The 144,179-nt window shown below is 37.7% G+C and overlaps 1 pseudogene; it reads left to right on the top strand.

The window, feature by feature from the left end:
• Positions 1-61,309: 61,309 nt before the first annotated feature.
• On the top strand, positions 61,310-63,688 carry LOC129053475 (testis-specific chromodomain protein Y 1-like; annotated as a pseudogene).
• The last annotated feature ends 80,491 nt before the right edge of the window (positions 63,689-144,179 follow it).

Here is a 144,179-nt window from a genome sequence, read left to right as displayed (position 1 = left end):
CAGGAGAAAGCAGGAAAGATCTAAAATTGACACCCTGACATGACAATTAAAAGAACTAGAGAAGCAAGACCAAACACATTCAAAAGCTAGCAGAAGGCAAGAAATAATTGAGATCAGAGCAGAACTGAAGGAAATAGAGACACAAAAACCCCTTCAAAATATCAGTGGATCCAGGAGCTGGTTTTTTGAAAAGACCAACAAAATTGATAGACTGCTAGCAAGACTAATGAAGAAGAAAAGAGAAGAATCAAATAGAAGCAATAAAAAATGACAAAAGGGATATCACCACCGATGCCACAGAAACACAAACTACCATCCGAGAATACGACAAACACCTCTACAGAAATAAAGTAGAAAATCTAGAAGAAATGGATAAATTCCTCGACACATATATCCTCCCAAGGCTAAACCAGGAAGAAGTTGAATCTCTGAACAGACAAACGACAGGCTCTGAAATTCAAGAGCTAAAAAGCAACTAAAGAGCTTCGACACAGCAAAACAACCTATCATCAGAGTGAACAGGCAACCTGCAGAATGGGAGAAAATTTTTCCAACCTACTCATCTGACAAAGGGCTAATACCCAGAATCTACAAAGAACTCCAACAAGTTTACAAGAAAAAAACAAACAACCCCATCAACAATGTGGGCGAAGGATATGAACAGACACTTCTCAAAAGAAGACATTTATGCAGCCAAAAGACACATGAAAAAATGCTCATCATCACTGGCCATCAGAGAAATGCAAATCAGAACCACAATGAGATACCATCTCACACCTGCTAGAATGGTGATCATTAAAAAAATCAGGAAAAAACAGGTGCTGGAGAGGATGTGGAGAAATAGGCACACTTTTAAACTGTTGGTGGGACTGTAAACTAGTTCAACCATTGTGGAAGTCACTGTGGTGATTCCTCAGGGATCTAGAACTAGAAATACCATTTGACCCAGCCATCCCATTACTGGGTATACACCCAAAGGATTATAAATCATGCTGCTATAAAGACACATGCACACGTACGTTTATTGTGGCAGCACTTGCAATCGCAAAGACTTGCAACCAACACAAACGTCCAACAATGATAGACTGGATTAAGAAAATGTGGCACATATACACCATGGAATACTACGCAGCCATAAAAAAGGGTGAGTTCATGTCCTTTGTAGGGACATGGATGAAGCTGTAAACCATCATTCTCAGCAAACTACCTCAAGGACAAAAAAACAAACACTGCATGTTCTCACTCATAGGTGGGAATTGAACAATGACAACACATGGACACAGGAAGGGGAACATCACATACTGGGGCCTGTTGTGGGGTGGGGGGAGGGATAGCATTAGCAGACATACCTAATGTAAATGACGAGTTACTGGGTGCAGCATACCAACAGGTCACATGTATACATGTGTAACAAACCTGCATGTTTTGCACATGTACCATAAAATGTAAGGTACAATTTAAAAAAGAAAAAAAATATTCTTCCATCGTTTTATTTTGAGCCTATGTGTGCCTTTGCACGTCAGATATGTCTCCTGAATAAAGCACACTTAGTTTATTTATATTTAAGGTTAATACTGTTATGTGTCAATTTGATCCTTGCATGGTGATGCTGGCTGGTTATTTTGCATATTCTTGATGCAGTTTCTTCATAGTGTTGTTGGACTTTATATTTGTTATTTTTTGCAGTAGCTGTTACCAGATGTCCCTTTCCATATTTAGTGTTTCCTTTAGGAGCTCTTGTAAGGCACTCATGGGGTTGACAAAATGTTTCTACATTTCCTTGTCTGAAAATTATTTTATTTCTCCTTTGGTCATAAAGCTTAGTTTGGATGGATATAAAATTCTGGTTCATATATTATTTCCTTTAAGATCAGTGAATATTTGCCGCCTCTCTCTTGTGGCTTGCAGGGTTTCTGCAGAAATATCTGCTGTTAATCTAATGGGCTTCTGTTTGTAGGTAACCTGATCTTTCTCTCTGGCTGCTCTAAACATTTTTTTTTTTTTTCCTTTTTTTTCTGCCTTGGAGAATCTGCCTGTTGTGTGTCTTGGAGGCTGTTTTCTCATGAAGTATGTCAGTGGTGTTGTCTATATTTCCTGAATTTCTACGTTGGCCTGTCTTTGTAGGTTGGGGAAGTTCTCCTGCATAACATCCTGAAGTTTGTTTTTCAAGTTGGTTCAATTGTCCTCATTACTTTTGGGTATACAAATGAATCACAGATTTTGGCTTCTCACATAATCCCATATTTCTGGGTGGCTTTGTTTCTCCCTTTTTATTCTTTTTTCTCTAATCTTGTCTTCGTGCTTTATTTCATTAAGTTTATCTTCAATCTGTGATATTCTTCCTTCTGCTTGATCAATTCAGCTATTGATCCTTGGGTATGCTGTGCAAAGTTCTTGCCCCGTGTTTTTTTAGCTCCATCAGGACATTTATGTTGTCCTCTAAACTAGTTATAATAATTATTATTATTACTTTTGAGATGGAATCTCACCCTGTAACCAGCCTGAAGTGCAGTGGTGTGAACCCAGCTCACTTCAACCTCCACTTCCCATGTTCAAGTGATTCTCCTGCATCAGCCTCCTGTGTAGCCTCTCTTCGCTGAGAGTTGTACACTTATTGGTATTTCACGTTGGCAGACAGATTTGTCTTCTCTCAACTTAAAGCTGAGGACACATCTCAACAACCTTCCTGCACATAGAAACTACCCACTCTGAATCTCCTCTCCACCGACGGCTTCAGAGACATTGTAGCAACCCGTCAGCCAACTGCACTTGGTCACTCTAGGTCTTCTCTTAACTGAGTGTTGCGTGGTTGCAGGTATGTCCTGTTTGTGAAATGGAGTTACCTCCTTTCTGTCTCCTGAGAGCTGTACATTCACTCAATAAAGCTTCTATTTACCTCAATTATTCTCCAGTTGCCCACAAGCCTTATTCTTCTTAGGCATGGGAGAAGAACTCAGAACCCACTTAAGGGCAACACTATAAGATTAGTAACAAAAGCGGGTCTGAAACACACAAACCCTCACTTGTCACATTTTTGATTACTGGGATTTAAAAAATAAAAAAGGATAGAAGAGGTTCAGTCCTTAAAGGAGCCCAGACTTAAACCTTTTCAAAGCCAGGGATGTGACGCCATTTTGGGGGCTTTGTAGTTTCTGGCATTTTTAAGCTTGTGGATGCCACTCTATTTCTGAGTGGTGAGGGAAAAAAGGCTTCTACTATGCTGATTCAGCCCAAGGCTTGGAGGGAGCTGACATCACCTGGGCTTCCTCACCTTATCATAGCCAACATACTCAGCTGTGTGAAGTGGCTGGACTCAACAGTCACTCACTCAGGCTTCTCTCTCTGTTCTGGGCCTGTCTCACCCATAGTAAAAACAGAATCTGAGCACATAGTTTGAGATGAGTGCAACCTGTCAAAATGAGTGGCAAATTTAGCTCAGCAGGCCCAAGAGAAATTCCAGCACAGATGCTGCTGTCCACTGAGGTTTTTGGCTGGGAAAGGGAGAGTCTATAGATCCTGCCACAAAAATCACTGTGATCATCAAGGACCAGTAGATTATTCAATCATGCCCATGTAACGGAGCCTGCATAATAACCCAAAATGGCAGGCTTCAGAGAGCTTCTGGAAATCTGAACTTATAGAGTATCCTAGAAAATTGTGTGCACATAAAACCAGACATTAATAATTTTAAACGTCTAAGAATATGTATGTGTTTTTCCTTTGTTTTGAAGGAAGATTCTGCATTTAATCATGTGTCCAGAATTTTAGCTCATTAAATAGAATATAATCTAAGTTAATCTAAAAAGCACACTTTATGACCATTAAAACTTAGATATTTCTACCTAAATGATTCCATGATTGACTAATCCTGCTCAAGGTTTACTTTAAAGAGGTAGCGGTTTATTCATGTTAACAGTGTAAGTTCTAGAGCCTTATGCAAAAAACAAAATACAAATCAATTGATATCTCAGAAAAAATTCTAACCATATGCTCAGCTTAGAATTTTGTGTCTCTGAGATATTTGTGACTTGGTGAATTCAAATCGCCATCTCAGTTGTTTTTGTGTCTCTGTTTAGGGGAGGGCAGCAGAAACTGCATCATACCCCATTAGACTCTGCATTCTAGGATACTTAAAATAAAATAATAATAATAAAAAACACTATTACAGACTTTCAGTCATTCAAATCTAACAAAAAAACAATTCTGGCCTTTTATATAGTAGTAGGCATAGATAAAAATTAGAGCTCTTCCAGGCGCGGTGGCAACACCTGTAATCCCAGCATTTTGGGGTGCCGAGGCGGGTGAATCACGAGGGGTCAGGAGATTGAGATCATTTTACCTAACATGGTGAAATATCGTGTCTGGTGAGAAGATAAAAAAAAAAAAAAAAAAAAAGCCAGGCATGGTGGCAAGCGCCTGTTGTCTCAGCTACTTGGGAAGCTAAGGCAGGAGAATGGTGTGAACCCGAGAGTCAGAGGTTGCAGAGAGCGGAGACCACACCACTGCATTCTAGCTTGGGTGACAGGTGAGATTCTGTCTCAGAAAAAGAAAAAATAAAAAACATAGAGCTTGCACAAGCAGTCTATGCTCACCTGCCTGCTCTTATATTTGGGCTTGTGCATAAAGTAATGACATTTGGACAAAAAAGCTGTTTCATCATTTATCTTACAGTTACAGTTCTTGAAGTGAATTGGTAATATTAAATAAGTACCTTGGATATTTTCAGTCTCCTTTCAAGCCTTATCTATGGGTGAAATTGTTTTAGGCTATGAACACGGATTAGGGCATCTTGCAGCTAATGATGTATTCTGCTTAGCTCAGTTCTTGTGTTCTGAGCAGACTGACTATTAGAACTCATCAATTTTTCTTTGTACACATTTGACCATGGATTCTATCCCTTGTGCTGAGCCCCAGAATTTTTTCAGCATTTCACATACTCTCCTTGGCCTGTTCCAACATCATTTTAATTTTACAGCGAACAAAACCCTTACATTTCTCCAGAACAACTGGATTACAAGAGGAAAGCTCTTTAATTTGGATCATAACCTCTCGAGTGAAAGTTTCAGTACAAGACACATAAGAGACCAGGTCCTTGGCACATGAGTCCAGTGCTGTCAGCTTTCTCCCACCAAACCACGTTTCACTGGCTGATACTTCACCCATCATCTTGGGAAATGTAATGGTAGAACAAGCCACTGAACTCTGTCCAAAGGTTGTAAAAGAGGTTTCAAGCCAAGCCTGTCTGTTAGTCCCAAAGCAAATCACAAAGAGGCAATATGGAGGCACCTAGTCAAATTACTGCGCTATTGCCTGATGCAAAAATAGGTTTCTTAAACCGAATAAAACTACGTGCCAGGTCTTTGTGGTGTCCACCACTTCAATGCTTGCTCTCTTTCTGTCATTTCTTAAATGCACACAAAATCAAGACCACAACAAAGGACACTGCCAGCTGCACTGAGCAGGGAGCACAAATTTGCTGTCATCCACAGCAGCCCTATTCAGGGCATTCTCAATTTCTTTCATTCCCTCTGTAATTAGTGAGGTATTCTCTGTCAATCTAGTTGATGATAATTTCTGGGTAATGACACTCTCTTCCCCCACCACAATGTCTCTGAATCTTCTGGCATTTTCTGTTAACCTTAGGGTAGAGTACATACTTTTGATAAAAGGCTGTTTTGTTCAATCATCATTCATCTTTCTTTTCCCATCTCTCACTCTTCAAACAGCTATATGAATGTTTTTCTTTCCATTGGCTGTTAATGGATTCGTTAATGCCAATGTACCTTCCTTGTTAGCTGAGCCTGTAACCGTGGAAGCGGTAATCGAGCCAGACACCAGAGACATTAGTGGGTGTATCTGGGGCCTATCCTTTCTTCCAGCCTCTTCTGCCCTGGAGTCTGATAAATCTCTGATGGGCTTCTCTGCTGCCATTTGTCCACCACCGTGTCCAGGTGATGTGACACAATAGAGTCCAGTTTCTCAAGTTCCTGAAAGCCACTCACTGAGTTCTTGCTGATAAATGGGCTCTGAAGTGCAAGTGTCTTGAGGGGTTAACTTCCTAGCTTCATATTTTTTGGTCAAAGAAAGGTAAAGCTGCATTTATCCTAACGTTGTGGCCAGCAGCACACATCTGGCTGTGTTTGGATTTGTGGTGTTTGTGAGTCATTAGTATTTTAGAAAAGTTCTTAGAAAAGTTGGTGTAGGTAGATATGGACGTTCCTTTTCTGGCAGTGTTTGAAAAACTTCTACTCATTCCAGTCCCTGTCTTTTTTTTTTTTTTTTAAGATGGAGTCCAACTCTCTCACTCATGCTGGAGTTCAGTGGTACGATAGCTCACTCCAATCTCCGCTTCCTGAATTCAAGGGATTCTCCTGCCTCAGCCTCCTGAGTATCTGGGATTACAGAGGCATGCCACCATGCTCAGCTAATTTTTGTATTTTTAGTAGAGATGTGGTTTCACCATGTTGTTCAGGCTGGTCTGGAACTCAAGACTGCATAATCTGTCTGCCTCAATCTCCAAATGTTCTGTGATTATAGGTGTCAGCCATCACACCCAGTCCCGTGTCCTTTGTCTCTGTTTTTCTGTCCTCTGTTAAAGTCATAATATTTCTTACAATTTACAAGGTTCTGTTCTGGTTGCCATGTGTCATCCTGTTTTTCATAGCCTTTCCACTAAATGAAACACTGTCTTCCCATGTTTGTCTTGTCTTTTGTCAACAATATTTTAAACCTGAAACTTTTGGGAAGCTAGAAAGAAAGAGATGGTATTGGAGCAGCTGCTGTGTCATCTTTCTTTCAGTTGAGACCCTACATAGTCACTGCATTCTGCCTCTAGTGCTTCAGCAGACCTCGGGTATGGATGAGCCTCTTCCACTTTGTGGCCTGTGGTGTGGAAAGAGTTGTGTGAAGAAGCAACTATGCTATGTCCCTTAGGCTCTCTACATTTACTCCATGGTTGGACAGCTCAGGCTTCCCTTTAGGGTGCCAAGATGGCCGGCTATGTAGTCTCAGGTAAGAGCAGCTGAATCCTCTACTCTTAATTTGCTGGTCTAGTGCAGAAAGCTTCTACCTGCCTGGTACTTTTCCTTTGTGGCTCTTCTAATGATTATATTAAACATTCTAAAGTTGAAACACTTCTACATTCATGTTAGTTTGCTCTCGTAACCATAAAAAAAAACACTACTCCTTTACAGCACGGCCCCTTCTATTTCACTTATTGAGTTCACATAATTATGCCTTTAGGCACTGTATGCCAAAAACACAAGCTAGCGAGTTTTTAAAATATATAATAGTGGTTTAATTATGTGGAAAACCAATTGTGGAGGTGCACATTGTTTTTTTTTAACTTGTATATTGTTTATATATTTATCTTTACCTTAATCTTTACTTATTCACACTGCTGTTTCATGTCTGTTCATTTTATCATAAAATACTCCAAAAGCATTTCTTAAAGAGTAGTCTACTGGTAAAAGACTGCAGCTTTTAGGTGGGAATTTTATAATATCTCTATCACTTTTGATGGGCATTTACTGTAAACATAAGATTTCTGTTAAAAGGTTTTTTCTTACAGCATTTGGAATATATTAGTCTACTACTTTCTGACCTCTGAATTTTCAGAAAATAAATCCACTGATTACTCATGAGGGTTCCTTTTACATGACCAGTCACTTCTCTTGCTGCTTTCAAGTTTCAAGTTGTTTTTGTTTTAGACAGGTTAATTATCAAGTAAGATTGAATGTGTTTGAGTTTATGCTGATTGGAGTTTGTTGAACTTCTTTGGTGTTTATTTATTTCCTCAAATTTGTGACCTTCTTGACCACTACTGTTTTAGTCTCCTTTAGGAGGACTTCTTGATGGTGTCCCACTGGTTTCCTCAGTTATTTATTTATTTATTTATTTATTTATTTATTCCCTTCTTGACTTAACAATTTCAACTGCACTTTTCTTAAATCCGCTGATATTTTGTTCTTCTATTTGTGCAAGTGTCCTTTTAAATCTCTGTAGAGTTTTTTTTTTTTTTTAATTGAGTTTTGCTCCATAACCAGGGTGGAGCTCAGTGAAGCAACCTCAGCTGATTGCAACCTCGGCCTCCTGATTTCAAACAATTGTCCTACCTCAGCCTCTCAAGTATCTGGGAGTACAGGTTCATGCCACCACACCCTGCTAATTTTTGTATTTTTAGTAAAAACAAGGTTACACCATATTGGCCAGGATTTTCTTCATCACTTGACCTCATGATCTAAATGACTTGGCCTACTGAAGTGTTAAGATTGCAGGTATGAGCCACTGGGCCAGGCCGTAGTAAATTTCAGTGACAGTTGTTTAACTTTTCAGCTCCAGATATACATATATATGGGTATATATATACATATATATATATATATATGTATATATATGGGTGTATATATATATATATGGGTATATATATATATGGGTGTATATATATATGGGTATATATATATATGGGTATATATATATGGGTATATATATATATGGGTGTATATATATATATGGGTATATATATATATGGGCATATATATATATGGGTATATATATATGGGTATATATACATATATATGGGTATATTTATAAGGGTATATAAATGGGTATATATATATATATGGGTATACATACATATGGGTATATATACATATGGGTATATATACATATATGGGTATATATACATATATATGGGTATATATATATGGGTATATTTATATAAATATATATGGGTATATATATGGGTATATATATATGGGTATATATGTATATGAGTATATATATAGGGTATATATATATGGATATATATACACACGTACACGTATATGCACATATATATTTATATTATATACGGTATTTAAATATATAATGTATTTAATAGAAATATATTTTATATGCATTTTATATATTTAGATAATCTAAAGTCTAACATAAAGTCTAAGATATATGTATCATATATTATATATAATATGTATTTTATATATAGTATACATTTTATATATATATATATATATATTAGAGAGAGAGAACCACTGAACCTGGCCTAGAATTTTCTTGTTAGTTTTACTGTAAGTTTACTTTATTGTAAGTTTAGTTTATCATAAATTTACTGTCTATTAATAACTTTTTTCTGTTCATGGCTTTCTGTGCTTTTCTTCATTGCATTAGCTTTCTAAAAAATCATTAATTTTAAAAATTATTTTTTAGCTAGCCTGCCATGTGGGCCACCTAGGAGAAGCTTCTGTTAGTGATTTTTTTCTTTTCTTTTTACGGTGAGCCATACTTTCTTATTTCACTTTATGCTTTGTGATTCTGTTGGTGTCGAAAACAGGCGTATAAATTTTTAAGTGCTGTGCCTTTGAAAATCAGATTTTCTCCCTCTGTAGCTTGCTAGGGGTTTGTTTATTCATCATCTAGGCTATTTCTGTCGTGACAATCAGTCTGACTGATTTTTGAGGGGGTTTTCTTGAGGCTGCATCATTTTGGAGCACAGAGGTTTAGCAGCGCCTTTTATTCTGAATTTTTACTTACGTATGTTCTACTTTGAGTGTTTTGTCTATCATTCTCTGGCCTCTAAAGAGAAAAAAAAAGAAAAATTAAGAAAGAAAGGCTCTGCCTTCTTAAATCATCTGAAAGTTACTCGAGTAGGAGGAGAAAAAGCCTGCAAAAAGTTTGGAAAATGAAACAATAACTGTTCACCACTCGCAGGACCTCCATAATAAGAAAGAGCAATCGGTTAGAAGTCCTCCTGAGATTTGGAGGATAAGGTCATTTTTGTCTACCATGGCTATTGCCAGCTGCTCCAGAAGTATTTGCAAGGCTGCACGCCACTGCAGTATTTGATAAGAATAAATAACTGCTGTTGACCTATGCTACAAAGCCGATCGAGCTTCATTGTTGTTTACTTTACAAATCATCTTTCGAAAGCTTCAAAACTTCAGATAGGATCTATACTTCCAAAATATTTGCATCATAGCGATTCTGCCACTGCACATATTGAATAGTTGAAGAGACAGATACATAGTGCTCTGTAGTCCACTGTCACGTTTTTCCAAGGACCTGTGTCATTTTACTTTCAATCTCTCTCTTGGCACCTAAAGTAACTCTTGCAGGGAAATCATATATGTGAACCCTTCTTTTAAAGGTGCATTTGCATCATTCTGTGCCTTTTTACGAAAGAGCTCACATTTAAAGTCATTAAAAGTAAAAAACTATTCACTCTGATATTTAATTACTTGCTTTCTGTATGTTCTTTATCTTACTTGATTTTTTAATTTCTCCTTTGATCTTTCAGAAAAAATCCTTAATTTCTCAAAACTTTCTTTTTCTATATATTTTATACTATAATTAGTTACATTTGGGACCTCAATAAATATTCTAAACTTAAAACAGCCTACATTGGATAATACTACCTTGTTTAAGTAACCTAAAGTCTAAGTTCAACAATATAAAAGTACTCTACTGCTGTACTTTTGTATTCTTCTCAAATTATATTATTGTCTCAGATTATGTCTCCATGCACAGAGTGTCCATGAAATTAGATTTGTATATCTTTTTCTGTAGTAGCTGCCTACAATAAGTGTAATAGTAATAATTGTCTTTGCTAGGTAATAGTAATAGCTTTGTTTTGGTGGGGGGAGGGTTAGACACACATTTCTTTAGCTTCTTTTTATCTAGACATTTTCTGCTTGTGCATTATTTTACAAGTTATAAATTTTCTTCATTTCTTCAAGGTCTCTTCTTAGTTATTGGCAGCTTAGTATCCACTTAAATAGCGTTTTCTATAAGAGCGGTATACAAGCTATTATTTAAAAAAAACTGAATATGTATTAACAGATTGTCAATTATATGAAGTAACTGCATTGTTGGTTCTCAGGAACCTAAATGTCTGTGATCAATTCCTGGCATTTTCAACCAAGAGTGACTTCTGACTTTGGTAAAGCAGAAATAAAAAAATGATTAACCAATTCATCATTTATCCTCTAGAAAGACTAGAACAAACACAATAAATTAGCACATAAGGGCTGTTTTACTCCTTCTAGAATCAGGAATCAGGGCCTCAAGTTGAAAATGTGGATTTCAGTTTCGCAGGCTTCATCTGTGTCTGGGAGGCAGTATGACAATCCAAAAAATTAACTCTTTTAAAATTGTCTCTCCTGATTAAGTGTTTTCTTGGTTGATGTGAACCATTGGTTTCCTGGGTGTATACAGTTTTTTATTTGTTTGAGGTTTCCTTGAATGGTTTGACGCTGCCTGCTCTGCAATTTTGTTTCAGTTTTATTTGTGAAGCACTAATTGTTTTCTAATCTCAGTTTATTTTTATTCAGGAGATCTAAGTTTTGTCCCACGAAAATGTTGTTTCAAATGCTGAAGTTGAATGTTAAACTTTTATTTTGGGTTTCTAGAATTTTTGTTTGTTTCTTATGGTGGTTATACTGTAAGGTTTTTTGTTTGCTTTATATTAATTAATCCTATCAATTTCAGATAAAATACACGAGGTAAAAATTGTCTGTCATGAGTACAGCTTGGTCTCATGTGAGACAAGCATAAAATAATTCCTCTCCAAAGTGACTTTGAAGTAAATACCTAAATAAAATAATAAGGGAATAATCTCACAAGCATGCATCAAGATCAGTAAGTTTGATGACCTCTACTAGAAGCCTGCTTAAATTGTTTGAAAAACAGCTGGGTCACTGTGACTGGAGCAGACTGTGGAAGGGAAACAGTTGTTGACATTGAGCTCATGGAGGTAACAGACAGTCCATGTAAGTGGCTAGGGTTTCTATAAGTCAATAGATTTTACTTTCTTTTTACCCTAAGCCTGGTTCATGACTGGAAGTGAAATTGGTAAGGTTGTTACCAGCATCTAGCCCTGAGAGATTAGAAAAGCTGACAAATATCTTAAAATCTAGAGTCTCAGGCCCCTCTTTGAGAAATTAACAGTGATAAATCATCTCTCCAGAAAATTGTAAATAAAAAAAGCACACTTTGATTTTATATTTTCAAGATTATTTAACTCAATCTTTGGTTTCTGTAAATCCGAAGAATTTTAAGAAGCTTTTCTAAAGTTCTGTTGATTCAAGTTAGGATAAGTGTTAGTAAAGTGAAGTCAGTTCAGTTAGTCAACGATTACAAAGTAAACCATATATTTCTTTTTCACCCCTTTTCTTTTCCCATTACTTTTTAAATATTTCCATAAAACTCTAGTATAGCGGGAAAAATAAAATAAAATAAAATAAAAAAGCTAGGCAGCCTCTATTTTTGTTGTGGAAATTAAGAAAATGCAATGAATGGCTTTTGGGCTAGAACTAAACTTGACTACAGCTGCAAGGCATGCAGAAAAGACATACACACCTGTGGATTGGCACACTATGTTATGCATACACAGTAGGCATAATATTTACCATGAGGCAAAAATTAAATATGTCTTATGACACAAAAGTTGCTAAGCCATTATAATAACCAAGCTGAATCAAAACAAAAATTTCAAGGATTATAGCTGCGGTTAGAGAACCCTTGCTTTCGCTAAAGTTGTTGAGTAGAATTAACACTGATGTGTCTTCTACTATTCTAAAATTTTATTTGATAGAAGATTTTTATAGTGGGAATCTTTAATCACAATTAGTTAGGCTCTGTCATGTTCTAAATTAATCAGAAATAAATACAGTCACAAAAATTTACATAAGCCAATTAGAGAAAATAAAAGCAAGTGAATGAAGAAATAGCTGTAATAGAAAAATGTATGTGGAAATGTTAAGATAAATCCAAAAAGGAGGTTAATTCATGCAGTGTAAAGTCTTTTACAGTTGATCAAAAGATTTGTTTCCAAACTTTAGCAGCTAGCAATAACATGGTAGCTAACCACGGTTTGGAGGCTAGGCTCATCTCATGAATTTACATTTTTCTGCCTGATTTTATATTCACTAAAAGCTGATTAGATTGTGCCCACCAGATTAAGGTGGATCAGCCTTCCACAGCTCACTGATTCAAAGACTGTTTTGGGGAAAACATCCAACAGATGCACCCAGGATTAATAGCCTGTATACCTCAATCCAATGAAGTGGACACTCAGCATTAACCATCACAAATCCACCCCTTGACAACTTGAACCCATACACATCTCCTAAGAGCATACCTAATCTTCAAGTAAAGAAAATAATAACATCATAATTACACCTAATGTAATACAACTGTCTTTATTACAACCAGTAATTCACCAATCCCAAATCCAAACACTATTATGTGAAGCTAACAATACTCAAATGCTGATTTGACGTCAATAAATCTAATGTCACATAATAAAGAAAAAGAAAAAATGAAGGTACTATTACATGTGTATACATACGCAAACTTTTTTTTAACAAAAAGAGAAACTATATAGAACAATTAAAATCCTCATTTCTGCAGCCGGGCACCTGGCTGTATCTGGTGTTGATGTGTACCTTCTACCAAAATTTTTGTGTTGCCTTTGTGTTCAACAAGCACCTCAGCTGAGATCCCTTAATCCCCTCTCTTCCTTTCTTCCTTCCTTCCTCCCTTCCTTCCTTCTTTTCTTCCTCCCTCTCTCTCTTTTCTGCTTTCTTGCTTTCTTTTCTGTTGGAGTAACCCAAACCTTAATTCCTGAAGGTTCTGGATCATTTACAGTCCTGCCAAAATTAGGCTGTCATAATTTTCCATTGACCTTAATCTCAGAGCATTTAAATACTCCTGTGTTCCATGTATATTCTTCGTACCTCTGTTGTAAAATAGTAGACTGACTTTATCTTGCTAATTCAAGTCAATCACCACGGCCAACACTGTCACTCCTTTAGCCTGTTGACTGAAAGGTAAGAGTAGCCCAAAATGCCAAGGAGGCAATCTTCACTGTCAGTTTAATGGAATTGTCATTCTGTCTCCTGGTGGCAGAATTTCTCCCTCTGGAACTAAGACCTGTAAGCCCGCAGAACATAATGTAAAGGAAACAGGAAGCAAACATTTTGCTAGTGGATCACTAGGGGTGATGGTGAGCGGGGACGTTTTCACTTCCACCCGTTGATTTCTGTACCCATTAATTCTGGCTATGGGAAAAGTACCATATGTTCAACACAGTTTCAGAACATACATTACTTTCTGGAGAACTTTGCCCCAGGTTTGCAAAGTCTTGTCCCATAGTTGGTATTGTAGTTGTAACTTTAAAAGGCCATTTCACCATTCTATTAATCCAGCTGCCCTAGGATGATGGGAAACATGGTAAGACCAGTGACTTCCATACGCAGGAGCCCACTGCCACACTTCTTTAGCCATAAGGGGAGTGTCTTTGTCAGAAGAAATGCTGTGTGGAACGCTGTGTTGGTGGATGAGGTATTTAGTGTGTCCACAGTTGGTAGTCTTGGCAGAAGCATTGGATGCAGAATAGGCAAACGCATATCCAGTATAAGCACCCTGAGAAATGGTGCCATATGGATGGATCAGTGTTGGACTCTGTTGCTTGCAAATTGGGCGCTCAACAGTGGCCACAGCCAGGTTAGCTTTGGTGAGCAAAAGTCCATTTTGCTGAACCCATGCAAAATCTCCATCCCTGCAATCATGACCACTTTGTTTCTGGGCCCTCTGGGTGATTACAGCAGAAGCCCAGGAGAGAGAGAGTGAGTGGTTTCCACAGGAGGGTTTATTCTATCCATTTGCTTACAAAATATTTTCTCTTCTGAGGTCCCCGTTGTTGAACACTCACATGAAATATAATTATCCTCACAGTTTTTGACCACTCAGGGAGCCTCATCTAATAACTCTCTCTCAAATTACTTTGCCACCTATTTACTGATAATGCTTCTTCCAAGTTCCTGATCATCCAGCCAAAACATTTTTTATGGCCCATGAACCGGTATATAGCCACACATCTGGCTATCTCTCCTTGGCTTTCTGTCTGCTGGGAAGAGGTCCCTTCACCACTGTTCTTCGTGGATATCCCAGCAAAATGCTGTACTGCTGCTGCTGTTCATTTTTGGGTGGTGGCTCCATATATTGTGCAGAACCATCTGGAGCCAGGCCATAGTCTTCTCCTATTCTGTCAACTGATCATAGGGAACTATCCATGAGACCATCAGTGCAGGTTGGAGGGGAGAAGGCATGGTGGCAAGACTGGATACCATGAGCATTTGAGCCACTTACACATGTAACTTACTTGCACCTTCAGGACTGGCTTGAGACTGGGCACGTACGTACCACTACCATTTGAAGATGAAATTCTGCTATGGACAACCCACTTTATGACTAGATGGATCAGAAAGCACCCAGTTCATGATAGGCATTTCAGTTCATTTGGTGACTTCATGACTTACAGACAAGCATTCAGTTTCCACCAAACCCAGTAACAGGCCAAGAGCTGTCTCTCAATAGGAGGGTGGTTATCTGCAGAAGATGGCAGGGCCTTATTTCAAAATCCTGGAGACCTGCGCTGTGATTCACCTCTGAGAGCCTGCCATTCGGCCCCAAACAGCACCGCTATCTACCACTGATACCTCCATCACCATTATATCTTCTGGGTCATATGGCCCAAGTGGAAGAAAAGCTTGCCTGGGTCTTCTACAGAGCTTTCTCCTGTTGCGGACACTACTCACAACTGGCAGTCTTTTAAGTCACTCAATAAATGGGGGAGAGTAACAACCTCACATAAGGAATATGTTTTCTCCAATATCCAAAGAAACCCACTAGATATTGTCCCCCCATTTTTTTGTTTGTATGACGGGCCAAATCCAGTGAATTGTTCTTTACCTTAGAAGGAATATGTCAACAGGTCTTACCCCACTGGACCCATAGAAATTTTACTGAGGTAGAAGGTCCCTGAATTTTAGTCAGATTTATTTCCTATAATATGGTATGAACATGCCTCACTAATAAGTCCAGTTTGTTTCCTACTTCCCGCTCACTGGATCAAATCAGTATAATGTCATCAATGCCACAGACAAGTGTGATATCTTGTAGCATCCAAAAGAAATCAAGGTCTCTCTGAATAAGATTAAGACACGAAGGTAGAGAGTTGGTATACCCCTGAGGTAGGAGAATAAAGGTGTATTGCTGGTATTGTCGGGTGAAGGCAAATTGCCTCTGGTGGGTCTTATGGAAAGGAATGAAGAAAAAGGCATTTGCCCAGGCAATGGCTGCATACCAGATGCCAGGAGACATATTTATTTGCTCAAGCAATAAAACCACATTTGGTACAGCAGCTGCCATTTGAGTCACCACATGGTTAAGCTTACAAAAATCTCCTGTCATTCTCCAAGATCCACTTGTGTTCTTCACAGGTTAAGTGGGAGGGTTGCATTTAGATGTGCTGGTAATGACCAATTCTGTGTCTTTCAAGTCCTTAATGGTGGTAGTAATCTTCACAATCTCTCCGGAGTTGTGATATTGTTTTTGATTTACCATATTTCCAGGTAGAGGCAGCTCAAATGGCTTCCATTTGCCTTTTCCTATTTTAGTAGTCCTCACCCTACAGGTCAGAAAGCAAATGTAGGGTTCTCCCAGCAGCTAAGTCTGTCTATGCCAATAATGCCTTCTGGCACTGGGAAAATGACCTTAGGATGAGTCTAGGTACACACTAGACACACTGTAAGTCTGACCGAAGCTAAAACTTTATTAATTGCCTGACCTTCATAAGGTTCTATTTTAACTGTAAAACCACAATGATGTTGTGTGTCTCCTGGAGTCAGTATCAGCTCAGATCCAGGGTCCAGTAGCCCAAAAATTCTGATCATTTCCCTTTCTTCAATGCCCAGTCACCCTGACAAAAGTCCGGAAGTTACTTAAGGAACGATGGGAGAAAGATTCACTGCATAAATTGTTGGTAATGGAGGGGGGTCTTTCCTCAAGGGGACCCAGCCTCCCCTTCATTCAAGGGGTTCTGTGTCTCTAAATTGGCTCTGGTATGGGAATAGCTTGAGAAGCTCTGGTTTTGTTTTTATAATTTAGAATAGTTCTTCATCTGTTTGACACCAAAGTTTTCTGTTTCTATAACTTAAGTAGGAGCACAGTAGGCTTTCTATCAATTTCACTCCCAGGAACATCTTGATTAATTAGCCAGTGCCAGGGCTCTACAGGGGTCAGACTCTTCTGATTGCTGCTTCGTGAGAGCTGTCCATTATGGCACCTACACCCACCTTGCCTTTGGTGGTCGAGTGTTGACACTTAGTTCCTGCCACCTTGGGATTCAATTATCCACAGTGTATTTAAATTTTATAATTAGTGGCTGCAGTTCCCACCCTTAGATCTGACACACAGAGAAGAGTAATTACAGAGCTTTTCAAAGATGCAGGTGCTGCTCTACTTCTCAAGGCATTGATCAAGGGTATATCCTCTAGACTCTCTCAGCTGCGATGAGTAGGTCTAAAGTGAACTAATCCACTCCACCATTCCAATCTCCAAAGGCCTTTGGATTTCATCCTTTACATTAAACCAATGGAGGGTAGACATTTACAGAGCTCACTCGCAGAAGACCATCTTGAATCCATATTTTAGCTAACCAAGCAGATAAACTGTTAGAAATTTTTAGCTCCCTGTGCTGCATCTTTAAGTGCAGAGTCCCTACTAAGTCAGCCCTAGTCAATAAATTCAGCCTGATACAACCCTGTGTTCCTTCTGCTATTATCCCATACCCTTAACATCCATTTGCTTCTGTGTTTCTCTAGCCTGCTGTTCATATATGTTATAGAACTCAAACAGTTGTTTTTCAGTTTACCACACCTTCTCATGGGTTGCACTCTCAATATCACCTCAAAGAGCCTGCCAGTACTTTAGTTTAGTTACAAACTTAGAACCAAACAGAGATGTTGGGGGTGGCCTCTGAAAAGAATCAACATTATCATACATGGCAGCTGACTCAGGGGAGGCCATCACTGTGGCCTCAGCCAGTGCATGATTTATCTCTACAGGTAGAGGTGGAAAGACTGAAGGCAGCATGTGCCTCTTTCTTCTGGGATGCAGAACAATAATTGGAGATCAGCTGAATATCAGGGCTGAGTGACCTGTCACACAACTATGGATGAAACTTGCCACCTTGCTTACTGTATTGTGGAACACAAAAATAAGAGGACAGCTGTGGCCCTTCAGGGTGCACAGACCTAGGGGCTCTCAATGCCATGACTGTGACACCCTCTTAGGGGCTTTGCATTTTCTGCCATCTCCAAGCTTCTGGGCTCCACTACGTTTGCCAATATCAGCTGCGGATGCTGCCTGCAGTATGCCTGGCCCAGCTGCTACTTCTCAGTGAGATGGAACTCCTGTTGGCACCTGAAATTTCTTGCTTTGCCACAGGCGGCATGCCTGGATGAGTTTAGTGGTTGGAGCCCAGGCTTGCTCACACAACACTCACCACTCCGCCATGGTTGCCCTTGGCAGGCAATAAATGCTGGCTCTTAATGCAAGCTGAGTGCAGCCTTTCAGGCAGGGTGGGTAGAACACATGTAGCAGGACTGGGAAAAACTCCAGCAAAGGCAACACTGGCCACAGTGCTTTTCATCTGGCAAAGTGGCTTCCCTAAAATTTTGTAACAAAAGAAGCATAGCTAATTGTGTTTAAATGCCTTACTTCTCTTAAATCCTGAGACACTGATAATTCAGTGTCCATACCCTGAATATTTTCATATTTTTATCCTTATTTGGAAAGTATTATATTTCAACATTATTTAGAAATAAAATTTGAATATTTGGTATTTGTGTTGAACCACCTGAATCCCAAGAATATATTTGCATGGAACCAACTGATTCTAACAAAATAAATTTCTGAAATGTAGGCATTGGGCTTCAGATTAGCATTCTTTTAGCAGATTATGAAGCTTGCCAATGGAACACAATTTCTAATGCCTGGATTTTGACATTATGTACTCATATACTTTTGTGTGTGTGTGTGTGGAGGCGCTTTTGCTGTGTATTGCAAGAGGATGAGCAGAATTTCTGACCTTTTCCAATAAGTGCAATGGTAACATCCTTTTTCTGTGGTTGAAATTTCTAAATATCTTAGTGTCTTCTGGAAGCTAAATTGTTGACACTGACTATTCTAAATAGTTATGAAGAATGAATAAAAAAACACTTTTAACAATTTTGCACAGGCCGTGCAGGGTGGTTCACAGCTGTAATCCCAGCACTTTGGGAGGCCAAATTGGGTGAATCACCCTAGCTCAGGCATTCGAGACCAGTCTGGCCAACATGGTGTAACCCTGCCTCTACTAAAAATACAATAAGTAAATTAACAAATAAAATTAGCACAATAGCTGGGCATGGTGACAGTCACCTGTAATCCCAGCTACTCGGAAGGTTGAGGCAGGAGAATCGATTGAAACCAGGAGGTGAGAATGAACTGAGATCATGCCATTGCACTCCAGCCTGGATCACAATAACGAAACTCTGTCTTAAAAAAAAAAAAAATATATATATATATATATATATATATAAAAAATAAAAAAACAACAAATATGCAAATTTTTATCAGATCTTATTTTTATCTAACTTTCTGCTGTTCTAATATCCTGTCACTTATGCAGTGAACCAGCATGCACTGCATGTACCCTGGAACTTAATATAAAACAAAATTAACTAAAACTAGAAAAGCTTTCTTTTTTTAGAAGTGACGTTATAGTAACCGAAATGTGTGCCACACTTTATTTAAGACATTTTCTAATTACAAATCAGAGTTGTGACAAACTGCATTGAAAAGCAAATAAGTAGTATATCTCAATTCTTAGTTGATTGAATTTATTTTCTTTTATTTTTAGAATGGATTCCACACTGTCTCTTTGGATGGAGTGCAGTTGTGCAATCTTAGCACACTGCAGCAGCCTGCCTCCCAAGTTCAAGTGTTTATTCTTCCTCAGCTTCTTGAATAGCTGAGGTTACAGGTGTGCACCAACACACTCAAAGCGTTTTCACCATATTGGCCACGCTTGTCTCAAACTCCTGGCTTCAAGTACTCTGTCTGTTTTGGCCTCTAGAAGTGCTGGAATTACAGGCATGAGCCACCAAGCCTTGCCAACTGGCCCTCGACTAAATTTCCAATTGAGAAAAAAAAAATATATATTGATCTTACAAACCTTATTTTTTATATCATATTTTTGATGAGTTTCTTTTTATGTCTCATAATTCAAAAAGATAATTTAAGTGCCTTGCTTTTTATAGGAAATGAATTTATTTCCATTAGTAGATAATTAAAGGAGTAGGTTTATTTAGAAAGTTATTTTTCTATGGTGAAGAGTTCTCGCATCTTAGAAATTGCTTTACACATCTCATTTGGAAACCTCATTGCATGTATTGATTACATTTGTGTTTTTTTTTCCCTTGGATTTTCTTTTTGTAACAGTATTCTAAATTGTTTCAAGATACAACAATATGTTTAATTATGTCAAATAAATTTAAAAGGTATTTTCTTTGAAAGACAACTTTTTCTTAAGCTATGTTTTCTACTAATACTGTGTGATTACTTTTTGTACATTACTAGGAATTAATTGATGTTTAAATCTTCCCAGCATCAAAGGTTCACCTGCAATATTTAAGAAATAAGGAACTGCTAACACAGCAGGCTGTTCTAGTCCACAGCTCACCCACTACCATCAACCCTGGTTTTGAGCTACCTGCAGCACAAGATTGGCTGGGTAAAAAAAAATCTCGAAAAGATACCAGTCTGTTTGATGGAAATATATTACATAGACAAAGAAATAAGCAGTGAGTATTTAAAATCATAAAGAGGTTTTTATCTTTAATAAGAGTTTTGTTTGAAATTCTATATTTACACTCAGAAAAAATTAACTCATGGCTTTTGTTTTGCTTTGTTTTTAATCAACTAGCTTAATATTTTGCAGCCATCAGATATATAATTAAAACCATTTATATCAGAGAAAGTTTTTTTTAATATAAGATGTATTTCTTAAATGTTCTCACATATGGTATTGGTAATTTACCTCAGTGGGGTTGAACTAATCATATACGGAAAAATAGTAGACTTTTGAGTAAGAAGAAACCAAATTTAATGGTACAAAAAGTTTATATTTAAAACGTATTCATTAAAAATGATTTTTCTAACCCAAACATTGAAGTTGCTTAATGTTGTTTTAGTTAAATTCCAAGAGAGGTATTATTTTAAAATCATAATGTGAAAAGAGATCATCTGAGTACATGTTATTACTTCTAAATGTCCACATCAATTAAACAAAATGGATAGCAATGTTGAAATCTTACACAGAACCAAAACTCATAGTGAGAGGTAATGTAAGTAAATTGAAAAACAATAGGCCGGGTGCGGTGGCTCACTCCTGTAATCCCAGCACTTCGGGAGACCAAGGAGGGTGGATCACAAGGTCAGCAGATCCAGACCATCCTGGTTAACAGGGTGAAACCAGTCTCTACTACAAATAGAAAAAATTAGACGGGGGTGCCGGTGGGCGTCTGTAGTTCCAACTACATGGGAGGCTGCGGCAGGAGAATGGCATGAGCCCGAGAGTCGAAGCTTGCAGTGAACCGAGATCACACCACTGCACTCCAGCCTAGACAACAGAGCAAGACTCCATCTCAAAAAAAAATTTAGTTCATTTCAAGGGAAACCAGAGGATTACAAATATAATTAGCAACAGTATTCTGTACAGATATTTAATTGAAAATGTGAAATTATATTAATTTATTTGTTTCTCTCTTTGAGTATTTTTTTTGGCACACTGCAGGAGTTTCTAGCTAAACTCACTGTTTAAAAGGACAGATATTTATTTGTCCTGTCGGATCTATATAAAGAGGAGAGTTTCCTTTCTAAAAACACATATTTTTGTTAATTTATTTAACTATTGTATTGGCAGAGGAAATATATATTTTAAGAAGAGGTTTTTAAAGCAAACACTACTGTTTGCTTAATGTTATGAAACATTAAGTCAATCTTTTCTTTCCTTGTGGTTAATATATATTTCCAAATATATAAGATGGCATGCAATAAAAATTATTAACTTGCCACGAATATTGTATTCCTGGTCCAGAGATATTTTTTGAAGTATATGCACTTCTTCATACACAGAGCTATTTCTTCCTCCTCGCCTTCTTCTTCTTCTTCTTCTTCTTCTTCTTCTTCTTCTCTTCTTCTTCTCCTCCTCCTTCTCCTCCTCTTTTGTTTACAGAAATGAGAATATAAAATATATAATATAGTCGTTTGTTTTTACTTAGTGACACACCTGTCAATACATGAATATCTTTATTTCTGTTCTGTAGCTACATAACTAGGCCTTCAATGTGCTCTAACTTATGCAGTCCACACCAAAGATGGGTTGCTGTGTAAGCTGTGTTCAGTTTTATAAGATTGAGAAGCATTTCTAGTTCTCACAGGGACTTTAAATACACCACCTAATTGACTTTATCTCACAATAAAATGAATATAAGGTAATCATCACTATGTAATGAGGAAAAAAGCAGATATTTATGTGAAGATTGTAGTTTTTAGGTTTGAGAACAATGACTTTTATAAAGTGCTCAGTTTAAACTGAGAAAACTCTAATGTCCTATTTATATAAATTTCTGATAACTGTGTATTGAATACACTTATTTTAAGTACAAAAGTTTTTCAATCAGTAAACACATAATGATTAAAGTTAAGTCTGTGTTAGCACGTGGAAGTTTAATACTGTACCATCTTATATGACTTTTTCAAATAAAACTGTTACAGAAGAAATGCCATTAAAAATGCAGAATTAAGATATCTCTTGTTAATGGTGCATATATTGGATCACGTTGCTGACGATGTACAAATTTAAAGTACCATTTGAAAATTGCTGTGTTAGCCTGATAAAATGAATTTCCCAGCCTGATTAGATGAACTATTGACAGAATCATCAGTTTTGTAGCATAAGCATAGTATTTCTTCTCTCAAGTTGTGAAACACTCCACTAGTAGGAATATCTGCCCCCAATTGGACTCTGCCCACAAAAATAACACATAGGACTCAAAGAGGCTGGTGTGACTAGTCACATAAATTGTGTGATGTAGCAACTATACATAATGTTAGTGGTTAGAAACAGTATTTCTACAATTGGAAACACGTGGTGATGTAGACAATGATTGTTCAAAGATGAGTAAAAAAGATGTGAGTTAAATTTTAATTATTTATTTGTTTTTAATATTCTGATACCAGGTACTGTTTTTCTTCCCAAGATTACTGTAGTTTCATGAGATTTTGTCAGGATTGCATTTTGGCAATATGGCTAGAATGTCTGAGATACTATGAATGGCATATTTTTCATGCTCCCTATCTAATAACTTGAAATTTTACTTGACAATTTTTATTATTTTTTGTTTGATTTCAAAGCACAATTGATATAATCATATTTGTATGTCATGGTAAATGCAATTCAGAATTTTAAGAATAAAAAATATTTATTTTAATAAGTACAGTCTCATCTTGTATTTAAAGTATGCTGTTTAATTTTTTAACTTTAATTTTATGTGTGTGATATAAGTTGTGTTTATTTTTAGGGTTTTCTGTATATTTTTCTCCAATGAGGTATTCTTCTGCTTAAGTAAAATATAGTTTTTCAGATAATGCTGCATGGACCTGTTATCAACTTTATTTCACAACTACAATAAGGCTGCTAAAGGTATAAAAGCACCTGGTTGAAAATAAAAAGTATTTAGTTGAAAATAAGGCAGCAAAAATTTAGGCTTTAGTGACAGATCACATATTTAAGATGTACCTATTAAGTAAGTGAATATAGAAAATCTGAATTTTGGAAATGTTACAGTCAAACTGTTTATCATTCCTTTACTTTTTTGCATAGATATTGATAGAAACAAAAGAAAAAAATAGAATATTTTAACTGTAATAAACAGTTCCAAAATTTCTACATTTCTTTTCCTCAGTGGTCAGAAATAACTTGGCCTTCAAACAACATCTTAGCACTTAATGTTTATGGAGATTACAAAACACACATTTGTCTCTGCCTTTCTAGATATGACAGATCACACTATGCAGGCATTACAACTTGGGTAGCATTCCTCTTAGTAGGATCTCCTTCTGGGATGTCCACTCTTGCTTGGTTAAGAGCTACTACGGGACAGAGAGATAGAATTTCGGTCCTGATCTTCTAGCTGTTTTTTTCCCTAGGGTTTTGAACTGAAAACAGAGATGGCAAATTGTACTGGTGAGAAGAGAATGAAGTAGACAGAATATAAGATTCAAATTAAGTCCCCACCGTTGTGCTTTGTTGCTTGTGCTTTATGTTCTCTCAGCCCTTCACTGTGGCATGCATGTCTGCCTAGTTACTTTTCTTATGTGATGAAACTTCATCATGACATCAAGTAGATAATTTTTATTTCTGTGTCCTAAACCTCAGATGCATACCAAAGCATAGAGAAACATGTTGCATATGTGTAAAACAGCTGTATTTTGTTCTTTAGCTACAAGGAAATTATGACCTTTGTAGCTTCTATGTATGCTCTGGATCCTTCCACAATTACTCTCAATGGCCATATTTATTGATTTGTAATAATTCTCAAAAATCACATAAATTATATCATGTAAATGTCAAAAATGCATGATACTCACAAGAAGACACTGAATTCTAGGAGAAAAAAGTACTTAGTTCTCATAAGTTATTTATGGCAGAGCACTGGTTTCTTTCCAATCCTGTCTACTTGAGAAGATTGTAGTCTATTTTGTTACCTGTGAGGTATGTTATTGTTTTATTATTTCTACTGATAACTTTTCTGTATACTCTTTATGATGGTCCACCTGTGAAACAAACACTAATGCTAAACACTAAAAACAATAAGTTCTTTGAAAATACTACAAAAATTTGCATACCATTTCATTAACTCAGTTTTGGTATATATTTCATTCAACTACTTTCATAATACTGTTAAAGATACTGCCTTTTGGCCTCTAGAGTAAGGCTGATCCTCATGATGATGTATTTAGTTATTATCATAAATGTGAAGACAAATTAGCATTAAACAAGACAGAAGACAGAAAAGAGTACAATATTGGTGTACTAAGACACCTTCAGGTCAATCTTTTGATTTAGCTGCTTTCTGACTACAATTCTACATACCCAAATGTTTTTGGAAACAGTTCAGGTAAATTATGGGTGAGTTATCATTTAATTTTGATGAAATCAATTCTACACAAACTAAAATTTTTAAATATATCTTAAAATCTGTAATGTATTTGACGTTAAATATTTAAACAAAAGTAATATTATAGCTGTCTTTCTTGGTCATTTCTGCTAGTATTATCCCAGTAGTAATGGACTAAAATTGTCACAGCACAAACAGGCCATGTATTCTTTCATCTCTTAAGATATAATTAAGTTCCTATTATCATAAGATTTATACTCTATATATAAACTAAACATTAAAATGTAGCCATTTCCTTGATTTAACAGTTCTCTAATGAAGCAAACCTCAAGTACATAATTTTATCTCTATAAGTGTTTGAATGCATCTGTAAAGTTTTTCCTTAAAAAGTTGACCATAGTGCTGTCGTCACACATAATAAAAATCATTTTATAAACTTGGGCGACATGGCAAAACCCCGTCACCACAAAAAATGCAAAAATTATTCAGGTATGGTGGTTTGAGCCTGTAGTATCAGCTACTTGGGAAGGTAAAATGTCATTTCATTCACTGACTTTTGGTATATGCTTAAAGTTCCTTCATTACTCTTTTCAAATTAGATTAGTGCATCAATGACATCTTTTAGTTTCTAGAGTAATGTTAATCCATGTGATTATGTATCTCAAAGATCAAAATTACTCATCATCAAATAAACAATTTTTCTTATCAAATAAACATTTTTTCTTATCAAATGAACATTTTCATCACTGACAAGAAAGTACCCCTTTCTAGCCCTGCAAGAAAGTATATATGATATACATATATATATATATATAATGTATAACTTTATATAATATATATGTGTATGTGTACATGTATGCGTGTGTGTGTATATATATATTTACAAATATATATATATATATTTGCAAGCTTGTGCCAGGCACTTTCCTTCACACTTGTAGTTTTAACACTTTGGGAAGCCAAGACAGCCAGATTACTTGATTTCAGGAGATCAAATACAGCCTGAGTAATGTGGTGATATCGCATCTCTATTAAGATGCAAAAAGGGACCTAGGTGAGTGTAATTGTCTGCACCTGTAGTCCCTGCTACCTGGGACAGTGAGGTGAAAACATCTCCTGAGCTGTTATTGTGTTGCTGCACTCCAACCTGTGCAATGAAGAGAATTGCTGCCCCTTGCCACCCTTACACGCACACAAAGCTTAATAACACCTTGATTTTATTTCCTTTATTTTATCAAGGTCTAATTTGTGGCATGCATGACAATGAAACACTGTCACACAACTTTTTACTGTATACTGTAGCTCTTTCTAGTTTCTAAAACAAGCTGCAGCCACTCATGAGAGTTTATGGTTTATTGTTCTTTCAGGAAGGTACCTCTTAGCTATCTCAGAGCTAGAAAGAAAAAGGGATCTTCTGATTTCTGGGCTTCCTTCTCTTCACTCACAGCAGCTCCCTTCTCTGTATTAGGATTATCACTTAGATTTATTTTAGATGTCTGCAGTGCACCTGTAACGCACTGACTCCCCATTGTATCTCTCAGTATGAGGTTCTAGATTCCATAGCTAAACTGTAAACTTAGCGTTCTAAGTGTAATTTGCGTATGTCTTTCTTATTTACCTATTTCCATTCTATAGCCTCAGGTGTGACCAACACTCCTTTTTTCTTGCATCAACAAGTTATTTTCATTTGTTTGATCTACTCAAAACATTTTTTTTTCTGAAATCAAGTCAACATTTCTCTTCTTTTCATTCAAATTACTATAACGCTATGAGTTTCTGTCTTCAAAACTTTCACTCAATAATTTATGTGTGCATGCATCTCTGTGTGATTGTTTACAAACAATTGGCACAAGGGACCAGTTTTGTGAAAGACAATCTTCTATTGTCTTCATTGGAAAACCAAACCAAACCAAACAAAAACATAAAGAATACATGTTTATAATTTGTTTCTTTAATAATGTCTTTTGGTACAAATGTGAAAAATCTTTTAACACTTTAAAGGTGGACATTAACAGTCATCAAAGTCTTCTTGATTCTTTGGAACAGTATATCCAAACGAAGGGGCAAATCCACATTGTTTTAAAATGGGATAAAGTTCGTGTGTTGTTCAGTTTTGAAAAAAAAAAAAAAAAGATCTCATTGAACAAAACCAGAATAAATTAGAGTTGTTTGTGCTCATCCACAAAATTAACTTTTGGTTTCTCTTTACCGTTGTAGTGGTATCAGACAGGTAGTTAAGATGATAACTTGTGTAAAGGAAAATAATATTGACAAAACACAGCGACTGACTTGAAGAAAAATGATTCTTGGTAAATGAATAATTTTGGATGTAGAAGATCTCACAGATTGTTTTCCTCTGTCCTCTAAGATAAATTGCAATTTAATGATTGAATATTGAAGAGTTGACAGAAGAAATCTTATTCTTTTTCTATTACAGATACCTAAAACAACCACGTGTAGTTTCAGAAACAGATTTCATTCTTTAGCCTGACCAGCCCATTTTATCTCATGGGAACCTGTTTGGGGGATGGAATGAAGAACTATCTTTGAAGATATTGTAAGTTAAATAACATGGATGTCTTTCTTGACCTTCATAACTTCTCACCTCCAAGCTGTCTGCATTGCTGTGAACTTAGCTGTCATTTAGATTGTGGTTCATTTGTAACATCATACTGCCTGCTATTCACATCTCAGAGAAGTGAAACAATTTCTTGTCACCCTTTCTCTCACTCTTAATGCAATCCCCTTAAAATAACTATATATAGGTCTTAACATTGTATTTTATTTTATTTTATTTACTTATTTATTTATTTATTTGTTTATTTATTTATTGAGATAGAGTCTCACTCTGTCACCCAGGCTGGAGTGCAGTGGCCCGTTCTAGGCTCACTGCAACTCCAACTTCCAGGTTCATGCCATTCTCCTGCCTCAGTCACCAGAGTAGCTGGGACTACAGGTGCCAGACACCACTCCTGGCTAATTGTTTTGGTATTTTTAGTAGAAGACGGAGGTTGCACCTTGTTAGTCAGGAAGGTCTGGATCTCCTGACTTTGCGATCTCCCCACCTTGGCTTCCCAACGTGTTGGGATTACAGGCGTGGGATTAGAGGCCACCACACCTGGCCAGGTCTTAACTTTTTTTATAAGAGAGTGAGACCGGCCTGGTCAAAAGGGTGAAACCCCATCTCTACCAAAAATGTGAAAATTAGCCAGATGTCATGGCAGATGCCCATAAAATTAGCTACTGGGGAGGCTGAGACAGGTGAATTTCTTGAATCTGGGAGGCAATGTTACAGTGAGCAGAGATCCTGTCATTGCACTGCAGCCTAGGGGAAGAGGGTAAAACCCTATCTCAAAAAAAAAAAAAAAAAAAAAGAGAAAGAGAAAAGAAAAAAGAAAAGAAAAGAAAAAAAAACTGTGAGAATTAAACTCATTAGTTTCTGTGTATCTCTTAGGGTATTACCTCTTCTTTAAGTGCTGTAAATATCAGCTGCTATTATTATTGCTTATCATGTATCTTCAATTTACTCACACCAAATTATGCTTAATAGCATAAAAGAAAACTTCAGAACAGTAACAGTCAGGTAGTCGTGGCTATATGGAGCCGCATAATCATCAGTGTCTGCGTCAGTAATGTTTTCTAATTTACAACAAATAAGTGACCTTTTACACCCACAGATTCTGCAAACACGATTTTCTCAAAACCCAAACTGTACTCAGTGTAATGATTTAAATTTGGTTCTTATGATAAATAATTTGTGTTTGGCTTGTAGGAATTTTTACAAGGTATCAAAAGTGTTTAATCCCTTTCTTCAGTCTTCTTGTTCCTTTTTTTGTGAAATCATTAGATCTAACTTATACGAATGCATTGCCTTTTTGGTTTAGTTATTTCAAGGTAAAATATTTAAGATATCTTCACCTTAGAATATTGGTTTTCAATATATGGAAACATGGAAGAGCATTTATTTATTATATTAATTACTATTTTTTACTCAAGCAGTTTGAAATATGAGTTAGTGAAGTGGTGAGATAATCACTAAGATTTAGCTTAACTAACAAATATTTTATTAACAGCTACAAAATACAAATGTTTTTGACTCTATATTTTTTTTGAACCATAGAATTATTTTCTGCATGAAGGAAAAGAATTTACTATGATTAATATACAAGTTGCCTCTATATTCATCATTACCACAGAATTTTACACCAAAAAATATTGGTGTTCCTTCCAGTGACTGGTACATGGCTTTGGATTTCATTCATCATCCTATTATAATTAGTTTTGTTGCCTATTATACTGCTTTATATTTCCTAACAGTAAAATTATTATTTCAACTTTTAAATACATGAAAAGCATTTTTGCAGTAATTGTGTGAGAATTCTTGGAAAACATAAATTTCTCTAATCTAAATATGCATTTTTTATTTAAAAATTGGCTGTGACATCAAAAAATTCGTATCACAGCTTATTCTACTTTATCATTCAGTATTGAGCTTTATCTATTCTAAACAAAATCTTTACTTATAATTTAAAAAGTGGATCATATTTTACGTCAGATCTTGTTTCTCATATTGGTAATTCCAATAATTTGGAAGGGCAAGGAAAACAAGACAGATGAGGTCAGGAATTTGGAACAGAGTTTGGCAAAATCCTGAAACACCATCTTTACAAAAAGTTTTTAAAAATTAGAATATGTGGTGGCTTAACACTGGTAATATTAGCACTTGATGAGGCCAAGATAGGTGGATCCCTTTAGGCCTAGAATTTGAGGCCAGCCTGAGTAACACTGCACGATTCTGACTCTAATAAAATATTAAAGTAAATACATAAGTTAAATAATTAGCTGAGCCTACTGGCCTTTTCTTCTAGGTGCAGCTAATTGGGAGGCTGAGGAAGCAGGATGACATAAGTCCAAGAGTGAGAAGCTGCAGCTAGTGACGATGGCACCACTGTATTCATTCCCGCTGGAGCACTAGAAAATTGTCTCTTAAAAAAAGTAAAATGGCTTTAGTCTTAAGTTAGTATAAATTATAAAAGTATAGAGTGCATTTTAATAACTTGACTTCACAACTCTTTCTGCGTTGTTTTTATTAAAAGATGTTAATATAATGTTACTGAACTGAAAAGTGTTTGATATATATTTTCAGAGACATATGTATAGTTTCATTTTATTTACTTCTTGACTTGACTGTGAAACTAAAGTTTCAGAGCCTTATTAGTCAATATGACATTTGTACTATATTAGTACATTTTCATACACTTATAAAGACATACGCTAGACTGGGCAATTTATGAAAGGAAGAGTGGTTTATGGACTTAGAGATTTATGTATCTGGCAAAGCAAAGAGAAGCAAGTCACATCATATATGGATGGCAGCAAGCAAAGAGAGTGCTTGTTCAGGGAAACACTGATGTTTAAAACCGTCAGATCCAATCAGACTTACTCACTATCACAAGAACAGCACAAAAAAAAACCTGCCCCCATAATATGGTTACTCTGTATGTCATCCCCCTCCACCACATGTAAAAATGCAAGATAAAATTTCAATGGGGACACAGTCAAATCATATCATTCCAAACCTGGCCTCTCAAAAATCTCAAATCCTCACATTTCAAAACCAGTCATGCTTTTCCAATAGCACTGCAATGTCTTAACTCATTCAAGCATTAACTCAATAGTCCAAAATCTGATATCTTATCTGAGACAAAGCAAGTTTTTCCTGCATATAAACCTGCAAAAATTAAAGCAAGTTAGTTACATCCTAGATACAATGGGGGTACTAGCATTGGGAAAATACAGGCATTCCAAATATGAGAAACTGACCAGAATAAAGGGATTACAGGCCCTAAGTACATCTGAAATTCGAGGAGGCACTAAAAATTTAAGGCTCCTGGATGATCTTCTTTAACTTAATGTCTCATATCCAGGTCATGCTGATGCAAGAGGTAGGTTTCCATGGTCTTGAGCAGATGCCCCTATGAGGCTTTATGGGGTACAGCCTTCCTCCCTACTGCCTTCATGATCTGGCTTTGAGTGTTTATGGGATTTTCTGGGCACACCACCAAGCTGTCAATGGACCAACTATTCTGAAGTCTGGAGGATGAAAACCCTCATTTCCCAGCCCCACAATCATCATCTATGATGCTACCTGTGTTTTCAACATTTCCCAGCCCCACAATCATCATCTGTGATGCTACCTGTGTTTTCAATGGTAGAAATACTGTTGCCGATGACAGGGATCAGGTATAGCTACTGGATCACAGAATGTATTTGATAAGTAGCACCAGCGTCTTTGAGTTCCACAAATCCTTTTGTTGGGTGGGGTCCAATGGGGGCAGATATTCCCACTCAGTAAATGTTTCACAAGCTGAGATAAGAAAAGAAAAATGCTTTGTTTGAAAGAGTTATAGAAGATGGCGTAGTATTAAATTTTCATGTGTTAAACACAGGCTTAGCTTTGATCACTATGAGTTTACTCATTAAAAATTTTTGCATTTAAAATGATTGTATTCAATTCATTGCCGTTAAAACTTTACATAAAAAAAATAAGAGTTTTCCCAGGTTTAATTGAGCACTTCCTTTAAGTTATTGTTCTGACTCATAAAGATGTAACCTTCATGTAAATATCTGCTTCTTTCCTCAGCAAATAGTGATAATCACTTTGCCTACACAGAATTTTGTTGTGAGATGAAGTCAATGAGATGGTGTGTTTAAAATTATGGTGGAAGTGTAAACTCTTCTTTATTTAGTGTAAAACTGAATATCGTTTACATGTCAATGCATCTCAGAGGTGCACTGCATAAATTAGAGCACATTGAACTGAAAGTTATGTAGTTAACTGAAAATTAAATGGATCTTCATATACTGACAGATGTGTGACAAAGTACAAAACAAAGTTAACAATATAGTCTATTGTATATATTCATTTGTGTAAAAAAATAAATAAATAGCTATATATATGGACTATCGCAGTCACAGAGATAATCTCTGCAAAAGGGATATAAAATTGGATATCAGTTAATCATTGTTAGTACATGTCATCCTATATAGTGAAAATATATGTGTATATTAACTATGTAAAACAGTTAGCTAAAGTGTTTAACGACAGCAGTGTTTGTTTATAAAAATCTCATTTGCAAATATATATTTACTATGTCAATACAAACTTAAATAAATTAACAAAAAAGTGTTTTTTAAAAGCAAATTTTTCCATCTACATAGATCTCACAATGCAAATAAAGATCTGATCTTTTAAACAGTGAGTTAGTTGGAAACTCCTATGATGTGCTAAAAAAATACTCACATGGAAATATATATATATATGTAATCTCATATTTACTAATTAAAAGCCTATACTGAATGAGGCAGGCAGATTAATTGACATCAGGAGTTTGGGAAAAGTCTGGCCAACATGCGAAACCCCATCAGCTGTGTTGGTGCACATGTGTAATCTCAGCTAATCAAAAGGCTAAGGCAGATTAATCCCTTGAACCTGGGAGGCAGGGGGTTGCAGCATGCCAAGATTGCACCACTGTACTCCAGCTGAAGAGACTGTGTAAGATTGCATCCTCAAAATGAAAGAAATAGATTCAATCAGCTAAGAATTGAAATATACTACTTATTTACTTTTGTCAGTTTCTGAAAACACTGATTTGTAGCTATTTTATAAAATATCTTAAATAAGATGTGGCACACTTTTCAAAGTTACCATACCTGCTACAAAAATGAAAGCCTTCTAATTTTAATTTAATTTAAATTTATATTAAGTTTCATGACACATATGCAGGACATACAGATTTATTTCACAGGTAAACATGTGTCACCGTTGTTCACTGAACCCATTATCCCATCACCTAGGTATTTAGTTCTTCATAAATTAGCTATTTGTCCTGAAGCTGTGGTTTTCCCACTTTCTTTATCCAGTCCGTCACTCATGGGCATTTGGGTTAATTCCATGACATTGATTTTGTGAACAGTGCTGTGATACACATACATATGCATGCGTCCTTGTAATAGAATGACTTATTTTGCCGGGGCTGTATACCCTGTAATGAAATTGCTGAGTCCAGTGGTATTGTTATTCTGAAAGACTAAAAGTGTGAATCACCACACACTTTTCCACATTGTCTGTACTTATTTACATTCCAAACAACAAGGTAAAAACATTCTTATGACTGCACTAGCTCACTACCATCAGTTTTTTCATGGGTATAAACTTATACGATAAAGATAGTCATCAATTTTGCTTCCACAAGACCCAACAATACTGGGGTATTTCTTCCATGGAAAAAAAAAAGAGGAGTTTACAGTTGCACTGAATGGAAGAGGCCCAAAATGCTGCTCTCATCCTACAATGCACAGCAAAAGCTCCTCACATAAAGAAGTTATATGAGTACAAAATGTCAAAATCAGAAATTCTGTTCTATTAGATAGCTTTATAATACAGTGGAAGGTGCTAACCTGAAGCCCAATGCCATGAATTGCAGAAGTATATTCTCAGAGACTAGATGTCTGTGTAAGTAGGAGGGATAGGTTGGTTCAGTGGAAATACCAATCTTTCAACTTTAATTTCTAAAAGATTTTGAAATGTAATGATTTTCAAACAAGGTTTAAACATTCCAAATTGTAGGAGATGGAATTTTAAGTATTTCAAGATCCAATAGAAGAAAGGCATTTAAACACAGCTAGCTATGCTCCTTTCATCATGGGATTTTGGGAGGGTTACCTTGCCTATTGAAAACCTCTGTGGCCAGTGGTGCCTTTGTCTGAGTTTTCTCAGGCCTGCTAAGCTAGCTCTACCCACTCTGCCTGACAGGCTACACTCAGCTTGTGTTATGGCCCAGGACTTAACACCTGCCAAGGGAAAATGTGAGGTAGACTGGCAATGGTGTTTGAGCAAGTGTGGGGTCCAGCTGCTATACATGGCCAGGTCTGCCAGCTGTTGCAAAGCAGGAAATTTTAGGTGCCAAGAGAAGTAACACCTCACTGAAATGCAGGACCCGGACCAGGCATACTGCAAGCAGCTTCCACAGCTGATACTGGGGAATGTAGTGGTGCCCAGAAATTTCAGGATGCCAGAAACAGCAAAGCCCTAAAGACGGTGTCACAGCCCTGGTTTTCAGATACCCTAGGTCTGTGCACCCTGAAGAGCCACAGCTGTCCTGTTATTTTTGTCTTTCACAATGTGATGAGTAAGAGACATTTTTTTCCCTGTTTGTGTTACAGTTCTTTCAGCACCACCATTCAGTGACTCTCAAATAATTGTTCTTTATCCAGGAAGAATGAGGTAGATGGACACGTGTAGAGTGAGAAATTTATAGATAAGATTTACTGAGGGACAGAACTCAAAAGAGATCCTGATTGGGTAGCTCTTCTCCACAGGCTGGATTTTCAGATGAGTGTCCAGCTCTCAGCAGAGAGATGGCTTTAGAGTGGGCAGCGTATCTCTACAGGCAAGCTGTCAAGAATTAGTGTCCAGTTGTCAGCAGGAAAGAAACCCTGGACTTGGTAGCTTCACCATCCAGCTGATCATACTATGAGATATTAAGCTGTCCACAGAGAGAAGACCCTGGATTGGGTAGGTCTACTTCACACCTGGTGGTTCCAAGATTGGCTAAGCCTTCAGCAAAGAGAAGACCCTCGATTGGGTAGCTCCTCACTCTAGCTGGAGATCCCGTTATCTACCCAGCTTTCAGCAGAGACTGTGGTGGGTTGCTCCAGCCCACCGCTGATACTCCTGACATCTCTTAAGCTCTCAGGGGAGAGATGGCCCTTGGGTAGGTAGCTCCTCTCCACATTTGGTAGTTTGAATAGTCCTTAAATCTAGCTGAGTCCAGGAATATTATGTGCTTCAAAGGAAAGAAAGTGCTTGCTGATTGGATTATTTGGCCACAATGTGTGCATTTCAAAACAGAGTCGGTGGTTCCTATTCTTGTCCATCGGCCTAGGACCTAGACTTCAGGCTGTAACCGGCTTGAAGATGGAGCCTCATTGGGGACCAGCAAATTTACTGCCACGAGCCTGTGATGGCTAACCCTGAGTATCAATTTAACTGGATTGAGGGATACAGAGTATTAGTTTGGCATGTGTCTTTGTGAGTGTTGCCTAAGAGAGATAAACACTAGGGTCAGTGGGCTGGAGAAGGTAGATCCACCCTTAATCTGGTGGGCACAATTGACCTGTGATTGCTGTTCACTGCAAACCACAGTCACTCAACTACCAAATTTAAATACTAACAATAATTGGACCCCGATGTGACAGGGGTCAAGTGGCAACACTCAACCATCAAAGGTAATGTGGGCACAGCTAAGGGATAGTGGCAGTCAAATAATGTGACTCCTGTAGGGCCTTTTCATTGGTTAATTAGTCATGGTGTTCATGGAAGTGAAATTGATGGAAAGCGTACTGCATTCATACTTACGTTATACATACAGAAATTGTTGGGTCAAAAGGACAAAACACTATTCTGGATGATGAAAACAGAGAAATACAGCCCCTCCATCAATTACCAGGCTAGAGACAGTTTAAAGACTGAGAATCCATTGAATGAAGGGGAGGCTGGATTCCCTTGACCAAGAAACTCACAACATAACTGACTATTTATGCAGTGAATCTTTACACCATCTTTCCCCAAGACCTCCAGGCTTTACCAAGGTAATTGTGTATTAGGGAAAGGGAAATAATCAGACTTTGCAGAAACTACTGGCCACTAGCTCTGTGCTGATGTGGGTTCCAGGGGACCCAAAATGTTATTGTGGTCCTACGGTTACAGTAGGAGCTCAGGGAAATCAGGTAATTAATAGAGCTTTAGCTTACTGGGTCAGATTTACAGAGTGCCCAGTGAGTCCCTGCAGTCATCCTTTGGTCACTTTTCCAGTGCTAAATTGCATAACTGTCATGGATATACTTAGCAGCTGGCAGAATCCCACATTTCCATGACTTGCAAGGTGAGAGCTACAACAATATGAAAGGTCAAATGGAAGCCACTAGAGCTTCCCCTACCTAGAAAAATAGTAAATAAGAAATGATATCAAAACCCTGAAAAGATTATGGAGATGGGTGCCACCATCAAAAATTTCAAAGATGCTGGACTGGTAATTACCAACACATCCTAATTCAACTCTCCCATTTGGCCTGTGCAAAAGACAGGTGGACCTTGGATGATGACACTGGAGTATCACAAGTTAACACAGTTGTGAATCAACTTGCAGCTGATATACTAGATGTGGTTTATTGTTTGAGTAAATTAATACATCTCCTGTTACACGGTATACAGCCATTCACTTGGCCAGTGCCCTTTCCTTTATTCCTGTCTATAAGGACCACCAGAGGCAATTTGCCTTCAGCTGGCAAGGCCAGCAATACCCATTTATTATCCTTGCTCAGGGGTATATTAACTCTCTGGCTCCCTGTCATAATCTTATTCAGAGAGACCTTGATTGCTTTCCACTTCTGTAAAATATCACAATGGTCCATCTCATTGATAAGATTAGGCTGAGTGAGCAAGAAGTAGCCAGCACAATTGAATTATTGGTGAGACATTTATGTACCAGAGGATGTGAAATAAACATGACTAAAATTCGGAGACCTTCTACCTCCATAATGTTCCTAGAGGTCCAGTCTTGGGAAGCTTGTCACAGTATCTTTTCCAGGGTGAAGAACAAGGTGTTGTGTGAGGCCCCTCTTATAACCAAGAAAGAGGCACAGTACCTACTAGGCCTTTTCAGATTTTTGAAGCATCACATTGTTCATTTGAATATGTCCCACAGCCCACTTATTAGTGACCCAAAGGGCTGCCAGCTTTCAGGGGCTTCCAAAACAGGAAAAGACTCGGCAACTACTTCAGGCTGCGTTGCAAACACCTCTACCCTTTGGGCCGTATGAACCAGGAGATTCAATGGTGCTTGAAGTTTCAGTGGCAGATAGGAATGTTGTTTGGAGCCCACAGCTAAAGAAGTGTGGCAGCAGTGTCCTGCTCCTTAAATCTACTTGTCTTACCATGTTTCCCATTATCCTGAAGCAGCTGGTTAAATAGAACGGTGAAATGGCTTTTTGAAGTTACAATTACAATGCCAATGATGTGAGAGTAGTTTGCAGTGTTCCCACAGGTGAATCAGAGAATACGCCTCTAGGATTTTGAAGCAAGGTCCTGCCATTTTCTGCAGATAACTAGTATTCTTTGGAGAGACAGCGCTTGGCCCACTGCGGGACTTTGGTGGAATATTTGAACGTTGATCATCAAGTCACCATGTGAACTACACTGCCTGTCGTGAACTTGGTGTTTTCTGACCCATTGAGTCTTAAAGTGTGTTGTGCGCAGCAGCATTTCATCATGAAATGGATGTGGTATACACGTGCCCAGGCTGAGCAGGTCCTAAGGCATGACTAAGTTATGAGAAAGTGGCTCAAATGCTCACAATCTCCACTGCAGTCACGCCACCTTCTTTTTCTTCAGCCTGTGTCAATGCCCAAATGTCCAGATTTCCAACTATATTCTGATTCATGGTCCATAGCCAATGGTTTGGCTGGGTGTCAGGCACCTGGTAGATGTGTGATTAGAACATCGATGACAAAGACAGATGTTTGGGGAGGAGGTATGTGGACGGACCATAGTGAGTGGTCAAAAGCTGTCAAAATATTTGTATTCCATGTGAGTTCTAGCCAACAAGCGGCCTTAGTGGATAGAGAGTTTAATAATCAAGTGGATAAAAACACTGGTTCCGGGGACACCACTCTGACTCTTTCCCCAGCCACCCCTGTCATTGCCTGATGGGTCCATGAACAAAGTGGCCATGGTGGCAGAAATTGAAGTTACACATGTGTTCAGCAACACGGACTTCCACTCACAAAGGCTGACCTGGCTATGGCCACTGCTGAGTGCCCAATTTGCCAGCAGCAGAGACCAAATCTGAGCCCTCAGTATGGCCCAGTTTCTTGGGGTGATCAGCCAGCTACATGGTGACACATTAATTATATCGGACCTCTTTCATCAAGGAAATGGCAGAAGTTTGTCCTCACTGGAATAGCCACTTACTGTGGATATGGGTTTCCCCACTCTTCACGCAATGCTTCTGATAAGACTACCATTCATGGTCTCGCAAAATACCTTATTCACCATTACGGTATTCAACACAACATTGCCTCTGACCAGTTCACTAACTTTACAGCTAAACAAATGTGGCCATGGGCTCCTGCTCATTATATCTATTGGTCTTACCACGTTTTTCATTATCCTGAAGCAACTAAATTAATAGGATTCTGAAGTGGCCTTTTGAAGTTACAATTGCAACGTCAACTATGTAACAATACATTGCAGGGCTATTGCAAAGTTCTCCCGAAGACCACGTATTCTCTGAATCAGCATCCAATATATGGTATTGTTACTTCCATAGTCAAAATTCACTGATCCAGGTAGCAAGTGATGGAAGTAGAAATTTTGCCACTCACTATCACTACTGGTGTTTCACTAGCAACACTTTTGTTTCCTGTTTTTTTATGATATTATGTTCTGCTGGTCTAGAGGCCTTAACTCCCCAAGGAAAAGTGCCGCCACCAGATGAAACAATAATGATTACATTAAAGTGGAAGTCAAGATTGCCACCTGGACACTTGCGCCTCCTCCTCCCTTTATGTCAACATTCTAAAAAGGCACTTAAAGTGTTGACTGGGTTGATTGACCTGAACTGTCAAGATGAAATCAGCCTACACCTCCACGATGGAGGGAAGAAAGAGCGGTATAACATACAGAAGATGCATTAACATGTGTTTTAGAATTACCATGAAGTGTGATTAATGTCAGTGGAAAACTACAACAGCCCAATCCTGACAGGGCTACAGTTGGATCAGACCCTTCAGGTATTAAGGTTTTGGTCACTCACCAGGTTAACAACAACAAAAAGAGCAACAAAAACTACAACAGAACAATAAAAACCGCAACCTGCTGAGGAGCTTGCAGAAGACAAAAGGAACACAGAATGGCTAGTAGAAGAAGTTAGTCATCCATACCTGCTATAAACACGTGACCAGCTGCAGAAATGAGGACGTTAATTGTCTTAAGTGTTTCCTCCTTCTTTTGCTAAAAAAAAAATTATTGTGCATGTATACACACGTACTGAGAAAATATTTTTTATTTTCCTTTATCATGCTACATAAGATTTATTGAGTTCTTATCAACATTTGCATATTGCAAACTTCATGAAATAGTGTTTTGATTGGGCGTTGTTGCATTCCTGGTTGTAAGAGGATAATTGAATTATGTTAGGTGTAATTATTACCTCATTTTTGTTCTGCATTTGAAGATTATGTATTATAGCAGAAGATGCATTTCGATTCAAGTTAACAAGGGGTGGACTCGTGATGGTTAATACTGAGTGTCTAATTCATTGGATTGTGGGATACAGATTATTAGTCCTGGATGCGTTTCTTGGGTGTTTCCCCCCAAAAAATTTACATTTGAGTCAATGGGAAGATCTCAGACAGAAACATGTCAAAAAGTGAGATGGGCCTAGCTTCCAAAGCATATGTCTTTCTTCTATGCTGGATACATTTTCTCTCGGACAGTGGACTCCAAGTTCTTCAGGTTTGGGACTCAGACTTGCTCTCCTTTTTGCTCAGCTTGCAGGCAGCCTACTGTGATCACGTGCATAAGTACTTGTAACCACGTACTTGTAACCTCCCTTTCATATTTATATATACATATACGCACACACACACACACACACATATATGGGCATACATAAAAATATATAAAGGGATGGCAAATTAAACAGTTTGTAAATATTCTCAAAAAACATTTTCTTTTATTACACTTTAAGTTATAGGGTACATGTGCATAACATGCAGGTCGGTTACATATGTATACAAGTGCCATGTTGGAGTGTTGCACCCATTAACTCATCGTTTAACATTAGGTATGTCTCCAAATGCTATCCCTCCCCATGCCCCCTACCCCAAAACTGGCTCCAGTGTCTGATGTTCCCCATCCTGTGTCCATGTGTTCTCACTGTTCAATTCCCACTTATGAGTGAGAACATGCAGAGTTTGGTTTTTTGTCCTTGTGAGAGTTTACTGAGAATGATGATTTCCAATTTCAACCATGTCCCTACAAACGATATGAACTCATAATCTTTTACGGCTGCATAGTATTCTATGAGGTATATGTGCCACAGTTTCTTAATCCAGTCTATCATTGCTGGACATTCAGCTTGGATCCAAGTCTTTGCTGTTGTGAATAGTGCCACAATAAATATACGTGTGCATGTGTCTTTACAGCAGCATGATTTGTAATCCTTTGGGAACATACCCAGTAATGGGATTGCTGGGTCAAATGGTATTTCTAGTTCTAGATTCCTGAGGAATCCCCACACTGACTTCCACAGTGGTTGAACTAGATTACAGTCCCACCAACAGTGTAAAAGTGTTCCTATTTCTCCATATCCTCTCCAGCATCTGTTGTTTCCTGACTTTTTAATGATAACCATTCTAACTGGTTTGAGATGGTAACTCATTGTGGTTTTGATTTGCATTTCTCTGATGGCCAGTGGTGGTGAGCACTTTTTCATGTGTCTTTTGGCTGCATAGATGTCTTCTTTCGAGAAGTGTCTGTTCATAACCTCCACCCACTTTTTGATGGGTTTTTATTTTCTTGTAAATTTTTTGGAGTTCTTTGTAGATTCTGGATATTAGTCCTTTGTCAGATGAGTAGATTCTGAAAATTTTCTCCCATTCTGTAGGTTGCCTGTTCACTCTGATGGTAGTTTCTTTTGCTGTGCAGAGGCTCTTTAGTTTAATTAGATCCCATTTGTCAATTTTGGCTTTTCTTGCCATTGCTTTTGGTGTTATAGCCACAAAACACTTGCCCATGCCTACATCCTGAATGGTATAGTCCAGGTTTTCCTCCAGGGTTTTTATGGCTTAAGGTCTAATATTTAAGTCTTTAATCCATCTTGAATTAATTTTTGTATAAGGTGCAAGGAATTGATCCCGTTACAGCTTTCTACATGTGGCTAGCCAATTATCCCAGTACCATTTGTTAAATAGGGAATCGTTTCCCCATTGCTTTTTTCTGTCAGATTTGTCACAGATCAGATGGTTGTAGATATGCAGCATTATTTCTTGGGCTCGGTTCTGTTTCATTGATCTACATCTCTGTTTTGGTACCAGTACCATGCTGTTTTGGATACTGTAGCCTTGTAGTCTTGTTTGAAGTCAGGAGCATGATGGCTCCAGCTTTGTTCTTTTGGCCTAGGATTGTCTTGGCAATGAAGCCTCTTTTTCGGTTCCAGGTGAACTTCAAAATAGTTTCTTTTTCCAATTCTGTGAGGAAAGTCATTGGTAGCTTGATGGGAATGTCACTGAACCTATAAATTACCTTGGGCTGTATGGCCATTTTCATGATATTGATTCTTCCTACACATGAGCATGGAATGTTCTTCCATTTGTGTGTACCCTCTTTTATTTCATTGAGCAGTGGTTTGCAGTTCCCCTAGGAGATGTGCTCCACATCCCTTGTAAGTTGGATTCCTAGGTATTTTATTCTCTTACTTTATTTTATTTTTTATTATTACTCTATAAGTTTTCGGTACACGTGCACAATGTGAAGGTTTGTTACATGTGTATCCATGTGCCATGTTGGCATGCCGCACCCATTAACTCGTCATTTAGCATTAGGTATATTTGCTAATGCTATCTCTCCCCCCTCCACCCTCCCCCACCCCACAGCAGTCCCCTGAGTGTGATGTTCCCCTTCCTGTGTCCATGTGTTCTCATTGTTCTATTCCCACCTATGAGTGAGAATATGTGGTGTTGGTTGTTTGTCCTGCGATAGTTTACTGAGAATGATGATTTCCAGTTTCATCCATGTCCTACAAAGCACATGAACTCATCATTTTGTTCTGCCTGCAAGATATTCCATGGTGTATATGTGCCACATTTTCTTAATCCAGTCTATCGTTGTTGGACATTTTGGTTGGTTCAAAGTCTTTGCTATTGTGAATAGTGCCACAATAAACATACTTCTGCATGTGCCTTTATAGCAGCATAATTTACTGTCCTTTGGTTATATACTCAGTAATGGGATGGCTGGGTCAAATGGTATTTCTAGTTCTAGATCCCTGAAGAATCCCCACACTGACTTCCACAATGGTTGGACTAGTTTCCAGTCCCACCAACAGTGTAAAAGTGTTCCTATTTCTCCACATCCTCTCCGGCACCTGCTGTTTCCTGACTTTTTAATGATTGGCATTCTAACTGGTGTGAGATGGTATCTCATTGGGGTTTTGATTTGAATTTCTCTGATGGTCGGTGATGGTGAGCATGTTTTCATGTATTTTTTCACTGTATAAATGTCTTCTTTTGAGAAGTGTCTGTTCATGTCCTCTGCACAATTTTTGATGGGGTTATTTGTTTTTTCTTCTAAATTTGTTTGAGTTCTTTGTAGATTCTGGATATTAACCCTTTGTCTGATGAATAGGTTGTGAAAATTTTCTCCCATTTTGTAGGTTGCCTGTTTATTCTGATGGTAGTTTGTTTTGCTGTGCAGAAGCTCTTTAGTTTAATTAGGTCCCAATTGTCAATTTTGGCTTTTGTTGCCTTTGCTTTTGGTGTTTTAGACATGAAGTCCTTGTTCATGACTATGTCCTGAATGGTGTTGCCTAGGTTTTTTCCTGGGGTTTTTATGGTTTTAGGTCTAACATGCAAGTCTTTAATCCATCTTGAATTAATTTTTGTGTAAAGTGTAGGAAAGGATCCAATTTCAGCTTTCTACGTATGGCTAGCCAGTTTTCCCAACACCATTTATTAAATAGGGAATCCTTTCCCCATTGCTTGTTTTTCTCAGGTTTGTCAAAGGTCAGTTAGTTGTAGATATGTGGCATTATTTCTGAGGGCTCTCTTCTGTTCCATTGATCTATATCTCTGTTTTGGTACCAGAACTATGCTCTTTTGGTTACTGTAGCCTTGTAGTATAGTTTGAAGTTAGGTAGCATGATGCCTCCAGCTTTGTTGTTTTGGCTTAGGATTGACTTGGTGATTCGGGCTCTTTTTTGGTTCCATATGAAATTTAAAGTAGTTTTTTTTCCAATTCTGTAAAGAAAGTCATTGATAGGTTGATGGGGATGGCATTGAGTCTGAAAATTCCCCTGGACAGCATGGCCATTGTCACGATATTGATTCTTCCAACCCATGAGCATGGAAAGATCTTCTATTTGTTTGTATCCTCTTTTATTTCATTGAGCAGTTGTTTGTAGTTCTCCTATAAGAACTCCTTCACATCCCTTGTAAGTTGGATTCCTAGGTATTTCATTGTCTTTGAAGCAATTGTGAATGGGAGTTCACTCATGATTTGGCTCTGTATTTGTCTGTTATTGGTGTGTAACTATGCTTGTGATTTTTGTTCAATGATTTTGTATCCTGAGACTTTGCTGAAGTTGCTTATCAGCTTGAGGAGATTTTGGCTGAGACAATGAGGTTTTCTGGATATACAATCGTGTCACCTGTAAACAGGGACAATTTGACTTCCTCTTTTCCTAATTGAATACACTTTATTTCCTTCTCCTGCCTAATTGCCCTGACCGGAACTTCCAAAACTATGTTGAATAGGAGTGGTGAGAGAAGGCATCCGTTTCTTGTGCCATTTTTCAAAGGGAATGCTTCCAGTTTTTGCCCATTCAGTATGATATCGGCTGTGGGTTTGTCATAGATAGCTCTTATTATTTTGAGATACGTCCCATCAATACCTAATTTATTGACAGATTGTAACATGAAGCATTGTTAAATTTTGTCAAAGGCCTTTTCTGCATCTATTGAGATAATCACGTGGTCTTTGTCATTGGTTCTGTTTATATGCTGGATTGCAGTTATTGATTTGCGTATGTTGTACCGGCCTTGCATCCCAGGGATGAAGCCCACTTGATCATGGTGGATAAGCTTTTTAATGTGCTGCTGGATTCGGTTTGCCAGTATTTTATTGTGGATTTTTGCATCAATGTTCATCAAGGATATTGGTCTAAAATTCTCTTTTTTGTTTGTGTCTCTGCCCGGCTTTGGTGTCAGGATGATGCTGGCCTCATAAAATGAGTTAGGGAGGACTCCCTCATTTTCTATTGATTGGAATAGTTTCAGAAGGAATGTTACCAATTCCTCCTTTTACCTCTCATGGAATTCGGCTGTGAATCTATCTGGTCCTGTACTCTTTTTGGTTGGTAAGCTATTGATTACTGTCACAATTTCAGAGCCTGTTTTTGATCTATTCAGAGTTGCAACTTCTTCCTGGTTTAGTCTTGGTAGGGTGTATGTGTTGAGCAATTCTCCATTTCTTCTAGATTTTCTAGTTTCTTTGCGTAGAGGTGTTTGCAGTATTCTCTGATGGTAGTTTGTATTTCTGTGGGATTGGTGGTGATATGCCCTTTAACATCTTTTATTGTGTCTATTTGATTCTTCTCTCTTTTCTTCTTTATTATTCTTGCTAGTGGTCTACCAATTTTGTTGATCTTTTCATAAAACCTGCTCCTGGGTTCATTAATTTCTTGAAGGGTTTTTTTTTTGTTTGTTTGTTTGTCTCTATTTCCTTCAGTTCTGCTGTGATTTTAGTTATTTCTTGCCTTCTGCTAGCTTTTGGATGTATTTGCTCTTGCTTTTCTAGTTCTTGTAATTGTGATGATAGGGTGTCAATTTTGGATCTTTCCTGCTTTCTCTTGTGGGCATTTAGTGCTGTAAATTTCCCTCTACACACTGCTTCAAATGTGTCCCAGAGATTCTGGTATGTTGTGTCTTTGTTCTCCTTGGATTCAAAGAACATTTTTATTTCTGCCTTCGTTTCGTTATGTACCCAGTAGTCAATCAGGAGCAGGTTGTTCAGTTGAGTGAGTTTCTTAATCCTGAGTTCTAATTTGATTGCACCGTGGTCTGACAGAGAGTTTGTTATAATTTCTGTTATTTTACATTTGCTGAGGAGTGCTTTTCTTATAACCATATGGTCAATTTTTGAATAGGTGTGGTGTGGTGCCGAAAAAGCTGTATATTCTGTTGATTTGGGGTGGAGAGTTCTGTAGATATCTATTAGTTCTGCTTGGTGCAGAGCTGAGTTCAATTCCTGGGTATCCTTGTTAACTTTCTGTCTCGTTGATCTATCTAATGTTGACAGTGGGGTTTTAAAATATCTCATTATTATAGTGTGGGAGTCTAAGTCTCTTTGTAGGTCACTCAGGACTTGCTTTATGAATCTGGGTGCTCCCTTATTGGGTGCATACATATTTACGATAGTTGGCTCTTGTTTTCGAATTGATCCCTTTACCATGATGTAATGGCCTTCTTTGCCTCTTTTGATCTTTGTTGGTTTAAAGTCCGTTTTATCAGGACTCGGATTGCATCCACTGCCTTTCTTTGATTTCCATTCGCTTGGTAGATCTTCCTCCATCCTTTTATTTGCAGCCTATATGTGTCTCTGCACATGAGGCGGGTTTCCTGGATACAGGACACTGATGGGTCTTGACCCTTTCTCCAACTTGCCAGTCTGTGTCTTTTAATTGGAGCATTTAGCCCATTTACATTTAAAGTTAATATTGTTATGTGTGAAGTTGATCCTGTCATTATGATGTTAGCTGGTTATTTTCCTCTTTATTGATGCAGTTTCTTCCTAGCCTCGATGGTCTTTACAATTTGGCATGTTTTTGCAGTGGCTGGTACCTGTTGTTCCTTTCCATTTTTAGTGCTTCCTTCAGGAGCTCTTTTAGAGCAGGCCTGGTGGTGACAACATCTCTGAGTATTTGCTTGTCTGTAAAGCATTTTATTTCTCCTTCACTTATGAAGCTTAGTTTGGCTGGGTGTGAAATTCTGGATGGAAAATACTTTTCTTTAAGAATGTTGAATATTGGCCCCCACTCTCTTCTGGCTTGTAGAGTTTCTGCCAAGAGATCCCCTTTTAGTCTGATGGGCTTCCCTTTGTGGGTAACCCAACCCTTCTGTCTGGCTGCCCTTAACATTTTTTCCTTCATTTCAACTTTGGTGAATCTATTTTTTTCTCTTTGAAGCGATTGTGAATGTGATTTCACTCATGATTTGGCTCTGTGTTTGTCTGTTATTGGTGTCTAAGCATGCCTGTGATTTTTGCACATTGATTTTGTATCCTGAGACCTCGCTGAAGTAGCCTTTCAGCTTAAGGCGATTTTGGGCTGAGATGATGGGGACAGATAATATACAATCTTATCATCTGCAAACAGGGACAATTTGACTTCCTCTTTTCTTAATTCAATACCCTTTATATCCTTCTCCTGCCTGAGTGCCCTGGCCAGAACGTCTAACGCTATGTTGAATAGGAGTGGTGAGAGAGGACATCACTGTATTGTGCCAGTTTTCAAAGGGAATGCTTCCAGTTTTTGCCCATTCTGTATGATATCATCTGTTGGTCTGTCATAGATAGCTCTTATTATTTTGAGATACGTCCCATCAATACCTAATTTATTGAGAACTTTTAGCATGCAGGATTGTTGAATTTTGTCAAAGGCCTTTCCTTCATCTATTGAGATAACCATGTGGTTTCTGTCATTTCTTCTGTTTATGTGCTGGATTACATTTATTGATTTTCGTATGTTGAACCAGTCTTGCATCCCAGGGAGAAAGCCCACTTGATCATGGTGGATAAGCTTTTCGATGTGCTGCTGGATTCTGTTTGTCAGTATTTTCTTGAGGATTTTTGCATCGATGTTCATCATTGATATTGGTCTAAATTTCGCTTTTTTTGTTGTGTCTCTGCCAGGCTTCAGTGTCAGGATGATGTTGGCCTCCTAAAATGACTTAGAGAGGATTCCCTCTTTTTCTATTGATTGGAATAGTTTCAGAAGGAATGGTACCAGCTCTTCCTTGCACCTCTGGTAGAATTCAGCTCTGAATCCCTCTGGTCCTGGAATTTTTTTGGTTGTATAGCTATTAATTATTTCCTCAATTTCAGAGCTTGTTATTGGTCTATTAAGAGATTCAACTTCTTCCTGGTTTAGACTTGGGAGGATGTATGTGTTGAGGAATTTATCCATCTCTTCTAGATTTTCAAGTTTATTTGCGTAGAGGTGTTTATAGTACTCTCGGATGGTAGTTTGTATTTCTGTGGGATTAGTGATCATATTCCCTTTACATTTTTTGTTGCATCTATTTGATTCTTCTATCTTTTCTTCTGTATTAGTCTTGCTAGTGGTCTGTCAATTTTATTGATGTTTAAAAAAAAAACAGCTCCTAGATGAACTGATTTTTTGAAGAGATTTTAGTGTCTCCATCTCCTTCAGTTCTGCTCTGATCATAGTTATTTTCTGCCTCCTGCTAGCTTTTGAATGTGTTTGGTATTGCTTCTCTAGTTCTTTTAATTGTGATATTAGGATGTGAATCTTAGATATTTCCTGCTTTCTATTGTGGGAATTTAGTGCTATAAATTTACCTCTTCACACTGCCTTGAATGTGTCTCAGATATTCTGCTATGTTTTGTCCCTGATCTCGTTGGTTTCAAAGAATATCTTTATTTCTTCCTTCATTTTGCTGTGTACCCAGTAGTCATTTAGGAACCGGTTGCTCAGTTTCCATGTAGTGTAGCGGTTTTGAGTGAGTTTCCTAATCCTGAGCTCTAGTTTGATGGCACCGTGCTCTGAGAGACAGTTTGCTATAATTTCTGTTCCTTTACATGTGCTGAGGCATGCTTTTGTTCCAACTATGTGGTAAATTTTGGAATAGGTGTGATACGTGGTGCTGAAAAGAATGTATATTCTGTTGATTTGGGATGAAAAATTCTGTAGATGTCTATTAGGTCCGCTAGGTGCCGAGCTGAGTTCAATTCCTGGATATCCTCGTGATCTTTTTGTCTCATTGATGTGTCTAATATTGACAATGTGGTGTTACAGTCTTCCATTATGGTGTGTGATTATAAGTATCTTTGTAGGTCACTCAGGACTTGCTTTATGAATCTGGGTGCTCCTGTATTGGGTGCATATATATTTAGGATAGTTAGCTCTTCTTGTTGAATGGATTGCTTTACCATTATGTAATGGCCTTCTGTGTCTCTTTTGATCTTTGTTGGTTTAAAGTCTGTTTTATCAGGACTCGGATTGCAACCCCTGCCTTTTTTTGTTTTCCATTTGCTTGGTAGATCTTCCTCCATCCCTTTATTTTGAGCCTATGTGTGTCTCTGCACGTGAGATGGGTTTCCTGAATACAGCACACTGATGGTCTTGACTCTTTATCCAACTTGCCAGTCTGCATCTTTTAATTGGAGCATTCAGCCCATTTACATTTAAGGTTAATATTGTTATGTGTGAATCTGATCTTGTCATTATGATGTTAGTGGATTATTTTGCTCATTAGTTGATGCAGTTTCTTCCTAGCCTTGATGACCTTCAAATTTCTCATGTAATGACAGTGGCTGGTACCAGTTGTTCCTTTCCATGTTTAGCGCTTCCTTCAGGAGCTCTTTTAGGGCAGGCCTGATGATGACAAAATCTCCCAGCGTTTGCTTGTCCATAAAGGATTTTGTTTCTCTTTCACTTGTGAAGCTTAGTTTGGCTGGATATAAAATTCTAGATTGAAAATTATTTTCTTTAAGAATGTTTACTATTGGCACCCACTCTCTTCTGGCTTGTACACTTTCTGCTGAGAGATCTCTTGTTGGCCTGATGGGCTTCCCTTTGTGGGTAACCCGACCTTTCTCACTGGCTGCCCTTAACAATTTTTTCCCCTCATTTCAACTTTGGCGAATCTGAAAATTATGTGTCTTGGAGTTGCCCTTCTCAAGGAGTATCTTTGTGGTGTTCTCTGTGTTTCCTGAACTTGAATGTTGGAATGCTTTTTTAGATTGGGGAAGTTCTCCTGGATAATATTCTGCAGAGAGTTTTCCATCTTTGTTCCATTCTCCATGTCACTTTCAGGTACACCAATCAGACATAGATTTGGACTTTTCACGTAGTCCCATATTTCTTGGAGCCTTTGTTCCTTTTTTTTTTATTCTTTTATCTCTAAACTTCTCTTCTCACTTCATTCCATTTGTGTGATTTTCCATCACTAATACCCTTTCTTCCAGTTGATTGAATCAGCTACTGAGGCTTGTGCCTTCCTCAAGTAGATCTTGTGCTTTGGTTTTCAGCCCCATCACGTCCTTTAAGGACTTCTCTGCATTGGTTATTCTGGTCACCCATTCCTCTAATTATTTCCAAGGTTTTTAACTTCTTTGTCATGGGTTTGAAGTTCCTCCATTAACCCAGAGTAGTTTGATCATCTGAAGCCTTCTTCCCTCAACTCGTCCAAGCCATTCTTCATTCAGCTTTGTTCCATTGCTGGTGAGAAGTTGTGTTCCTTTGGAGGAGGAGAGGTGCTCTGATTTTTAGAGCTTCCATTTTTTCTGCTCTATTTTGTCCCCATCTTTGTGGTTTTAACTATCTTAGGTCTTTGATGATGGTGATGTACAGATGGGGTTTTGGTGTGGATATTCTTTATGTTTGTTAGTTTTCCTTCTAACAGTCAGGACCCTCAGCTGCAGGTCTGTTGGAGTTTGCTGGAGGTCCACCCAAGACCCTGTTTCCCTGGGTATCAGCAGTGGAGGCTGCAGAACAGCAGATATTGGTGAACAGCAAATGTTGCTGCCTGATCATTCCTCTGGAAGTTTTGCCTCAGGGAATTACCCGACCACATGAGGTGTCATTCTGCCCCTACTGTTGGGTGCCTCCCAGTTAGGCTACTTGGGGATCCAGGACCAACCTGGGGAGGCAGTCTGTCCGATCTCAGATATCCAGCTGTGTGCTGGGAGAAACATTACTCTCCTCCATGCTGTCAGACAGGGACATTTAACCCTGCAGAGGTTTCTGCTGCCTTTTGTTTGGCTATACCCTGCCCCCACAGGTGGAATCTACAGAGGCAGGCAGGCTTCCTTGAGCTGTGGGTGGCTCCACCCAATTTGACCTTCCCAGCCCCTTCCTTTGCCTGCTCAAGCCTCAGAAATGGTGAGCGCCCCTCCCTTAGCCTCACTTCCACCTTGCAGTTTGATCTCAGGCTGCTATGCTAGCAATGAGTGAGGCTCTGTGGGCATAGGATCCTCCAACTGATTCACAGGATATAATGTTCAGGTGTGCCATTTGCTAAGACCGTTGGAAAAGTGCAGCATTAGGGTGGGAGTGACTTGATCTTTCAGGTGTCGTCTGTCACAACTTTCTTTGACTAGGAAAGGGAATTCCCTGACCCCTTTTGCTTCCTGGGTGAGGTGATGTCTCACCTTGCTTTGAGTCATACTCCGTGCACTGCATCCACTGTCCTGCAGCCACTTGATAACACTCCCCAGTGAGATGAACATGGTACCACAGTTGGAAATGGAGAAGTCACCCATCTTCTTCCTTTAGGTCTTGAGCTAATCACTATCCCTAAGATACAATCAAAAAGCATTCTTTTAATAAATACTAAAACTGTAAGCCTTCTTTTAATAAGTCAGCTTGTTCGATGGTGACATTGTAAACTAATTTCATACAAAAATCCTGACATATATAAACATGTGCATAGGTGCTTCAGTGGTCGATACCCATCTATGTGGAAAAAAAAACAAAAAACAAACAAACAAACAAAAAAACACTTTTAAAGTACTTATTTTTCTATTTACTTACTTCCAAGTCTATAGAACATGTATCAGAAGAATTATTTAACAAATGGCTACCAATTAGTAAATACTCTCCATTTCTTTAAAAACAAAGGTGTATTATGTCTTCTTAGAAAATGACAATTTAAACTTTCAGAAAATTTTAGTAGATACTGGTTCTGTAATCATTGTAAAATGTACCCATGAACATCATGTTTAAATTTACTTAATCTATAAAGCCTAGCTCCCTCAGTGAAAATACTGTTACAGGTAGTAATAGTAATAGTAACAGTAATAATAATAAAACAGTGCCAGCACTTTGAAAAATCAGGTCAGTCACAGGCTTCAATAAATATTCCTCTTTCACTACAAGCTTTACCTGAACAACTTTGTTTCTACAAATAGTGCCAGCTTCTGTACACCACTTAATGTCTCCAATGACTCAATTTCACACTCTCCACATTGTTCCAACAATGTGTCTTAACAGCAGAGCTCTCCTTTAGTATATTAAGCAAAAAAAAAATTTATCTTGCCTTTTCCTTTTAGGTATTCAATGGCATTTTATTAATCTTGGAGAAAAACCAAGCCCAATATGGGTAGGAGTTCTGCCAAGTGGAGAAGGCCCTAACATCAACAACAGAGCCTACAGCTCAGGTGCTAAGTGGGAACTAGGGAAGCAGTGTAAATGTGGATAATTACCAGGTTGCTGCTAGTTGCTCACGTTCTGAAACAAATTTTTGATTCAAATGAAAAAGATTTTCCATTGTAGAAATTCACCTCCTTTTGGATTTATCTTAACATTTTTAGAAATTGTTCCTATTACATCAGTTTCATCATGCATTGATTTTTGTTTTCTCTTACTGTCTATTACGCTTTTCTTGTGAACGCATTATTTTATTATGTTCGAACAGGGCAGAGAACAAATAATTCTGATCAAAGATGCCCACTCTGCAAACTTCTATCAATTTTTTTTTAAATGTAGGAGATAATTGAGCATTGGTTCTACTAAATAACTTTAGCAAAATTGAAAATCCTCTAACCCCAGCTATAATCCTTGAAAACTTTGCTTTCATTTGGCTCACTTACTGTAATATCCTATGATCATTCTTGACTATATTATGACTGGGATCATTCATGACTATATTATGGATACACATTGTGCTTTCTGAATGCACAATGTGTATCCATAATATAGTGCGCCAATGAACCTGTATGCACGTGTATTATTTATGCCTTTCAACTGTACTAAAGATCAGCTCTGTCCCAAATGCCATTCATTGACTTTTCTCCCTTGGTACCTCCAAAACAGAGGCTGAAAAAGGTGTTATTTTTTGACATTCATGTATTACAAAAACGTTGAAAAAGTAATTGGAAGGAAAAACAGAGAAATAGAAAATATATTGTTTAATTTCTAACCATTGATTAACTGAACTGACCTTACTTTATTAATGTTTACCCTAAGTTGAATCAATGGAAATTATATACACTTTTTCAAATCCTTCTGCTTTATGGAAAGAAAAGTTGGAGTTAAGAAATCTTCAAACTGTAATATCAAAGAGTTACAAATGTGAACCACTAAAAATAATTTTATCAACAGATGTTTCAACACTGTTAACTTCTCAAAGGTGCCTGACACTCAAGATTTTAGTATATTTAGCAGCATTTCTAACCTCTCAGCAATAGATGCTAGTAAGAACCTTACCAATACCACTTTCAGTCATGAACCAGAGTTAGAGTAGAGTGAAACCTAAAGTAAAATCTGTAGACCTATAAAAACCCCAGACAATCACATGGACTGTCTGTTACCTCTATGGGCTTATACTTTATAATTTTCCCCTTCTACAGTCTGCTGCAGCCACAGGTAGCTGGATTTTTGAAAACAATTTATACCAGCTTCCACCAGGAATCATTGTACTTATTGATCTTGCTGCATGCTTACATTATTTTCTTATTATTTTCTTTAGATATTTATTTGAAAGTCACTTTGTAAGCCACTTACTGTATATTTGTTTTATAAAAATCAAACTGTACTTTATAACTGAGAATCTTACCTCATACATTTTCTACAAAATTGATAATTTCACTTAAAAAAAACCAAAAACTTTGTAACATAACCATTAAAACAAAAACCTAACCTCTGGGATTCAAAATTGGAATTGTAACATTCACTTTAAGTACTTTAAAGAAGAGACAAAACATAAACCTCATAAATAACGATAAACTCTGAAATTTGAAAACAGTGATTTATAGACAAAAATAAAAGCAAAACTGCAGGGATGGCAGTTTCAAAATATTCCAAAAAAACAAACAAAAAGAAGGTTCAAACCATCAAAGACAGTCTGGACCCTGAAAATCAATAGTTTATATCAACCAAGTAAACATTTAATCCTGAAAGACAATTATAAAATGGTATTTTTTCTTTTCTTTAAGGATTGTTATATCACTTCCTAGGCACAAATGAAACCTTCAGAATTGAAATCCACACTATCGAAATGGGGACTTGATTCCTGCTCCTGGAAAAAGCAAAGAAGCCTTTATGTGCTAAATTGTTTTTTTTTTTTTTTTTCCCCAGTCTTTCCAGAGGACATAAGAAAATTTGATAAAATAAACATTTATTTCTCCTTTGCCTAACTCAGAAGTCACTCTTGGTTGGAAATTCCAGGAATTTGTCACAAATATTTAAGTTGCTGAGTACAAAAAATACTGTTATTTTTTACACTAGGCTAAGGATAAACAGGAACAAAATTTAGAGAGATTAGTATTTGTAAAAATCTGAATATTCAAAAGCAGTTTAACATACTGAAGCACTTAGAAAATCATGCATATTTTTACAACAGTAGAATTCTAAAAGAAATCTAAAACAATATACTTTAACCCTCAAGTTTATCTGTAGCTTCAGAGTGAGAAGAAAGTGAATGTTAGGAGAGAAAGATAAACAATCCCGCTGAGAGTTAAAGGAGAATTTTAATACATACCCTGTTTTGAAAAGTGACAGTTTTCATATTGCTCTTATTCAAAGTGCCAATGGAATGCAAGCTAAGCTTTTAATAACTAACACATTACATTTCAGAAATAACAAAAAGCATTCAGAGTTAGCACATTATGACATTTCAAATACAGAGGTAACTTCCAGTGTTAGCACATTATGACATTTCAAATATAGTTTTCTGAAAAGCCGAAACACAAAAACAAACAGAAAGCCATGAACAATGTAAACTAAATGCAGGAATTAAGTGTGTCCCAAATTTTATAGACAAAGAACTAAAAACAGCAGTCTTAAGTAGGGCTAAAGAGAAATGATAGACAAATGATGAAAGAATAACATGAGAGCATCAATGAGACAAATTACAAAAGAACCCGTAAAAAAAAATGGAATAACTACTGAAGTAATGTCTATAACAAAGGGGTTTAACAGCAAGTTTGAGCAGGTAAATATTCCTTCAATCTGAAGGAATAAAAACTGAAAAAACCCAGTCTGAAGACTAAAATTTAAAAAAAATTATAAAAAAGATAAAGAGTAAATAGAACACCATGTGGTATACCGGTACATGCCATATGGACATCTTATAAATGAAGCATAACAGAAGCCAAAAATTTGTAAGGCAAAAATGGCTGAACATTTCCTGAACTTAAAAATCTCGATCTGAAAGAGGACAAAAATCTTTAACCACAATATAGTCAATGATAGCCACATCAGAAAACATTACAGGCAATCAAGAGCCAATACAAAGAAAATTGTAAAAGCAGATAAGGAATAGCAATTTGCTAAGTACAAGAAGGTCTTGATTAAAATAACAAATGATTGTTCAGCTGAAACCATGAAGTCAGAAGGTGGTGGGATATCCAAGTTTTAACCGAAAAATGCTATCAAACCTGAAATATATAACTGGTAAAATGAAATTCAAGCAAACATGTCTGGGTAAAGAAAAGCTAAAGGAAATTGTGACTAAAGCTTCTCTATAAGAAAAATGCTATTACTATTTCAACCCTGGGAAACTTAACTGTTAATGAACAGTCTGTGTGGACAGATATAATCACAGACAATAATATAAATTGAGAAGGATGGAAAATTACAAGAGCAGCGTATTTTTATACTGTCGACATTAAACACTAAATTATTCACACAAGTTAGTATTGTTCATAGTAGGCTATTTTAAGTTTTCCATAATAATTAGAATCCCAAATACACCTAATTGTAATATAAAAAATATAACAGAAGGTTTTAAAAAGTTAGCCAAATTTTTTAAACGAGCAAAAAATAAATTCAGGATCAAGCGGAAGAAAGAGCGTATGGAAAACATGTAAGTCAATGTCAGAGTATGTAACATTTTACTTGTAAGAACTGTAAATGTGAGCTCTTGCTTAAAAAGGCAAACGTTGTTGCAAGTGTACCCTTAAACGAAGGAGTCACATTTGTGACTTCTATGTGAGGCATACTTTAGGTGTAAAGACAAATAGGACAAAGTAAAATGATAGTAGATTCTGGGTAAGTTATGCAATGTACAACGGATCACTGTATATCCGTCTGTTCAAGTATACAATAGATGCAGTGGAAGGATTAGTATGGTGCAATTACTATAGAATTCTGAGTCTACATGAAGTTTTACAGCTTCCAGAAAAAGATTTGCAAAGTAAATAAAAATTAAATTTTATCAATTTTGTAGCCCAGATCAGCAGCAGCTACTTATTCCTTATTAACCACCACAGTGGGATGCTGCCTTCCAAATATTTCTGGAGCAGCTTACAAGAGCCATGGTAAAGAGAAGGGACTCTGTCCTCCAAATCTCAGGAGGACTCACTTGCCGATTGCTGCTTCTGCTTGTGGCGGTCCCGACAGAGGTGAATAGTCATTGTTTTATTCCCTAAACATTATGCAGGCTCTTTGTCCCTCTGTGCAACCAACTTTCAGTGGACATAAAAAGCAAAAATATGTTTTTCCTGATTGTTCTTCTTTTTCTCTGAAGACATTTGTAGACTAAAACTTTCAAAATTAGTCATATATATATTATTAATAATATATAAATCATATATAATCATATATAATATAATATATAATACATCATATATTATATATCATTAAATTATATATAATATAGACATATATAGTATCATATATAATATGTAATATATGATACATATCATATATTATATTATATATAATATATAATTAAAATATGTTATATATCATATATTATATATAATGCATGTATTATATATACCATATATAATATATCATATATTATATATACATATCATATATTATATATTGTATATTATATATACTATATCTGATATATTATATATCTGATATATCATATATATTAATCATATATACACGTACACATATATGTGTGTGTGTATATATATATACACAAATATATATATATATGTATAAAATGAAATGTGGTTTTAACGATGCGTGCCCCAAAACAATGTGCCTCAAAAAAGACCCCAGAAGAAGCTCAGTACAGCTGATTTACAGGAGGGAAAGGGCCTATGCAATGAATAAACAAAACGCTACCAAACCATAGAAGTAGAAAAACTTATTTTCAAAGTTACAGCACTTTAAAATTTAAATGTTCTTTTTCAGCCCCGGCAAAATCACAAACTACAGAGTGAAATAGGGAAGTATGTCTCATTTTAAGAACAACTACAAAAAAAAACTACGAAAAAATAAGCTTTTTTTGACAGCCCAAATGGCAGCCTTACTAAAATGTAATATTTAAAATTTAGATACTTAATAAGCTAATAGAATAAACAAAGAAGCACAAACAATTATGAACAAAAATTATTAATCTAAAGAGTAAAATTATTTTAAAACCTAAAGATGTCTAGAGATAAACTGTACAGTGAAATCGAGAAATATGGCTCATTTTAAGAATTAAAAAGAAATTATGATCTGAAACTTTTTGTAGACAGCCCAAATGGTGGTCGTACTAAAACATTATATTTAGAATTAAGTTTCAGAGTCAGCTAGTAGAAGAAACAAAAGAAGCGCAAAAAGTTGTGAACAAATTTAATAAAAAAAGTAAAATTACTTTAAAACCTAAAAGTGTCTAGAGATAGAAGTAAAAAAAAATATTGACTACAGATATTTAAAAGCAGACTTGAGCTGGGGGAAGAACACACTATCAGCAAACCAAAGAAAGGGTGTTAATATTATTAAGTTAGGAAATGATAGATAAAAAAGTAAAGTAATGAGAACAAAGCCTAAAATGCTGTGGAACACTATCAAGCAGCCATATTACGCATACTGGAATTTCAAACGGTGACAAAAAGAATCAGGAAGACTATATAGAGACAATAATGGTAAAGAATGTCAAACGCAACAGACTCCAAGTAAGAGAAACTCAAAGAAACAAACTCAAATTATATGATAATTAAACCCTTTGAAAGAAAGATAGAGAAAATCTTGAAAGCAACAAAAGAAGTGGCCAGTAATGTTCCAAGAACCCTCAAAATTAATCAGCAATCTTATCTGAAAACTCAGAGGACAGAAAGCAATAGATTAACGTATTGCAAATGATGTAAGAAGAAACTTTTGAACAGAAATCTGATGTTCAAAACATTGTCCCTTATAAGTGAGGGAGAAATCATGACATTTCCAGATAAAAGCTGGGATATTTTACCAGTAGACTATCCTTTTAAAAAATGCCTTATGGGATACTTCACAGTAAAACGAACAGACAATAAAGAGCAGTATGAATGAATATATATTACGGTAAAGATAAACATATAAGATACTATAAAACATAAAGAATAACAGCGCATACCTCCACAATTTGTTTCCCGTGTAATTTAAAACACAAATATATTTAATAAAAATACTATAACTAACTTGTGTTTTTGACCTACAATACATAAAGGTATGATTTTGAGAACTCAATAAGGAAATCATTGGGGTGAAGCTATACAGAGTTAAGGGATTTGTGTGTTACTGAAAGTAAGCTAGTATAACCTTAAAAGTGGAATAGCTTTAGAATATTCAATGTAATCACAGTATCAATGACAATTAAAAAAGAAAAAGAATAACAGGCAGGTATAAAGCTTTCTGTACCATGCCAGAAAGTAGGAGATGTGGATTTAGCTACTCTCATTTGAGGCTACCAAGCCAGCTATCATGTACCATGAGACAAAGCCCAAGCTGTCCCACCAGGGCGTAAGTGTGGAGAGCCTAAAGCACATGGTATAGCTGCTATTTCAAACAATTTTCATTACACCAGTGGCGATGAAATAGAATAGGCTCATCCATATGCAGAACCTGGTGAAGAACTGGAGGCAGAAAGAAGTGGATTACAGGTGTCAACCTGTAATCCCAGCACTTTGCAAGGCTGGGGCGGGCAGATCACGAGTTCAGGAGATTGAGACCATCCTGGCTAATACAGTGAAAACCTGTTTCTACTAAAAATCATAAAGTTAGCCAGGTGTGGTGGCAGGCCCCTGTAATCTCATCTACTCAGGAGGCTGAGACAGGAGAATCACATGAACACAGGATGCGGAGGTTGCAGTGAGCTGAGATTGTGCAACTGTGCCACTGTACTCCCACCTGAGTGATAGCTCAAGACTTTGTCTAAAAAAAAGAAAAATAAATAAAATTTGGTGATGGAAAGATTAGGAAGAAACAGTATGACACTTGGGAACTAGAGCAGCACTGGGGAAAAATGTATATATGACTTTAACAGATGACAGACTAAAAAACAGAAAAAATAAAAAAGTGGCATGGACCAGAACAACTAGAAGTTTTTCAAACAATACCAGAAGATGAACTTCTATATCTACCAAGCCCAACTTTTCTAAGAATGCTCCTAAAACTCTAGTGTCTGACCAACACCACAAATTCAAATGCAGCCAGTTATGAGCTGCCAGCCAGAATGTTGGCAGTAATCCAGGGTCACACCTGTCCGACCCAAAGAATATGGAGCTACTATATTCAACTATCAAGAAAGACACTTGCCCCTTACAGCCCTATTCACAACAAGAACACAGTGAGTGGCATTCAGAAACTCAAGAATCTGGACCCTATTGCAGCAGATCAGCAGGATACAGTGGTCTTCAAGGAGGGGGAAGGGATGCTCATCAGGGCTTTATCAGATCCCAGGGCAGGATAGTGTGGAATAGAGAACAAGACCCAGATTCACCCACTATTTTCTCAGAAGTCTGGCTCAGTTACTGCTTCCATGGTTGCAGACTCAGCTACCAAAAAAGGTATAGTGGTATTAATGGGCCTATTAGCAGCCAATGGAGAAACAGACATGCACACATCAGTTGCAAGAGTGAAAGATGGGCAAAGAAATTTTACTGACAATGGCAGAGACCAGCCTTTTATCAAGAAGATGTAATTCACCAGAGGGCTAACAGAAAATGTCAGCACATACAGATATATTGCCGTGAAGAAAGAGTACAGATTCACCCAGATGTTGCTATAAACTAGATCGACATAAAAAAATGCACTGAATATAGAAGTAATTAAAGAAATGGTTAATGCTCTGAATAGGACTGCTGTGGGTGGGAGGAAGCTTGTGCTGTTCAGTGCACGTGGAAGTGTCCTTTGCTGTGGCCTCGATTTTGGGTACTTTCTGAAGTATTTAAAGGACAGAAACAGAACAAGCCTTGAAATGGTGAACACCATCAAGAAATTTGTGAACAATTTCAATCAATTTTAAAAGCCTATTTTTGTATCAGTCAGTGGCCCATCCTTTGGAATAGGTGCATCCACACTGCCTCTTTGTGATTTCTTCCGAGCTAATGCAAAGGCTTGGTTTCAAACCCCTTATATGACATCTGGACAGAGTCCAGATGGCTGTTGTGTTACTTTAGATCCTACTTGAACTTTGCAACATCCAGCCTCCTTAATTATTGTGACCATGAGACATTACTTCATCCTTTGATTGGTCCCAGCCCAAGGTCTCAGGCCAAGCTGTCACTTCAGCTCCTTTCTTGGTCCAGGGCCAAGTTCCAAGGCTGAGACTTGTAGCTTCTACAAATCATGACTTCAGCTCCAGGTGAATCCAAGGCCAAGTTTCAGGGCCAAGCCAAATAACGCTTACCCCAAGAACACTAAGTACATTCCTTTACTTCTCTGCCTTTAGAAACTGTAAAGCACAGTCTTATAGTAGGTAAACCAATCACATTCCACCCCCACTGTGAGGAGTTTTTTTACTTTCACTTTTAAAATTTTTGATTCAACCTTTTTGCATCTGTCCTCTTTAATTTTCTTGGCCATGAGACAAAGAACTCTGTGTGATACCTCACATTTAGAGATTTCTAGATTGTAGTGGACTAATGAGACCACAATGATTTAAGTCTGGGAATTGAGCTATGGGATGCATCAGCCTTGTGAGACCAACTGACAAACTGTCCCCACACTGTGATACCCACCCTTGGGGGCAGTCAACCATATATTGGTCACCAACAGAGTCTGAAAAGGGGCAAGGCAGATTGATATGGCCTAGAAACCTGAGGGACACCATCAAGGAGCCATACATATGCATTTTGGAAGTTCGAAGGAAGAGACAAAAGATCATGGAGACTATTTAACAAAATAGTCATAAAGAATGCAAAAATTTAAGACAATAAATAAGCACCCAAGTAGCTCAACAGACTTCAAGTAAAAAAAACTCGAAGAAACAAACTAAAACTTACCTGATAATTAAACTGTCTAAAACAAATACAAAGGGAATCCTGAGGATTTTCAAAGGAAGGAGAGGAAGTAGCTAGTCATGTAAAAGGGACCCTAAAAATAGCCAGTGAATCGCTTATCTGAATAACCACTGAAAAGCAGTAGATTACTCACCTGAAAACTAAGATGATAGAACGTAGTAGACTAATATGTTCCAAGTGATGTCAGAAAAAACTGTCAAACCTAAACCTTATAATCCACCAAATTGTCCATCGAAGGTGAGCGACACATTATGACATTCCCACACAAAAGCTGGCACCCTTTACAAGTAGACTACCCTTTAAGAAATGTCTCATGGAGTACTTCAGGGCAGAATGGACAGACATTCAAAAGCAGTATGAACAAACAAAGGTTAAGGTAAAGATAAATACATGTAAAAATATATAAGATATAATATTTGGCCAAGCACGGTGGCTCATACCTGTAATCCCAGCACTTTGGGAGGTTGAGGTGTGTGGATCACGAGGTCAGGAGATCGAGACAATCCTGGCTAACACGGTGAAACCCAGTCTCTCCTAAAAGTACAAAAAATTCGACAGGCAAGGTGGCAGGCGCCTGTAGTCTCAGCTACTTGGGAGGCTGACACAGGAGAATGGCATGAATCCGGGAGATGGAGCTTTCAATGAGCCAAGATAGCACCACTGAGCTCCAGCCTGGGTGACAGGGTGAGACTCCATCTCAAAAAGAAAAAAAAAAACAATTAACAACATGCACTTCCACAAGTTGTTCTCCACGTACCTTAAAACACAAATATATTTAATAAAAAAACTACCTCTAATTTGTGTTTTTGACATAAACTGAATAAAGGTATAATTTTGAGGACTCACTAAGTGAAATAGTGGAGGTACATTATACAGGAGTGAAGGTTTTATATGTTACTGAAGACAAGCTAGTGTAACTTTAAAAATGTTAGAAGAATAGAATCTTCCATACAATCGTCATAGCAACCACAATTAAACAAACAAACACAAAAGAGTAACAAGCAGAAAGAAAGCTTTCTGTTCTACAACAGAAGGTTGTGGCTGTGGATTTACCTACTCTCACCTGAGGCTACTGAGCAAGCTATCATGTACCATAGCATAGCCGCTATTTCACACAATTTTCACTACACCAGTGGTGACGAAATAGAAGAGGTTCATCCATATGCAGAACCTGGTGAAGAACTGGAGGCAGAAAGGAGTGGCTATGTGGAGACACAATTGAAACAAAGTTGGCACAGCAACTGCTCCAATCCTGTGTCTTTCCTCATCGCTTCCCAGGAGTTTGAGGTTGAAAGTATTGTTGACAAAAGACGAGACAAAAACGGGAATACAGAGTATTTGATTCGGTGGAAAGGTTACGACCAACAGGATGACACTTGGGAACCAGAGCAGCACCTCAGGAACTGTGAAAAATGTATACTTGATTTTAATAGACGACAGACTGAAAAACAGAAAAAACTGACATGGACTAGAACCAGTAGAATTTTTACAAACAATGCCAGAAGAAGAACTTCTAGATCTACAAAAGCGAGCTATTCTAAGAACTCTCCTAAAACGCAAGTGACGGATAGACACCACAGATCCAAAAACAGCAAGTTATTTGCTGCCAGCAAGATCGTTAGGAGAAAGGCAGCTTCACTTTTCTCCGACACACAGAATATGGAGAAAATAAATTCAACTATCAAGACCCTTGCACCTAAAAGCCCCTTTAACGACAAGAAAACTGTGAGTGGCTTTCAGAAACTTGAGAAACTGTACCCTATTGCAGCAGATCAGCAGGACACGGTGGTCTTCGAGGTGACAGAAGGGAAACTCCTCCAGGACCCTTTGTCACGTCCTGGTGCAGAACAGCCTGGAGTAGAGAACAAGACTCAGATACACCCACCAATGTCGCAGATGTCTGGCTCAGTTACCGCTTCAATGGCCACAGGTTCAGCTACCCAAAAAGGTATAGTGGTATTAGTAGACCCATTAGCAGCCAATGGAACAACAGACATGCATACCTCAGTTCCAAGAGTGAAAGGTGGGCAAAGAAATATTACTGATGACAGCAGAGACCAGCCTTTTATCAAGAAGATGTACTTTACCATAAAGCTAACAGAAAGTGCCAGCACATACAGAGACATTGTAGTGAAGAAAGAGGATGGATTCACCCAGATAGTGCTATCAACTAGATCCACAGAAAGAAATGCACTGAATACAGAAGTAATTAAAGAAATAGTTAATGCTCTTAATAACGCTGCTGTGGATGACAGCAAGCTCGTGCTGTTCAGTGCAGCTGGAAGTGTCTTTTGCTGCGGTCTTGATTTTGGGTACTTTGTGAAGCGCTTAAGGAACGACAGAAACAGAGCAAGCCTTGAAATGGTGGATACCATCAAGAACTTTGTGAATACTTTTATTCAATTTAAAAAGCCTATTGTTGTATCAGTCAATGGCCCTGCCATTGGACTAGGTGCATCCATCCTGCCCCTTTGTGATCTCGTGTGGGCTAATGAAAAGGCTTGGTTCCAAACCCCTTATATGACCTTTGGACAGAGTCCAGATGGCTGTTCAACTATTACATTTCAAAAAATGATGGGTAAAGCATCTGCCAATGAAATGTTATTTGCTGGGCGAAAGCTGACAGCACGGGAGGCATGTGCCAAAGGCCTGGTCTCTCAGGTATTTTTGAGTGGAACTTTCACCCAAGAGGTTATGATTCAAATTAAGGAGCTTGCCTCATATAATCAAATTGTACTGGAAGAATCTAAGGCCCTTGTTCACTCTAATATTAAGTTGGAGTTGGAACAGGCCAATGAGAGAGAGTGTGAGGTGCTGAGGAAGATCTGGAGCTCAGCCCAAGGGACAGAATCCATGTTAAAGTATGTTGAAAATAAAACTGATGAGTTTTAGTTGTCAGTCTGACTGCTCAGGACACGAGAACTAAGCTGAACCAAATGCATCATGAGTTGTAAGATGCCCTAATCCATCTTCATAGCCCAAAACAGTTTCACCCATAGCTAAGGCTTGGAAACACAACCGGAAATGCCCAAGCCAGGTATTTAAATTATTACATCATTTTTGAGCACTGCAGCTTTAAAAGAAGTAATAAAACAGCTTGTTTGCCCAGATGTGGTTATTTTACGCTCACATAAGCCCAAATATAAAAGCAGACTGTTGGGTACTAGATTCTTCTTGGAAGCCCTAATGTGTATCTATGGCTACTACTATATATAAGACCAGAGTTGTGATTTATTGGATGTTTTTGACAGAGAATCATGTAATAATGTTGATTTTTCTTACTTTTACATGCTAGAATACCTCTACTGGGTTATAAGGCAGCCTCAGCTTCCATCCCAGAAGGACACAAAACGGTATGAGATGGTGCCCTTGACTTTACAGTGGCACAAGCACTTCAGAGACACACAATTATAAATTAAAAGACTTTTCTTTTAGAATAAATATTTCTGGCACAAAATTCACTGGAGATCATTCTCCTAAACTGAACATATGACTAGAATTTGTGGTGAGGTATCACTTGATTTTATTTTCCTTTATAAATGTCTAGTTCTTACCCGGTTGACAAAAGAAAACTTTATCTCTCTTTAGAGAATAAAACTTTAGTAAAACTTGTTGCACCGTACTGGTGAATTATGGAATCATTTTTGTGGAAATATCCAGGTTCTAATGTTTGTAATGTGCAGATTTATGTTACCTTAGAGTGTGCTCTAGTTAATAAGTTAAAATTCTGGACACATTATTAAAGGCAGAAACTTCTTTCAAAACAAAGACACCTACACTCTGTACGGCCTTTAAAATTATCAGTGTCTCTTTTTATGAGCACAAAAATTTCTAGAACACTGCATGTGTTCAGTTACCCAAAAGCTCTATGAACACTGTCTTGCTGATTTTTATCGAGGCTCCATTACATAGGCATAATTGAATAATCCACTGGCCACTGGTGATGAATGTCATCTTTGTCACAAGATCTCTAGGGTGTCGCTTCACCAGCCAACAATCTCTGTGGATGATGTCACCCTTGTGCAAGTTTCCCTTGAGCCTGCTTGTCTAATTTTACACACCCATCTTACAGCCTGCACTCAACTCCAACTATGGGCTTAGGTTTCAGTTTGCTATGGATGTGCCAGGCACAGAATGGAGGCAGATGCGTGAGTGAGTGTTGGTTGAGTCCAGCCACTGCACACAGCTTTGCATGTTATCTGTGATGAGGAAAGCAGGTCAGGTGCTGGTACAGGTGACAATTCCCTGCAGATCTTTAGGTGAATCAGGCATACCACAAGCTTTCTTTTCTGTAGGCACTGAAGAATGCAGTATCATCCAGAAAAGAAGAAATGCCAGAAAATGCAAAGACCCAAAGACGTCATCTCAGCCCAGGCTTGGGAAAGGTTTAGATCTGGGATGTCTAAAGGGCAAATGTCCTGCTTTCTTTTTTCTTCTACTTTTCTTTTTTTCTTTTTCTTATCTATGGGATCACTATGGCTTAAATTAGGTTTTTCAAAGGGCTCTGTCTCTCTTTCTACTGGAGATTAGAATCTTGTCTTTTCTTCACTCTTTCTCTCTTTGACTGCTTTTCTCTCTTTGACATGTTATAGAAGAAATGTGTTTTGGCCCAGCATCTTTCTGTTGACTATAGGGCTTTTTGTCAGAAACAGTAAGATTTTGGCTTAGCAATAACATAACGTCTTCCCATTTAAGACCCCAAAAAAAGGGCTAGATATTAGAAAGGCTCTATATATGTATTGATGTATCATAAAACTTCCCCAGGTCTTACTTTATTTGTTTAAGGCACTGTAATGAAAAAGAAACTTGCACTTTACTGGCCCATCATTCATTGGGCATTTCCTATAGGAGTAGTAAGGAACATGGAGGGTTGGATGTAAAAACTGGAAAAGTTGATGATGATGTGAGTAAAAGATTCTCTACATCAAGAAGATGAGAAAACCTGGAGTAAGAAAATTTTGTTTTGATTGTTTCCAGGGAGAATATTTCTCTGATATTTGTGAGTTGTTTCTTGTGGGCTTTTCTGATATGACTGCTAAGAAGGCACGTACAATTTTACAATATTTACAAAGATGTCGGGTGCTTCACGGGTCAAAAAGCCTTGCACATAGGAAACTTCAAAGAATGTGCCTTCGACCCTCAGAAACTTTCTAGGTCTTCTATAGTATTGACAAAGAAAAGCTACATAGTTGTGGTGGATTATTGGGAAAATTTCCACAGGCAGAGAAGCAGCCTGGACTATCAGGCTGCAGACAGAATTTTAAGAATCCTGTACAATCCCATGGTGCAAGCAAATAATTTTTTTTTAAAAGCTCAACTTTTTTGTGTGTGTGCTTAAGACATGCCCACAGCTACTCAGATAAAAAAACAAGACCACGCATTAAAATGTTGTGTCTTTTGTGTAACCAGATTGCTTCCAGGAAATAGTCTCTTTTTCAGAACATGTCCATATTGGACTACAGTGTGTTACAAAGGGCACCTTATGTTACTAAACACGCTTCAGGACCTGAGCCAAATTTCTGTAAATTATCATTTTAGCCTCTGGTCCCATGCCAAGGTCCTGGGCCATGCTTTCACTTTAGCTCTTGTGGGGCTCAGGGTCAAGTTCCTGAGCCAAGCTGAGTCATTGCATCAGCTATTAACAGTTCCAGGCACAAGGACCCAGGAAAGATAAGTAGTGCTTTCTTCAAAACTAGTCAGTAGATTTTCTTTCTTCTGATTCCATAAAAATATCAGACTCTTTCTCAGAGTGGGCAACTGACTCTACCCCACCAGAAGTTAACATATTACGCATTTGCTATCATCTCCCCTTTTGCATTCATAATATTTAATTTTCTTCAGATTAAAAAATCTGTGTGTCACCTGATAGATTTTGGTTCACAGGGGCACAGCAAGGTTTGTTTTTGGTTCATGGACTGGGAAAGGCTTTAATTAAAAAGGTCACTAGTAGCTGGGCATGGTGGCTCATGCGTGTTATCACAGCACTGTGGGTGGCCAGTGCGGGCAGATCACAAGGAGATCGAGATTGAGATGATCCTGGCTAACATGGTGAAGCTCCCATGAAGTCTATAAAAAATACAAAAAATTAGCTGCATGTGGTGGTGGGCACCTGTAGTGACAGCTACTTGGTAGGCTAAGGCAAGAGAGTGGCATAAATCCCAGAGATGGAGCTTGTGGTTACCCAAGATCTTGCAACTGGACTCCAGCTTAAGTGACAGAGTGAGAATCCATTAAATAAAAAAGGTGAGTAGGAGTGCAATTCCAAACTACTTACATTCATATCTGCAGCTTGTCCTCTATTTGCATTCACATCTGCCCCTTGTTCTCAGTTTTTGTTTGTTTGTTTTTGTTGTTTGTTTTTTCTTTTTTTAATTTCTGAAGAGCAAAGAAAGCTCTGGGCAAGTGCCAGGTAAAATGCGATAGATTGCCTGCCATTCTTACAAAGCTTAGGAGAAAGGGATGTTGGGAGACACAATGGCAGTCTCTTTTCACCCTCTGCTGTTGAAAAAGTTGCCTCTGTTCCAACCATTTTCTTTCACAGAGGATCCAGCTGTCACATAGGACTGAAAGGATATCTAAGTTAATTGAAGATTTCTGGATAAGACTATATCACGGTGTTATGTGAGGACCTCAAAACTAACTCCAGTTTCTGACAGTCTATCAGAGTGTTGCCACCAAAAATTTCAGGCTTTTCTGTGGCATTTTATTTATTTATATTTTGTCATTGTGTGGCTAATGTCCCTCCTGTTTCTTCTTTGTATACAATGTTGCGATCTGGAGATGGAAGCTCACTGGTAAAAGTCAGTCACTAGAAATATAATTCAAAGAGTTGCTATTTTGTGATTTTTTTCTTTCAAATAGGAAGAATTCAAAATTGTGATCTAAACATTTTTATTTGATAAGGATCTTTTTGTCCACTGATGATAGATATTCACGTCACCTTAGGGAACGGCATACACTCAAATAAAATTTCTCTTATTGGCTGCTTATTTCTCTTTAAAAACTCCACACAACCACATATATCTAAAGAGTATGTTTGTGAGACACATCTGTTTTCTACAGAGACGCATACTGTGGGGACAGGTGATAGAGCATTAACCTTCTTTTTCTAACTTTTGAGTATATAAACCTGGGGTTCAGCATTTTCATGGAACATTTTAGATCTTAAAACGCAACCTAGTGAAAGGAGTTTTTTCTCTCTGTGGAAGCCTTGCCAGTTCTTTGCACAAAACCCTTGGTTTTTTAACTCTTCTCTCTCCTATATCCCTCTAACAGTAATAAGGCTCTGTGCCCTATTAGTAAACAGAAAATTTCCACTTTCAATAATCAGAAAGAAGGTGACTTTGAGAGACACACTTTAGCTAGGTACTGCCTTATGAAAGCCAGCCATACAAGCTTTACTTGTTTTGAGGCACACCTTCTTCCTCCAGCAGCAATGACATTTAAACTAACAGAGAATTTTATGTTTCAAAGTCAATCGATCTTGTTTCCTGCAATTTCAATATTTTTTCTAAGCCATAGCAAGGGAAGCCACAAATAGCATTAAAATTCTTACTCTATACAAGTGTCTTGCTAGAATCCAATGACTGTACCATCTTTTTTTTTAGGTTCCCAAGTTACTTTGGTTATCTTCTGGGTTGAGTAGGCTTAAGAAATCAACCAGGAATCACCAGTGGAGAGCTAAAGCCTGTGCAGGTAAACGTTACTTGTCCGGGTCTCTAGCTCCTCTGGAACTGTGGGTGAAGGTTTAGCTTGCATCCATGAGGGACAACTATGTCAGTCACCAGACTCAGAAAAGACAAGAGGAATGGAAAATCAAGGAATATCCTATCTTTCTATTCAGTCAGGGCTATTTCAAAAGGGGGAAAAAGATAATAGGAAGATTTTTTTCTATATTTCTTTAGAAAGTTCACAAACTGTCTGCAGTGTGAACCTCTCTAGATTACTGCAGAAATGCGGAAATTTCATTGACTGTGAGACTCTGAAGAAAGAAAGTGGCTTACTTATGTATTTATTGCTCAAGGGCACAACAGCCCTAACAACTCCAGGACAGACATGCCTAGCTTTCTGAGGGACGTGTTCATTTTAGTACTATTCAACAGATACATATTTTCTTCAGATGGCAAAGAAAAGAGTTTGATTTTTTCTTTTTTTATTCAACCTTGCTTTGACTTGGGAGAAAACTCAGATGTTTCTAAGCATGGTAAAACTGACTCTGCCCTCTTGGCAGTGATAACAGGCAAGTTTCAAAGCGATAATTCATTAAGTCAGAGACAAGCCCCTGAGGAACACTCAAATATATCTTCTAAATGCCATACATGCCACCCTGATTTAGAATCTCCAATTGCCTTTTCATCAGCTTGTCTTCTTGTGCCACTAAAGAAACCCCAACCTCACTGTTGCCCCTGCAGAAAATACTGCATAGATGTGATGCTAGTATAGTAGAAATTTTCTTCTCATTGTAGGGACTTAGATAAAAGAAAGAAAAACTTAAGCAAATGTCCCCTGACGACACCAGTGGACATACAGTGATATTTCAAAATCTAATTCAAGTGCTTAATCATACCTGAATAGATGATACATTACTCCTAATCCAAACCCTAGCTGTTGCCATAAAGCATGCAGCTTTACAGATAGCAGACTTATCCGTGGATGAACCACATGTCTTTTCCAAAATCTTGAAAAAGGGAGGGTGGAAAGGAAAAAACTTGAACTGATAACAGAATTCTTATTCATAATAGGAAAGGAAGAACTGCTGATAACTCGATTGGAATCTTATTGATCCTATATCAGAGTGAAAAAATATTAGTGAGCCTACTGGAAGGCTTATTAGTGAACAGTACAAAACTTCATAATTACTCTAAACTATTCATAATAGGTTAAAAAGACATACAAATTATAGAGGCGTTTTAAAAATCCTGAGAGAGGCTTTAGTGAAATACATGTTCCTACTTCCCTATTGAGTTAAGATAAAGTTAATCTTAAGAGAAAAGTTTATTAGTCAAACAGACCCTGACATCAAAAGAAAGCTGCAAAAATATGTCATACGTTCAGATAATATTGTTCTTTTAACAATGCACCAGGATGTAACAGCCTTTCTTTCATTTCAGATAACACTAAGAGTCTTTTCTTTTACATTTAAGAAAATTAAGGATTGTAGACAAAGGAAACTGTTTGGAGCAAAAGTTTAAATAACTGGCAAAACTAGCTCTCTGCCAGCAGAGATAGAAGCTTGAATAAGTTGTCCACTGGGGTTTAAGGTTTTTATGGCCTAAAAAATAAAGATATGTACTTAGTTTGCAAGCTGTCTTGGAGAATGTGTGACTTAGCTTTGCCCAGGCCCAGGACCTATTAGACAGCTTAACCCAGGCACTTTGCCTGGGAGCAGTGTGAAGTGGTAATTTGCAAAGACTGCTTAGCTTGGCACAGGACCTAAAGTAAAAGCTTGTCCTGGGATGCTGACTCAGGAATAATCAGGGACTGAAATGATGATTCATATGGGTTGAGCAACCAGTCAAATACAAAAATAAATATTCAGCCATTACCCACTACATCTCACTGGGTTTATGCCCACAAACAAACCAACAAACAAACAAACAAACAAAAACTTTATTTTCGGAAAGCCCTCTAAGTATACAGAAAACAGCATGCTTATGCCAGGCATTGGTTCCCCCATCTGAATGAGTGAGAGGATTGTACAAGATTTTATCTGAATGGACTCAAAGTTCTGTTATTTCTGTTGCTGCAGCCATGCTATCAGGCACAAGCTTCTGTGTTAGATCCCTTACTGGTGCCTACGCTTTTTTTTGGTCTGATTATTACGTTGGAATCAGGCCCTTACCTGTTGATTGGGGGTCTTCCAGAAACCATTTCCTTGCTGTTTTCATATGGAAAGCTAGCTAACTTGTCTTTGTCTTCCCTCAGAAATGAAAACTCTAACTTCTCTTAGGAGATTGGGTATTGGTCTTTCCGGATGCTTTCTGCTGGAGAAGAGTGTTGTGTAGAAAACAGTAGGTAGGATTCTACTGAGGGTTGGTTTAAGAGTTTGTAGAAGAAAGACATGTTAATGCATGGTTTAATTTGCATTACATTTTAAGGTGTGATAGACTTAAGGCAAAAAAGAAAACCAGTTTCGATTATTAGAAAAAGCATGTCACAACTAGACAAGGAGAGTAAGAACAACTGAAATACTTCAAGGCTGCTAACATGCCCATATAATTGTGGCTATATTTATACCAGTTAAGATTTTGTTACATGAGACTTGGGTTTATTTAGCTTTCTTGATTTGATCCTTCAAAGCAAAAATTCTGTAACAGGAACCATATTTTCTTCTATTATCTGAAAATATTTGTGGAATACATTCCCAGAATTAGAATATTGTTCTAGATTTCTCTATTACTCATATCTTTCTGTTTTCCAAGAACTGTAGCTGGACCTCACCAGTTGGTGGACAGAAAAAATAAATAAATAAAAAGGGTTAATTAAAATTGTAAGAAAATATTAAAAATAACTTATGAAGTGAGAAATTGGTGATAGGGGTGTGACAGGCTTTGAGACACATATCTTTTTTCTAGTCCTAATTGTTGTTAAGAACGAATCATGATAAACTGTAGTCATTGGCAAAACAGACTTGTCTTACACTTAGCCAGACAATTTTTGTTCAGTGCTGTGAGAAATACCTTTACATGGGCTTTCCTCATGGGCTTTCATGAATCTCTATTCTACAAGGAATCTTAAATAGGACATTATAAAGCTGAATCCAGCCATAGGTTTCACCCTTAGATACATATTATTTGGAAGAACTCCTCTATTTTTTGAGATTCCAAGTGCATGTGGTTCCTAGGCCTGATAGGAAGTGGCTTTTTTTTTTCTTACCACAGATTAGAAAACCTGTATTGGGACTGCGTAAACAAAGCATAAGGCCGGGTTTCTTAGAGGGCTTTTATTGGTTCTAAAAGTCAGATGTAATTCACTAAAGAAGGCACACTCTTCCAGTCAAAGCCTTAGAAAATCAACCAGCTTATTCTATTGGGTTATGTTGCAAATGAAAGTACATTTTTTGTTGCACTGATTAAAACAGTTATATTGTTGTAAGTTAAGAATAATCACACACACTTTCCGAATTTTAGAGGAACTAGGCATAGAGAAAAAAAGTGTGTTCGAATTTTTTTTTAACAGGAGTATACCAATCGACAGTGTTAAAAGCTGTAACTAGTTTAAAAGAAAGTGCACTTGACTTCAAAAAACAAAACAAGAATTAGAAATGTTCTAAAATAAAGTTAAAGAGATTGCTTCATTCTTCTGTTAGTTTAATCTATTTTAACTTTTGTCCTACTTGATATTTATAAGCGTTCCTATAATATTTATAGCTATTCCTAAGTTCTGTAAATTTTCCTGTTATAAAAAAACCTACAGTTGACAACAGCTGGTAAAGCTCTACAGCTAATTTTAAGCCATTATTCTTGATAAAGATTAAATGTCTGTACATGGCAAAACATCTAGTGTGGTTAGAAACAGAATAGGCAAAGACATTTGGTTACTTCTGTGGTTTACAACAGCTTAACATAATCACCTTAATTAAAATTGATAGCACATATTCAGATATTAAGAACATGAAAAACCTAATGTGGTTTTGAGACCTGTGTTAATATTACTCAATAAAATATATTCTGAAAAAATAAAATATTACCGTCAAAATCACATGTGTTAAAATACGTTTTATAATACTGTTTAACTTTTTTTTTTTATGCCCCAGGGGCTCTATGAGGCATCCAAAACACAGGTTTCAGAAAACACATCCTCGAGGTTACAATTTTATTCTGGGAAGCCTGCTAAATATTTTAGAGGATTAAGACGTTTAATGTTATGATATCCAAATCCAGATTTCCATAAATCATTGTTTTTGCCAAAATATAGTTGGTAGAAATGTTTGAAAGGGCAGAAAAATTTTTATCAGCTTTCAATATTATGTAATAATCTCTTTCAGAATGACAAATTTTCCCCTTGTAGTTGTCTCCCAATATTAACCTTAAGCTTAATGAAAACTTATGTAAAATTATATTTCACTTTAGAAAGATTGACAAAGAGGTGAGATTTTCACAAACTTGTTACAACGTTTTGACAACCTTCTACAAATTTGCTGAAGAGAAGATTAATGTTTCAAAAAATTTTTATTGTGTTTTCACTTCAATGCTTAATGGCAGAAAAAAACCTAACACCCATTTCAATCTAGTGCCTGGGTGTGCAGAGTTTTCTTTTGCAAGATTAATTTTTTTAAAGCTATTTTCACAATTTGAGTAAACAGATAGCTTTATTTTCGTTAATTAAAGAAAATCCTTTACCTCTAGGCAAAATGTACATTTCCATGTCTTTCTAGAATTTATTTTCACTACAAGCAACTTTTACTCTTCTACCTCACCTGGAGATTAAATTTATATACAGTATTCTCAATTACACATTATAATAATACCTTTTAACAATTAATAACTTGAGGGAAGCCAGAGAGAAAGGTCGGGTTACCCACAAGGGGAAGCCCATCAGACTAAGAGTAGATCTGTCGGAAGAAACTCTACAAGCCAGAAGAGAGTGGGGGCCAATATACAACATTCTTAAACAAAAGAATTTTCAACCCAGAATTTCATATCCAGCCAAACTAAACTTCATAGAAGAAGGAGAAACAAAATTCTTTACAGACAAGCAAATGCTGAGAGATTTTGTTACCACCAGGACTGATCTAAAAGACCTCCTGAAGGAAACACTAAACATGGAAAGGAACAACTGGTATGAGCCACTACAAAATCATGTCAAACTGTAAAGACCATCAAGGCTAGGAAGAAACTGCATCAACTAATGAGCAAAATAACCAGCTAGCATCATAATGACAGGATCCAATTCACACATAACAATATTAACCTTAAATGTAAATGGACTAAATGCTCCAATTAAAAGACATAGACTGGAAAATTGGATAAAGGATCAAGACACATCAGTGTGCTGTATTCAGGAAACCCATCTCACGTGCAGAGACACCCATAGGCTCAAAATTAAATGATGGAGGAAGATCTACCAAGAAAAGGGAAAACAAAAAAAAGGCAGGGGTGGCAATCCTGGTCTCTGATAAAATAGAAATAAAACCAACAAAGATCAAAAGAGACAAAGAAGGCCATTACATAATGGAAAGGGATCAATTCAACAAGAAGAGCTATCTATCCTAAATATGTATGCACTCAACAGAGGAGCACCCAGTTTCATAAAGTAATTCCTGAGTGACCTACAAAGTGACTTAGACTCCCACACAATAATAACGGGGGACTTTAACACCCCACTGTCCATGTTAGACAGATCAACAAGACAGAAAGTTAACAAGGATACCCAGGAATTGAACTCAGTTCTGCACCAAGTGGACCTAATAGACATCTACAGAACTCTCCAAACCAAATCAACAGAATATACATTTTTTCAGCACCACACCACACCTATTCCAAAATTGACCACATAGTTGGAAGTAAAGCTCTCCTCAGCAAACGTAAAAGAACAGAAATTATAACAAACTGTCTCTCAGACCACAGTGCAATCAAACTAGAACTCAGGATTAAGAAACCCACTCAAAACCACTCAACTACATGAAAACTAAACAACCTGCTCCTGAATGACTACTGGGTACATAATAAAAGGAAGGCAGAAATAAAGATGTTCTTTGAAATCAATGAGAAAAAAGACACAACATACCAGAATCTCTGGGACACATTCAGAGCAGTGTGTAGAGGGAAATGTATAACACTGAATTGCCCACAAGAGAAAACAGGAAAGATCCAGAATTGACCCCCTAACATCACAATTAAAAGACCTAGAAAAGCAAGGCAAACATATTCAAAAGCTAGCAGAAGGCAAGAAATAACTAAAATCAGAGCAGAACTGTGGGAAATAGAGACACAAAAAATCCTTCAAAAAACTAATGAATCCAGAAGCTGGTTTTTTGAAAGGATCAACAAAATATATAGACCGCTAGCAAGACTAATAAAGATGAAAAAAGAGAAGAATCGAACAGACACAATAAAAAATAATAAAGTGGATATCACCACCGATCCCACAGAAATACAAATGACCATCAGAGAATACTACAAACACCTCTACGCAAATAAACTAGAAAATCTAGAAGAAATGGATAAATTCCTTGAAACATACACCCTCTGAAAACTAAAACAGGAAGAAGTTGAATCTCTGAATACACTAATAACAGGCTCTGAAATTGTGTCAATAGTCAATAGTTTACCAATCAAAAAGAGTCCAGGACCAGATGGATTCACAGCAGAGTTCTACCACAGGTACATGAGGAACCGGTACCTTTCTTTCTGAAACTATTCCAATCAATAGAAAAGAGGGAATTCTCCCTAACACATTTTATGAGGCCAGCATCATCCTGATACAAAAGCCTGGCAGAGACACAACGAAAAAAGAGAATTTTAGACCAATATCCTTGATGAACACTGATGCAAAAATCCTCAATAAAATACTGGCAAACCGAATCCAGCAACACATCAAAAGGCTTATCCACCATGATCAAGTGGGCTTCATCCATGGGATGCAAGGATGGTTCAATATATGCAAATCAATAAGTGTAATCCAGCATATAAACAGAACCAAAGACAAAAACCATATGATTATCTCAATAGATGCAGAAAAGGCCTTTGACAAAATTCAACAACACTTCATTTTAAAAACGCTCAATAAATTAGGTATTGATGGGACGTATCTCAAAATAATAAGACCTATCTATGACAAACCCAAAGCCAATATCATACCGAATGGGCAAAAACTGGAAGCATTCCCTTTGAAAACTGACACAAAATCAGTTTGTTTCAGCACCGCACCACACCTATTCCAAAATTGACCACACAGTTGGAAGTAAAGAGGGATGCCCTCTCTCACCACTCTTATACAATGTAGTGTTGGAAGTTCTGTCCAGGTCAATTAGTCAGGAAAAGGAAATAAAGGGTATTCGATTAGGAAAAGAAGAAGTCAAATTGTCCCTGTTTGCAGATGACATGATTGTATATCTAGAAAACCCCTTTGTCTCAGCCCTAAATCTCCTTAACCTGATAAGCAACTTCAGCAAAGTCTCAGGATACAAAATCAGTGTACAAAAATCACAAGCATTCTTATACACCAATAACAGACAAACAGAGAGCCAAATCATGAGTGAACTCACACTCACAACTGCTTCAAAGAGAATAAAATACCTAGGAATCCAACTTACAAGGGACGTGAAGGACCACTTGAAGGAGAACTAGAAACCACTGCTCAATGAAATAAAAGCGGATACAAACAAATGGAAGAACATTCCATGTTCATGGGTAGGAAGAGTAAATATCATGAAAATGGCCATACTGCCCAAGGTATTTTATAGACTCAATGCCATCCCCATCAAGCTTCAAATGACTTTCTTCACAGAATTGGAAAAAACTACTTTAAAGTTCATATGGAACCAACAAAGAGCCCACATTGGCAAGCCAATACTAAGCCAAAAGAACTAAGCTGGAGGCATCACGCTACCTGACTTCAAACTATACCAGAAGGCTACAGTAACCAAAACAGCATGGTACTAGTATAAAAACAGGGATATAGATCAATGGAACAAAAGAGAGCCCTCAGAAATAATGCTGCATATCTACAACTATCTGATCTTTGACAAACCTGAGAAAAACAAGCAATGGGGAAACGATTCCCTATTTAATCAATGGTGCGGGGAAGACTGGCTAGCCATATATAGAAAGCTGAAACTGGATCCGTTCCTTACACTTTATACAAAAATTAATTGAAGAGGGATTACAGACTTAAACGTTAGACCAAAAACCATAAAAACCTTAGAAGAGAACTTAGACATTACCATTCAGGACATAGGCATGGGTAAGGACTTCATATCTAAAACACCAAAAGCAATGGCAACAAAAGCCAAAATTGACAAATGGGATCTAATTACACTAAAGAGCTTCTGCACAGCAAAAGAAACTACCATCAGAGTGAACAGGCAACCTACAAAATGGGAGTAAATTTTTGCAACCTACTCATCTGACAAAGGACTAATATCCAGAATCTACAATGAATTCAAACAAATTTACAAGAAGAAAATAAACAACCCCATCAAAAAGTAGGCAAAGGATAGGAACAGACACTTCTCAAAAGAAGACATTTATGCAGCCGAAAGACACATGAAAAAATGCTCATCATCACTGGCCATCAGAGAAATACAAATCAAAACCACAATGAGATACCATCTCACACCAGTTAGAATGGCAATCATTAAAATGTCAGGAAACAACAGATTCTGGAGAGGATGTGGAGAAATAGGAATACTTTTACACTGTTGGTGGGACTGTAAACTAGTTCAACCCTTGTGGAAGTCAGTGTGGTGATTCATCAGGGATGTAGAACTAGAAATACCATTTGACCCAGCCAACTCATTACTGGGTATATACCCAAAGGACTGTAAATCACGCTGCTATGAAGACATATGCACATGTATATTTATTGTGGCAGTATTCACAATAGCAAAGACTTGGAACCAACCCAAATGTCCAACAATGATAGATGGATTAAGAAAATGTGGCACATATACACCATGAAATACTATGCAGCCATAAAAAATGATGAGTTCATGTCCTTTGTAGGGACATGGCTGAAATTGGAAATGATCATTCTCAGTAAACTATTGCAAGAACAAAAAACCAAACACTGCATATTCTCATTCATAGGTGGGTATTGAACAATGAGATCACATGGACACTGGAAGGGGAGCATCACACTCTGGGGACTGTTGTGGGGTGGGGGGAGGGGTAGGATAGCATTAGGAGATATACCTCATGCTAAATGATGAGTTAACGGGTGCAGCACTCCAGCATGGCACATGTATACATATGTAACCAACCTGCACATTGTGCACATGTACCCTAATTCTTAATGTATAATAATAAAATTAATAACTTGAATGTAAAACATGGTGAGTTTATAAAATTATGGTCTGGGTGCAGGTAAAGTATGATTTATTACAGCATTGTTAAAGGAGTGATTATTTTTGTACATCTTCAGGCCTTAGGTGCTTTTTGTTTTTCATAAGTTAAAGCCACATGAACTGAAAAGTGCAACAGCCTTCATTTCTTTGGAAGCAAAATGTTTAGTTCAACTACCTATTCTTCACTAAGTTAATTAATTAGATTTTTAAAATATGTACATAACACATATGTAACCACACAGAAAACAGAAGTTCCAGAAGTTATAAAATTTTATTTTACCAATTTGCGATTGGATTATTGACCTCTTGCTGAGGCCCTTTAAGAACTGGGATATGAATAGCTTCCAGGGCCTAATAAAAAAGCCTCACTGATGCTGGGCATGGTGACACACAGCTGTAATCACAGCACTTTAGGAGGCCCATGTTTGGGGAACAAGAATTCAAGGGATCATGGCCAACGTGGTGAAACCCCATCTCTACTAAAAATACAGAAATTAGCTGGGCATGTTGGTGGGCACTTTTAGTCTCATCTAATTTGGAGCTGAGGCAGGAGAATCATTTGAACCTAGGAGGCAGAGGTTGCAATGATTTGATGGTGTACCACTGCACTCCAGCCTGGTGACAGAGTGAGACCACGTCTCCAAATAAAACTCAGAGCTGTAAGGAAGAGTCGGGCTTTCATTTTCAGAGGCATTATTCATTTCTAATTCCAAGAGCTACATAAGAAATGCAGATATCTCATAAAAGACAATGGGTGATGCCTTTTCTGTTAGCCTCAAGATGTCCCTCATCACCAGCTTTTATCCAAGAACCTTTTATGCATGCACCAAATGTGTCAAGAGAGAGTGGAGAAAGGTAATTTAGTAGTTTGAAAGAAAAAAGGTTTTCAAGGAAACAAGATTTATGAGGAGACAAACATGAACGTCTTCAATACACATGTAGCATAAATCTCCATTTTTAATTAAGCTGATTGCCTTCTAAGAGTGTTTTCATTAATTTAACTTTACAGAGAATATCAACAGAAGTGTTTATTATTTATTTCACTGGTTTACACCGCTATACGTATGCAATCATGTTCAGAAGCTCAAATTTCCCCTGATAGAATGCTGCTGGGTTCAGGCAATACAGGCTTTCAAATGGGCTGCAGTTCCTTCAGCAGCAAACCTGATATTTAAGGAGGTGACTGTCAGTTCACAGGAGACATTTTTAAGGAAACACAGTACTGCTATACTGGGTGGTGTAGAAACAGATATGTTATTTTCATGTTTAACCTGATAGTTTCTGGCACCAACAATGTCACTGACACAGCTGCTCAGAGGTGGGTTACCCATTTTTTTTAGAAACCAAGCTGAGTTTCTTTCTTAAGTACACCACTGGATGTTGAGCTGGACCTCAAGACTCATCCATAATTTCAACGTCTGTTTTCTCTATTTCTGATATATGGAAATTAAATACCTTTACTATGAAAAAACCGAGGGCTTCTGCCTTAAGTAAGATTTGCTTAACTGGCTAAATTTTTTGAGTACTAGGTTCTTAAGTTAACCAGTGAGTTTTATCTGCTTTAGTTTCTTCTGTGAGGTGGTATTAAAGATGAGCTACTTCTCTGTACTGAGGTACCTGCCATCTGAAAAATCAAATAATGCCCAAGAATATTCTTAACTGTTAAGAAAAATGGGCTGAATTGTTTCATGACCCTGTACATTGGCATCTTCTGATAAGACCAGACCCAGGTACTGTACTGAAGTCTGAGAGAGCTGAGATTTAGATTTTGAGACCCAATATTCTTTTTTTTTTTTAATTTTTGCCAGATAGTTTAGCAGTGCATTAGTGTGTTCCCAGGAAGCCTATCACAATCTTGCTATTATTGTCATCTCACCAGTACACAAACACATAACTGTCTCTACTTATCTAAGGTAATACTGGGGATTTATTTTCTATGTTTCAGAAAAATAAAGATCCCAGACATATTTTCAAAGACTAAAGAGCACTAAGGTTGAAGAGAAAGGTTAATAAGTGAAATCAAAAAGCTCGATGCCAGCAGTGATGTGGTCAAAATGGGTTAACCAATATGAAAGTTGGATTTAGCGATTTTGTGAGTTTTGAATGGTAAGAAATGCACTTAGTCTGTGGGCTGTCTTAAAAAGTGTGTGACGTCGTTCGACCTGGGGCCTTAGATCCCAGCCCAATCAGAAAGCTCAGCCTGAGACCTCGGCCCAGTACCTATTAGTGGCTAAAGTAAATATTCATAAGGGCTACTCAGCTTAGCCAACCACCTTTCAGAAGCTGAAGTGAATCTGTGGCCTAGGATTTTGTCCAGAACTGATCTGAGGCTGAACTAATGATTCATAGGGGTAGGGTTCACAATCCAGGAAGGAAAGAAAATTGTTTCCTAGAAGGCACTTGCTCCCACTCTCCCACTCTCTTTATGTTCACCAAAGGAAAAGAAATATTTCTGGAAGTCCACTGATTATAAAATGGACAAATGCATTTCTATTTCAGGCCTTGTGTTCCCATTTGAGTAAGCTTGAAGTTTCTGCAATTTTCTGAGTGAGCTGGAGGTTCTTCTCTCTGTGTAGCTGCAGTCAGGTCTTCAGACACAACTTTCTGTTCTAGTTCATTTATTGGTGCCTGCTGCTTGAAAGTTTGTTTACAGGCTACTTTCTATCTTACGTGGAAATGAGGCACTGATCAGTGGGCCGAGAAGTTTCTGGGGACACTTCTCGTTCTGTCTATAGAAGGCAAGCTAGCTAACTCTCTTCACTATTGGAGGAGGAGAGCCCTGGATTGAAGAGAAGAAGAGAGAAACTGGCTCTAGAATTTAGAAAAATGTTGTTGTTGTTGTATAATTTCCATTTTACCTCCAGAATTACTTGAATCCTGTAGATCACAATGGCTGGTAGAACTGGGGAACCATTATTCCTGCTGAACAATCCGGGAAATATACACTGGACCAGGTGACCTAAGTCTCTGGGAACACTCCTACTTTCACTGGTCTCCCTCATAGGCTGGAGAAACTTGAGATATATTCTTTTTCTGCCTCAGCAATTCATTTGAAAGTGCCCTAGCTTGTCACACTAGTAGAAATCAGCAGGTGCATCTTGGAGATTCTGGATTTTGTAGGCCTCTGAAGTGGCCAGTAATGCCTTTCTCATTCTCTTGTGACTCTCTTCTACTTTCTAGGTCTCCTCTTTCCAGTTCTTGTTTTAAAAGATCAAAAAAGCCACCCCAGAAAGTTTTCCACAGTGCTATCTGATTCCATGGCCTGCTTCTGTAGTTTTGTTCTGATATTAGAGGATGGCTGAGAAACAAACTAGTATTTTAAAATTGTGTATCCCTTGATTGAATTAGGAGATGGAGATGAATGTTTTGCTAAAGCTTCTCTCAACCTTTCCAAATAACCTGTGAGATTTTTTCTAGTTTCTGATTTCAACAAGGACAGTTCAGAGTAATTAACAAGTTTTGTTCTGTTTCTTTTGAAGCCTGCTAATATGCACAGTAGAAAGTCATTTCTTTTCTATTCACCTGTAGGTTTACTAAGGCTTCATTTGGGGTTTTCAAACAACACTGTTTTTCTTTCTGTTGGAAATAGTAATTCTGTCTTTTTTTTACACATTTTTCGTCCTTCACTTCTGTTTATTTTTTGACTGACTATAGGATGTCCGTTGTTCATCGTCAAATTCCTTTGCTGTCTGCAGTGCTGCCTGTTTTTCAGCTGTAGTTAAAATGTAGCTTAAAAGTTGCACTGCATTTCTGCACATAAGATGAAACTGTTGGTAGAAATGTTGGAAAGCCTGTGTATGTCTATCAGGTTCATCAGGGAACTGTCTCAAGTCCAGCTTTATGTGTATAACTTTACTGCAATGAGAAGGAAATTTAAACCTTAGTAGCATAATATTGATTGTGCATTTGTTATAGGGGCAGCAGTAAAGTTGGAGGTTTACTGGGATTGCACAATAAGAGATGTTTTTATACAACTATTCTGAGCCCCGGTTGAAGGAGTCAGATAGGGTGCTCAGAAATAGCATTTGACAGTTCTCTAGAGATTTGTCTCCTTGACTTTGGAAAATTGTGTACTGTAGACTTACCTCGTATGGTTCCCAAAGGTGCAGGGGCAATTTTACAATGTTTACAAAATCTAGAGGTTTTTTTGAAAAGCAAAAAGACCTAGTTGTTAGATATTATTGAAATTATGCCTCTTTGAGAAGGCCTGTCCTCCTATAAGGAACATGGCCACATGGTCACCTTGTTGCCAGTTGAATATCATTATTATTATTGTTTATAAATTTAGAGACTCAGGGTCAATGGAGTTCCAGGGCTTCCAAGTGCACTCAAGGGGAGTGCAGTCTACAGATGCTTTGTTGCTATTTAGAAACAGACGCTAAACAAGGTGTCATACAGATGAATTCCTACTTTTGATGTTACCCAGGATAAATAGAAAGTGTTAGGGTATCCTTTTTCATCTTTTTCCTTTGTCTCATCTGTGCCCCCAAAACTGTAATAGGGGCTGCTTAGAAATGCAAGCATAGCCTTTACACGTAAATCTGGAGGAGCTAGTCAGAAGCACTAGCGACACTCACCTGTGAAATGCTGTAGCTTTCTGCCCTGCTTTTGTCCTAGACCCACTGAACCCCAAAGGCTTGAAAGTTACCCCAGAGGTCTTGCAAATGTTATGTAGTAATAAAATTTGTGCTAGACATTTTAATAGAGGAAGCGTCTTCATACTAACTTTGGCTTTCCTAACCATGTTCCCAGTGAAATATTAGAATCTCTGAGAATGAGAAAGATTGACTTTCAAACATTTTAAATGCAAAATTATTACAATGCAGAACAGCTGGCTCAAAACTGTAGAAACTGAATGTCTGAATGGCCCTTCATTAGATGGGGAAAGCAAAGAGGTTAAAATCTGCTCTTTAACATTGTTTTTCTACCAACAGTTAATAGTGGAGGCTGCCTGTTTAAAGATAGGACATGGGGGCTAATCACTGATGGCAGAATGTAAATGGGAAAAGAATTTCAAAACTGTAAGTTTTGGAAAATGGATTGACAAGGCTCCAGGTAGGAAAGAAATCTCATTTCACTAGGGAGTGATGTAAGGTTAGAATTCCTAGGTTGAAAATTCTGACACAAAATTCTTTTTATGCAAAAGTTAGAGAGAGAGATTTTGGGTTAGATACGTTGTCTCCACTAAATGCCTCCCAACAGTCAAAAATTAACTTGTCTCATGGTGTAACTTTTATGTGAAAGAAAATAATATCTTTGTAAAAAATTCCAAATAAAGGAAAGAGTATTTATTTGCAGTCAAATCCCTCCCATACAGTGCCACAAGTATCTATTATTGAGGGACAAAAAAGTCCATTATAGGTAACAATTTATAGTGAAATCTTTAATTCCTCTTGTTTCACAGAAATCACAAAAACAAACCTTTTTAAGTTACACTACTAATTACTAAGACAAGGAGTGACTGTGTTAAGGAAACCTGCATACCTAGTCTGTAAAAATGCCCACAACACTGCATAGAAAAAAATATGAAAGACATTATAGCTGTAAAAAAAAAAAAAAAAATTGTAAATTCTATAGATACAAATCGGAATTCCTTGTGTCAATGGCCTGATGAGTTGTCACAGACCAGAATTAGTCTAATGATAATCAGGTAACACTGAGATGTAGCCTCAAGCTGAAACTTGTAGCATACATAGGATCTCCTCTAAATCTCATCTCATTGTCAGTCTCCTTATGAAAAAAAAAAAAAGTCTTAAAACAAACAAGACATTTTTTAAATGAATTTGAAAGTTTAAAGCCTACTTTTACCATTCTGATGAATTATTTCCTTCCCAGCCCATGCAGAAACTTATGTGTAGTCTCAACAATGCACCAAGATGTAATAGTATCCCTTTGTCTGTAATTATACCCAGAGATCTTTGCCTTAATTAAAAAAAAAGTAAGAAGCTGAGAAACAAAGTTGAGATTAAAGAGAAAAAAAAAGCACGAGAAGAAAGCTCTCTGTCAATCAAAATAAGGACTCAAATGTGTTTCCCACTATGAGGTTGGGGTTCAGGGTTATTACAAACTAGCAAGAGAAAGAAATGTTTTCAGTCAGTGGGCTGCTTTGAAGATCACGCGATTCAGCTTGGCTCAGGGTCTTGGCCTGAGAATAATTAGAAAGCTTAACCCAAGAAACTTGCCTAGAAATAATCAGGAGGTGTAGTCATAATTTATATCTACTGCTCAGCACATCTCATGACCTATCAGAAGCTGATGTAAAAGTTTGGCTCAAGAATTTGGCCCAGGCTTAATCAGGGACTAAAACAGTAATTTATAAAGGCTGGACTCACACTCCAAAAAGAAACAAATATGCCAACCAGAACCCACCAGGACTCTGTGTTTATGCCAAAAAATGGACAATAAACTACTTCCTGGGAGCCAACTGATTACACAAAAGACAAAGGTATTTTTGTGCATTGGCTGGTTCCCTTATCACAGTGAGACAGAGTTTTGCACAAGATTTGTATCTGAATGGACTGAAGCTTCTTCTGTCTGTGACAATATGGACCTCAAGATACAACCCTCTGTGTTAGGTATCTTATTGCTCTCTGCAGACAGATATTTTTAAGGCTGTTTGTGTATTATGTATAAATGAGAAATGAACCAGCAGACTGGTGGATTTCCAGGGACCAATTCCTTGCTGCCTCCCTAACTCAAGCTAGCATTCTCGTCTTAATAACTCTGTGAAGAACTTCCTGAATGTGGGCACTTCAGATTTTACAATAGGAAACATGACGAGTCATAAAAGTAGAAGAGTAAAGACAAGAGAAGAACAGGACTCTAGCTAACACAATACGGTTTTGTAAAAATCCAAGTCGCTGAGTGGCACCTGCTAACTGCTAACACTGTGGCAATCCCAAGAAATGCTTAGAAAACAATAGAAAGCCACCTGAACACTCTCCAACCAGTGGTGGTGACCCCTGAAGGGTGTGCTGATTAATGAGGCATACACCACTGAGTCCAGGACCAATATCACAAATGGTCCAGCAAGACTGATAGTTCCTAGAGATCAATTCCCCAGCTCTAACAGCTGCCATCCTCTTTGGGTTCCAAACTCTTCAAAATCCTTGGATGATTCTGAAGGTGGAATGGAGGAAAGTAAACTTTCTTCTGGAAATTGGAGTGGGTGTCTTTGTTCTGCTTTTCAAACTTGACTTTCTCTACTCCCCTAATGTGACAATGATGGATGTGTCAGCAAAAGACCTTTATAGAATACTTTCTCAGCCCCTTAGTTATAGTTGAAACAACTTTCTGTTTAGTCATACCAATTTAATAATTCCTGAAAGTCCCACGGTATTACTAGGTAGAGATATTGTGGTCCATATAGAAGCCTCCATATGAGTGGCTGCAGGACAAACTCTTTTTCTCCACTAAGTGGAAACTAATATTAACTAAGAAGCATGAGATATCAAGAGAAATGTTGCTGGGTTACAATCACTGTATGCATCTGTATTTAACTTAAGGATTGCACTATCTTTTCTGGCCAGAAGCGTTATTTCCCAAGCCAGAAGGTAGAAAAGGGCTAGAAGTCATTATAAATAAGCTGTAAAACAAAGGCCTTTTTAGACCCTGCAACAGTCTGTATGAAACCCCAAATATCAAAGAATGTCATTTTTTAACATGCCCAGATATCCGATTTGCCTGGATCTCAAGAAGCAAAAAGTTTAACCAAGTCATAGGTATTGGGGGAACCAACCCCTGATATTTCAACCTTAGTTCTTTTATATTTTCCCTAAGTGTCAGGCAGTCTTATAAATAAAAGGATAGGTTACAAAAAAAGAGAGAAATTTTAAAGCTGTGTGTCTGGGGGAGACATCACATGTCAGCAGGTTTTGTGATGCCCCCTGAGCCACAAAACCAGCAAGATTTATTAGCAATTTTCAAACGGAAGGGAGTGTATGAATAGGGTATGGGAGACAGAGATCACATGCTCCATAGGGCAACAAAAGACCACAAGGCAGAAGGTCAGGGTGAAATCACAATGTCAGGGTCAACCTAGAATTAGTAATGAAGTTCCATGTCTTGCTGTGCATGCAGTGTCATTGATAAACATCTTAACAGGGTTCCAGAGCAGAGAACCAGTCTTACTGGAATTCACCAGGCTGGAATTTCCTAATCCAAGCCATCCTGAGGGTGCTGCAGGAGGCGAGGCTGTGTTTCATCCCTTACCTACAACTGCATAAGGCCGACACCCCTAGAGCGGCCATTTTATGGGCCTCCTCCTGGGAATGCATTCTTTTCCCAGGGCTGTTAATTATTAATATTCCTTACTAGGGAAATAACTCAATGATTTTTCTCTTACCTGTTTTTGGCAATAAGAGAAATATGGTTCTGTTCTGCCAGGCTCCCAATCAGTCAGACCTAATGGTTATCTCCAATGTTCCCTGAACATCACTGTTATCCTGTTCCTTTTTGAAGGATCCCAGATTTCATATTGTTAAACACACATGCCTTACAAACAATTTGTGCTGTTAACACAATCATCACAGTGTCCTGAGGTGACATAAGTCCTCAGCTTATGAAGATGAAGGGATTAAGTGATTAAATAAAAACAGGCATTGGAAATTATAAGATTATTAATTTGGGGAACTAATAAATGTCCATGAAATCTTCACAGTATACATTATTCTGCCACAGCTCCAGCAGGTCCCTCTGTTTGAGGTCCAAAACTTCCTGCAACACATGGGTATTTGGAAGTAAAACCCGTGGTTGTGCTTGGCTTTAAGAGGTCTTATCAGAGGTTCCTCATGAAGAAGAGTTTCATCAAAGGCAATGTAGAAAGCTGATTTAAGAACAATAATTTGGCCCACAGTTTATGCCAATGTTTATTTTAGCTATTAAATTTTAGACTATTTTGCTGTCAACTCAGGCCTATTATATTTGATTTTTACAGAAATGAACAAGAAAAATAGAAAAATTTCTTTCAAATCTTACATTGGACATTATCTTCTACTCTCAAGTGGTGTTTGTCTTTGTGGGGATAAGACTAAGAAAGCTAAGCAAAACCAAGCCCTATGCATCCACAAATTCTCTGACATAACTATAGCTGTCAGTTACAGGGCATGTCAGCAGCCTCAGAATTTTTAAGCTGTTTATTTCCTCAGCTCACCTCATTTTATAACATACATTTTGATAACCCAAATTTTTCTTCTCACATAGAGGAAATCAAACTCCAAATGGTACTGCAAATGAAACCACTTATGAAAACACCATGTTTCTGTGAAACCTTATCCTGATCTCAGGTGGAACTCCAGCTGTTATGTTTCATTGCACAACCCCCATCCCTAGCAGGAAGTAGCTAGAAAGATCAATTCTGTCTAACAGCAGTTAGTTAGATAGTAGGGTTGTACTCTCCCTAACAGCAGAGAATAGTTAGGTAGTTGAGGGGGCCCTTGGTATAACTCCTAGGAACAAAGATCCAGCTTACCAAAAAATAGGCTACAAACACATATTAGTAAACTTGCACAAACCTTCAGCCCACTCACAGGGAGAAACACAGTCCAACATAGACAGATCTTTGTTCTTTATGCACAAAATATGCTCACAAACATACTGATTGAAAAACAAGAAAAACAAGGAAACATCGTCATCTTTTGTATGAGCAGTGGACTTCCAAAATTGGTGGCTTTTCTTCAGGTGAGGAAAGTACATGGTGGGCGACAACAAGTTTTAGTGGGCACTTTTCTGTACACGATTTGGAATATAACCTGAACTAGTATAAATACTCACATCACCCTCTGATTAGTCACGGGTAGAGGTCATTGACCAAGCTTTCACATCAGCACTTGTTTAGTCTCAAGCAAAATTCCTAAGCCAAGCTGAATAAGGCTTCTTCCAAGATCAGTCATCACATTCTTCCATTTCCCAGTACAAGAGGACCCCAAACACCAGCGTCACACTGGACAAACAATTTGAGTTTCCACTGTGGAGAGCTATTTTAATTTCCTTCTTAAATTTCGGTTCTAACTTCACTTTATGTGCACCTTCATCAAGGTTTTGGACCCGAGATAAATAACTCTTTGTAATGTCACACAGTGAGAATTTGCTACTTGTGGTGCATTGGTGAGACTACATTTCAAACCTGAATTGAGCCCTGGGATGCATAAGTCTTACCTGGTCATCAAAAATCTGTCCCTGAAATAAAAACTATGTCTCTGCAGGCATTCCACCTTGCAGTGGTCACCACCAATGGCTGGACTGGATTGAAGTGGCATCGTATTGTTTTCTCTGCAGTTCTTCCTGAAGAGTCCTGGCTTGCCAAACTTTCAGCCGTTAGAAGGTACAGCTCAAAACTCCTGGATTTTGTAGACCTGTAATTCATTCACTAATACCTTTGTCTATCTTTTGCGTTTTCCTCCTTTCCCGTGCCTCTTTGTGGGCCCTGCTGTAAAAGACCAAGAATGCCACCTACAATTTTTCTACAGTGGTATCTTTTACTATAGTCTGCTTTTGTAGTTATCTTCTGATTTAAAGTTTGAGAAATAACTTGTCATCTAGCATTAGGTATATCTCCCAATGCTATCCCTCCCCCCTCCCCCCACCCCACAACAGTCCCTGAAGTGTGATGTTCCCTTTCCTGTGTCCATGTGTTCTCATCGTTCAATTCCCACCTATGAGTGAGAATTTGCGGTGTTTGTTTTTTTCTTCTTGCGATAGTTTACTGAGAATGATGATTTCCAATTTCATCCATGTCCCTACAAAGGACATGAACTCATCCATTTTTATGGCTGCATAGTATTCCATGGTGTATATGTGCCACATTTTCTTAATCCAGTCTATCACTGTTGGACATTTGGGTTGGTTCCAAGTCTTTGCTATTGTGCATAATGCTGCAATAAACATACGTGTGCGTGTGTCTTTATAGCAGCATGATTTATAGTCCTTTGGGTATATACCCAGTAAAGGGATGGCTGGGTCGAATGGAATTTCTAGTTCTAGATCCCTGAGGAATCACCACACTGACTTCCACAAGGGTTGAACTAGTTTACAGTCCCACCAACAGTGGAAAAGTATTCCTATTTCTCCACATCCTCTCCAGCACCTGTTGTTTCCTGACTTTTTAATGATTGCCATTCTAACTGGTGTGAGATGGTATCTCATTTTGGTTTTGATTTGCATTTCTCTGATGGCTAGTGATGGTGAGCATTATTTCATGTGTTTCTTGGCTGCATAAATGTCTTCTCTTGAGAAGTGTCTGTTCATGTCCTTCGCCCACTTTTTGACGAGTTAGTGGGTGCAGCGCACCAGCATGGCACATGTATACATATGTAACTTACCTGCACACTGTGCACATGTACCATAAAACCTAAATAATAATAATAATTATAATAAATAAATAAATAAATAAATAATATATAAATAAATAAAAAATCAATTACAATAACCAAAAAATTGCATAAAAATATATTTTTTATAAATGTTCTCATCACCAAAATTATAAGCTAGTTAGGTGATAGATGTGCTAATTAGCTTGTAGTAATCTTTCTACTATGTATACATAGATTAAAAATATCACATTGTACCCCATAAATATTACAGCTATTTGTCAATTAAAAATAAATTATAACACTCAAAAAAAATAAATAAAGTTTGAGTAATAAACTTGCCTATTAAGATTACCTGTATTTTATTTAAATCAGGAGACAGAGAGGATTGTTTCACAAAATCCACGGAATCCTCTCTCAGCCTTTTGATAAAGTCTGAAATATTTATATGTGATTTTTATTTCAATATAACCAGTTTGGATTAATTAAGAGGTTTGATTCCAGTTTCTTGAAAGCTTTTTAACATGCACATTAGAAACTCTTTCTGTTTGCACTCATCCATAAAATCAGTAGGTATTTAGTTATGGTTTTTAAGGGGCACCATCTCCCTTCTTATTGGAAATGGGGCTTCTGTCTCCTTTCCCATATTTTTTTTAGCACTGGTTTTGTTCTTTGCCTGCCTATATTAAACATGCTATTTGTCTCTGAAACTCTCTGTTGCCTGAGTGGCTTCCTGTTGCTCAGCAGTACTTAAGATTTGGCTTAGGAATGACATAACATGTTGCCATGTAAAACCAAACACTTGGGTAACATTTTGGAAAGCCTGTCTGTATGCATCTGGGTTATCAGAATGCTTTTCTAGGTCCCAATCTATCTGTTTAAAGTCTTATAATAAAAAGAGAACCAGGAATTTATATACACCATGTTTATTGGGCATTTTCTTTAGGGTTAACAGTTTAATGGAGGGTTGCTTGGGAGAATCGAAGAAGATAAGGTTGATAAAGTGACTAGAGGAGTCTCTGGATAGGGGACACAAGAAAAGCTGGAATATCTGGAAGTTTCTTCTGAGGGTTTCCTGGGGGTTTGTTTCTCTGACTTTTGAGAATTGTTCACTATAGACAAGTCTGATATGCTAAGAAGGCATGGTCAACATTACAATGCATACAAATATCTAGGTTGTTTGCAGGACAAAGAAAGTTCCTCAGGCAATTTCCCTTCCCACTTACAGAAAATATCTAGATGTTGGATAGTGTTGAGAGAGAAAAGTTAGGTAGAGAGGATGGATTCTTGCTAAAACTACATTGAACAAAGAAGCAGGCTAAACTACCAGGCTGCAGGCAGATTTTTAAAAAACCTGCAGAAACCTTCAGTCCACTCATGTAAAAGAACAAAACCTAACAAACAAATATTTTTGCATTTCTTTGTTACCTAAATTATGCCAACAGATAATCTGATAAAAGAAGAATGTTCTGCATAAAAGTATTTTTCTTCTTACATAACGCACATATTTCCAGAAAACACTCTCTATTCCTTTTACACAAGGGGCTTCAATGTGCCTCAAAGAGCACCTTTCTTCTTCTTCTTCTTTTTTCTGGATACGCTTTCCACTGTGAGCTGAGCCACTATAAATTTTTACTTCAGCTAAATTTCAGTCCTGTGTCAAGGTTCTGAATCAACTAGTACTTTTTCAAGACTAGTAAACACACTCTTTTCTTAATTCATAAAATCAGCCGAACCTGCCTCATACTGAGAAATACATCTCTCTCCTTTCTGTGCTGTCAACAGTCATTTTTTTTCCCTCTTGTTTTCAATCTGACTTCACTACAGTGAGGAAAAAAAGTCTAATGATACCTAAAAATAGCAGACAGATATATATAGTGGTACATCCACGTGACTGCAAAAGTGTTCATCAGAACACACTGAAGACCATTGGGTAAAATAAATGGAGACTATTTTCTGGAAGAGAAGTGTTTTTATGCATAATATTCTTCTTCTTTTATCAGATCATCTGTAGGCATATTTTAGGCCAAAAAAATACAAAAGAATTTATTTATAAAGCTTTGTTCTTTATATGAGTGGACTGCAGGTTTGTGCAGTTTTTTTTTTTTTTTAATTTTCATGCAGCCTGATATTTCAGTCTGTCTCTTTGCTTAAAGTAGTTTTAGCAGGAATCCATCCTATCTACTTAAATTTTCTCTCTCAATACTATCCAACATCTAGACATTTTCTGCAATTGAGAAGGCAAATTGTCTGTGGTACCATGTATGCCAGATTTCTTTGTTCTGCAAAAAACCCAGATATTTCTAAACACTGTAATGTTGACCATGCCTTCTTAGCACATCAGACTTGTCTATAGTGAACAATTCTCAACAATCAGAGAAACAAACCCCCAGGAAACCCTCAAAAGAAACTTCTAGATGTTCCAGCTTTTCTTGTGTCCCCTATCCAGATACTTTTCTAGTCACTTTATCATCCCCAGTTTCTTCAATTCTCCCAACTAACCCTCCATTAAACTGCTACCCATAAAGAAAATGACCAAAAAAACATGTTGCCACTAAATTGCTGATTCTCTTTGTATTACAAGACTTTAAACAGACAGATTGGGACTTAGGAAAGTATTATGATAACCCGGATAGGGAGAGGCTTTCCAAAATCTTACCTGAATTTTGATTTTGCTTGGCTGCATTTTATGTCATTCCTAAACCAAATCTTAACTGCTGCAGAGCAACAGAAAGCCACACAGGAAACAGAGAGATTCAGAGACAAATAGCATGTTTAATATAGGAAGGCAAAGAAGAAAACCAGTCCAAAAAATAAAAAGGTGGAAAACAGACCAAAGCCCCATTTTCAATTTATATATATTTGATACATGTTCTGAGAAAGAAATATATTAGAAGACTGAGTAGGAGTACAGGCACACTTCTTCAAATTCTTTGCTTTACTTTTATTTCTGAGGATTTTGTCCTAAGTTTTTTTTTTTGTTTCGTTTTTGTACTCAAGAGCAAACAACACTGAGCCAGTGTCAGCCAGTTCAAATGAATAGGATGACTTCCAACCTTATAAGACTCAGGTGGCAGGCCAGATAGAGACAACTTGGACAATCCTCCCACTTCCTCAGTTGATGAAAATGTTGGCTCTGTTCCGACTCATTTTTCTTCACAAAGCAGCTTATGCATGCAGAGACTTAGACTCGGTCTTGAGAGAATTGAAAGAGAATTTCTGGCCAAGGCTATATCTCAGTGTTATCTGAAGACTTCTGAACTAAAGCCAGTCCATGACAGTCCATCAGGATGTTGGCAGCAGGATTTCCAGAATTTTCGACTTTATTTTCTTGCCTTTCTGCTTATGGCGGTCATGTCCCTTATTTTTTTCTTTGTATGCAATGTTGCAACTAGGAGATATATTCTTATTGGGTGAATTCAGTTGGTGATTTAGTAATCAGAAATATTATTCAAATGTTGCTGTTTTGGTGGTGTCTGGGAAACAAATGAAATTCAAGTTCTTATTCTAAATTTTAACTTGGTAAAACTTTTTGGGATCCCATGATAGACATTTAGAACACTGTACGAAAAGTTTTCTTATCCCAATTGAATACTTTGTTCTGCATTTTTTTCTTCTCCTTCTTCACTGTCCTATTAATCTAAGAGGCATAGTGTAGGGAACATTTATCAAGCCCTAACCCTCCTTTTCTAACTTTTGACAGAAAACTCTGTGTAATCAGAGCTTTAATTTAATATTTCAGATCCTACAGCAAGACCTAGTAAGATAGGATTTTTCTCGGCATAGAGCCTTGTCAGCCCTTTGCCTAAAATGTCTAGTTTCCAACTTTCCCTTCCTCCTATGTCTCGCTAATAATTATGGGACTTTATGTCCCATCTATAAGCAGAAAATCTCCACTTTCAACAGTCAAAAAAAGGCTGCCATTGAGAGACAAACTACCACTTCATTGCTGATGTTTTTATAAAAGAAGAAAAGGAATGGAATCTTTTTTAAATTTTTTTGAGGCAACTGTTCTGCATCCAGCTACAATGATATCTAAATAAGAAGAAAATGTTAAGTTTCAAAGTCAATCCCTCTCATTTAAGAGGATGTCAATGTTTTGCTAGGAAAATAGTAATGGAAACCAGGCATAGTATAAAGTCTCAAACTCTATTAAAGACTCTTGCTTCAATCTAACTACTGCATAGTCTCTCTTAGGCTTCCCACATACCTGAAAGTTTTTGGGTTGAATGGGCTTAGGAAACAAACAAAGAATTATATATATATGTGTGTGTATATATATATTTATATATATATAATTTTATATATATTATGTAATGAATTAGGAATTATGTATATATACACACATATATACACATACATATCTGCACATACACATATATGTATATATGTATGTAATATAAATACATATATGTGTGTATATATATACACACATATATAGACAGAGCATACATATATACTTATATATACACACACGCTTATATACATGTGTGTTTATGTGTGTATATATACACATGTGTAATATATATACACATGAATATGTGTATATATATATGCATATACATACATATAGACATACCATCTATATATACATACCACAGTGTATAGTCATACATACATAAACTCTGGGTATTACATATATATGTATTACATACATATATATGCACACATACATATGTGCGTGTAAGTGTATATGTATATACACACACACATATATACATATATAAACCCATATGCATATACATATATGTGTATCTATACACACATATATGTTTACATATACATATAAATATGTATAAGTATATATACACATACACACACTTATGTGTATTACACCTAGACAAATATGAATATATATACGTATATGTATATGTGTATATATATACAACTACACACAATTTTTTGTATATATACACATACACACAGTTATGTGCATATACACATATGCACACATATGAATGTATGTATATATATGTATTTGATAAACACATATATAATACTCAGAGTTTATGTACGTATACCTATACACCACGGTACGTGTATATAAATGTATGTGTATATACATATATCATACATGTGTATGTGTATATACACATATCATATATGTGTATGTGTATATATATGTGTGTGTACATACACACAGACAATTTTAAAGATTAAGTAGTGTGAACGCAAGTGTAAAGTTTCAGAAAAATTTTAGTATATAAAACAGACCACTTTGCCAGCAAATTGCTACATGATTTGAGAGCTATTAATGCGCAGATTAAATCAATTGGTGCATTACAGCAGAGTCTGCCATTCCTCACAGCCATTCCAAGTGATTCACCTCTCATAGTACTAGATTTTAAAGATTATTTCCTTATTATACCCTTACATGGGAAGGATAAGCAAAGTTTTGCACCAAAGCATCCTCACTAGTCCTACGCTATTTCAGCATTTTGTAGGACGGTCCTTAAAGGAGCCCCAGAAAATATTTCCTGCTGCCTACATCATTCATTATATGGATGAAAATCTTTTGGCTGCTCCAATGGAAGAGTTATTACACCAAATGTTGAGAGAAGCAAAACAGGAGGAAATCTCAAAACAGTTCAAGAAAAGGTAGAAGTAACCACCTCATACCAATACTTAGGCACTATTGTTACTGAAAAAAATGCTCAACCTCAGAAAGCCATCCTCTGTAGGGACAGATTACAAGCTTTCAATGATTTCCAACAACTACTAGGAGATATAAATTGGCTGTGCCCAACCCTAGGTATTGTTACTCATCAACTCAAACACTCAGACCCTCCAAGGAAATTCTTCATTAGGAGCAATGGGCTTAGGAGACAAACCAGTTGTTCCAGCAACTTACTAAGGAGGCAGAAGCTGAGTTACAGCTTGTAGTCCAGATTCTTCAGCAAACACAGGCCTCCCAGCTACAGCCATGAAAGATATTGGTTCTCTTTCTTCCTTCTAGCCCCCAGTCTCCAACAGGACTTTTAGGCCAGATCATAGAAAAATATGTGAAATTCAGTGAGAGAGTAAAATCTCTGCAAGTTTATCTTTCTTTACCTACTCAATTTATAACAAGGGGTAGGGATAGATCAACATCGCTTAAGAGATATGATCCAGACAAAATTACTTTTCTCCTTTTAGAGCCAGTCTAAAAGTGTGAGGAAAAATATTGGATTCCCAACAACAGGTTGCAGCATGGGAAATGTTGACTGTGTGGCAAATTGCTCTTTCAGATTATGGAGGAATGATACATAAGGATTATCCATCAGACAAAATTTTGCCATTTTAAAAGTTCAACCTTTCATCTTCCCTGTGATTACCCCTTGCAAGCCCATTTCAGACAACCAGACCTATTTTACTGATGGCTCTTCCAAAGTTCACAAAACTACTTATGGTATAAGCATGCTCATACAATAAAAAACCCCAGAGTTTCAGCTCAATGCTCAGAACTAATGGCAGTTATTCAGGTTTTAGAGCTCACTGCTTTATCTCTTATTAACATTCTCTGTGATTCAGCCTATGTTGTAAATGTAGCCGGTCACTTTTGGACTGCCACTATTAAAAGCACCCTAGAACTGAAGCTGTTTAACTTGTTTCTAAGACATCAACAGGCTGTTCGCCCTTGTGCTGCTTTTTATATTTCTCATATTTGCTCTCTCACACAACTCCCTACGCCACTATTTCTAGGTAATAATAGAGCCAATAAGTTGATTTGTTCTGCGTTTCAACAAGCTCAAACATCTCCTGTATTACTGCATCAAAACTCTGTCTTGACTCGTATGCTTCATTTGCCTAATAGCCAGGCTGCAGCCTATACAAGCCTGTCCTACTTGCCAGCACGTCACTGGAGTCACACCCATAGAAGGCTGTAACCTATGAGACTTAGCTTCAAATGAGAACTGGCAGATGGATGTTACTCACAAAGCTGCCATTGGCAAGCTCTCCTTTGTTCATGTGACTATAGACACTTACTCTCATATGAGGCATGCTACATTCAAACCAGGTCAGACAGCTGGTTATGTACAATGACATTGTCTGTCATCATTTGCTCATATAGTGAGTTCCTATACAATTACAAACCGACAATGCACACGCTTGTGTTATTTATGTTTTTTATAATTTTTTACAGATATGTTCAATCATTCATAAAACAGGAATTCCTTACAACCCCCAAGGACAAGGAATTATAGAATGGACAAATTGAACACTACAACATGAGCTTAAAAAACGGAAAGGGGAAACAGGAGACCAGTTACCACCTCAAACAAAATACATTTACTTTTACTTTATTATTATTATTATTATTATTATTTATTTAGTTAAATTTTTTGACTCCTGGCACAGATAGTAAAACTACAGCAGAACGACGCTGGTAAATGTTATAGGGAAAAAGGAAAGTATACACAAATATATTATGAAAATCCCCCTAAGAACGATGGAAAGGCTCAGTAACTTCACTGATGTAGGGATGTAGGGATGAGGGTAAGTTTGTGTTTTCACAAGAGATGGACAAACTGTGTGGGTGCCCTCAATGTGTTTGCGACCATGTAAATGGAGACTGGAAAGAGCCATGGATCCCAACTATGCATCCGGCTCCTCCAATACAAGCCATGAGTCACATGAAACTGCTGCAGCATCAGGGTCAGGCAAACACCCCTGAATTCAAGTTTGTGGCCATGCTACCTGTAACATCCTGTGCAGTAGGTTTTCCTTGTGCAGAGACTAAAACCTACAGGTCATATGTTTCCAATACCCCAGTATTATGAAGTGTAATTTGGAGTGACACTCTACCTGACATTTATCATGATCATGGAGGATGGGAATCAGGAGCCCTAACACCCCCTGACAAGAGTAATTAGACCCTCAGAACAATGATTATCAATTATGCTGCACCATTGGAGGGACTTCCTTTATGCATCACCCAGGTACATCACTCAACTGCAGTGGCCTACAAATTAATTCCAAGTATGGTTAAGTTACCATGGAAAAATCATGTACCTATTAGGCCTTAGCTCTGTTAACATTACTGGTGTAGCTTTTAATCACTCCCAGTCACATCCCCCAAATTGCATTAATTATACAGAATGGGCTCTCTTGGAGAATTCTTACCACCCTCCTTGGACCCAGTGTCTTCACCCCCTAGCTAGACAACAGTTCATGTTAATGGTAGACATTATTTTCTGAGTCCCTGTGGTCATTTAGATGGGAGAGAGGAGAATCCGACCTCATGACATAAACTTCACTGACACTGGTCAGCATCTCTTCACTACGTTGCGCTGGAATTCAGTCCCAATCTGCAACAAGGTTCGCTTAGCATGGAAGAGGCTTTAGCCCACTTTTGCCTCAGTGGTATTATCAAGGAAAGAGATGTCCAATTCAGGAGTCGATAGGGAATGTAGCACTCCACTATATGAATGGCAGCATTTGTATTGGAACACTATCTAATTATAGTAATTGTGCTGAACACAGTTTTAATGTTACCTCTGTAGAAAATATTACCACTTAATTTACAATTTGTGTTTTAAACTTATGTTTTTCTAGCAGCAAAAAGGACCAAATCCAGGTAAATGATGCACAATTGACTTGCGATTCCTGGCAACTGTATTATTCCCTTAATCATAGCACAGCACAAACATACAGCATATCCACACTGGTAATTCTAGGTCACAATTCCAGATTATGGATTCTTGTAAATCTGTCTGAGCCTTGTGTGGCCACCTCTGGTTTCCATTTTTTAAAACTTTTTCTTACTCAGCTTACTCATTGTGCTTGTAGAGCCTTAGGCATGAAAATATTTGTGAAAGTCTCCTTAGGAATGCTAATAACTTCTGTTGTGGTGTCCTTAGTAGCAATGCACAGCTCCATTCAAGCAGCTCAATATGTGGAAAATTGGACGAGTACAGCAAAGCAGGCATGGATGCTTGAAAATAAACAACACTGAGATATACATGGAAGCAGCAACGTTAAAGACCGCAGTTCTGTGGCTAGGAAAACAAGAACAAACTTGCAGCTGCAGAAGCAATTGCATTGTCATTTTAAGCATACTTATGTTTGTGTAAACAATTTGGAATAAAACAAAAAATATCCATGGAAACTTGTAAAGGCCCATTTACAGGGGGCTTTCACATCCAATGTTACCTTTGATATTAGAGATTTACAAAGTAAAATTCTTAACTTGAATAAGCATAATCAAGTATTTGGGCCATGCCTGAAAACACAGGCAGAATTCCAGCAAGGTTTAGAGAGCCTTAATCTTTGGACCTCCTCCAAACCTCACCTCAATATTTTTTTTGTGATTATCAGGTAATGTTATTATGTCTCTGTTTTATGCTCATTGTCTGCAAAAGCAGCTGGACCAACAAGCAGCAATTGAGAGCTGCACAGCCTGCAATCATCTTTACTCAATTAATGCAAAAACAAAATGGAGATGTTGGAGGCCAAAAGAATGAGGGTTGTGACCAGCTCAGTAATGACTGGAGGGTCTATGAGCAGAGAGCAAACTGTTCTCATGAAAGCAGCATGTCAATAACCTGACACACCATGTCTGGTTCCTGAAGGAATACTGAGGGCAGCCATGCCCCAAGCACAGTATTTCTTGTGGTTATATATAGGAAAATCTGAAGTCTGTAGTATAAAGAAAGCACTTATGTGAGCCTGTGATAAATCAAGCAGCTGACCAACAATTACATTTCCTCCCTGTTCATTCTGCCTAATAAATATGAAGGCCTGTAGAAGCTCAGTGACTTTGCTGACTAGAAGCAATGAGCACCCTGACCCCTCTTTTAAAGCAACTATTTTTTGTCTTTCTCTTCATTTCTGCACTCATTCCCCTCATTTCATCCCACAGTAACTGACTGCCAAAATGTCTGTATTAAAAATACAAAAAAAAAACAAAAAAAAGTGGGGTGTTGGCAGGCACATGTAATCGAAGCTACTCAGGAAACTGAGGCAGAAGAATCCCTTCAATCTAGTAGACAAAGGTTGCAGTGGGCTGAAATCACACCTTTGCACCCAAGACTGGGTGACAGGGTTTGACTCCATCTCAAAAAAAGCAAAAAACAAAAAAGAAGAAACAAGACAAAACAAACAAAAAATATGTTCTGGTTAAGAGAACAAAAAAAAAAAAAAAAAACAAGGTGCAGGCTGAGAAAAATTTAGGAAACACATCTGAAAAGTAAGTTTTATGCAAAATGTACAAAGAAATAAGATGACCAAATTAATGATAGAGACCTGAGTAGATGCCACACCAAAAAAGGTATAAACATGGAAAATCTGGCTCACAAAATACTGCTTTCTGAGCCCCTGTTACTTCCTCTGAAGGCTGAGGCTCCAATCATTTTGTGAGGGGCAAGAGTGGCTGCCAGAGAGGCAGTGGCTCCAAAGATCATCCCCACCTACCCCAGCTCAACCCATCCTTTAGGTTCCAAAGATTCCTCAGCCATTGAGCATGCTCACCAGGAAAGAGCCAGAAGCTGGATATTTTATTTCTCAACTTTTCTTACAATTCTGGATGCCAACAGGTATCCTTTGATTAGAAATATTATTGTTATCCTAATAACCTTGAGGCACTGACAAGTATTAAGAAAGATGGTTTTCAACCTGCAGTTGTCTCCGTAAAGAAATAAAAGAATTGACATGGTTAGGCATGGTGGCTCATACCTGTAATCCCAGCACTTCAGGAGTTAGAGCCAGGTGGATGTCCTTAGGTCAGCTGTTTGAGATCATCCTGGTCAACATGGTGAAAAAAGCCCTCTACCAAAAATACAAAAGTTAGCCTTCAGTGGTAACTGGTTCCTGTAATCCCAGATCCTCAGGAAGCTAAGAGAGGAGAATGGAATGAACCTAGGAAGCTGAGGGTACCAGAGCCGAGATCACATCATTGCACTCCAGCTATGGGAACAGAGGACGACTCCATCTCCCACCCCCCCCCCCAAAAAAAAAAAAAAAGGATTCAGTTACCCTTGTAGGCAGCAATTTTAGAATGCTTGGTACAATGCATTACTATTTTGGTATTCTCAAGACAGATAACACAGTAACAGTAGTAAGTAAATCCAAATAGCAAGTCATTACAAATTCATGGGATTAATTTCATCTGTCATGATTTCTAGCTTTTATCATTTAAAATGTGTAATGCTGAAGTAATCAGACATTTTACCTGTGATTTCTAAATGCAAAAAGAAACAACAGTTAGTGAACCATTATTAAATGAATCTCAGGCTTCAAATTTGATTCTGATGCAGTGGAATGTTTTACTCTTGTTTTAGTGGGCAGGTAGTAAGTTGAAAAGGAGAGTGCAATGATGGAAAGAAGTGCAAATGGGCCAGATGAGAGGGGACTCATTCTGCTTGATGAGATCATGCTGGGCGTGTCAAAGAGCCATGAGTGTGTATACTGGCATGAATAAATAAATACGCTTCTACTCATGATAGGGAGGAGCATCTTCTTTCATCACACATGCAACTATTTTAGGACGATTCAGAGGAAGCTTTTGTTGTAAGTGGAAAAACATACATAAACAAATGTACCATTTCAAACATTTTTGAGTGTATTATTTGGAAGCATTAACTATGCTCAAATTGTGCAACCATCAACACCATTTCACAATCTCACCAGCAATGTACAAGGGTTGAAATTTCGCCACATACTCTCAAACTTTTCCTTGAAAAAAAAGAAAAATTCCAATGGGGAGAAAGTGGTAATCTCATTATGGTTTAGATATTCAAGTATTAAGTGGCTAGTAATTTTGAACATCCTTTCATGCGTTTATTGGTTGTGGATTTGTAAATGATTTCATGGCTTTATCACTGAATGAACACAAAACATAAGAAAATATAGATCAATTGAACTTCGTCAAAACTAAGCACTTTTGTATATTAAAGGACACTGTCAGTATAGGGGAAAGAAAACCAACAACATGGGACAAAAGATTTGCAAGACATATACATGATATATATTCAAATCAACCACTTGGATCTCTTCCAAGTACACTCTCCATCTTTTCTTACTCTAAAACTTTCTAAATAAACATCCATATTTGCTGTGAAACTTTTCTCAGTCGCCTTTACTACTTTATTCCCCTCAGCCAAATTCTTTCATCTGAGGAGGGAAGAATTTAAGTTACTGCAGACCATGATAGATATGATGCTGGTAACTCAGATAACTTCCACTGGTAACAGGTCGGGGAGCTGCTGGACAGGGGGGCAGGAGTATGTGCGTAGTATGTGGCTGGCCTGGCCCCAGGCAGTTCTGGACTGTGGAGGGACCCGAACCTCATGCAACAAATACTCTGTGGAAAGAAAGCTGAGAATGTTGAGGAAGAAATTTTGTCCTTTTAATGAGGTAAAATTCCTTCACTTACTATAAAATTAAATGTTTCTTAATGAATTCCTTAGTGATCTTTAGTACATGCATATTTGTGTGCAACTACCACATCTTAGTTCCAAATTATTTTCATCATTCCAAAAGGAAATACCCCACTTATTAAGGAGCTCCTACCCAATCTGTCCTCTTTCTGACACCAGCAACCAGTAATCTGCATTTTGTCTCTATGGATTTACTTATTCTAAATATTTATATAAATAAAATCATACACTACGTGACTTTGGTGTTCAGCTTCTTGAGCCAAAATTCTTTTGAAGTTTCTTCACATTTGGCATTAGAGCTGTAAACCTTTTCACAGCTGAATATTAAGCCATTCTATGGACATACTACATTTTGCTTCTAACTTTTTGTTGCTGGACATTTATTTGATGTGTTTCCAGATTTTAGTTATTGTGAATGCTGCTATGAACACATGTATATATGTTTTTGTTTGAATACCTCTTTTACATTTTTTGTGTATACAGCTTGGAGTGGATGTTGTGGTTTCTATGGTAAGTTTATATTTTGCTTTTGCACAACCACCAAACTACTTTCCACAGCAGCTGCAACAATTTTCTTTCACATTTTCCCACTTCCACTACAACGATTGTTAGCTTTTTTTTTTTTTTGCAATTATAATGGGAGTGAAGAGGTATCTAACTGTAGATTTGACTTGCATTTCCCCTAGGTTAAAATGGGCAGGAGACATAAGAGTTGGAGGAGCAAGAGTAAGGCTGAGGACAGCCATGTGGAGAGGATAGGCAAGCTCCAAGGGAGACAGTGCCTGTGGCAAATTCTGCCCGGTCTCAGTTCCAGCAGTGAATGGAAAGAGAGTGCATGATTGCAGTGTGGATTTTCTCACAATCTAGCTATTTCAGATAGGGGAGTTTGTGATTTGGGGTACTGCACCTCCCATTCTCATAGGTTCCCTATAATTCAGTCTTCACTAGGCCCCTGCCTAGAGACAACCTGGACTCAGCTCCAAGACAAAAGAGACCCTCATGCCCTGGGAACCTGTTCCTGGTGGTCAGTAATGGACACAGGCCTAGAGGGAGGAGCACAGCCATATGTGCTACAACAGTGACTGTAAAATACAGAAGTGGACACTACATTTAGCCCAGTCACCACAGGCCACATGAAGCAGGCTCACCACTCACAGGCCTCAGCCTCCCTCTGTGAGAAAGGAACTGTGACAACCATCAATCTCAACAGCCTTTTCAGGATTTCATAGGCCAAACAACTTGGAATTCTGCTGATTTTAAATGCTGCTGTCTTTCCAGACCTCACACAAACCTAGCACCAGTGACTGGATTCAGAGTCTGCAGGTAGCTATCTCCTGCTGGTGTGGGAGAATGTGTCAACTCAGTCTCCACTTCTGGCTGGTACACAGAGTGCTTCCCCACCAGCATTTAATTATTTCCACCTTTACCTCTAACGTTTGCCAATATCTGTCTGTGGTGTAAGCTGTCACAAACTTCCCTTCCTTTGGGCCTTCCACAGACTACCTCAAACACCTGCCACTCTCAAACACAAGCTACTGTGGATTTGGTTATCTCTGGGTTGATATTTCCAAAACTGCAGCCTCAGAAGGCAACTTCCTTTGGCCCCAAATCTATCAGGCTGTTCAATGAGCATTAAGATGGCCCTGAGATTAGGCCCAGAAAATTTCTGGGTGCAAAGCTCATTCCTGCCTTCCACAAAAAGGAGTGTTGACTTATTACACCAGCCAGCTGCCCAGTGCCTTCTGTAACCCTAAAATTAATCATAACATTAACCTTAACCCAATCTCTACGCCAATCCTAACCAAGAATCCCTAACTCTAACAGCAACTCTAAGCCACAATCTTGACCCCAACATCAACCCTATGCCTAGCCACTCACCAAAACCTAAACCCCAAAACAAATCCCAACTCTAAATCCTAAATCTGATAGCTAAACCTGAATTTGACCCTGACCCTGAAAATAACCCTAACCCAAGTGTAAAGCAAACATTACAGAAACCTGAACTTAAGCTCTAAGCCTAAAACCTTAACCCTAACACCCTTAGACCAAATCACTAACCCTAAACAAAAAACCCTATCCCTAACCCTCAAAAGGTAATGTTAACCCTAACCACAACCCCTAAATCTAACCCTAAATTTCAGCTCCTAAATCTGCTTTTTGAACATGAACATAACATTCATATTAAGTCCAATACTAACCCCTAACCTGAATGCTAAAACTCTTATTACAACCCTAACACTACACCTACACCACACCTAAACCTAGCTGTTACATAAAACCCAAATCCTAATCCTAACATTAATCTTTAGGTCAACCCTAAACATATACCTAATCCTAAACCTGACCCTAAGCCTGACTACTAACATTAACTCTAACCCTAATGTGTTACTGCAATCTGTACCCTAGTGCTCACCCTAACACAAATTATAACCAATAATTCTAATCTCAACTGTAATCATCATAATAAACATAACCTTAACCCCTTAATCTAAATTTAAACACTAACCATAATTATAAGCCTAAAGCTTAATCTACTCTGACCCTAACCCTAAAAATAATATTAAACAATAATTCCAATCTTAATCCTAACTCTAACACTGTACCCTATCTATAACACCAACTAACTGACTCAAAACCACTAAATTCCAACCTAATGCTAACCCCTAACACTGATTCTATATCTTAAAGCTAACTCTAACCCTGAATTTTAACCCATACCCTTTGACTCTAAACCTAAATCTTACTCTATCTGACAACTTAATTTAATCCTTACCCTAAATACTAACCCTAACACTTAACCCTAAATCTAACCTTGAAAACGTAACCCAAAGCCAATCGCTTATTTTTAAATGCCATCCTAATGCAAAAAATAAAACAGTGAAAAACTACACCTAACCATAAACTCAATGCATAACCCTAACTATAAAACTAATCCTAACTGTAAAAGCATGAAACCTGAACTTTAATATTTAAACCAACCTAACTCTGAACACATCAATAAAAATAAGCCTAAACCATAACTTTAAACCTAAAGCCTAAAAACATAAATATAGTTTTAATCCTTAATCATAAAGTTTAACTATAACCCATAACACTATCCATAAACCAAAACCCTAACCCTAAAGGCTAAACTAAACCTTAGTCCCTAACTGTAACACTAACACAAAAGCTAAACCCCAACACTAATCCTAAACCCTAACACTAACTGAAACTCAATTCCTAATCCCTACCCCAAATCATAACCTGAACTTCAACACTAACACCAACCCCAAATGTATGCCCTAACTCTAAGGCTAACACTAAGCCTAACCCTTACCACAGTACCTAACCCTTACCACAGTACCTAACCCTTGAAAACTTAACTTAACCCTACCCCTACATGAACACCAAACCCAAATATAAACATAAACCTTACCTTACACTAAACAGGGAATCCTAAGCCCAAATCCTAACCCTGATTATAACACTAACCCTAAACAATGCCCTAAACTTTAGCCAAACCCTTAATGCTAACTCTAACACTAACACCTAATCCCAAGTCCTGCTCTAACCCTTACACTAACCCTAAACCTAATCTTTAGCCAAACACTTTAACCATCATCCTAACCCTAACTCAACCACAACCAGGCATCCAATTTTAAACCATAAACTAACAATAAACTCTAATCCTAAATTTTAACACTAAACCAAATATTTTAATCATAACCCTAACACTAAACATAACACTTACCCTACTTTTAACCCTCATCCTGAATCCCAAAACTAACCCTAACCCAAACCCTAATCTGAACACTTATATTACCACCTAAACTTAACCCTAATTCTAACTATAAATCCTGAAGTCCCAAAACACTGAAGGGAGTTTAACTGCATCCCATAACTCTAAAACTTACAATAACACTAACCCTAATACACTTATCCTGACAGTAAAAGTAATATAATTCTAACATAATCTTAGCCTTAGCACTAAACCTAAAAATAACTCTTCTTCTAAACACTGAACCTAATCATAACCTTAACCCTAAATCAGAAACCCTAACCTTTAACACTAACCCTAGCCCTAAAGCAAAATCTGTAACCGTAATTAAACCTAAACCCTAAACCTAAACCTAATCTTAGCCCCTAACTCTAGAAAAACCTTAGCACTAACACTAACCATAAATGCTACCCCTAACCTTAACACTAAACAGAACCCTAACACTAAACCCTAACCCTAAACTCTAAACTGAACCTTAAGTGTTTCCCTAATCGTGACCACTAACCTCAACCTCAACACAAACTCAGCCTTAACAGTCATGCTTAACTTAAATCCAAAGCCCTAACCATATGCCCAGCACTATCACTAACATCTAACCATAAATGCTGTACACTATCCTTTACAATAATCCCTAATAATAATAATAAACCCTAAACCAGAACCCTGAACTCTAACCCTACATGTAACCATAAGCCCTGTCTTAATGCTAAATGCTAACCCAAAAACCGAAATGCTCTAACACTTACCCTCATGCTAACCCTTAACACTAAGCCTAACCCCGGCCATGACCCTAATTCCTAACCTCTAACTGTAAGACTAACTTTTTACCCTAAACCTAAGCATAACCCAACCCCAAACCTAACCTCTAACCGTGATTCTGACCCCTAGCCCTAAACTCAACCCTAACCCATAAACCTAATCTTAACTCTAACTCAAACCCTAATCCTACCACAACACTAAATCTTATCTCAAGTCCAGCCCTAACCCTCAATCTAATCCTGATCTTGTTCTGCAATTGTAAACCCTATCCTAATCCTCCATTTCTAGTCTATGCTTAACGTTATGCCATTATGCTTAAAAAACTTTAAATGCATCCTGTATGGCTCTAACCTCTAGCAGCCTATACCCATAAGAGTACAAGAAATCACATCTCTCTCTAAGCCCAAACGAGTATTGAGAGTATTGAATTAAACATATGATATCACTAGGAGAAAAAATTAAATGTTACTGTATCTGCTAATTATAGACATTATAGTCTTTAACCAAATAAGTGAAGACAATATAAACCACAAAGTTTAAGACATTTTCTCAGAAAATCAAGTTTTTTTTTCTTTTTTTACCATTCTAATGCCATCCCTTTTCAATATATTATGTAAATCAAATGTTGAAATGCACCATGTTTGTCTCAACTGTTATAGAATGTACTTAAGGGCAGTCAACACATTTAACAATTAAAAATCCAATAAACTGTATTTCAAATTTTCCCGTGATAAAACATCTTTATGCAAAACCCATAATAATCATCATCTAAATTGTTGAGAACCAAAGCTTTAAGATGAGGAACACAGCACTGATGCTCAACTGTATTAAACCCTGTACTAGAAGTTCCAGAAGAACAATTACAAATATATATGTATATATACATACACACACACACAAAGCCATTCATATGTGGAAGAGAAAAGAAAAACTACTTACAAATCTCATACACAGAAATCCATAAGGAACCACCTAGAAATTATGAAATCTAGTAAACAAATTAAGAAAAATAACAGGACAAAATATCAACACACAAAAAAACTTTTTTTTTTTCTTTTTGATAGTGTTTTGCTCTTGTTGCCCAGACTGGAATGCAATGGCAAGAACTCAGGTCACTGCAACCTCCATCTCCTGGGTTTGAGCGATTCTCCTGCCTCAGCCTCCTGGGTTTGAGTGATTCTCCTGCTTCAGCCTCCTGAGTAGCTGGGATTCAGAGATGTCCCACCATGCCTGGCTAATTTTGTATTTCTAGTGGAGACTGGATTTCTCCATGTTAGTCAGGCCAGTCTTGAACTCCTGACCTCAGATGATGTGCCCACTTTGGCTTCCTAAATTGCTGAGATTACAGGCATGAGCCACTGCACCTGGCCACAAAATCTATTTCTATTCACTAGAAATAAACCCTATAAAACAAAATTAAGATGATAGCTTTATTTCTCAAAAAAAACAAGAAGCTGGAATATTTCCCACTGACCTGAAACACACAGATAGCAGGCAGCTGGGGTCTGGGACAGCCTTGGAGTTGAGGCTGTGCTACTATATCTGGACCTGGCTGGAATCAATGTGGGGCTAACCAGAAACTGTTCAAGTTCGTGAGAAATCAAAGTCAAATTACTTTAAAACATAATGGATGAAGAACAGAAAACCTCTAGTGGTTTTGAAAACCCTAATGCCATGATGTCAAATAAATATCTTTAGAGTCATAAATTGTGTATAAAAGATCATGCGCAAACATCAGCAATGATGAAACAGTGGTTGAGTGGCCCAGGCCATTTTGCCAAGAAGAAAACCATTGAGGTCAATTGGAGAGACATCCCTTCATAAGTACTGTCAAGAGCATGCACATATTTTACCTACACATTTTACTACACCTACAGCTCCACAGGGATTTTTAAATTCTGATTTCACATAAAACTCTACTAGAACTTCTGATGGCTGTAAAATTTCTAGATTGGATGTAAATGCAATTGATTGTATATCAATACAATAGACAGATATAGTGAAATAAATTATAATCACCTGGTAACTCTTTTCAGTGTTTAAGACTTGTAGTTGAGTTTGCATATTTTCACAGACAGCACATTCGCTGTATGCAATGTAACTAAAAAGTTAATTGTTAAGAAGATTGTCTTCAGTTTTTTCATAACAGAGTTGAAATTTGTTTGCAATGTCAACAAATTAAGGACATTTTCACAACTGAGAAATAAACAAATATGGCAATTCATAGGTGGTTTTTTTATACTATGGATATGACTTTTAAAATGAACAATGATGATCTAGAAAATGCTGGAAACTAGAAATAATAAACATGTTCTTCCATTAAACAATTGGGCTAAGTGTTTTTATGTATTTAGTTGTTTGTTAATAAAATTCTTGTAGTTGCCCATTGCACTGTTGGAGTTATTCAAATAATTGCATTATAGGTATGTTCATAACTCAGCCAAAACATTGATTTATTTTTACTGACCCTAACACAAAAAATGTTTTATTGATACCTGTAATCTCAGCACTTTGAGAAGCCAAAACAGGCACATCACTTGAGCCCAGAGGTTTCAGAAGAGCCCAGGCAACATGACAAACCATTGTCTCCAAAAAAAAAAAAAAAAGAAAGAAAGGAAAAGAAAAAGAGTTAGCCAGGTATTGCAGCTGAAGCTAAGGCAGACAGATTCAAAGGAGCCCGAGAGTGAGAGGCTGCAGGCTGCAATGAGCCATGATGGAACCATTGCAGTCCACCCTAGACAAAAAGTGAGACACTGTCTGAAAGACCGAGAAAGAAAGAAAGAGAAAAAGAGAAGAAAGAAAGAAAGAGAGAGAGAGAGGTATGAGTTGAAATTTCTTAAGTCCTTTGATAAATTTCAGTATTGTTTAAATGTGTCTTGTCTTCTCATTTTTTTATTCGTACAATTCAAGGTGTTTATTTAAAGACAATTTTGGAAGGTTAACAGCTACAAATTTTTAAGAAGTAATTGAAGTTTATGCAGATGGTTGATAAGTCAACTATACAGCATAGAGTTCTTGTGCATTATGTCTTCTGGCCAATTCAAAGTACTATATTTTCATTGATCATAAAGCAAATTATCCTTTTCAACTTCCAAAACAGAAATTAAAAAAAAAAAAGAAACAGGCTGAATGTTGTGGCTTACACCTGTAATTCCAGTGCTTTGGGAGGCCTAGGTGGGAGAATTGCTCAAGCCCAACTGCTTGAAGCTGCAGTGAGCTATGATTGCACAAGCACATTCCCACCAGGGCCAAAGAATAAGGTCCTGTCTCAAAGAGTACTGACAAAAACCAACGATCATAATGTTTTCAAGACTAAATTTTATTAACGTGCAAGAATTAGACATGAAAAATGACAAAATGCTGCTGAAATAAATTCCAGAAACCCTACATAAATGTAAAGACACTCAATGTTTTTGGATTAGAGGATGATTTTTTATGTGACAATACTGCACAAAGCAATCTGCAAATTCATTGTGATTTCTATGAAAATACCAAAGTCTTTTTGGCAGAAATGGGCAAGCCAATTCTGATGCTCATACACATTTCAGGGGATCCTGAATAGCCAAAATATTCTTGAAAACAAAAACCAATTTGGAGGCTCATATTTCTCAATTTCAAATATTACTGCTAAGAAGCAGTAATCAAAACGGCATAATACTGGCATAAGGACACACACAGACTCTGTCAATTGAACTGAATGTTAGATCCAACCATACCTCTAGAGTCAATTGATTCCTGACATGTAGCCAAGATCAGTAAATTCAACAAATGCTGTTATACAACCGAATTCCACATTCAGACAAAGAAATTGTACTCTTTCCCCACAAGAGAAAATAAAATTAAGTCAAAATGTTTCAAAGCCTACATATTAGAGGTAAAAACATAAACTTTAAAAGAAAATATAGGGATAAATCTTCATAAGGTTGGATTTAGCCGTGGTTTCTTAGATCTGATACTAAAAGCACAGGCATCTTAAGAAATAATTTTCTCAAAATTAAACATTTTTGTGCATCAAAAGACACTATCAAGAAAGTGAGAAGACATGGTGCAGAAAGGAAGGTTTGCATGTTATGTATGTAACAACAGTCTGTTATCGACAATGTATGAAGAATTTGCATACGTCAGTAACAAAAAAAGACAAACCATCCAGTTGCAAAATGGAGAAGTAGTTGAATACACACTTCACCGGAAAGACATGCATATGGAATACAAGCACATAAAAAGATGACCAGTAAAGTATATAAGTTTTATTCCCTCACGTCTTTCATAAATGAGCTTTTCTCATAGTCACTTGATTTCCAGCTCGACCTGAGGAGCAGCTAATGTAACAACACTTCTGGGGAGCAAGTCTTCTTGGATGAGAAAATAAATATCTGGCAGGAAATAATATTCTGCAATGAAAACTTTCTTGCTGTACTAGAGTTTCCAATAGAGCTGACAGTTTGTCCCTCAGCCTCCATGGGCCCAAAATTTATCATCCAGCAGGAAGTAAAAAGGGAAGTCATTAAGTTAATGAGGTACATGGATACACAAATGTCCCAAGTCCCATATCAAAGCTGTGACATAATTACATACCCTCACAGCAATTCAATATTCAAATATTAGTAATTCATCTGCATAAACATCTAAGCTTACTTTATTTAATTTACACTGTACATTTAAGGAGGCTTACAAATATTTATATGAATTGTCTTGTCATGTTCTAGGACTTTTTTGTCACTTAAATGTATTGATAGACTACATTACATGTAAGTATTTAAACCTAACATAATTTGGAATTAATAACACACAGTTAGGGGAGAGAGCAAAGTAATAGTCTGTCCAATAAATTCTTATGTGATTTCAATAATTAATAGTGTCATTAGTCTTCAGCACTGAGATTTTTTCTTTACTAATTATCCCAAACATGAACTTTCATTGCATTAACTAATATTTCCTTGATTTATAAACTGAGAGTGATCTGAATTATCTAACAAAGAATGAATTTCTTTTTATCTTTAGAAACAGCACATTATTAGCTTTTCTACAGTTAAATAGCACAAGCTCTGACTTTATTAGCTGGACAAAGCCTTGGAAAATTACATAAGTGTGGGCACTGGGTGAATAGATTGAGAGATTGAACATAAAATTCCTGAGACACCCAAGAGACTGTGTTCCCACAATTAAAATTAGATGAGACTGCAGGCAGTTGAGCGGACTGAGTGGGCATGGGAAACAGGTAGGAGATCTTGGGGTCTTCAGCCATGGTGAGTTCTATGGTTCTTGTTCTAACGTCAGTGGGATACCGTTGACAAAATTAAATCAGGAGAGTGACAGGATGAAATTTGTGTTTACAAGTGAATATTTTGCCATTACCATTACCAGTACCAACCCTGTATTTCCTGATGTGGTTGGTACCCTTGGAGAATGTCTCCACTTTTAGTAAAACCCACTGGGATATTTTGCATAAAGCTTCAAATCTGGCACAGCAGAAACCACTGGAGATTCTGGCAGAGAGAATTAATCTATACTAATAGATATTGGTGGTTTCCTAGAAGTATGAAATTATTGAGAAATAAGCTACTTTTTAATAAAAACAACCATGTCAATACCTTGTCACTAAAGCAGAGTCAACAACATCAAATATCATTATAGAGGCCAATCCCCCCCCAAATCCAGCTCAGTGGAAGCTCTGAAGTGAAGTGCCCCAGTAAGAGTAGGAATGTTATGTCAGTACAGCAGGTGCTACATCTTTATGATGGCTGTTACATCAGTAATTATGGGTGTTACATCAGTATTATGGTTGTTTCATTTGTATTACAAATGTTCTGTTAGTATTATGAGTGTTGGTGTTACATCAGTATTACAGTTGTTGCATCAGTATTACAGTTGCTATATTTGTATTGCAGGATGATATATTGGTATTATGAGTGGTATATTGGTATTATGAGTGTTACAGTTGTATTACAGGTGTCACGACAGCATTAGACATGTTACATAAGTGTTATGGATGTTTCATTTGTATTGTGGGTTGTCTATTGGCATTATGAGAGTGATACTTGTATTATGGGTCTTAGATCAGTATTATGGTGGTTGTATTTGTGTTTCAGATAGTATACTGGTATTATGAGTGTTTTATTGCTGTGACGAGAGTACAGTGGCAATATGTGTGTTTGATCAGTGTTTCAGGTGTTACATTAGTATTATGAATGACACACCTGTACTATGGTTGATATATTTGTTTACAGATGTTATATTTCTATTACAGGTGTTATATGATGAATGATACATTTGTGGCACGAGACCACGGTGTGGACCTGGCATTGTGGTCACCACACCTTGTGGGTGGGGAAGGACGTTGGTGTGGACTAAAGCCATGGGATATTTTTATGTTTAATTTTCCACAAGAAACCCTGAGAAGAACGCAGCTGTCCCCCTCAAGCGGCATGTGCTGAAAACACCTGCACTCCCAGGGTCAGAAAAGGCAGACTCATTTTTACATTTTTACATGTTACATTTCTTTAATAATCAATAATAGTGAGCTTTTTAAAATAAGTTTATTGGCCGCCTGTATGTCCTTTGTAAAGTCTCTGTTCACACTTCTCTGAAGAAGACATTTGTGCAGCCAACATATGAAAAATGCTCACCATCACTGGTCATTAGACAAATTCAGACTACCTCGCCATGGTGGTTTGCTGCACCCATCAACCCATCACCTACATTACGTATTTCTCCTAATGTTTTCTCTACACTAGCCCACCACCCGCCACCATGTGATATTTTTCTCCCTGTGTCCATGTGTTCTCATTGTTCACCTCCCACTTAAAAATGAGAACATGTGGTGCTTGGTTTTCTGTTTTTCTGAGAGTCTGCTGATAATGATGTTTTCCAGCTTCTTTCATGTCCCTGCAAAAGACATGAACTCATTCATTTTTATGTCTGCATACTATCCCATGGTGTAAATATGCCACCTTTTCTTTATGCAGTCTATTATTGATGCACATTTAGGTTGGTTCCAAGTGTTTGCTACTGTGAATAGTGCTGCAATAAATATATGTATGCACGTATCTTTATAGTAGAATGATTTATAGTCCTTTGGTTATATGTGCAATAAGAGGATTGCTGGGTCAAATGGTATTTCTCCTTCTAGAGCCTTGTCTTCCACAAGAGTTAAATTATTAACAATGCCACCAACACTGTAAAAGCATTCCTATTTCTCCATATCCTCTCCAGCATCTGCAGTTTTCTGATATTTTAATGATCGCCATTCTAACTGGTTTGAGAGGGTATCTCACTGTGGTTTGGATTTGTATTTCTCTAACAACGAGTGATAACTTAATGAGCATTTTTTCATATGTTTGTTGGCTGCATCAAAGTCTTCTTTTGAGGAGCATCTGTTCATATTCTTTGCCCACTGTTGGATGAGGTTGTTTGTTTACTTCTTGTAAACTTGTTTAAGTTCCCTGTAGATTCCTGATATTAGCCTTGTCACAGATAGAGAGATTACAAGGTATTTCACCCATTCCATAGGTTGTCTGTTCACATTGATGATAGTTTATTTTGCTGTGCAGAAGCTCTTTAGTTTAATTAGATCCCATTTGTCAATTTTGGTTTTATTGCCATTGCTCTTGGTGTTTCAACATGAAGACTTTGCACATGCCTATGTCCTAAATCGTATTGCCTAGGTTTTCTTCTAGGTAATTTATGGTTTTAATTCTTACGTTTAAGGCTTTCATCCATCTTGAGTTGATTTTTGTGTAAGGTGTAAGGAAGTGGTCCAGTTTCAGTCTTCTGAATATAGCTAGCCAGTTTTGTCAACACCATTCATTAAAGGGAAATCATTTTCCACATTGCTTGCTTGTTTCAGGTTTGTCAAAGATCAGATGGTAGTAGATGTGTGGTATTATTGCTGAGGCCACTGTGCTGTTCCACTGGTCTATATATCTGTTTTGGTACAAGTACCACGGTTTTTTGGTTACTACAGTCTTGTAATGTAGTTTGAAGTCAGGTAGTGTGATGCCTCCAGCACTGCTCTTTTTGCTTAAGATTGTCTTGGCTATGCAGGCTCTTTTTTGGTTCCATACGAATTTTAAGGTTTTTTTCCAATTCTGTGAAGGAAGGGATTGGTAGCTTGATGGAGATAGCATTGAATCTATAAATTACTTTTGGCAGCATGGACATTTTTACAATAGTGATTCTTCCAATCCAAGAGCATGGAAGGTTTTTTCATTTCTTTATGTCCTCTATTATTTCCTTGAGCATTGGTTTGATGTTCTCTTTGAATAGGTTCTTCACACCCCCTGTAAGTTTTATTCCTAGGTATTTTATTCACTTAGTAGCAACTGGGAAAGGGAGTTTACTCATAATTTCACTTTCTATTTCTCCGTTATTATGTGTAGGAATTCTTGTGATTTTTGCACATTGATTTTGAATCTTGAGGCTTATCTTAAGTTGCTTGCCAGCTTAAGGTGATTTTGTGCTGAGATGGTGAGTTTTCTAAGTATACAATAATGACCTCTGCAAAGAGAGACAATTTGACTTCCTCTCTTCCGATTTGACTACGCTTTATTTCTTCTTCTTGCCTGATTGCCCTGGCCAGAAGTTTCAATACAATTTTGAATAAGAGTGAAGAGAGAGTGTATCTTTTTGTTGTACTGGTTTTCAGAGGGAATGCTTCCAAATTTTGCCCATTCAGTGTGATATTGGTGGTGGGTTTGCCATAAGTAGATCTTATTATCTTGAGATACGTTCCACCCTTACCTAGTTTATTGAGAGATTTTACATAAATGGGTGTTGAATTTTGATGAAAACCTTTTCAGCATCTATGAAGATAATTATCTGGTTTTTGTCATTTGTTCTGTTTATGTGATCTGTTACGTTTATTGATATGCGTATATTCAACTAGCCTTGAATCCCAGGGATAAAGCTGACATAATCGTGGTGGATAAGCTTTATGATGTGCTGCTGGATTCAGTCTGTCAGTATTTTACTGAGGATTTTCACAGCTATGTTCATGAGGGACATTGGCCTGAAATTTTCTTTTTTGGTGTGTCTCTGCCAGGTTTTAGCTTCAGAATGATGCTGGTCTCATAAAATTATTTAAGGACGATTTCGTTTTTTATTGCTTGTAGTAATGTCGAAGGAATGGTACCAGTTCCTCTTTGGATCTCTGGTAGAATTCAGCTATGAATCGGTCTGGTCCTGGATTTTCTTTGTTGGGAGGCTATCGGTTACTGCCTCAATCTCAGAACTTCTTAATGGTCTATTCATGAATTTAACGGATTCCTGGTGTAGACTTGGGAGGGTGTATATGTCAAGGAATTTATCCATTTCTTTTTGATTTTCTCGTTTATTTGCGTAGAGCTATTTATAGTGTTAGCTGATGGTAGTTTGTATTTCTGCGGGATAAGGGGTGATATTACGTATATCACTTTTTATTGCATCTATTTTATTTTTCTCTTTTCTTATTATTTTGGCTAGTGGTCTATCTATATTCTTGATATTATCAAAAAACTAGCTCGTGGATTTATTGATTTTTGAAAGTTTTTTTGGTGTCTCTATCTCCTTTAGTTCTGCTCTGAAGTTAGTTATTTCTTGTCTTCTGCTAGCATTTGAATTGGTTTGCTGTTGCTTCACCAGTTCTTTTCATTTTGATGTTAGTGTGTCTATTTTAGATCTTTCCTGCTTTCTCTTGTGGGCATTTAGTGCTATCAATTTTTCTCTACACACTGCTTTAAATGTGTCCCAGAGATGGTGATACGCTCTGTCTTCATTATCATTGGTATGAAAGAACATCTTAATTTCTGCCTTCTTTCATTATTTATTCATCAGTGATTTAGGAACAGGCTGTTCAGTTTCTATGTAGTTGTGTGGTTTTGAGTGAGTTTCTTAATCTGGGTTTTAATTTGATTGCACTGTGGTCTGGGAGGCTCTTTGTTACAATTTGCATTCTCTGGCATTTGTTGAGGAGTGTTTTACTTCCAATTATGTGGTCAATTTTTGAATACATGTTATGTGACACCAAGAAGAATGTATATTCTGTTGAATGAGGGTGGATAGTTCTGTAGATGTCCTGTAGATGTCCTGTAGATTGGGGGTGGATAGTTCTGTAGATGTCCATTAGTTCTGTAGATGTCCACAGTTGATTTCATGTTTTGCAAATCCTTGTGAATTTTCTGTCTCATCGATTGCTGCCTGTTCTTTTCTTTGGAAGCTTCATCCCCAAGGGGCAACTTCAGATTCCAGTCAGTGTTCTCCTGTATGAGGTGTCTCCCATCAGGATACACAGACCCCAGGGATCCACTCGAGAAGGCAGTCTGAACATTAGCAGAGCTCAAATGCTGTGGATGGGAGATCTGCTGATCTCTTCAGAACCATCATGCAGTTATGTTGATGTCTGCTGAAACTGCATCCGTGGCTGCCCCTTCTCCAGATGCTCTGCCCCAGCTGTATGGGGTTCTTATTTATAAGCCCCTGACTGGGGATTCTGTCATTTTTTCAGAAATGTCTTGCACAGAGAGGAGAAATCTGGCAGCCTAGCCACATCAGCCTTGATGAGGTGCAGTTGGCTCCAACCAATTCAAACTTCCCTGTGGCTTTATTTACGCTACAAAGGTAAAATGGCCTACTCAAGACTCAGCAATGGCGGATGACCCTCCCCCGACACAAGCTTGAGTATTTTAGGTCAATCTCAGACTGCTGCTGTGCTGCCGGAGAGAATTTCAAGCCATTGAACCTTCGATTCCTTGCCTCTGAGGGGAGTATCACTCCCCAAGCCAGACCACTTAGCTCCTTGGCATCATCACCTCTCTTCAGAAGAACAAACGGTTCTGTTTCCTTAACATTCCAGGCACCACTAGGGTATGAAAACAAACAAACAAACAAAAAATTCCTCCAGCTAGTTTAGTGTTTGCTCTAACAGCTGCCCATTTTTGTACTTGAAACCCATGGCCTTCACGATGTAGGCCCCAAAGGGAATATCTTGGTCTGTAGATTGTGAAGACCATGGGAGAAGCACGTATCTGTAACATGGCCCTTGGTTTCTCAGGCTTTCCAGGTGAGGTGATGCCCCACCCTGCTTCATCTCACACTGCATGTTCTGCATCCACTGTCTAACCATTCCCATGAGATGAACAGTGTGCCTCAGTTGGAAATGCAGGAATCACTTACCTTCTGCATCAATCTATCTGGGAGCTGCAGTCTGGAGCTGTTTTTATTGAGCAATCTTCCCAGCAATTCTCCCTCATTTTTTTTTTTTTTAATAGGGAAGGAGCCATTAACTTGAAATGTAAAACTATGCAAATTCTCGAAGGAAGCAAGAAAGAAATTTATGTGATCTTGTATTTGGTCATAAGTTTTAACAAATGACAACAAAGCCAATCAGTAATGGTAAAAAAATAATATTAATAATAACTAAAGCCTTCTCATATTAAAAGTTTATACTCTGACTAAAATTTTGTTCAGGAAATAGAAAGATAAGCGACAGACTGAAAGTAAGCATCTGGAAAATACAAATCTGAGCAAAAACTTGCACTGAAAATACACAAATCTTGAAACTCAGCAGTAACACACACTACCTGATTAATAATGTATAGAAATCTGAGCTCACCAATGAAAATACAAAGATGGCAAGCAAACAAAAAGATGCGCAAACTCATATATCTTTAGTAACTGAAAATTAAAACAATGAGTTAGCATGGCCCATTTATATTTGTTGGAACTGCTAAACCATTTTTGAAACATGACAACTGATATGCTGGAGGAAAAACAGCAATTCATTCATTGCATGTTGAATGCACAATGGTACAGAAAAAAAAAAAATGAACTCTTTCAAACTCTCATATTAACCTGAAAGCCGGTTTCTCTCCTCTACCACACACAGAGGTGCTATGTGGTCTACCTTTTGATTACAGACTTGAGATCCAATACAATCTGTGCATCTGTAAGCATCAGTTGGGATCCAGGCAGAAGGCAGATGGTCTCCACAGTCAATTTAATCTAAGAACTTTTGAATAAAGAGTGACTTATTCAGGGTACCCACAAAAGATGGTGGAGTTCCCTGGGATAGTAACAGGACCATACTCTTAGTACTCCTTGGGAATGGAGAATTACGGGAGAGATAAATTCTCAGCACTGGAGAGAGGTAGATGGTTCAGAGCACTTGGAAGATGTCATCACAGGCACTATGATCTCACTGGGCCTTGAGATGAAGCAGCCAGTCTAGGGCCACTCTATGTGGAGGCTGGTGTTTCCACTGGCCAAACCCAATCAGCAGGCAGAGGGCAAAAAAATGACTTGTTACCACCTAGAGGCAGGTTAGCAGGGTTTAATCCAGAAAGCTTAATTTTATAAAACTTTCCAATTTAAGCCTCCTTTACAAGTACAAAACATAGTTTTATGATACTGACTTAGCATGAATCACTAATACATGCAAGCCGTGCACAGTGTCTCGTGTCTGTAATCTCAGCTATTTGTGAGGCCAAGGCTAGTGGGACATTTTGGTCAAAAGATTGAGACCAGCCTGGCCAACGTGGTGAAACCCTGTCCCTATTAAGCATACAAGAATTAACTGTGTTTGGGGGTAAATTCCTGTTGTCTTACCTACTTGAGAGGAAGAGGCAAGAGAATTGCTTGAATGTAGGAGGTGGACATATGCTTTAGGAGGTGCATTTTTTAATTCTCTCCCAGTGTTTCTTCCTTTAGTAGTAAATAATCACTTATCTCTTGAACACTTTCATTCAGCATATATTTGTTTTGGTAGTGCCAAAGGCTGTGCTTTGACAGACACTAACTCAATCTGAAATTTAAAAAGGAAAATTTGCATTTGAATGATGACTTTATAGTACTGCAAAAGTAAAAGCTGGAAGGCTCCTTTCAGCATAGCAAAACAATTTAACTAAGGTCACAGAACAGATGTCTGAATCTCTGCAATAAGACCCAAACTACAGTAACAAAAATTGCCTTCTGCCCTACAGTTGGGGCAGAGGAAGCTTTATGGACCACATCCCATGAAGCAAGTCCATCTAAGTAAGATCATCACCGCATTTTGCATAGGCAATGAAGAATCTAGCAACAATAACTCATCATAGCAATATAGATTTGTTTTAAATATGAAAAGGTAAGGTAAAAATGGCCAGGCATTGTGGTTCCCACCTGTAAATCCAGCACTTTGGGAGGCCAACATGAGAGGATAGCTTGAGCTCAGAATTTCCAGACTACTTTGGGCAACAAGGAAAAACCTGGTCTCTACTAAAAGTACAGCAGGTTGCTAAGGCTAGGCCTGTAATCCCAGCACACTGGGAGACCATCATGGGCAGATCACTTGAGGTAAAAAATTTGAAACCACCCTAGCCAACATGGTGAAACCCCATCTCTACTAAAACTATAAATATTAGCCAGGCATGGTAGCAGGTGTCTGTAATCCCAGCTACCAAGGAAGCTGAAGCAGGAAAAATCACCTGAAAACAAAGGCATTGGTTGCAGTGAGCCCAGTTCGCATCATTACACTCAAGCCTGGGCAGCAGAATAGACTCCATATTAAAAAATAAAAAAGAAAAAAAGTAAAAAAAAGAAATACATAATTTGCTTGGTGTGGTGGGGCATGGATATAATCTGAGCTTCTCAGGAGATGGAGACACAAGAATTGCTTTAACCTGGGAGGTGATGATTGTAGTGAGCTGATATCACACTAGCACACTCCATGCTTAATGACAGAATGAGACTCAGTCTCAAAAAAAAAAGGGGGGGAACATTTTGTTATAGCTTTTCTTTCCTAGTATACTATAACTTATATTTGAATGAGAAATCATAGAAAGATTTTACATAAGTTCAACTTCCAAAAATAAACTTTATACTTAAAACATTTGAAGTGCCTAAAGTTCCAGCTTCATCTTCAGACAGCAAGCACAAAAATAAACAGAAAATTAAACAAGCAATGGCATGTGATAAATGTATTGCATTTTAATACATGAGATAACACTATAATGTCAGAAATTTTTAGCTGCTGCTGATGGAAAGAAAGAACAAGTTAATGTAGAAACAGAAAAATAATAATATTGGCCACCTGCTATGAACTACGCACATAAGTTAACTCACTGAATTCCCTCAACAACCCTATAATGTGGAAAACATCCTAGAGTTTACAGCTGAGGAATCTGCAATCAAAGGACCTGCCCAAAGGCACACAGGCAATTAGGCCACAGATAGGATTCAAGGAGGACCCTAAGACTCAAAACACTGTCTACACTTTCATATATGATGTTGATTGAAATTAAGAACTATTGAATTAACTTTAATCATCCCCCCTTTGCCATAGAAATGGCAGTTTAAACATCTTGAGAGAAAGACTTTAAATAAATTATATATGAATAAAATTTTATATATTCATTAAAATCGGTTTCAAAAAAATATGCTAAACAATTCCTCAAGTTCTTACATGAAATATGCAGATTAATTGAGTTCCTTCTTTTTTGCATTAATAACTGTGAGCTCCTCTTGCAAGTAAACTTTTTCCTGAAAGAAAGAGCCCTTTAAACACCATAAAGTTTTCCTTGTGAATACAAAAGCTATTTAATACTTATGGCCAGTATGTCAGACCTAATGACCATTATTTTATAATATGAAATAGCCTGTGTAGGGGACAAAACTTTCACAGGCAAGGAAACAATAAGCCCTGTTACCTAACAGGTGATGTGAAGCTATAACTGTCATGTGTGTGGTGAAATTCCACCATCTACACATGCTAACCAGAGGCGTTTTAATTTCCTTGAAGAAGAAGATCAGTCTGTTACTGTATTGTAAACGACAACATTGTCATTGTATTGCACGTATTACTATTTCATTTTCATTTTATTTAACTTGAGTCTATGTAGATGTATTATCAAGGCATAATTTGTTACATAGATGATGGTACTAGTTTATAAAAGAATTGTTAGTCCACACAAAATAGTAGTTAAAGGGGAAGTCACACACTGGGTGTCTGGACAACATCAAACAACTACCCTTGGTATACTCTCAAGAATCTATTTGAAAATTCCATGAAAACTTCACTTCTCATTACAGGCAATTTCCTCAAAATATATTGAAATATAAAATATCTAAGGATTGAGACATTACTCACCTTCCGGTCTCAATGGCGTAACACACAAGAATTCAGGAGGTTATATGTAAAGTAAAAATATTATAAATAAAAATATATATTAGAAGGCAACAAAATAAGAAGCTATGTCACAGGAAACAGAGAAGTTAAAATTTTTGCATAAGTGAAAAAGAACGTATCTCATGGTTAAAAATAATAGGTACCAGAGGCAATAAGTTGCTGCCAACTTCTTCATAATTGCAGATTTATCAAAATTTATTGAAAAAAAGGTTAATAAAATAACCAGAAAAAAATCACTGGCCTTTCTGTTTATATAAAATATTAAAAATAATGGTTTCTCAAAAGGCGGGAAGACAATGTTTTTTTAAAAAATTTTACATAATTAACATTACACAAAAAAGTGTACTATAGAAAAGAAAAATAGTGTAAGCTTTTTTTTAATATAAAACAGACTCAACAAGGCAAGCTAATATCTTGTATCAAAACTGAAAACTATGGCTTCTGGCTCCACCCAAACATCACCTTTATTCTTCCTTTCCTCTTCAATCACTCAATTAGTTCTAATGATGTAGTCATCCGTTAGTTCAAGTTGATATCTGAGAATCAGAATGAGTAAATACAAGTCTCACAGTTGCCTTTCCAGAAAGATGTTTTTCAATGCAGTACCTTATCTATGGTACGGATACACCTGAGGACACTGAATATGACATTGTGGGACTTCAAATTCCCTCAGTACTAAAGCCAGGGATATGACTTTCAAACATAAAATGTCCAACAAAACCCCGCCTTAATGTTACAAAGCACAATCATACAAAAAGCAGGGTTGTGTTTTCATAAGGTTACTGAAAGCATTACTTTCCAGTTGGTCTCAACGGCCCAAACAACAGGGAAGATAGTTAAATTTACACAGCACACAACAGGCTCAATCCCAAATGATAATTGGACAGTCACTTTCATCCCACCTGTACTATCTACCCAGCCCAAACAAACGTAAGGACTTTAGGCCAAGGGACCAAGCCCAGTCCAGGGAAACAGGTGCTAAAAGCATTATATATGAATTAGCAATATCCAAAGGCACACTTTCACATTTTTACTTTTCTTTCTCAGCTTTTACAAGTTGAATTTTGATTCCAAAACGATCAAGAAACACTCCTGTTGTGTACAGTCCCCAAACTCCAAGACTTGCCAAAGTCATATGAGAATTCCCAAAGCCAGAAAGACACCATGCAGGCCATGCAAGCTGTCACAATGGTACCAAATAGTTCACTAGCTCCATAACTATATAAAATTAACATACTTTAATAGATGTATTACTAAAAATTACTAAATGTGAAACTAAAAATTACTAAAAAATACTAATAAATGTATTACTAAAAAAATTACAGAAACTTCATGTCAGCTATTTTAATATTGAAACTGACAAAAATTCCATAAAATACTTCATTTTCATATGGAAAAATAAAGTTTCTCATGGTTAGAAGTAATATGTACCAGAGGCAATAAGCTGCTGCCAACTTCTCGACAACTACAGATTTATGAAAATATATTGAGAATATATTGGGAATTCAGAATCTATAAAGAAATGTTCTGTTTTTTACAAATAGAATGTGTTTATAGAATAACCTCAAGAAACCTTTGCAAGTTCTGTGTAATGGAATATTGATTATAAATTATGAGGGAGGCAATAAAAAACAGGCCAAATAAATACCTAGAGCACATAAGTTGAGTCATTTCCTCTGGACACATTAACAGCAAATATTAACTGAGCATTTTTTATGTCTCAGATGCTTTTGAACACAGTGAAAACTTACAACATGGGCATAATGCCTTAGAACTGAGGTATTACTCACTAATACACAAGGTGAGAGTAAAGCAAAGCTAAAGTAATCACAGTTGTCCATATTTTGCTTTCCTTTATCAATTTTTGCCCCAGATAGTTAATTTTAGCTCTTTTCTTGTGATTATGTTTTTCCAGAATCATGAAAGAATACAAGACACACGTTCACTGACAAGCAATCTGACTACGAAGTGTAACTTTTTTTACAGCATGATAAGCTTTTTTTAAGTTGATTTTGTTTAATTTTAATTTTGATCTTATTTCACTTTATTTCATTTTTTTAATCTGGTCTTAAAACTTTTTTTAATTTTATAATTTATGCATTGTTAGATATCCCCATCTTTGTGGCAGTATGAGTGTGGTAGAGAAAAAGAAACTAAAAGTTATTATAATTCAAACTTTACAGCTTATTTTCTATGCAACCTGAGCAAGTCACAATATGCCCTGAAATTTAAAGCAAATCACAGCCCTTGATAAATATTCCAGAAGCCACGAATAAGAAGAACAGAGGATGTGCTTTTCTACACCTTATCTTTTAATAGCTACCCTAACTCAAATGTAGGAATATATTGGTTATTGATGAACATATGTATTTTTTTGAACACTAAAGTTTGCATAAAAGATTGATCATGGACTACTTCCTCAGCTTTTGTTATATTTCTACCAATGTAACTTAACATATTACTTCTTCAAATGTGCCAAACAATTACTTTAGAAGTTTGTTTTTTAAGGTTTCAGTCACAGGTTCCCTCGAGACAGTTTGTATTCTGCTCCCATCTCCTAAGTCCTCAGTCATGCTTTTATGTTTTTCTTCCTGGAGTTTCTGGGTTCTGAAATTAGCAAAAAACATAAAGTAAATCAACTATAATAGTTGAGTTAACAAATTTAGGAAAAACATCAAATGACACGTTTTTAGTTCAACAGACTAAAACTGCTACGTGACCAGCCTGGACAACATAGCAAGACCCTGTCTCTTAAAACCAAAACGACACCAACAAAAAATCCCCACAAAACAACAACAAAAAAACTATTGATTGAATATTGGTCAAGTACCTAAAGAGAGGGCAACAGATAGATGGGTCATTCAGGGCTTCCAAATATTTAAGAATAGAATGATCTTCATAGGGAGACTTCAAATCACCCGTTACACCAACTCCCCAGCCAGGGAGGTAGATTCACAGGAGATGAGATCCAGCCATCTTGAGAAGTACTGCAAAACAGTAACTAGTCTAAGAACAGTTAAAAGCTCCAGGTATTAGCTCCCTCTTCTGGTAATCTGGAATGCCATGGAAAGGTAAACTACATTGATTGTGTATATATGCTGAGAGAAGGGAAAAGGAGTAGAGAAAATGGAGGTAAAAAAAGTGACACACACTCCCTGCCCTAATGTTTCTGTTTTTTCTCTCTCTCTCTCATTTAATTTACCTTTTCATTATTGTCAAAAAGAGAGTAAGGTACACAGTGAGCCGAAATAAAAAATCAAACCTATAGAAGTGAGAAAACAACATTAAATACAATGGGGACAAATTCTTTTATGAGCTAAAAGCCCTAAAATATCTATGGGTGTCAATTAACAGAATATTCCCAATGGAAAAGGAGGCTTCTTGTGCAAACTATAGACAGGTGAGTTTGCTGTCAATCCCAGGTAATATATGAAGGATGAAACATTTGTGAGCACACAGAAAAAGTGAATAGCATTGAAAAATAGTTTCATCCAGTACAAGTCAAACCACAATAGTTCCTTTTTTTTGAACACAAAGCAGGTAAAAGCAACAGGCCTGGATATCTGGAATTCAGTTACAATACATAAACACACAAAAATATCAGACATGAAGATCTGAAGTTAACATTAAAAGGTATGATCTGTTCAAGTATTAACAGCATCTCCAAATATTCTATTTGGTGTTACTGTAGCCTAGTGATAGCATTTCATGTTAAAGTTTAATATTTCAAAAACACAGCCCTGATCTTTGTTTCTGTTAATGTGTAACTTCTATTGCTGGGTGATACCAACTTTATAAGAAATAATTCTACTCGTCAATAAACATTACAACATTTAGACATATATTTAGAAATTCTTTTTAATCTCATGATTCTGAATATTCAAAATAAACTTGAATACATATAATTTAAAAGCTTCAACTCTCTGCTTCAGCTTTGCTTTTTTTCCTCTTAAGAAATCTATATCTTTTAGTAAAAGAAGCCTTTGAACATAAACTTTCTTGTTTCAATCTGTAAAAAAGGATTAATTTTGGCCGGTTTTGGTGGCTCATGCTTGTAACCCCAACATTTTGGGAGGCCAAGGCAGATGGATCACGAGGTCGGGAGTTGATGATCACACAGGCCAAGCTGGTAAAACCCCATCTCTACTGAAATTACAAAAGTTACCTGAGCGTGGTGGCAGACACCTGTAATTCCAGCTACTCAGGGGGTTGAGGCAGGAAATTGCTTGAACTTGAAGGGTGAAATTTGCAGTGAGCCGAGATCACACCACTGCTCTCCAGCCTGGGTGACAGAGAAAGACTCTTTCTCAAAAAAAAAAAAAGGTATAAAGTTTTACCAAGAAAGTTAATGAATGTAGAACAAATTGAAGTAAATACACTGCTTACTACAGAAATTAAGAACACAATTTCAGAGTCAAGATGGCCAAATAGGAACAGCTCCAGTCTACAGCTCCCAGCATGAGTGACACAGAAGACGGGTGATTTCTGCATTTCCATCTGAGGTGCCAGGTTCATCTCACTAGGGTGTGCCAGACAGTGGGTGCAGTGCATCATGCACCATCTGAAGCAGGGTGAGACATTGCCTCAATCAGGAATTGCAAAGGGTCAGGGAGTTCCCTTTCCTGGTAAAGGAAATGGGTGGCAGAGGGCACCTGGAAAATCGAGCCACTCTCACACGAATACTGCACTTTTCCGCCTGGTTTAGGAAATAGCACACCAGGAGATTGTATCCTGCACCTGGCTCAGAGGTTCCTATGCCCACGGAGTCTCACTGATTGCTAGCACAGCAGTCTGAGATTAAACGGCAAGTCAGCAGCAAGGCTGGGGAAGGGGTGCCCGCCATTGCCCAAGCTTGCTTAGGTAAACAAAGCAGTCCAGAAGCTCGAACTGGGTGGAGTCCAACACAGCTCAAGGAGGCCTGCCTGCCTCTGTAGGCTCCATCTCTGGGGGCAGGGTACAGACAAACAAAAAGACAGCAGTAACTTCTGCAGACTTAAATGTCACTGTCTGACCACTTTGAGGAGAGCAGTGGTTCTCCCAGCATGCAACTGGAGATCTCACAATAGGCAGACTGCCTCCTCAAGACTGTTCTCCGACCACTGAACCCTGAGAAGCCTAACTGGGAAGCACCACCCAGTAGAGGCAGACTGACACCTCACACGGCCAGGTACTCCTGTGAGACAAAACTTCCAGAGGAACGATCAGACAGCAGCATTAGCAGACCACGAAAATCCACTGTTCTGCAAACACCACTGCTGATACCCAGGCAAACAGGGTCTGGAGTGGAACTCTAGCAAATTCCAACAGACCTGCAGCTGAGGGTACTGTCTGTTAGAAGGAAAACTAACAAACAGGAAGGTCATCCACACCAAAAACCCATCTGTACATCACCATCATCAAAGACCAAAAGTATGTAAAACCACAAATATGGGGAAAAATGAGAGCAGAAAAACTGGAATCTCTAAAAAGCAGAGCATCTCTCCTCCTCCAAAGGAATGGAGTCCTTCACCAGCAATGAAAAAAAGCTGGACAGAGAGTGACTTTGATGAGTGGAAAGAAGAAGGTTTCAGACTATCAAACTACTCTGAGCTACAGGAGGAAATTCAAACCAAAGGCAAAGAAGCTGAAAACTTTGAAAAAACTTTAGATGAATGTATAACTAGAATACCGAATACAGAGAAGTGCTTAAAGGAGCAGATGGAGCTGAAAGTCAAGGCTGGAGAACTATGTGAAGAATGCAGAAGACTCAGGAGCCAATGAGATCAACTGGAAGAAAGGATATCAGTGATGGAAGATGAAATGAATGAAACGAAGCAAGTCGGGAAGTTTAGAGAAGAAAGAATAAAAAGAAATGAACAAAGCCTCCAAGAAATATGGGACTATGTGAAAAGACCAAATCTGCGTCTGATTGTTGTACCTGAAAGTGATGGGGAGAATGGAACTAAGTTGGAAAACACGCTGCAGGATATTATCTAGGAGAACTTCCCCAATCTGGCAAGGCAAGCCAACACTCAGATTCAGGAAATACAGAGAACACCACAAAGATATTCATTGAGAAGTGAAAGTACAAGACACATAATTGTCGGATTCACCAAAGTTGAAATGAAGGAAAAAATGTTAAGAGCAGCAAGAGACAAAGGTCGCGTTACCCACAAAGGGAAGCCCATCAGACTAACAGCAGATCTCTCGGCAGAAACTCTACAAGCCAGAAGAGAGTGGGGGACACATTCAGCATTCTTAAACAAAAGAATTTTCAACCCAGAATTTCATATCCAGCCAAACTAATCTTCATAAGTGAAGGAGAAATAAAATACTTTACAGACAAGCAAATTCTCAGAGATTTTGTCACCACCAGGACTGACCTAAAAAGAGCTCCTGAAGCAAGCACTAAACATGGAAAGGAACAGCAAGTACCAGCCACGGCAGAAAAAAAAAATGCCAAATAGTAAAGATCATCAAGTCTAGGAAGAAACTGCATCAACTAATGAGCAAAATAACCAGCTAACATCATAATGACAGGATCAAATTCACACATAACAATATTAACCTTCTATGTAAATGGACTAAATGCTCCAATTAAAAGACACAGACTGGCAAATTGGATAAAGAATCAAGACACATCAGTGTGCTGTATTCAGGAAACCCATCTCACGTGCAGAGATACACATAGGCTAAACATAAAAGGATGGAGGAAGATCTACCAAGAAAATGGAAAACAAAAAAGGCAGGGGTTACTATCCTAGTCTCTGATAAAACAGACTTTTAACCAACAAAGATAAATTAGGTCATTACATAATGTTAAAGGGATCAATTCAACAAGAAGAGCTAACTATTCTAAATATATATACACCCAATACAGGAACACCCAGATTCATAAAGCAAGTCCTGAGGGACCTACAGAGAGACTTAGACTCCCACACAATAATAATGGGAGACCTTAACACCCCACTGTCAACATTAGACAGATCAACGAGACAGAAAGTCAACAAGGATACCCAGGAATTGAACTCAGCTCTGCACCAAGCTGACCTAACAGACATCTACAGAACTCTCCACCTCAAATCAACAGAATATACATTTTATTCAGCACCACATCACATCTATTCCACAATTGACCACATAGTTGGAAGTTAAGCTCACCTCAGCAAATGTAAAAGAATAGAAATTATAACAAACTGTCTCTCAGACCACAGTGCAATCAAACTAGAACTCAGGATTCAGAAACTCACTGAAAACTGCTCAACTACATGGAAACTGAACAACCTGCTCCTGAATGACTACTGGGTACATAAAGAAATGTAGGCAGAAATAAAGATGTTCTTTGAAACTAATAAGAGCAAAGACACAACGTACTAGAATCTCTGGGACACATTCAAAGCAGTGTGTAGAGGGAAATTTATAACACTAAATGTCCACAAGGGAAAGCAGGAAGGATCCAAAATTGACACCCTAACATTACAATTAAAAGAACTAGAAAAGAAAGAGCAAACACATTCAAACAATAGGAGAAGGCAAGAAATAACTAAAATCAGAGCAGAACTGAAGGAAATAGAACAAAAAAAAAAACTCTTCAAAAAATTAATGAATCCAGGAGCTGGTTTTTTGAAAGGATCAACAAAATTGATAGACCGCTAGCAAGACTAATAAAGATGAAAAGAGAGAAGAATCAAATAGACAAAATAAAAAATAATAAAGGGGATAACACCACTGATCGCACAGAAATACAAACTACCATCAGGAATACTACAAACACCTCTACACAAATAAACTAGAAAGTGTAGAAGAAATGGAGATATTCCTCAACACACACACCATCCCAAGACTAAACCAGGAAGAAGTTGAATCTCTGAATAGACCAATAACAGCCTCTGAAATTGTGGCAATAATCAATAGCTTACCAACCAAAAAGAGTCCAGGACCAGATGGATTCACAGCCAAATTCTACCAGAGGTACAAGGAGGAACTGGTACCATTCCTTCTAAAACTGTTCCAATCAATAGAAAAAGAGGGAATCCTCTCTAACTCATTTTATGAGGCCAGCATCATCCTGATACCAAAGCTGGGCAGAGACGCAACAAAAAACGAGAATTTTAGACCAACATCCTTGATGAACACTGATGCAAAAATCTTCAATAAACTACCGGCAAACCGATTCCAGAAGCACATCAAAAAGCTTATCCACCATGATCAAGTGGGCTTCATCCATGTTCAACTTATGCAAATCAATAAATGTAATCCAGCATATAAACAGAACCAAAGACAAAAACCACATGATTATCTCAATAGATGTAGAAAAGGCCTTTGACAAAATTCAACAACACTTCATGCTAAAAACTCTCAATAAATTAGGTATAGGCGGGAACTATCTCAAAATGATAAGAGCTATCTATGACAAACTGACAGCCAATATTATGCTGAATGGGCAAAAGCTGGAAGCATTCCCTTTGAAAACTGGCACAAGACAGGGATGCCCTCTCTCACCACTCCTATTCAACATAGTGTAGAAGTTCTGGTCAGGGCAATTAGGCAGGAGAAGGAAATAAAGGGTATTCAATTAGAAAAAGAGGAAGTCAAATTGTCCCTGTTTGCAGACAACATGATTGTATATCTAGAAAACCCCGTTGTCTCAGCCCAAAATCTCCTTAAGCTGAGAAGCAACATCAGCAAAGTCTCAGTATAAAAATCAATGTATAAAAATCACAAGCATTCTTATACAACAATAACAGACAAACGGAGAACAAAATCATGAGTAAACTCCCATTCACAATTGCTTCAAAGAGAATAAAATACTTAGGAATCCAAATTACAAGAAACATGAAGGAACTTTTAAGGGAGAACTATAAACCACTGCCCAATGAAATAAAAGAGGATACAAAAAAATTGGTGCACATTCCATGCTCACGGGTAGGAAGATTCAATATTGGGAACATGGCCATATTGCCCAAGGTAATTTATAGATTTAATGCGATCCCCATCAAGCTACCAATGACTTTCTTCACAGAATTGGAAAAAACTACTTTAAAGTTCATATGGAACCAAAAAAGAGCCCACAATGACAAGTCATTCCTAAGCCAAAAGAACAAAGTTGGAGGCATCACGCTATCTGACTTCAAACTGTACTACAAGGCTACAGTAACCAAAACAGCATGGTACTGGTACCAAAACAGAGATATAGACCAATGGAACAGAACAGAGCCCTCAGAAATAATGCCACATATCTACAACTATCTGATCTTTGACAAACCTGAGAAAAACAAGCAATGGGGAAACGATTCCCTATTTAATAAATGGTGCTGGGAATACTGGCTAGCCATTTGTAGAAAGCTGAAACTGGATCCCTTCCTTACACTTTATACAAAAATTAATTCAAGATGGATTAAAGACTTAAACGTTAGACCTAAAACCATAAAAACCCTAGAATAAAACCTAGGTGTTACCATTCAGGACATAGGTATGGACAAGGACTTCATGTCTAAAACACCAAAAGCAATGGTAACAAAAGCCATAATTGACAAATGGGATCTAATTAAACTAAAGAGCTTTTGCACAGCAAAAGAAACTACCATCAGAATGAACAGGTAACCTATAAAACGGGAGAAAATATTTACAAGGTAAACTATAAAATGGGAGAAAATATTTGCAAGCTACTCATCAGACAGAGGGCTAATATCCAGAATCTACAATAAACTCACACAAATTTACAAGGAAAAAACAAACAACCACATCAAAAACTGGGTGAAGGACATGAACAGACACTTCTCAAAAGAAGACATTTATGCAGCCAAAAAACACATGAAAAAATGCTCATCATCACTGGTCATCAGAGAAATGCAAATCAAAACCACAATGAGATACCATCTCACACCAGTTAGAATGGCAATCATTCAAAAGTCAGGAAACAACAGGTGCTGGAGAGGATTTGGAGAAAGAGGAACACTTTCACACTGTTGGTGGGACTGTAAACTAGTTCAGCCATTGTGGAAGTCAGTGTGGTGATTCCTCAGGGATCAAGAACTAGAAATACCATTTGACCCAGCCATCCCATTACTAGATATATACCCAAAAAACTATAAATCATGCTGCTTTAAAGACACATGCACACGTATATTTATTGTGGCAGTATTCACCATAGCAAAGACTTGGAACAAACTCAAATGTCCAACAATGATAGACTGAATTAAGAAAATGTGACACATATACACCATGGAACACTACACAGCCATAAAAAATGATGAGTTCATGTCCTTTGTAGGGACATGGATGAAATTGGAAATCAGCATTCTCAGTAAACTATGCCAAGGACAAAAAGCCAAACACCACATGTTCTCACTCATAGATGAGAAATTGACAATGAGAACTCATGGACACAGGAAGGGGAACATCACACTCTGGGGACTGTTGTGGGGTGGGAGGAGGGGGGAGGGATAGCATTAGGAGATATATCTAATGCTCAGTGGTGAGTTAATGGGTGCAGCACACCAGCATGGCACATGTATACATATGTAACTAACCTGCACATTGTGCACATGTATGCTTAAACATAAAGTATAATAATAATAGAAAAATACAATTTCACCTTCAAGTGATTCTTACTCAGCTGGGAATGTTTATTCACTGCTGTAATCCTAGTCCTTTGTGAGGCCAAAACAGGCTGATCACCTGAGGTCAAAACTTGAGACCTGCCTTTCCCAATATGGTGAAACCACATCTGTATAGAAATTACAAAAATTAACTGGGTAAGGTGGTCAGCACTTTCATTCCCAGCTAACTGGGAGGCTGGGGCAGAAGAATCACTTGAACCTGGGAGGCAGAGATTTCAGTGAGTCGAGGTAATGCCATTGCACTCCAGCCTGGGAAAAAGATTAAAACTATATCTCAAAACACAAGAAAAAATCCAATTCAATGTATTCCTCAACTAGTTATTCCAGCTGCACAAGTATTTACTCTCCCAATTCCTGTTACATTAAATTTTCATATATTTTTAGCATCCCCATTCAATTTATGCTACTTAATTAACATATCTCAGTCCCTTAGGTAATTTTAGGTTTTTTTTTGTTTTGAGACTCGGTTCTGCTCTGTTGCTCAGGCTTGAGTGCAGTGTTATGATTTTGGATAATTGCAACCTCTGCCTCCCAGACTCAAGGCATCATCCTACCTCAGCCTTTTGAGTAGCTGAGTTAGACTACAAACACAAACCATCAAGTTCCCCTCATTTTTTTGTGGAGATGGGGTGTTGCCATGCTGACCAGACTGGTGTGGAACCTCTGAGCTCAAATGAGATCCCCATCTCAGCCTCTCAAAGTCCTAAAACTACAAGCATGAGCCACCAGACCTAGCCCCCTTAACTAAAATTTGGGAAGTTCTTCAGGAAAATAAACAAAATGTACTTTCAGAAAAAAAACTCCAAAGGAATAAAACCCTCATGGATTTTAGTGGTGGTGTTGCCTAAATGTTTCTGAGTCATCTAAATGTTCACGAGTCATTGTGATTCAGAGTTAGTAAGTGCATATGAACTTGTAAATGAATAAGCCAACATTCCACTTTTGTCTTCACAGAGCAAGAATTTACTATCAGTCATATATCAAGCTGCATACTAGGAACTGGATATTAAAATGTAGACAGATGTACTCCTCATTTCTGAAGACCTCATAGCATAGTCCGGGAGAAACAATCACACTGAGATAGGATAATTTTATAACTGAGCTAAATAAAGACTGCAGTCAGGAATAAGGCCTAAATCAGTTGCTCAATAGGAGTCAGGGAAGGCATCTCAGGGGTGACATCAAAGCTGGGAATTGAATGACCCTATGGTTTTATCAAGGAAAGAAGGGGGTTGATATTCCAGGTTGGGAAATACAGGCATGGTGGTTTTTATGAGAATGACAAACTTCCTCAAAGTCCTCAGATATTTGGAGTTGAATAAACAGAAATTTAGTCAGTCACCTATCTTGAAGATGAAGTTATTAGACTAAACACAATCTAATCATCTGTAAGATCTGTGCGCCCAATGTCCAGTTTTATAACAGAAGTAAGCTGAATTTCCAGAAATGCTATGGAAAATTTTAGGGTGAGTGCCCTTAGCATTAAACAACTATGTCTCATTGAGAAGATCCAAGCAAGAGTGGGCACTAGGGGGAAGACTTCATACTTTTAACATCTGGCAGCAGTAGATTTAGATGTATGTTTGAAATACTGCTGTGACTCCTGTGTGGTCTAAGACACACACATGGAAAAGGAATACAATTTCTTAAAGGAGTATATCCAATCCAACTTGCCAACACACACTCCCTGTCACTCCTCATCCCCTTCATCTCCTTCAAGTTACTTTCCTGGTGATGAGATCAAATGGCCACATGGGAAAAAAAGTTGGTGGAGGGAGCCAAGATGGCCAAATAGGAAGAGTTCCAGTCTACAGCTCCCAGCGTGAGCTACGCAGAAGACCTGTGAATTCTGCATTTCCATCTGAGGTACGGGGTTCATCTCACTAGGGAGTGCCAGAGAGTGGGCGCAGGACAATGGGCACAGCGCACCGTGCATGAGCCGAAGCAGGGCGAGGCACTGCCTCACTCAGGAAGCTCAAGGGGTCAGGGAGTTCCCTTTCCTAGTCAAAGGGGTGACAGATGGCACCTGGAAAATTGGGTCACTCCCACCCTAATATTGCACTTTTCTAAGAGGCTTAAAAACAGCACACCAGGGGATTATATCCTGCACCTGGCTCAGAGGGTCCTATGCCCACGGAGTCTTGCTGATTGCTAGCACAGCAGTCTGAGATCAAATTGCAAGGTGGCAGCGAGGCTGGGGGAAGGGCGGCCGCCATTGTCCAGGCTTGCTTAGGTAAACAAAGCAGCTGGGAATCTCCAAATGGGTGGAGCCCACCACAGCTCAAGGAGGCCTGCCTGCCTCTGTAGGCTCCACTTCTGGGGACAGGGCACAGACAAACGAAAAGACAGCAGTAACCTCTGTAGACTTAAATGTCTATCTCTGACAGCTTTGAAGAGAGCAGTGGTTCTCCCAACACCCAGCTTGAGATCTGAAAATGGGCAGACTGCCTCCTCAAGTGGGACCCTGACCCCTGAGTAGCTTAGCTGGGAGGCACACCCCAATAAGGGTGGACAGACACCTTACACAGCCGGGTTCTCCTCTGAGACAAAACTTCCAGAGGAATGATCAGGCATCAGCATTTGTGGTTCACCAATATCCTCTCTTCTGCAGCCACCACTGCTGAAACCCAGGCAAAAAGGGTCTGGAGTGGACCTCTACCAAACTCCAATAGAACGGCAGCTGAGGGTCCTGTCTGTTAGAAGGAAAACTAACAAACAGAAAGGACATCCACACCAAAAACCCATCTGTACATCACCATCATCAAAGACCAAAAGCAGATAAAACCACAAAGATGGGGAAAAAAGAGAGCAGAAAAACTGGAAACTCTAAAAAGCAGAGTGCCTCTCCTCCTCTGAAGGAATGCAACTCCTCACCAGCTGGATTTATAAATCATGCCGCTATAAAGACGCATGCACACGTATGTTTATTGTGGCAGTATTCACCATAGCAAAGACTTGGAACCAATGCAAATGTCCAACAATGATAGACTGGATTAAGAAAATGTGGCACATATACACCATGGAACACTATGCAGCTATAAAAAGTGATGAGTTCATGTCCTTTGTAGGGACATGGATGAAATTGGAAATCATCATTCTCAGTAAACTATCACAAGGACAAAAAACCAAACACCGCATGTTCTCACTCATACATGGGAATTGAACAATGAGAACACATGGATACAGGAAGGGGAACATCACACTCTGGGGACTGTTGTGGTGTGGGAGGAGGTGGGAGGGATAGCATTAGGAGATATAGCTAATGCTAAATGGTGAGTTAATGGGTTCAGCACCCAGCATGGCACATGTATACACATGTAACTAACCTGCACATTGTGCACATGTACCCTAAAACTTAAAGTATAATAATAATAAAATAAAACAAATGGCCACATGGATGACCCTTGGGGCCCTGGTGACTCCTTCACTCCAAGGATCTTTACTCTTACTTATTTCCATGGCTCTATCCAATGGCAGCACAGTGCCTTTGATTTCCACTCACTACCTGAAACCTCATTCTGCGATTCTGCACTCCTGGACCATCCTTATTCTTCCACCTGCCAGTCTCTCCAGATCTAGCTCTTGATCACTGAGACTACCACTCAACACTCCCTTTCCCCCTAGGTTACCAGCCACCTGCCCTCTCCTCTGCTTACCATCACTACATAGGAGATTCAGGGAATCTTCATGAAATAGTCTGCCTTTCTCAAGGACATTGAGTTATGTTCTGCAAATCTCCACTTCCCAAGCATCTCCATCTTTACACCTGCACTGAAAGGGGCAGCAGAGAGAGACCCTTACAATTCCTCCACTGAGGTAGAACAGAAAACTCACCTACAAACATGTGGTTTTGTCTCTCTCACTTCCAGGGTTACCCCAACCACAGCTGGGCCTTCAGTACAGGTAATCAGTCTGCTCTGCTTTAAAGAGTTGTTCATACATTACCCACATGAGCTACTCTGCCCCTCCAAGCTGCTCCTGAAACCTTTCATCTATCTCCTTAATTTGCCTGACAAGATGAAGTTTTTAGGGTGTGTTTCTTACAATTCCAACTTGACTGGTCACCTCTGCAGATCTTGCATTTCCAGAAGCCCCAAATGATGCAAATCTGTATCCTTTTCAAGGCCCATCGTTCTTTAATTTGCAATCTTGGCCACAGTCCCTACTGCTTTTCTGGAACCCTGTTCCATCATTTGTAACATCTCATTCCTTGAATCAATCTAGAAATAGCTGTAGGAAATAGCCACCCAGTAAAACATTTGTAAATAGCAACTCTTGGTGCTTATGATGTCTCTCAAGGATACTCGACTTCCAAAGACTAAAGTTTCCAGATTCTGCCTGACAAGCTTTCTCAAAATCATTTCAGAACATAGCTAATTCCTTCTCATACTCTCTTATAACTTTCATAAAAAACTTCAATTGCAAAGTGATTACAAATGTAAAAGTTCAAATCATTATATTATAAGTGCAGTAACAGATTCTCTCTCCACAGCTAGGCTATACATTAATGTTCCGTCCAAATATGTTATATTTATTTAATCTATCATTTTATACCATTTGCTGTATTTGCAGGACTGAATCAAAAAGAATAAACAAATCTCATCAGAAAAAAATTGATTTGCAAAACAGTGAAATACCCTATTTTGTATTAAAAATTCCAGTTCATCTAAAGATGACAATCAAAAACATGACTTATTAACTGTAACAAGATAAAGATTACCTTCTGATACATTTCTGCCAGAAGTTGCCTTTCTATTTCTCTCGTATCTTCATTTAGTTTTATTTCTAAAAACTCAAAGTTTATATGCTGAGGAAAAGCATCTGCCAATTGATCATCAATAAGCAGAAGGTTGTCAGCTATTAAAAAGTAACAGGACAAATTGGGACACAGAAGCATGGTCAGGTGTGTAAGAGGCCAGACTTCTGGTTCAAAAGTATGGCATACTTAGTGGAAAGCATAGGTGTCTGCAATTTACTTTGAAATACAAGAAGAAAAAGTAAGAAAGATGAATAGATGGACAGATTAAAAATGATGAAGTATATATAATACAAATGGAATAGTGAAATCTAGGTTGTAGGTATGTGTTGACTACAATTGTTTCAAATTTTCCACATGTTGAAAATGCTCAGGAATTTACCACCATCCATCATGCCGAGCTAATTTATTATTATTATTATTATTATTATTATTGTTATTGTTATTATTATTATTATTTGTATAGACAGGTTCTTCCTATGCTGCCTGCCCTAGCTGATCTCAAACTGATGGCCTCAGGTGATCCTCCTGTCTGAGCCTCCTAAGTTGCTGGAATCCCAGGAATGAGCCTCTTTGTCTGGTTATAGCTTTTAAGAGTAAATCTGGAAAAAGTCCTTCCCAAGCATGATACAAAACCTGGAATAAATAAGGAGAAATATTTATCAATCTCACTACATAAAAATTAAAAGATGGTGTCACAGTGTGAGAAATGTGAGAACTACTACCACAGTTTCTTTTATTTTCTTTCTTTCTTCCTTCTTTCCTTCTTTCCTTCCTTCCTTAAGATTATTACAATGAAGCTTGGCAATTAACACACAGACACAATGGGTGGCACAAAGTATGTACTCAAATGATAAAGTTCTGAATGAATGGATGAATGAATAAATGTCTCTTTGTGGATTATAGAAATGCATGTAACAGACAAAATCCCAAGGGGGTAGCAACACAAAAGGACCATTACTCATTCACAGATTATTTTTAAAATCTAAGGGATAACTAAGCATGAAAAGGCAAGTTTCTAGCTTATGTTCATGCTACAAAGCCCATTATCAAGTCTAACCAATGGTGCGAAACCCACAGTACTTACAAACTTTATAAAAGTTCTGTATAAAGGCCAAAATTAAGGCAATTAATCAAGTCTGCATAAACATTTAAGAACAAAAGTTACATTACACTTTACCGAACACATATTCTATTCATTAATGACATATTAATACATTTAATACTCTATCAATTGTATTTGAGAGGCATACCTAGTATACAAAGACAGCTGGGCTAAAAGGCAGTTTTTTGAATGTTTTTGTTTTCTTAAAAAATTTTGCCAAGAGCGGATATGTTTACAAACAGTATCTTTTAGTGTGTCTGCAGGACTCTTGATAACATCTGAAGTTTTATTATTTGACTATATAAAGTTATTACAAAAATGATAATATGGGAATAATGACCTGCAGAACAGGTGAACTATTGTTTACAAACTAAGATGTGGTAAGCAAGGAAAAACATGTAATTTAAATGAATTTAAATGTCTTACTTTTCTCACTCAAAATTAGCTTCATTCTTTTATAAGGAAAATTACATAGAAAAACCTTGCTATATTTTAAAAAGAAATAGGCTCCTACATTTTTGGCTTTCTTTATCAAATCCTGAGACCTGTTAAAAAAAATTTTTGCCTTTAGAACGCTATTCAGTTATAATTAACAAACCAAAGTAGATTACAGAAACTAATCTAACCAGTGATTTCTAGAAACTGGAAGCATGATGACTTTTTTTGAGTGCAATCAATCCTGCATAATAAATACCTTAAGAAAATAAAAAGTTCCTAATTAGACACATGTTTATAGCAGTGTTTAAATGACACATTATAATATACTTATGAATATGAGATTAAGAAACATCCTTTAAAAAAATAAGATTAGAAAGCAAAATTGAAGCTCTTTCTTACACTGTTTGATAAATTCCTAAAACATATTGAGGTCAAAATATTAAAATATCTTTCTTGATCAGGTAATTAACCTCTAAGTATTTTACATCAAATGTCATTCAATTACATTTTTTAGAACGTAGTGTTTAAAAATGTAAATAAACTAAATTTTCACTGTCTTTACAATCATGATTAAAATGCGCTTAAAATACACTCAAACAGACATTTTGGGCAGCTATTTATATCTGTTTCTACTACACTATGTATCAATTATGTCTACTCTGAGAACACTGACATGTTTTGAACTGGATTTCCTTCAAAGAAAACATTTAGCATTGACATTTTCCATTAGGAGAAACCATTAAGTTGTTTGAGTGGGATGAATTCCTGTCATAAGAATTATACAACTGGTAATTAGACAATAAGTAGATTACAGAGTGATTAGGAAATTAGAGAAAGATATATCAAAAATGAATTCCAGACAAGATACAATGTCTCACAGTTGTAATTACAGCACTTGGGCAGGCTAAGCAGGCAGATGACATGAGCTCAGGATTCAAAACAACACTGCCCACCATAAGAAATCAAGGATCTATTAAAAAAAAAATAGCAGAATGTGGTGGTGTGTGCCTGTAATCCCAGCTGCTTGAAAGGCTGCAGTAGTGTAATTGCTTGAACCCTGGAGGCAGTTATTGCAGTAAGCTGAGATTATGGCACTGCCCTTCAGACTTTAGTAAAAGTGAGACAATATTACTAAAAAATAAATATGTAAGTAAATAAATTTATAAAACCGATAAGTAAAATTTGGTTGCTTATGAATAAACTCAACATATTTAAAATTTTCATTCAAATCCTGTACTACGGCCAGGCATTTTGGCTCACATGTGTAATCCCTGAACTTTTGGATGCTGAGGCAAAGGGATCACTTGAGATCAGGAGTTTGAGACAAACCTGGCCAACATGGTGAAACTCCACCTCTACTAGAAATACAAAAATTAGCCAGATGACTGTGTGAACACCTGTAATCACAGCTACTTGAGCAGCTGAAGTGGGAGAATTGCTTCAACCCACGAGGCAAAGTTTACAGCCTGCGATCATGCCACTGAACTCTAGCCTGAGCAATAGAGTGATACTCCATCTCAAAGAAAATAATTACAATACCAAGCTTCTTGTGTCCTTAAAAATTTGGAATATGAAATGTTTACATAACTATGGACAACACAAAGAAAATAAAGACATATACACACAACTAAGAGTGAAATTTAATGTAAATGATAGACTTTGGGAATAATGACATGTCAAGATAGGTTTATCAATTGTAGAAAATGTACCAAATTGATACAAGATGTTGACAGTGGGAGACACTGTGCATGTGTAGGAGCAGTGGATGTATAGTAACTCTTTGTACTTCACCATCTACCTGGCTGTGAACTAAAAACTGCTCTAAAAAACAAAGCCTACAAACACCGCCCCCCCTCCCCACAACATACACACATATTCACAGGGAAACTTTGCTGCATCTAGCTTTAAAATAATAAACTGGGATGAAAGTTCAAAAATAATGGTGGAGAAATATAGTTAAAATAATTATAAATGTACTAAAAAATAAAAGGAATTTATCTTTACTATTTGGAACTTTAGAGATTTTTCAGAATTACATCACTTAAGTTACTTGATTCACCTCTCCACAGTCTGGTTCCTCATCTGTAACATGCAAAACATCTGCCATGTGTTTATCACAGTGCCAAACTCAGAGCAAACATTCAGCAGATTGGAAAAGTCTTATTAAACAACATGGAAAATAGATAAATCAGTTTTAGCTCTTAAAGATTTAGAGATTGTAGATCACAAATTTACAAAAGACTAAATGGGATACCAAGAAATTAATTTCAAATTTAGTACCCGCTTGTTATATAACAAATGTATTATGTGCAGGTATGATGTAAATTCAAAGAGGAATGAGAAACAGAACTAGTTTAAAAGCAGTTAGCTATAACGCAGCATGTTACAGTCTGCCAAAAAAAACTGTTAATAAAAAGTTCAAAACAGAAAAGGAAATTCATTACATTTTCTTTTGCTAAACCAATTTCTGGAAAGAAAACAGAAAGTGAAGACTCATAGCCACATCTTTGTTAGCGATCAGCCACTGAAGAGTTAGAGGCTACTAGTAAGAGGGAGTTCCCTTGCACTGAAATGGACTGAGGTTGCAATTCTTCATTCATTTCAGGGTGTATCTACTCACGAATTAGCTGGTTTTGAATTTGTGTCTTGCAGCGGAGGAAGGAAGAAAGAAAGGAATAAAAATGGGAAGGAACAGAAAGAAGGAAGAAATAAAGGGAGGGAGGGAGAAAGGGAGGGAAAGAGAAAGGAAGGAAGAAAGAAAAGAAGAATAGGAGGAAGGAAGGGAAGAAGGAAGGAAGGAGGGAGGGAAGTCCGACAAGTTAAAAAAAAGTTCAGTAGGATTTTCTCAGTAGAGGTATACAGAGAAGTGTTATATTCATTAGAAAACTTCCTTTTATTTCCATAATGTTTCTAGATCTATGGCCAGAAGTTAGGAACCTTCCCTTGCAAAAGTCTTACCACATGAAACAAGAAGGCCAGTGTGCTCTAGAAAAATGTCTATTTCCTCAGCTTCCAAGTGAAACTGGTGATTAGCCAGACCTATTTGCAGACTCTTCATTTCACTTCCTAGAAGCCCATTTCAGTAGCTTATCCTTGAGGTATGAAGTATAAGAAAAATTCTGCCATTTCTTCACACCTCTGTGGACCGTTGGAAAATATAACCAAAATATTCAAGAAGAGACTGCTCCTGTGTCAGAAAAATATCCAAAGATAAATCTGTTGCCCCTAAAAATGAGGATTTCAAGAAACTTTTAAGGAAATAGAGAAATGCTCACACCATATAACTTAAATTTAAAAAGGATGTATACACAGGATATATCTACATATTTTAAATGTAAAATATGCTTTTGAAATACATATTGCAATGAAAACACATTGAGCTAATGCTATTCCTAGCTGTTAACACAAATATAAAGCATACCTACAGATACTTCCTGCACAAATTGGGCAGACAGATCAATATAGTTTAAAGATGAAAGTGTTCATTGCCAAACTATTAAAACAGCACATTAGTGTTTTCTATAGGGTGTCAATATTCCTCATCCAAATGTATTACACACCCACTTGTTAGTTTAGCAACCAGTAGGCCAGATTTATAAAACAGTCCTCATCTTACTAAAATGTGTTCATTATATAAATGCTTTCTGCTCCTATCTTATTGTGGGTTCAATTAATTATTTGAACATTCTCCTTAAAGTCGATTCGAACGCAACAATTTTCTCAATGGACTCAAAGAGACTGTAATATTTCAGGATAGAGTTTTGAAACCCAAACATTGGATGAATTTAAATGTGAACTACTTGTTACGGGTTACACTTTTAAAAGTTATGTAACAGGTAAACCTAAATCCGATACTTGAGTGTGCCCTGTATTCCCCGATCCATGAGGCAGGACCGCCAGATTACAGCCCTCACATCCCATCCTGCGCCTCCAGGAGACCTACAAAGTACAGTCTTCCTGTTCTGAAGATACATGGCGCATGCACTTTGTTGCCTAGCACCTGAGAAAGGCTCCACCCACATCTCGCCAGAGCACATCCAAGGTATCCAAAGAACTGCCCCCAGCATACTAGGCTGAAGCAGCAGCAGCGCAAGTCTCCACGGCGGGACTGAGAATTCCTTTCCCTCCTTGACCTCTGGCTGCAGGTAGGGGGATGGAGTGAGCCGAAACAGGCATTTTGAGACCCTGTGGGACTTTACTGGCCCTACATGACAGTGCAGGCTGGTGCTGTACCTCCACTCCTCCCTGGCGTAGCCAGATCAGATCTGCCCACGCCCCAGCAGGTTCATCCGTGCAGTGTGCACACTTCCATCTGCAAGTGTCTGCTCCCTTGAGGCCTTTGCTTTCACAGTTAACAGGGTCATTCAGCTGACCCAGGGTTTCTTAACGGAGCCACTGTTGCCTTTTGGTGCCGGCAGACTCTTTGTTTGTGGAGGCTGTCCCGTGCATTGTAGATTTAGCTGTATCCTCGGTCTCTATGTTGTCAGTAGCACCTTCTCCGCCAATGAGACAACCAAAAATCTCTCCAGACATTGCCAGATGTCCTGTTGGAAGCAAGACGGCTCTGGGTTGATATCCACAGAATGAAATATTTTTTAATAGCCACGATTGTGTGTTGTGAGGAAAGGTGAGACTGACCTCATGATGCTTATATGTAATTAAAAAGAAAAAGAGCCAAAACTCTCAGAAGCAATAATGAAAAATTTGTGGCCAGAGCATTGAACAAGAGCTAAGAAAAGATTATAAACTGAGTAAAGAGTTTAAAGGACAGGTGACTGAAGATGGAAGTGATCCAGATCATCTCTCAGAAAAAGTCGTCAGGGCCTTGATGCATAGGATTTAGGTGGGGGGTAAAAGAAGAGCATTGCAGGGAGGGGAAAAGAGAGGAAAGGAACAAAAACAAACAAACAAACAAAAATCCAGGACCTTCTTGGTGGCAGTGAGGAATCTAACCTAAATCCAGAGTTGTATGTTGGGAAAATAAGCCTCATAATGTATCTATGTCCTATGAGGACAAAATTTGATCAGATTCAGCTTTGTACACAACAGTGAAGAAGTGCACAATGAGTTCTCATCATTGGATGTGAAAAAAAAGACTTGAAGAGGCAATATGAGTGACAGGACTTCTTAGGAAGTGAAGAATGTGTAGGTTTTTCTTGGAAATAATCGAGGAGGGGGAGAGATTTAGTTGGATTTTTAAAAATAGGTAGTGGTTGCAGGCAGAATAAGGGAGAAGATTCTAAGCATGAGAAGAGAAATAAGAGTAGTTCTGTAGTGGATACAGTCAACATGGATTTGGGAGAAAAAAAGTGAATGACAAAACTCTACCAGAGGTGGTAGATAGGCGAATAGGAACAGCTCCAGTCTACAGCTCCCAGCATAAATGACACAGAAGATGGGTGATTTCTACATTTCCAACTGAGGTACCAAGTTCACCTCACTGGGGAGTTCCAGACAGTAAGTTTAGGACAGTGGGTGCAGTGCACCGTGTGCGAGCTGAAGCAGGGTGAGAGATCCCCTCACCCAGGAAGCACAAGGTGTCAGGGAATTCCCTTTACTAGTCAAAGAAAGGGGTGAGAGACGGCACCTGGAAAACCGGGTCACTCCAACCATAATACTGCACTTTTCCAATGGGCTTAAAAAATGGTACACCAGGAGATCATATCCCTCACTTGGCTAGGAGGGGTCTATGCCCATGGAGCCTCGATCATTGCCAGCACAGCAGTCTGAGATCAAACTGAAAGGTGGCAGGAAGGCTGGGAGAGGGGGCCCGCCATTGTTGAGTTCGTTGTTTGATTAGGTAAACAAAGCGGCCAGGAACTTCGAACAGGGTGGAGCCCACCACAGTTCAAGGAGGCCTGCCTGCCTCTGTAGGCTCCACCTCTGGGGGCAGGGCACAGACAAACAAAAAGAGAGCAGTAACCTCTGCACACTTAAATGTCCATCTCTGAGAGCTTTGAAAAGATCAGTGGTTCTCCCAGCACACAGCTTGAGAGCTGAGAATGGGCAGACTGCCTCCTCAAGTGGGACCCTGACCCCCGAGTAGCCTAACTGGGAGACACCCCACAGTAGGGGCAGACAGACACCTCATGCAGCCGAGTTCTCCTCTGAGACCAAACTTCCAGAAGAATGATCAGGCAGCAGCATTTGTGGTTCACCAATATCCGCTCTTCTGCAGCCACCAATGCTGAAACACAGGCAAAAAGTATCTGGAGTGGACTTCTAGCAAACTCCAACAGATCTGCAGCTGAGGGTCCTGTCTGTTAGAAGGAAAACTAACAAAGAGAAAGGATATCCACACCAAAAACCCACCGTATGTCATCATCATCAAGGACCAAAGGTAGATAAAACCACAAAGATAGGAAAAAAACACAGCAGAAAAACTGGAAACTCTAAAAATTAGAGCACCTCTCCTCCTGCAAAGGAATGCAGCTCCACACCAGCAAGGGAACAAAGCTGGTTGGAGAATAACTTTGATGAGTTGAGAGAAGAAGGCTGCAGGGTATCAAACTACTCTGAGCTACCGGAGGAAATTTGAACCAATAGCAAAGAAGTTAAAAGCTTTGAAAAACAAATTGGACAAATGGCTAACTAGAATAACCAATGCAGATAAGTGCTTAAAGGACATGATTCAGCTGAAAA

This window comes from Pongo abelii, chromosome Y (assembly GCF_028885655.2).
Source record: "Pongo abelii isolate AG06213 chromosome Y, NHGRI_mPonAbe1-v2.0_pri, whole genome shotgun sequence".
Taxonomy (NCBI): Eukaryota; Metazoa; Chordata; class Mammalia; order Primates; family Hominidae; genus Pongo; species Pongo abelii.
Note: the sequence above shows the minus strand (reverse complement) of the source record. Positions and strands in the feature narration are given on the sequence as shown.